The following is a 142,183-nucleotide window of genomic DNA, read 5'->3' as shown; positions in this document are numbered from 1 at the left end:
TTATTAAGCCAATAATATTCGTAAGTATTTCACAAATATACAGTATGTGGTATAAAGTATATACTGTGTGGTGTGCAATATGTAGTGAGATAGTAAGTGATTTTGAACAGTATGTGTCCTGTTTGCAGCCTCAATCTCTTTGTTATCAGTGTCGGTCAGTCTCTTGTGACCTGCTGTCTCATAGCGGCTGATCTCTGAAGCTGTTATTGATGTTTCAAATTTACTCTGAAATGATAAACTTTCTCCTGTGTAGGTTTGACTCTATGTCAGTGTGTGAGATGGTCTATTCAGAGTCTCAGGAGCTGTCCCCTCCTTTGCCTGCATTGAAAAAAGACATCTGTCCCATTTGCAACTGGTTTTTCAACTGATATGCAATTTCTCTCAATGAGACTTAAAGCTAATTACCTACGAGCTCTCTGATGGGGGAAAAGCAGTGAATGAAATTAATAACGATACGAGTGGCATCACCCATCTGTGGCAGCATCTCAGGGGAAGCAATTTAGACCTTTTTATACAAGCAACAAGTGTCAATTAAAATGAGTGACTGTGATGTCCGTAGCTACTGATGCTGAGAAAGAGGTGGAACATGGAGCGAATCCTTGAGCTCTGAGGTCTAAAGCAATGAATGTTGAGATTGTAGTTTGGAAACACCAATGCCCCAGTGGCTGTCTACTGCACAAATTTGTTTTGAGGCTAGTTGTTTCACAAATGTGGCAACTAACAAAACTTCTGAGAACACAACATTACAAATGTGAGTTGAATGTTTTACCATCAAACCAAGCTGTGTGCATAAATTGATCAAGAATTAAAGACAGTAAAAATGACTTTTGAATTTGGTTCATCCAAGAATCCTTCACTTGCAACAATGTCACCTTAGGCATTCTAACAGTCAGATTATTGATCTTTAGGTAAAGTTTCATCCCATGCTTTCTGCAGCACTTCCCAAAAATGTCATTGCTTGTAATGCACTTCTCACAGATTTCCCAACCAAGATTTTTTATCAACAGCTCAACAGCTCAACACCTCAGACTTTGATTCATCCATCCATAATACTCATTCTAATCATTTACAACTCAGTCTTTAAGTTATTTTATTATCCTCTTCTTATTATTTTCAAGTTTCAGATATGGCTTTTTCTTTTAAAGTCTGCCAAAATCCCAGAGTCGTCTCTTCACTGTTACAGATAAAACTGGTCTTTGGCTTGTACTGGTCAATAAAGCTGCCAGTTTAGGACCTGTAAAGGGTCTGTTTCTCTGATGTACTTGTCTTGATGGTCATCCACTTTTCTCTCTGTCCTGGTTAGATCTGGTTTATATCTTATTTTAAGACAGTAGTGCATGGAATAGTCCTCATCTCTCAAAAGAACAATAGAATGATGAATTTCTAGAGAGATTTATTTTTGGCCATTTTTGAAACCAAATTTTAAGATGACTTGAAAAGAAATGCAGTAACAGCAAAGGACCTTGTGAAGATGCTGGAGGAAACAGGTAGACAAGTAACTATATCCACAGTAATATGAATCCTATATCAATAAAACCTGAAAGGCTTCTCAGCAATGAAGAAGCCACTGCTCCAAAACCACCATAAAAAAGCCAGACTAGAGTTTGCAAGTGCACATGGAGACAAAGATCTTACTTTTTGGAGAAATGTCCTCTGGTCTGATGAAACAGAAATTGAACTGTTTGGCCATAATGACCATCGTTATGTTTGGAGGAAAAAGGGTGAAGCTTGCAAGCCAAAGAACACCATCCCAGCCGTGAAGCATGGGGGAGGCAGCATCATGTTGTGGGGGTGCTTTGCTGCAAGAGGGAAAGGTGCATTTCACAAAATAGATGGCATCATAAGGAAGGAAAATTGTGCGAATATATTGAAGCAACATCTCAAGACATCAGCCAGGAAGTTAAAGCTCGGTCGCAAATGGGTCTTCTAAATGGACAATGACCCCAAGCATTCCCCAAAAGTTGTGGCAAAATGGTTTAAGGACAACAAAGTCAAGGTATTGGAGTGGCCATCACAAAGCCCTGACGTCAATCCGATAGCAAATTTGTGGTCAGAACAGAAAAAGTGTGTGCGAGCAAGGAAGACTGCAAATCTGACTCAGTTACACCAGTTCTGTCTGGAGGAATGGGTCAAAATTCCAGCAACTTATTGTGAGAAGCTTGTGGAAGGCTACCCAAAATGTTTGACCCACGATAAACAATTTAAAGGCAATGATACCAAATACTAACAAAGTGTATGTAAACTTCTGACCCACTGGGAATGTGATAAAAGAAATAAAAGCTGAAATAAATCATTCTCTGTACTATTATTCTGACATTTCACATTCTTAAAATAAAGTAGTGATCCTAACTGACCTAAGACAGGAAATGCTTTCTAAGATTAAATGTCAGGAATTGTGAAAAACTGAGTTTAAATGTATTTGGCTAAGGTGTACGTAAACTTCTGACTTCAACTGTATATTACATCATATAAAAAGGGGCATAATTTGTCCCCTTTAATAAATTGAATCAATGACTAATGAGGTGATGAGTAAATTCTTATATATCAGACATGCTGCGTTCACACATAGTGACAAATATGTCCGGACACTCCCACACAATTTACAAATAGTTATCTGAACCGGTTGGAACCGTCAAGGACAATGTGCTGACATATTACATCTTTTGGGAAGTAAAAATGTTTTAATCAGTTGAAAAATGTAGCATTCATACTCATTCATTGTTGCATTTCTCACCCTGTCAGGTGGCTGATATTTGTGAAACACTTCTCTAATTTACCACCCCTCCATTTAGAACTTGTAATTAGTGTGTTTCCAATGTATAAGACAACTTGAAGTCATCTCAGCTGATGAAGAAGTCTATAGAGACTGCAGCCAGTGATGTAGTATTGCTATTACTATTGCTAGATTGTAATATATATATATATATATATATATATATATATATATATATATATATATATATATATATGGCATTGAACTGATCACAATGTATTGTCAGGACGTTAATAATGAAAAATTACTATTACAATTTGAAAAAAATGTTCAGAACTTAAACTACTTCAAAGAGTTCTCATCAAAACATCCTCCATGTGCAGCAATGAAAGCTTTGCAGATCCTTGGCATTCTAGCTGTCAGTTTGTCCAGATACTCAGGTGACATTTCACCCCACGCTTCCTGTAGCACTTGACATAGATGTGACTGTCTTGTCAGGCCACTTCTCACACACCTTACAGTCTAGCTGATCCCACTAAAGCACAATGAGGTTAAGATCCATAACACTCTTTTCCAATTATCTGTTGTCCAGTGTATGTGTTTCTTTGCCCACTCTAACATTTTCTTTTTTTTTTCTGTTTCAAAAGTGTCTTTTTCTTTGCAATTCTTCCCATAAGGCCTGCACCGCTGAGTCTTCTCTTTACTGTTGTACGTGGAACTGGTGTTGAGCGGGTAGAATTCAATGAAGCTGTCAGCTGAGGACATGTGAGGCATCTATTTCTCAAACTAGAGACTCTGATGTACTTATCCTCTTGTTTAGTTGTACATCTGGCCTTCCACATCTCTTTCTGTTCTTGTTAGAGCCAGCTGTCCTTTGTCTTTGAAGATTGTAGTGTACACCTTTGTATGAAATCTTCACTTTTTTGGCAATTTCAAGCATTGTATAGCCTTTATTCCTCAAAACAATGATTGGCTGATGAGTTTCTAGAGAAAGCTGTTTCTTTTTTTTTGTTGCCATTTTTGACCTAATATTGACCTTAAGACATGCCAGTTTATTGCATTCTGTGGCAACACAAAAACAAACACAAAGATAATGTTAAGGTTCATGTAACGAACCAAATAGCTTTCAGCAGTTTTTCATATAATGGCAAGTGATTTTTCTAGTACCAAATTAGCAATTTAGCATGATTACTCAAGGATAAGGTGTTGGAGTGATGGCTGCTGGAAATGGTCTAGATTTGATCATAAACGACTTTTTCAAATAGTTATGGTGCTGTTTTATTTACACCAGTAATGTCCTGACTATACTTTGTGATAAGTTGAATGCCACTTTGGTGAATTAAAGTACCAGTTTCCTTCCGAAACAGCTAAATCTGTACATTATTCCAAACTTTTGGCCGCCAGTGTATATAATTGTTGTAATTATAGTCCCACATGAACTTGTATATCAGGGTAAGTTTATTACTAGCATGGTGTACAGTACCCTACTAAGAACCATGGTATGGTAACTTGATGTTAAAAATGTAATTAAATAAATAGTTGTCATTAATGTTCCTTTCATTAGGCTACTATCAAAATTGTTAATACTTTATAATTACTCTAATTAATAAACTAATACATACATAATTCACAATAAACTGTTAAGCATTGTATAGCTCATATGAGTGTAGTAATGTTCACGTTAACATGTTATCTTGTATTGCCATATATAGTCTACATAAGAATTTATGGTTTTAACACAAAATTATTTACTGTCCTCAAGTTATGCCTTGTTGTTTTTTTTTTGTTTTTTTTATTTGCCCCCATAGAATCTTAAATCAGTCTTTTGTTCAAGAATCCAAACAATGCTCTTTTACATGCAAAAACACTTCATTTTGACCACTGCTCTCAAGGTCCAAAGATGAAAAAAAAAAATATAATTAAAGCATAATTAAAATACCTTAAAAGTAGTCCATACAACACTAAGCTTTTCTATGGTCCCAGAAAGCTTGGAATACAGTGTACAAGTAATTTGGACTACTGTTATGATGTCTTTATACTGAAGCTTTAATTACGCTTTATAGTATTTGTCATTTTTGAATCCTGAAAGCTCCTGCTCACTATAAACTGTTATTCTATGGAATGGAGCTGCTTAAAATATCTGTTTGTATGTTCCAAGAAAAAGTAGCAGCATATGGGTTTTGGACAACATAAGGGTGAGTAAATGAGTGAGTAAAAGTACATTTTCCATTTTTAGGTGAACTACTCCTTTAACTGGTGGCTCATTTTTTGAGCACAGACCTGATAAGACATCCTCAAAATAAAACAGTCTCTTATAAAAGTAGACTCTTAGGAGATGCTGTACAACATTCAGAATTAATTAAAGACATGAAATTATTTAGAAAATCTTAAATTGATTGTTAATGATTAGGCTACCTAATAATATTTGCACTAAAAATATATGACACTAGTCTGTCCTTGTCACAACCTAAAAACTCAACGGAAGCCTCAAATCACAGGTCTTACAATGTTCAAGTTCTGATATGGGTGAAAATGCTCTACTTTGTGTTTTATCGATCATTTTCTAAGACAATAACCTAGTTTTCTTCCACTTTTCGTGCTGTTTTGTTATTGACAAAGTGAAAATGCTTTAAAAAGAAAATTGCGAAATTTGCCATTTCCATTCAAATGGCCTTTTTTTGATAAAAATGGTGTGCGTGGTGACGTCATGCTTAAATAAACATTAAGTTTTGGTTTATCGCATAAGAAATTGGTCTTTAAGCCGTTTCCATGCAGAAATGTGTGTATATCGCTAATTGTGCACCTTTCGCCTCCCAGAAGTCCCTAATTCACAACTACATTATGTCCTGCATATTTTTCAGCAACTTTTAACGACCAACTGAACTTGATTTGTCATCTAAAATTTATTTTAGCGTCATAGTAATGCGATCTGAGGTAAAGAGGGTTAGATTTAAAATATTTAAAAGTTTTAAAATGTTCAAAAGCTAGTTTTATGAAAGTGAACGCAGCATTGGACAAATAGTTCTGATAGTTTATAGTCTTGAAAAAAGTGTAGAACATTCTGGGAATGTCATTCAGCTGACTTTTTTTCATCTACAGAACAGGGTAAGGATAATTTAAGTTTGTGTAAAGAAAAGGCAAGTATTTAAGCCTAACAATATTATTTTTTTGTTTGGTAATTATTTTTTTTAATTTAATGCTTTATTCATTTGGTAATTTATTTAATTTAATACAGGGAATTGTGCCGGCATTTTTTCAAAAGTAAGCTAAAAAATAATTTTATAGAATTGGGCTATATTTTAGTGTTCCAAAAAAGCACACTGATGCTTTTCTCCTAGTATTGTGTATTTATTTTGAATTTAAACATCTGCACAGAAATTATATGTTTTTTGTATTGTTTGCTAATTCCATGACTGCCGTCTATTATTTTGAATAGTGTGGAAAAGCAACTTTAATAAATGAACGGATGGCTACCGCAATTAAATTAATCACAAAGAGAGGCCATTCATTTGTTCTCTGTAAACTTGTCGATGACAGGTGCATGATACGAGATATTTGTGTTGGCACTCCTGGAAGTGTCAATACGCAGATGTGTTTACAGCATCAGATCTGTGCAGGTATGCTGTTAAGACCAATCCATAACAGTGTGAGTAATGCTTCATATACAATAAACTGGCTTTCAAGGATGTATAACTTGTGGTCATGATTAACACAGGCTAACGATTGGGGTAAATTCTGTAATGTGACACTATATTTTTGCGTTAATGCCTATTTTCTTGACAAAAAGTGTTTCCAAACCAGTTTTTCGTGACATTTGAAGTATGGAGTTTATGCACTAGAGTTAAATGGAAAAATATTATGTTGACACTTGTGAAATTTTAGCACTGATTTGAGTTTCCATCAGCTATATCGGTAAACTTTTTGATGCACTACACTTTTTGCCGCAAAGCTGGATCCCTGTACCCTCGAGGGCCGCACTCTTCATTTTCATGATTATATATATATATATATATATATATATATATATATATATATATATATATATATATATATTATTATTAATTATAGGTTAACATTTTTATAGGAAGAATGTTGGAATGTTAGTTAACAGGATAGTTCACCTAAAACATTTTATTCTCTCATCATTTACTCACCTTCATGCCATCCCAGATGTGTATGACTTTCTTTCTGCTGCTTAAGACAAATGAAGATTATTTAGAAAAAAAATATAAATATAAATATCTCAGCTCTGTGGATGAGGACAGATCAATATTTAAGTCCTTGGCTTTTTTATTATAAATCTCCACTTTCACTTTCAGATGTAAAAATTGAAACTAAACAGTCACCACATGTGGCTTACAGATGTAAAAGTGAAAGTGGACATTTATAGTAAAAAAAAAAAAAAAAAAAAAAAAAAAAGGGCTTAAATATTGATCTGTTTCTCACCCATAGCTATTATATAACTTCTGAAGACAGATTTAACCACATGAGTCTTATTGATTACTTTTCTGCTGCCTTTATGTGCTTTTTGGAGCTTCAAAGTTCTGGACATCATTCACGAGCATTGTATGGACCTACAGAGCTGAGATATTCTTAAAATCTTTATTTGTGTTCACCAGAAGTAAGAAAGTCATACACATCTGTGATGGCATGAGGGTGAGGAAATGATGAGAGAATTTTCATTTTTGGGTGAACTAGCCCTGTTAGTACTTATTTTAATCATAAGGGGTGTAACAGTTCGATTTTCAGATATAGATCAGTTCTGTTGTCACTGTGATTTTCAACTATCAAACACCATGAGTGTTCAACATCACATACACCAGAGATGTGATCAAAAACAAGAGCGATATATATATAGCATTTTGCACAAAAGTAGATCGCTAAAAAGCATTTGCGTGAAGGCGTCTCAATGCCGTCACTGCATGAAAAACTGTTATTTTTCCCCCCGTAAATACTGTTGTCATGACGAGTACATATCTCTGATGAGCTATTCAAGAGATTGGACAGAATTGTAAATTTTTTTTTTTTTTTTGATTTTTCACTTTTTTCTCCCAATTTGGAATGCCCAATTCCCAATGTGCTTTTAAGTCCTCGTGGTCGCATAGTGATGCGCCTCAGTCCAGCTGGCAGAGGACGAATCACAGTTGCCTCTGCATCTGAGACCGTCAACCAGCGCATCTTATCACATGGCTTGTTGAGCACGTTGCCACGGAGACATAGTGTGGAGGCTTCACACCATCCACTGTGGCAACCACGCTCAACTCACCACGCGCCCCACCGAGAACGAACCACATTATAGTGACCACAAGGAATTTACCCTATGTGACTGTACCCTCCATAGCAACTAGACCAATTTGGTTGCATAGGAGATCTGGCTGGAGTCACTCAGCATGCCCTGGGATTCGAACTAGCGAGCTAGCGAACTCCAGGGGTGATAGCCAGCGTATTTTACCACTGAGCTAGGTTTGCGCAGTGTTGAGTAACTCTCAAGTGAGATTGTGAGCGCACATGTTTGATTGACAGTCTGCGTGTGAGCGCACATGTACTGTGTTTGAATGCTTGCGCAGACCGACTGCCACTCTTATGACATCAGCAATGCTCAGATATTATTAGTTGTTTTTATTTATTTATTTATTTGTATAACATCCTCTTGCAGTTGAATTCCCTCTCTAACGTGATTCAGCAATGTAGAGAACTGCAGCCAATCAGAGCACAGCTCCTTAGCACCCCATAACCATTATCTAGTGTGGCTTCATTATTTTAGTCCTGATTTGCATGAGGAAACTGGCTGTGTCTGTAATGAAACATTACTAATGACTTATTGAGAGGAATTAAAGATCATCTAAAAAGCAATACAGGAAAAAAAAACTTTTAATGATGAGAGGGTAAGATTCTAAAAATAGCCACACTTGAATATATTGGCTATGAACTAACACATTTTTGTCTGTCCACACTGTATGCAAAAGTGCTGTGCAACATGATGCAATCAAAGCTAATCAGAAAATATTTTATGTTAAATGTACGGTTTAAAGGCATATTCCGAGTTCAATACAAGGGTTCGGTTTTCAGATCGTCAAGCACTTCCTTCAGGAATAAAACTTTGTGTCTCACAAGACACAGTCGGTGGCTGACAACATGTACAATTTCGGTCTGTATGTCTATTACCCAAAAGACCACGTGTGTGTGTGTGTGTGTGTGTGAGTCTGTTTATGTCTGTGTGCATGCTGAAATGTAAAATTATGCAATCTTAATTTTTTCCTCATTTTAGCCTCTGACCAGCTCTCATTTATTCCCCATCAACATCCTCAGTGCCCCAATCAAATAATACATTTTAGCTTCTTCAGCCAAAGAAAAACACTTAGACTAAGACTGAGGTGTTGTCTGTTTTTCTCCTGTTGTGAAATAAATTTGAAATAAATGAACCCGCTCATCTGAACGTCAGGCAGCCCGGGTAGACGTATTAAAATAATTTACATGAGCACCATAGGAGATTCCTGTCGACTACTGGCCAGGTTTCATTAAGTTAACGTGATAATGCCCCATTCTAATTTACAATTCCACCCTACCATTCAAATCAAGCCACTGAGCCCGAGCTCCACCCTGCTGTCACTGATAGAAAATGATGTAATGTTTGTTTGAACTCACAAGAGGTGCAATTAATTGATTATCCTAAAGAAAACTAATTTCAGCTATTACAGTATTATCTCAAGTTCTTTGAAAGATTCACATTGAACTCGAGGAATATATGGTACACAATCCTAACGAAATCTGGTTGTGACGCTCAAACAAAAAACAGCAATCTTATGATGGCGTCACAGAGCCACAGTGTTTACACTTTTCAGGGATATCAACCCACAAATTGCTTACTTATAGTCATCTGTGCTGCATATCAAGCTGGGATCGGAGAAAGTATTTTAACCTTGTGCAGCCCCATGTTGACAAAACAACATGGTGCTGACCACAGCGGAGTTTGCCTTTGGGAGAAACGCCAACAAAACTGCATCTGGTTAGAAACCTAATTGAGTTTTTACAGTGAAACCTGATTGAATCCAAAGATTAGAGTCTCTAGTTTCATCCGATATGCCATTTTTTAAATTGTAACTATTTATTGTGAAATGTCACGCTGCTAAACAAAATGTACACTAATGTGTACTTTAGCTTATTTTTCTTTAGAAATCCTATATTTACTGTGCATTATCACATTGAGAACCAATGGCTTCATCCAAAAGCTGAAAAATGTTGCTTTCAGAGGCTTTATATGGAGTTAGGATGAAAATAAGGTGCAGTTCAAACTGTTCTGAGACCAGTGCAGATAGACAGCAGACTAGAAGTTAAGTCATTCACTAAATAGGGAGCAAGGGAGCATCCTAAAGCTCATAAAATCTGACCAAAAGCTCAGTTTCAGGTTGCAGATGATGTTCGGACCACTCAACATGTTTGGCAGACATGGGACAATGATAATCAGTACCTAGATTCAGAATTTATAATGTATAATTTTATTTTAACATGGTTGAGAGTGACTGAGATGAATGCTGGCCATTACTTGTATCAGAATTAATTTAGCTAATTTCTTATTTAATGTCTGTAATGTCTCAAAAACATGAATAATAAAAAAAATCTGACTTTCTATAGCTTGATATTATTTAAAATTACACAACTTAGTCCCGCTGTCCACATAGGTTTCCATCCATTTTTAGGAAAACAATTTGCTCTTGTTAAAAAAAAAAAAAATAATAATAATAATAAAACAAAATGTTTATTAGGTGCTACTAGTTACAAATCAAAAAGGGAAATTGAAAATGTACACAACAGTTACGCTCGGGTCTCAGGAGGTTAACAGAAAATATCACACACTTCAGCTTTAAAATTAGATTTGCTCATTACATGTTACAGATGTCTAGTCTGCCCTACAGGTATAAAACTGCTCAGTTAGCTTCATCTTTATCATCTTTCCCTCTCTAACCTTTAATTGCTGTCTATTCCAAGGCCCTCTCTCTGTATCTGCTCCCCTGACTCTAACTGTTGGAATATTTGTGGCTACGGATTAGCACTGAGTCTATGTTAACCTCGACAGCTGGATTTCAGATGATTAAATAATTACCAGAATTGCACAAAACTATTTTTATTTTATCACCACTGTTAGAGCTTCACACAAGAAACAAAACACTGTCAGGATTTAGCCAGCATTTGCACTAGTCTCTGCGCATTTTAATTTGGTGTGAGATGATCGCTGAGTTGTGTGTCAGGCTTTCGATATGGAATCCAGCACTCAGAGCTGTTTTATCATAAAGACTTATTCTGTGGTTATTTGGACTTAAGTGTAACTAGGGACTATTTGCTGCACAAGTCAATGTCACTTCTCTATATTTATGTATTTTTAATTTATGCATTAATGTAATATGTATTCAGTTAATTGATGTAAACCTTCTATTTCTGCTAACTTTAAACCACTAACAAAACTCACAAATTGTTAGTTTCTGGGTCAATGGCATTACACTCATTTTATTTATTTATTTATTTATTTATTTATTTATTGTCCAGATCTATGAAATGTAAAAAAAAAAAAATAAATAAAAAACATAAAAAATGATAAAGAGATAGTTCACCCAAAAATGAAAATTCTCTCATCGCTTACTCTATCTCATGCCATCCCAGATGTGTGACAAATATTTTTTGAAGAATATCTCAGCTCTGTTGGTCCATTCAATGCAAATGAATGGTGGCCAGAACTTTGAAGATCTAAAAAGGAAACAAAGGTAGAATAAAAGTAATCCATTCAACTCTAGTGGTTTAATCCATGTCATCTGAAACAATATGACAGGTGTGGGTGAGAAGCAGATCAATATTTAAGTCCTTTATTACTATAAATTCTTCTCCCTTGCCTGTAGTTGGCGATATGCATGAAGAATGCGAATTGCCAAAAACAAAAGAAGAATGTAAAAGTGAAAGAAGAGCGTTATAGTAAAAAAGACTTAAATATTGATCTGTTTCTCACCCACACCTATCATATTGATTCAGAAGACATGGATTAAACCACGGGAGTCATCTGGATTACTTTTATGCTGCCTTATGTGCTTTTTGGACCTTCAAAATTCAGGGCACCATTCACTTTGAAATGAATGCACCTACAGAGCTGAAATATTGTTTTTCCAAACATCTTCGTGTTTTTCAGAAGAAATAAGTCATACACATCTGGGATGGCATGAGGGTGAGTAAATGATGAGAGAATTAAATTTTTTGGGTGAACTACCCCTTTAATACAAGAAAGTTTGCTGTTTCTGAGTTCAAAATAATTGTAAAAAAATGTCTGTGGCTTAAAGTAAAAAATGTCATGGTAAGCAGCTGTCCAGAGACAGTAAAAATAAAAAAGTCAAATCCTCATTAAAAGGTGAACTTTAAAAAAAACAAAACAAAAAACATGTTGGCATAAGTAGTGCAGAACAATATTTTATTAAAATTTTTAAAGAAAATAAGCAGTGAATTCATTGTGTTTAAAAACTGACAAAAATCATAAAACAAACCCTTTACACCTTTAAGGCTGAGTGTGAAGCTTAAATAACCGATATTATGAAATTTTTACGAAAAGGCACGTCATGTGGTGTAAATGTGAAAAAACGTCTTAATAGTCTTGACTAAAAAATCATGATATTTCTCATGTTCATTGTTCATTAAATTTATACAAATTCATGAAATTAATAATAAAGTTGTGCACACCCTCATGTATTCAAACTGCAAGGAAAGTACTTTAAATATTTTACTTAATGACACCACATTACATTTTTAAAGTAGATTATTATTATTATTTGTAGACAGACAACCAAATTGGACTTGACATGTATTTTTACAGTTTTTTTCAACTGTTTACACACAAAATCTTTACTTGTCACACAATTTCTGAAACCTGACACTCAAACACCAGAACCACACACCAAATCTGCAAAACCATACACTAATTCTCGGCCTTCGACTCAGTTTTCAATTTCATAAAACACTTTTTGCAAAACACAACACACAATTCTCTATGTAACACACAAAAATCTAACAGGAAGTATCTTGATTTCCTTTTTCAAACACAACCAATCAAAATGCCATACTAATTCATCAGTGCCACACACTAACTCCTCTCATGTGCAAACACTCATTGCTTTACTTAACACCAACCAATCATGGCTTTAGAATAGGCCTATAAAAAGGCCAAAGGTCAAGTTATAGGTTTTGAACAATGGATGCAAACAATGCAGACAGAGTAAGGGGAGTTGGAGGAAGAGCCAGAGGATGAGGCAGAGTTTGAATTAGAGGAGGAGGAGGAGGGAGGAGGAGGAGTTCAAAGAGGAGCAAGAGGAGGAGTTGGAAGGGGAGCAAGGGGAGGAAGAGGACAAAGACCAGATGTACAAAGACAATAATACATTGTGTCCTCCAGAAAAATCAACTGAGAATGAAAGGGCTGTACAGAGTCCCTTTTGAAAGGAACTGTGACAGAGTCAAGAACCTTCAACATGACTTTGTGGATGTATGCATACAACACTTTCTCCAATATATCAGACTTGCACCTACCAAGTCAGGCTATTGGGTTGTGCATATACTGATCTACATTCTTTTGTCTTTTACAGAGAATTTTGGAGATGGATGCCCATGCCATCGTCCATGAATACATTTATGTGGATGAGGTGGGCTTCAGTCTCAGCAAAACCAGAAGAAGGGGGAGAAGTGTCATTGGACAAAGGGCCATTGTCAATATCCCTGGACAACGTGGCGGAAACATTACAATGTGTGCTGCGATTACACAGAATGGTGTCCTGCACCATCATGCCACACTTGGCCCCTATAACACTGATCACATCATATGTTTTCTGGATGCTGTTCATGATATGCTTGTTCAAGGTCTGCAGAATGAAGACCAGGCAAGATTTGTCGTCATCATCTGGGATAATGTCAGGTTTCATCGCGCCCATCAGGTCCAAAACTGGTTTGTTACTCATCCCCGTTTTTCTGTTGTCTACCTGCCTCCATATTCACCATTTCTAAACCTTATTGAGGAATTTCTCTCCACATGGTGCTGGAAAGTGTATGATCGTCATCCTATGTCAACATGATACTTCTCCAGGCAATGGAGGAGGCATGTGGAGACATTGATGCTACCTCCATCCAAGGTTGGATATGCCATACAAGGAGGTTCTTTCCATGGTGTCTGGCAAGAGAGAACATAGCATGTGATGTGGATGAAGTATTGTGGCCGGACCCAGCCTGGAGGAGAGATGGAGCCTAGATACACCCAACCATCTCGCCCACCAACAAACACACACACCATTCCTTTGGAATGATCACCTTTTTCAAAATTATGTTTGGTTTCTGTCCAACTACACATGGTTGATGTATTTCTTTTCTTTCGTACTGCGTAATACTGTATTCACAACCACAAATGCTTACAGTAAAAAAAAAAATAGTTTGGTTTCAATCTTGCTTTCGTGTTTACCGTGAATTTTTCAACATCTCTCTGCCAATTACTTTCAATCTTGTACAGAAATGTACATAGGAGCTCATGAAAGAAGAGCTTTAGGTTTTGAATAACTGTGTGTATATGATATATCCAAAAATATAATATTATGGCAAAGGTGTTTGCAACGAAAGACAAATGTTTGCTTTTGAGATGTGCTTGTGATCTTTTGAATGCAGTGCTTCATTTTGCGAGAGATGTGAGGCATTTTTATGTGTGCAATTCTTGGATTTGTGTGTAAGGTTTTGAAAAAGAGGCAGTTGAAAAAAAAATGAATGGTATCACCACAGCTTCTTTTGAAGTGATCTTTACGGACCATTGGACTGCAAGAGTGCCAGGTCAACTTCAATAAATCCGAAAGAAAGACGCACTCTTTTCATCTGTCTTCTACCATCACACACACAAATAAATGTAATTGAAAAGAGAGGCAATATTCTGTGACTTCACTATTTCTTGTAAACTTTTGTTAACTGGTAATGTTTCTTTAGATATGTTGTTTGACATTGTTTTTCAGTTTACATTATCTCTAATGTTTTCAGACAATTATTTGCAAACTCTGTGCTCAATACAGAATTTATATTTTGGTTTTAAAGAAGTTATTTTGTTACAATAGCACTCTAAATTGCCTGTCTGCTCTAAAAGTGAAAATATTCAGTAGTTTTATTCTATCCCACCACAAACAAAGGGAAACGCTGACTCCACTGAGTACTATTAATTGCTGTGCGATTTGTTCTGCTGATTTACTGAAGATTAGATTGTAGTGCTTTGTCAGGCGGCCCGTTTAAAATTTGTGTTATTAATTATCATTCCACTGCAATTTTGGTGAAGGGAATTATATTTCTGAGAATAGTCTGTAGTACAATAATAGCTTCGGGCATATCCTGCATTAGAAATGAAGTATTAACCTGTTTGTTTCCTCTTCTAGATTCTATACAACAGTAGAGCTCTGTGAGAAACTCATAAAACTAATGCTGTTGGTTTTTAAAGGATTAGTTCACCCAAAAATTAAAATTCAATCATGATTTACTTCTTCAATGAAACACATGAGAAATTTTAAATAATGCTGATACTGCTTTTTCCCATACAATAAAAGTGGATGCAGGTTGTCAGTCAATAACATTCTGCCTAACATCATCTTTTGTGTTTCACAGAAGAAAGAAAGTCATATGGGTTTGGAGCGACAAGAGGTTGAGTAAATAATGGAAGAATTTTCATTTCTGGGTCATCTATCCAAATCTGAAATTTTCAGAATAATGTCTGATGGTAATCACAAAGATGAATGTGATGTCACTGTTTTGGCTTTTCGCAGTGCCTCAGAAACCAAACTGCAGTCTTCTTCAGGTTAAAGGTGACAGGAGATTAATCAGCCCATTATTTCCAAAACACCCATGACATAATTTGAAGATGTTTAGAGATCATGAACTCGTTATGTGTATTTTCCCCCAGTGTGCTGTGCACATCAGCCAAACAGGAAAACTGAATCAGATATTTAAGAGAATTCAAAAATACTAATTTGTCAAAATATCAAAAAGTCAAAAAGTTCCTCCTTGAAGCACAAAAAAACAAAAAAACAAAAACAGAACTATAACACTTTACAATAAGGTTGTATTTGTCAACATTAGTAAATGCATTAGGTATCATGAACTAACAGTGAATAATATATTTTACAGCATTTATTAATCACTGTAAATATTAATTTAAAAAAAAGATACAGTTGTTCATTGTTCATGTTAGTTCATATACAATAACTCATGGTAACATATACAATAGAGGTAGATTGATATATCGGTTTTACCGATTAATCGGTGCCGATAGTTGCTTTTTGGAACTATCGGTTATCTGCAACAATCTATGCAGATTTTTTTATTTTGTATTATTCCTCATCTATAAACCTCATCTGGTGAAATATGTAGGCTATAAAAAGCTTATTTTGTTAAATACTGTACTTACATATAGAGCACAGCAAAGAAGCCAAGTCTCTGTCATTTCAAAATAACAGTCCCCGGTGTATTTCAGGCTTGTTTAAAGTGAAAGTCCAGCATTATGCACTAAATCTTATTTTTTCTAGTTATTATTAGGATTTTGGTAGCACAATAAACTGCTTTTGGTAAGATATTCATTTTGGTCTCCTGTAACCTTAATGTCTTTGTCCATCATAGTAAGGAAAGACTAAGAAATTTTTAGAATTTCTATAAATCGATTTTTAAAAAAACATTGGCTGATTAATTGGCCTTTTCGACCACCTTAGTTTCATTTTCAAAAAAATCCACTATCGGCTGACCTCTAACATACAACTTTTATTTTTAAAAATGTATTAGTATATGTTTAAATTAACATTAAACAAGATTAATAAGAAATCAATAAAAACAATACAAATATTGTTCATTGTTAGTTCATGTCAACTAATATACTTAACTAATGATGTAACGAATACAACCTTATTGTAAAGCGTTACCAACAAGACAACATATAAAAGGAATTGTTCACCCCAAAATGAAAATTCTGTCCTTATTTACATGTTTAATTTGTCATTTTTTGTGACAAAATGTCTACCATACATCATGTCAAAAACAAATGAGGTTTGATAGTATTGATGTGACCTCTATATTTGATTTAAGTGCTTAACTTTAATAATATTATTTAATTTGAGTGTGAATAATGACAAATTTTGTTATGTTCATCGCACAAAGTTTTTGAATCGCTTTAGAAGTGCATGACTTGTATTGATTCGTTTTACTCTAGTTTTATAGAGTTTTCTTTTTGTCCTTTTTCAAGCTTGACAGACCAGAAACACTATTCACTTATAATATTTTATTTTTATTTTTTATTTGTGTGTGTGTGTGTGTGTGTAGACAGGATACTAAAGTATGCGTACAACAGAGGAAGAATTTAAGTAACTGGAAACACTAGCTCTGTTCTCCAGATATAATACAGCTGACCTCGCAGGTACTTAAGGCAGAATGAAAAGCTCCTCCATTATATTGTTTTCCTGATTGGATCTGTGCAGCTGATTAATATGTCACAGTCAAGTGAACCATGCCTTGTATTGATTAGTTCCCATATAACATGTTTCCAGCCTGTAGGCCTCCAGTTAAATGCTGGTCATTAAAGCAAAAACAAAGGTTATAACCATTAGCAGAGCCACATGCAATATTGCACAAGTCTCTAAGTGGACTAATCAGTTACGGGTTTAAATAGGTTTTCTTTTCTAATGCATTAGATAAATCTCTAGATTTAAAGAAATCTTTAAATTGTAATTAGGTGGTGTCAGTGAGTGCAGTTTGTAAGTGGAGCCAGTGTCAGAGGGTGGAGTCTGTAGGTTATGCTTGTAAGTATTGTCTGTTGACAGTGTCTATAGGCGATTTCTGTTTATGTCTTAGCAACTCTGGTCATGGAGGAGAGAGAAGAGAATGAACCCCACTTGCAAGTCAATATTCTGAGAATAAAGCTAATTTCTTCCTGCAGCTCGAATCACTTCAGCACAGTCCTCCTAATGAGGATAATAAGCTCTCACTATAGCTGAGGCTCCAAGCTGGGCTGCATCGATGCATATCTGGACATAAAGACATTATATTATTTATTTTTTTTCAAATTATTGTATATTAGTGTTTAAAAGTATTTAAAAGAACACTAAGCGCTCTCAAGGTCATAGCAGCCGTGGGGGACATGGGTGACACGTCCCCTGCACTCTTTAAAAAGGTGATTTTTGTCCCCTGCACTTTTCCAAGCTAAACCCATACCAAGTCCAAATGGTGGATTTGTATACAGTGTTCTTTGCATTTTGTTACTTTGGGCTGATTGAGCGACCATCCTGCCAATCACAGGTGAGCGTCATGAGCCGAAACAATCTTTACATAATAGGCTGTCAGTCAGACAGTCTAATCAATGCGGCTCCGTTAATTTCTACAAAGTTGCTTTCAACAATGCTCATTTATCCATGTTTTGTATCAGCATTGATGTTGATCTAAATGAATAATCTAGAGATGAGGAACACACAAACTTAGTTATTTTTATCGGCATATCATTCTTGAATGGCAGCATTACGGGAAATGCACTGCAGAAAAAAAACAAAGGACAATCCTTCTTTTAAGCACACATTGAAAGTGGAGTTTATATCAGCACGTTAGTCTTCATTAAGTTATGCTTTTTACATTATGCTTGTAAGGTAATAGTTTGGTCAACTGTTTTTGCCAATTTAAGAAGATTACTAGATCTGTGTTAAATATGTAAAGCTATTTTTAATATCAGCTCCTGTTTTTTACCTTTATGTTGGTGTGCAGTCGAAAAACTGTAGGAAAAAAGATAGATCTGTGTTCTTTGAGGCATTTTACTGAAATGAATAGATATGTAGACATGCTTTTTTATACATGAAAACATACAGACAATATTGAAACTCATTATAATTATTATAAGACTATTATTGTTTTCTTTTGATAAAAGTCATGCTCAGCAGCTCACAAACTGTAGGGAAATGATAGATTTGCTTTGTTCTTGTAATGCTTAAAACCTCTACTAAAATCTCTTTGTAGGTCTGTAGACATACACATTTTAAAGTGCATGCTGAATGACTCCAGTCAGGCTTCCTAAGCAACCAATTGGCCCGGTTGCTAGGGTGGGTAGAGTCACGCTGAATTAACCTCCTCGTCGTCGCTATAATGTGGTTCTTGCTCTCGGTGGGGCGCGTGGTGAGTTGTGCATGGATGCCGCGGAGAATAACATGGGCCTCCACACGCGCTAGGTCTCTGCGGTAATGCGCTCAACAAGCCACGTGATAAGATGCGCGGATTGACTGTCTCAGACGTGGATTGAGGTGAGCCACTATGCCACCACGAGGACTTAGAGCACATTGGGAATTGGGCATATCAAATTGGGAAAAAAATTAATTTAAAACAAATACTACAAATATTAAAAGAAAATAATACTTATATATTAATATAATACTTATATCATACTTCTATATTAATATACAGTATACTGTAATATATTAATACTGCACTGTAAGTGTTGGGTCTGTGCGAGCCACCTGCTGACAGCCAGGGTTGGGAGTGTTACTTTTGAAATGTATTCCACTACAGATTACAGAATACATGCTGTAAAATGTAATTTGTAACGTATTCCGTTAGATTACTCAAGGTCAGTAACGTATTCTAAATAATTTGGATTACTTTTTCAGCACTGGTAGATTTTTTCACTTGTTTTGACTATAAAAACTCTGCCAGTACAGTAAGACAAAATACACATGTTCAAAATACATTCTCTGAAAAACCTAAATATCTTATGCAGTGTTGTTTCTAAAACAAGATAAATCAAACTGATCTTGTTTTAAGGATTTTTTGATATTTTTACAGTAAAACAATACAAAAAGTGCCCTAATATCAAAGGTATTACTAGAAAAAAAGAAATTATGATCCAACGTGAATTTTCTTGATAAAAAAATATGATCGTGCCTGGTAACGTGCATGTAAAATGGCTAGAAATAGCATTTTAGCTTAGCGTAAAGCCGACAATTTACACAAGGTTTATTTCTATTTCTTCTGCTCCAAACTTACTTCAAACTTACTTCAAACTTACTTCTCTGTCTGCTCGAATGAATGTAACACATCGTAAGAAAGTATTTACCGCTGTTCAAAACGCTGTATAAATGTTTTCCATCTGAAAGGACTAAATATTAAATGAAACAAATGACAATAAAATGCAAAGTAATCTCTTCAGTAATCAAAATACTTTTATGTAACTGTATTCTAATTACCAATGATTTAAATTGTAACTGTAGTGGAATACAGTTACTTATATTTTGTATTTTAAATACGTAATCCCGTTACATGTATTCCGTTACTCCCCAACCCTGCTGACAGCTGTGTCCCCCCACTTTTAAAATGACTGCTATGCCCCTGAGTGCTTTAATATGTATTTACCACAACATATTTACAACTTAAGTCCATAACTACTTAGATTATGAAACAGAACTTGTTTTCATAAAAATACCTCGGAAATAGTGAGAGATAAGGTAGAAATGATTGAGGTAATTTAATTCTGTATCAATTATTAAAGGCTTACTCACACAAAGTCTAGATTTTTGGCACAAAAACATGCCCAAAATTAAACATATTGGCTGTGTCTCGTTTGGAAGGCTGTGTTTTACGGAGGTCGCATTTGTCGGCCGCATACGTCATCGAGGCTGTATCGTTTCAGAAAAGCGAGTAGGACACTTCGAATGCAGCCTTTGAATGCGACCGTCTTTCATGCGAATTTGGAGGATGCATGAGGTGTATCCTTCGTGGGCACTCACAACCCACAGTTCTTTGCTTCAATGGAAACGTCTAACAAAATAATGCCAATTTGCCCGTAAAAATGATGTTCAAGCACAAGTAATGTTAATTCCCAAGTTGAAGTACCTTAGATGGGTGTAGAGTATATAATATGTATAATTATAATAATATATAATTAAAATAAAGTATTAGACTAAAAGTACACCTGTAAAATCTATTTATTTTCTCTTTACATCATTATAACTCTCCTAAAATGTACCTCATACATTCCCTTCCAAAGGGAAATTGTTTCCTTCTCACTCAAAGCACTCACGAATGTTAAAGAGTGGTGTGCTGTCATAGCAACCATGTTACGTTCCGTTTCCATTTGTCCTAAGAAAGGCCATCTCGTTTAAACGAGGCTTGTTTAAAGGAGGATGCTCGGTATACTGCAGCCTTCAAAGGACGCGTCCTACCTAGCATGCAGCCTTCCAAACGAGACACAGCCATTGTTTATACCAAGTGCGAAATATTGCACTGTGACAACCTGTATTTTTTCATCTTTTTCTCAGGTGTTAGGTCAACTTCTTAATTGTTTGGATGCTGAACAATTAATTCAGGTATCCAAACGTTTTCTAAAGTGTGGCAGATATTTTTGCATCACATTTTGAACAAGTACAATCTTCCTAAACACTTGCCATGTGCTTTAGGCTACAGCTGAGTATTGTACAATGATGCATCAGTGAACGAAAAAAAAAAAAAAAGATTGAGGCAATCAGTTGCATACATTTTTTTAAGTTAATAACTCCCAAGTTTAAGTTAATAGAACTTTCATATTTTGATTTTGTACTACACATGCAGGTTAATTGCTCTTAACTCGAAATATTGATAACGCTAACTCATACATTTTAATGGAACTTTAAATTTAACTCTTTAGCAGAACATAAAATTATCATGTAAGCTCAACTTAAATACTTAAAGTAGAGGGAAGCTCACTAGTACAGTGAATGCTAACATGCTGAATGCATGCTAATTGGAAACACTGTGCTTTTAATAGCATAGCAATTGCTCCATGAGTAAAGCAACATTCTATAGAACAGTCTTGAATAATACCTGTCTTCAACCTAAGCTCATGCTCCATTATTCGCCATAATGGTAACCCCCAAAAACTATAACATAATAGAAACTCTTCTAAATAGCACAACAAAACATTAAACACTAACAAGTATCCCTTTACATTCATCTAGCACAAAGACACATTATAAAAGTTCCTGTAAATTTAGAGACATTTCCATTTATTTCAAAACAATAAAACAATTTAGGTTACTTAAGAGGTGTCAGTTTTGTGAACTCAAAAGAAAAAGGAATTTCTAAATACTCACCAAGGTTAATTTATTTGAACTAATGTGTATTACTTAATTCAATTAATTATTTTGAGCATAAGGATTTACAGTGAGCGAGTGAGTGATGTTTGGTTGAAGGAGTGATCCAAAAGGAAAAAATGAAGATGACACAGGTAAATGAATGCAAAAATGCTCAGGGGAAATATGTTCAAACATGTTTATTTATCAATGAAATGGATCGTCAACAGATACATCACAAATGCAGGAATACAGACAGAATGAAAAAGACTATAAAAATGTTCTTCAGACTTTCCATTCATTTTCTTTTTTGGAGGGTAAAACATTGCGTCTAATGTAATCAGGATGGCAAGATGATGAACAGGAAAAGGAAAGAGTATAAGTGAAAATGAGGGTGAATCAAATTAGCACAGATGCTAAGGCTATGAGTTTGTGGAATTCAGACGATTAGTTTGGAAAATTATATGTTGTAAAGCAAACAGACAAAACAAAAGCCATAGAGCGTGACATCATATCCTTCGCTGCAAGGTCCGAAGTAATTTTGTGTGCACAAATCCTAGTGTGTCTGCATCTTTAGGCCTTCGCCGAACATACAAGAAATATACGTGAGCTACTAAACCATGCACCTTGACGACTAATGCTACATGAATGCAAATACATTGTTCCTGTATGGACCTTCATTGTAAGTTTAAATCCATGTCTAAAATAATACAGCACCAAATGAAAAAAGGATGACACTAGTGTAGGTCCAGTTAGTTCTGTCAGCTAGACAGAAAACTCTCACAACAAGAGACCAGACTCACTTTTATCTACTGAGCAAACACATACACAGGTTTTATTCATTCCTACTTTTTCAAATTTTTCTCCCTTATTCACGCAATTAAGACTTTTTAAATGCTTATCAACAATGCTGGTCGGTTAAGATTCAGAGACATTTGAAAAACACAGAAATTCCTGCATTTCAGACATCATGCTTGCAGTAATCGTGGCCGCAGTGAATCTTCTGAGCTAGATTTGAATTGGAACGTAGATAGCAGTTGGACGCCCGAGCTGAGCTCATTCGCCATGCCAGCATTTCGAGAGCAAATCAGAATCCACACGTGTCTCTGATTACTATTTTAAACTTGGCATGTTCTAAATGCCTCTGCCCACCGCCATCTCATATATTATGCTCTGATTCTTATTATAGGTAAATTTAACCACAGGATACATACCACCTTTAAGATATTCAGCTCTATCCAGGTTTGGTCCTACTCTGTTTTATATAATGTGATTGCAGTTTCCTTTCAATTATTCAAATTGAAAGTTGACTTGTCTGATGGGCTGATATTCTCGGAAATATTTAGCACCACAAATGCATACAGTACATGCATACTCACTGACACACACACACACAAATACAAATATTAGAAGTGTGATAGAAAATAAAAAGGACACTGAAGCCTAAAGACCCTAACAAAAAAGTACTGTGGTGGTACCATGATACAGTGAGTGTGTCAGGTGGTAATACCATAGTACTTTGATATGTACCATGGTATTAAAATGATTACCAAATACCAAGGTATTTACATGGTACTCCAAGGTACTTAAAAGAATACCATGATATTACCATAGTACATGTCCTAAAAACAGATTTATAAAGCATGGCATTACCATGGTACAGGTCCACAAAGCCATGCTATTACCATAGTAAATGTTAAAAAAAAACATGGTAATATAATGATACTTTTTGTAAGTGGAGAGAGGCTTACATTGATCTTTTATGTAAATGTAAACAAAGAAGTAATAGGCATTTTAATCATATACTGATTAATTTATTAAGCCTGTCAGAACAATTTGTCCCAAACCAAGTCATGAAGCACATGAATTTGAAGTCCCGTTTTTTTTTCTTTCTTTTTTTCAATAACAAAAAATCTAGCATCAATACAGACACACATTAAAACACAGCTTGCCAGAAACACATTGTTTCCTTTAGACTGGAGTGTATCAGCATACGTTTTCTATTCTATCTGCTTTTGTCAGGTATAAAGGAAACTTGCTGGATGACAGCTCAGCGCTTTTAAGTACCACTTTAACCTTGAGGTTGAGACAATTCAATTTGTTCAATTGTGTTGTACCAAATAAAGAGAAAACAAAAAAAAAATAATGTTAATGCAAGCAAATAACTGTATGTTCAAAGGTCCTTCCGATGCAAAGGAGTCAGAGTCTAGAGTCGGACTGCAAGGCATGAACCAAACTGAGATTTCTGACTCTGTTTACAAATAAAAAAATTAAAAAAATACAGTCCAATCCTATTGCAGAAACTTCCAATAGCAAGCAATGGCGAGATATTATACTGATAATAAAGACACAGGACTGGATGAGGAAGGCTTGCATACACTTTAAAATCAAGCACTGTCCTGAGTTGCTCTTGTGGTTCTGGGTTCTGGTTCCTGTAGAGCATATGTCAAGGTTCAAGGATCCAGACCGATAAACAAGGCAGTCCGAAGGAGATGACATGCTCTGACTTGAACAGCAACCTTTCGGAAAGGGAAGATACGTACTTTCAAATCTCTGTCCGTGTAAACACGATCAAATGAGTGAGCGTTCAGCATGATAATGATTCAAGCATTTCCGTTGCAGTTGCAGTACTACTCGCAGAATGAAATAACACGTCAGACTATTGCAATAAAATATTTGTCATTGTCTTCCAATTTGTCTTTCAATTTGTCTTCCCTCTGTTTTGATTGATATGCTTCATGTTAGGCCAAGGCGAAGGAATCCTGCCCTTTCTCCAGTAGTTGGGCGGCCCCTGGCAAAATGAGGTTAACCACGGTCTCTGATCTCAAAACAAAGGGAGCAAAGCAATATTGCACTGCTTTTCAGACAGACAAAACAAAGCAGTACTCAAAAATTAAAATAGAATAAAACAAGAACAAAAACAAACAAAAGCAAAAGCAAACAACACAATCCATAATTAAGGCTGTTAAAATATTGCAGAATATTTTGGCCCCTGTTTTTGAGACAGACTGCCACAACAGTCAAGACTTCCCCAATACATATCACTGCAAAATATTTTGAGCAAAAATATTTATAGAAAAGAAATAGATTTGAAAAATTATGACTGTAAAAAGAAAAAAAGATCCTCTTTGGAGTCTTTTATTTGGTTTGGGAGTGCTTTAAAGGGAATTGTAAATTTTCAGTTTAAAATAAATTATAGAAGCGAAAATACTAAAAGGTGGTAAACCTTGAACTGGGCTCCTGCGACAATTTGATTTTTTTTTTTCGTTTTGAGCGTGCAGTCGTAAAACCTATAGGTATAGCAATCAGCAATTTCCACATAGAACAGTGAAGACCTGAAGTGGCTGTCACAATGCACAAAGAACTATCTGCAAGACTCCCGCAAGTCCTACAACAGGTGCAACCGGGCCAATGGGCGAAGAGTGGGAAGTTTTGTGGGAATGAACCCATAACCTCCTGGAAGGGGGAATCAAAGCAAAGACCCTCGCTGTCCTCTTTGAACGAGACGCAGGTCAAGAACCAAAGTCCGCAAGTTTAGGGTGGTTACACCACCATGTCTTGTGGCTATGGAGGGGGATGCAGACCTGGGTGGCTCTGGCTCACACCCATTCCTGCATGGAGCGTTTGCAGTACAGTATGTGTCGAGGTGTACCCTTCCTCTTGAACTGAAAGACGGTGTAGATCAATACCAGCAAGCAGAGCGCCAAGATGCAGGGAATGACGATTGCTATAGCTTTGACCGTACTGGCTTCATTGTCAAGTTTGATCACAATATCCACGTCTTCCGTTGGTTGCCGATCGGGATCGGTGGGCATGAGGTCGCATCCCATGAAGTCTTTCAGGATGGACCGAGGATAGCCTGGTTCGACCCGTAGCCTGTGGTTGTTGAATTTCCAGTACTCTTTACCCTTGTAGAAGTATGTAAAACCTGCAAAGCATCCAAACACATAGGAGACATTTGTAAGATGAGGAGTGGTTCTCAATGGGTTTTTCTTTAAGACCTGGATTTTACATTAGACATCATGTGGTGAACCAATGCAGCATTGAGCAGAACTAATTTTTGTGTAAATTATTCATAATTCCATTTTTACGTAAATCGCCCCATTCAATTAAATGGGACACAAATGGTTTTATGCATGATTTACACAGAAATTTGTTCTGGTTGTGTTTCAATAAGACCCACTGAGATCTGTTTACATTACCATTGGGATGGTTTCAAGGGCATTGCTATGAATTTGCTAATGTGGTTTTAGCTGTGTTTGGTGTTCTTGGTGGTTGCTAAAGAGCCCACCCAAATTCTCAGAGAGAGATGTAAAGCCTTGTGTGTTTGTTTACATTTAACTTTGTTTTTAAAGAGTCTTGACATGTGCGAACATTCCACCAATGTAAATCAATGAGATATTTGATTGTCCGCTGTGCAAAAACCGTAATTCTGAAAAGTCATAGCACATTAAGTGTGAACAGTCTAAAGGTCTATGCCAATATTGGTGGATGTAGCTTGAAAGCTCTGTGAGTAGTTGATCATTTTGATCTTGGTTTAGGGATTTCAGAAAAACCCTGAAAAAATGTCTGTTGAATAACTGTATAATTAGAGCAGTACAGCAGTTTACTATGATTGAGCAGACACCCGAGAGATGCATTCTGAGAGAAGAATCTTGGTTGTGATTTATAAAGACACTATGACAAGTTGTTTTAGAGTTTGATTGTGTTTGCGCAACTTAGCATAATAAAATATTCTGTATTTTCGAAGCCATGCCATGGAGGTTAATGCATGTACTCTAGACATTGATCTGTGGTGCTCATGCAGGTGACGCAGGTTCGGATTCTGGCCTGCAAGTCCCAATCCAATTTCCCCTCTAGATTCCCAATCATTTCCGAATAGAGGCAAACGCTCCCTAAAATGTTCTGTATTAGGACAAAGGACTTTGCAGGGATTTTATCTGCAAAGACAATTGGACACTAAACCAGAGAGGAAAGCTTGACAACAGACCACCATGTTATCGTAACACTGACACTTGCATTAAGGCAGGAACAGAGTTGAGAAAAAAGCTATCCTTTCTCATTTCCCCATGACTGGCTGGCCATGATGACACATAATAAGGGTAAATTTTCAGTGCTACATCTTGCCCACAGAGGTCTTCCATGTAATGTGCTGAGACGGGGCTGAAAGAAAGCCCACAATCACTTTTAAAGTGTGGTTAGCCAAACAATTTCCCTGTAGTATTAATCTACCTTTCACGCTCAGATAAACGCCTGCGTCCATGGGCAAACCTGGCACCGGGACTGGGTACAGATGGCATATATGTGGCTGTCTACCTGCAAGCCTGCAGCTATGGACTGAACTCATGCAAGACGTACCCACCCCAAGAACCCCTGGCAATGAGATTTAAGCCTAGCGCACACTACACGACACAACCTTGTCTCTTTTGATGTTTCTTGGCGGCGACTGGTCTGCGACAAGAAGTCTCTGATCGCACAACCTATGGTCATGTAGTGTGCGCATTTCTGCAACTACCCCAGTCTAGTTGCAAACGCTATGATGGATTTTAAACTTGTTTGAAATCTGGATGACGTGTCGTCAGGTGTGCGCACTGAGCAAAAGCCAATAAAATACAGAGAGAGCAAGAGGAGAGCAACGCACTGAGTAGCTGGAGACCAAAAATAATAACAAAATAAATATATCCTCCACATCTCCCTACCCTCTGCCTTATAATTATTTTCAGCTGTTTTTTCCCTGTTCTGTTCAAATAATTGCAATAAACTGGCACAATCCCTTCGTTCATGTTGTTTGGTAAGGTGATTTCACGAATAAACTCGAATAAAAAAGTTGCTATGCATGTGAGTTTGTAATTTAATTTAGGAATCGTATCTTCAAGATGCGTTTTGGGTGATCCACTGCCGGTCTGTTAAAAAAAAAAAAAAAAAAAAAAAAAACGAATACATATACATGTACAAGAACTTCACGGATCTTCTTCAGTATGCCTGATATCAACATGCAGTGACACAGATGAGAACACACACATCTGACAGTTACGGCAGGTTTTCCTCTAAAATAATGCAGAATTCTCCTCTAAATGTCAGGTGTGTGCTTGGATTAAATGTTAAGTAAGAGAAACTGTGTGCCGGTTTATAGTGCTTTTTTTTTTCTTCTTTTACTTTTTGCGCTTTATTATCATGCAGTTGACTCTCCACTTGAAATCCGAACACAAGTGGTCAAAAGAGATGACCAGGTCTACCTGTGATCGGACCACCCAAAATGTATCTTAATACCCAGTGTAAACAGGGCTCCAGTCGGGGACGAAAGGTAGTGTAGTTGATACACCCAGTCTTGTTGTGTGTGCACCACAACGGCCGAGAACAAAAGACTGTGGGCATGAATAATTGGGAGAATATCGGGTCACAAGACTGGGAAAGATTACAAACTAGATTCAAACTCATGTCATCTACATGAGCACTATATGGCAGATCGTGCTGGAACATGCATGTTAACGGCGGCCACAGCTCAGACACGATGGCTAATTTTACTTACCAAATCAAGTTATGGTCCTATTAAAGAGTTAGTATACCCAAAAATTACAATTATGTCACTATAAGAATAGTCCATATGATTTACGTGCTATAATCCAAGTCTATGATGATAGCTTTGTGTGAGTCCAAAATTCAAGTAGATGTTCACATTTGCTCATATTCAAATTTGGCAGGTCATAATTAGTTACAAGAGATGTGAAAACCAATGCCGTTTGGCATTATTGACCTCAAACCAAGTGTGATGCATCTTCACATGGCATACATGAATATACAAAAATTCACATGAGATTTTTTTTTTCTGTGCAGAGCCCTTTGTAAAGAATTGTGGGACAATACCCTTTTTTAAAGGACTAAACAAAATTAGACTGAACTGCACTGAAGATTAAATTTGACAGAGAAAACATACCATTGGCTTTATCCACGAACGCTCCCTGCGGAGAATCTGGAACTCCCTTCCACACTGTGATGGACTTGGGATAGCCAGGATCCATCGTTCTCATGTCTTCATTATATCTCCAATACCTACACATGTTAAACAGAGAAACTTAAAGCTGAAGTTTGTCATTTCTGCACCACTAGCATCACCAAACAAAATCACGAACTCATGCCATTTGGTTGAGCCAATGTTGCTGTATCGAGCTGGTCGGGATGCTCAAACAAACAGAGCAAAGTTCTGAAAGCACCACAGAGCAATAGTGTTTACACTTTTCAGGGGAATCAATCTAAGAATGGTTTACTTATAACTGTCTCTCCTTTTTAACCTTTAACAACAGATTAATTACACACACATGCACAAATGCACGTAGGAAAACACACATATACAAGCATGAATGCATAGACTAACAGTCACATGCTGTGCATATACCTATCTCCTTTGAAGAAGTAGGTCTTGGCCACGTCCTCCCACCAGACGGCCGTCTCTATGCTCTGTGCTGGCATGCCGTTTCCAAACATTGAAATGTCCTGGGGGTAGCCAGGCTGTACCATTGTGTCCTTGAATACCCAGAACTGCTTCCCTAGAAAAAGAACAAGAACAAAAGAGGATATCAGAAGATTACAGTATTCAAACCAGGGTACATTTTCAATCAGCTGAATGATACTCATGTTCCGATTTAGCTTGGTGAAAGGAAGATAATGTAAATTAGGATTTCTCAAAGTCTCTTTGATTTGCTGATTTGTTCATTGTTGTTCCACTTATGGCTGGGTGATATATTAAATATTCACAATATATTCGCAATGATTTCGCAGGTGATATATAATTAAGAAAAATTGTGAATAGGTCAGTGATGTTAATGCGCATTTAATTTGGCCAATGGTGGTCACAGCATGCATTTGTATTATAATTTTTTTTCCCCTGAGGTCCAAATAAAATTAATATCATCTGTGACCTCACCATGTTGCGGAAGTGCACAACAAGTTGGTTTTGCAGCTTGGTTTTAGTAAATGCTCTTTTTGGACTGTAAAGTCTTTAAGGTTTCAAAATTAAACTCCAGATTTAAACTTTCTGATTTAAACTTCAGTAGTATGGACATCATTAGTCCAGTTCAGTTCTGTGAATCAGTTCAAACTGTCCATTTAAGTGAATTAGTCCAAAAAACTATTCATTTGCACTAAAAAAAAAATAAATAAAAAAAAAATCATGTAAGTCCCCAAATTATATTCATGACATGTATTAAAATATTTTTGTATTTTTTTTAAATAAATCTATAAATGTAAATATATAAATATTGCTATTTATTAATATTAATATTGCTATACTATTACTAATTTTTACTTGTGTACATTTAATGAAAGTGTGGAAAATATTACTATTTTTAACTTCTTTTTACTGTATTTTGTACTGTATTTTTACTTAGTGTATTTACTATAGTGGTTGTTTGGTTGAAATGTTGGTTCCTCATTTTACAGCAAATACCTCTCATCAAAAGAAAAACATAAAAATAGAATATAAATTATTTTTAGCTATATTGCACAGGCCTAGTTTCCACCCGTATGCACATTTATTCAATTTATCTTTTTATTCCATAGCGTTAATAGAAAAAAAAACATCACACTAAGAAAATTCCTGATCAAGCTTCCTATTTGTACCGACCAGTAAAACATGTCTTCCACCGAATCAAGATAATCTGACACTCAAGTTACTGATACAGAATCCTCAATATTTACATAATTTCTAAATAAAAGTCTGTTTCAGTCAAAACAAATATTCAGTTTCACACCTCGGGCACTTTCCCGTTTGCTTTTAATTACCGTGACTAGTCTTTTGGCTGTGCATCTGCCACAGTTACTCAGAAATGACATGTTAATATGTCACTTTAAATTGTCAGTATGTTTTAGTGTCTGTTCTGTGGGAGTGTTAAGAAGGGGAGTGTAGTGGTGACCCTATGCGCTCAGGAAACTGATCTATGATATATGTCGACAGTGGACAGGCTTAAAGGAGTGTTGTGGTTTGTTTAGAATCGGAGGGGTCAGAGGAGGACAGGTCCTTTTTTTTCATCTGGAAGAGGAAATTCCTGTCACATCACCTGGGTTTTTCTCATGCCCCTCTGAGCGGGGTCAGTCTCTCTCTGTGCCAAGCATCCCTGGCCAACAGGGTCGAGAGTGCAATAGGGGGCTAGTTGAAGGCCCCGGAGCTACATATGTGTGTTTGTTCATTTGTGTCTGTGTTTTGTCAGTAAATGTGCATTTTTACTGGAAATTAGAGGATGATTGTATTGCAAATGTTGGCTGGAGGTCAAAATTATCCAGAGCTACACATTTAAATGTCCAGATTTGGCCATGTTTTCTGTCATACTTAAATTGATGTTAGTGTAACATACTCTCATTGCTTTCTACCAATGAATGTAAAAAAAAATATATATATATATATATATATATGTTTCTGCACTTGTAAATGTTTAATTCCTTTTTTACTATAAATTATCCTCCCTGCTAAGTATGTGGCGATATGCACAAACAATGCAAGTCGCCAAAACAAAAGAAAAATGTGAAAGTGAAAGTGGAGATTTATAGTAAAAAAGGACTTAAATATTGATCTGCACACACACTGCATACTACCACACAGGTAGTGTTGGGTAAGTTACTCAAGATAAGTAATCCATTACAAATTACCAATTACTTCTCTAAAATTTAATCTGATTACTTCACTTACTACATCTAAAAATGAATCACATTACTAATTATGTTTCTTTTAAGCTATTTTCTAAATCACTTTTCCTAGAAAAGTTTTTGGTTTTCTGCTCAAATTCAAAATGTCTATATTATCGCTCCATTCATTGTCGCACACCCTTCAGCCATAACAGACGTACAAAAGAATTTATATTTGTTACAATTTTATAATGTATTATACATATTACTTTAGCGCAATCTAAAAAAAGCTGAAAGTCAGTAACTATAATCTGATTGCAATAATTTAAAATGGAATGTATTACATTACTTTTTTGACTCAAAATTAATTAGAGTATAGTAAATAATTACTTTGTAATCGGATACACCCAACACTGCACACAGGAAATAAACATCACAAATGAGATCTTTAATATCTCAATTCTTTCACCTACTACACCACATTGTGAAGAAAATTTGTAAAACCATGTTTGGGTGTTTCTTCAACTTTGGGCATATTTTGCACTGTGAACTTCTTGAAAGTAATTCATACCCTGACTAGTTTATTTAATTTTTCTATTAATGTCCAACAGTATGAGTACATGCATCACAAGAATTTTATTTAATTATTTATTTTCTAAAAGTGACCAAAATTCCCGCAAAAGTATAATTTCCATTAAAGCTTAAATTATGCATTGCATTTAATAGAATTCCGTGGTGGAAATGATGGTGATGAAAACGACATTTTTAATGTTTTTAAAATATAACGGCCGACTCCTTTTTCTTGCTGAGGCTAATTTCATAGCTAACATTTTATGTATTCTATAAATACAATTAGATAATATTTTCAAACTTTTTGCGTACTTTAGTAAAATTACAGCTTGATTTGAAATGGCACCCAATAAAATTACTCTGCTCACAAGTGATATTTACCTTGATTTTTCTTTGTTTTCTTCAAGGATAATTCCTAATCAAATACTTTTGTTGAACTGGTTAACAAGTACCAGTACATTAACTTTTGAAAAAACTTTATTTGGGGCAAAATTGTTTGGTTGGATAGAAATAAAGCTATTGTGGGAAAGTCGTCATTTTTAAAATATTCATAAAAATTTATTTCACACAATTAATATTAAAATGTTTTTGTTTTTTTTTGCTTTTCACTCTTTGTTTAGATTATAGCATGTAATAATTTGCATTTTAATAATGGATTTTCATAGTTTATACTGAAAGTCTGGTTCTGGGACAAAGACAAAACAATACAATTTATACATAAAAGGCATACGCAAAGTGCCAAAAATAAATGATGAAGGCGTGGTAAAATGTTGATCTTCATATAACAAAAAGAAAAAAGTTGAAATCTGTTAGTTTAAAAAAGAAGGACATGAAAGTGCCCAAAGTTGAAGAAGCACTTGCTTCTAAAATATTGACATAAATTGTCACATTTAATACAATGTTACAATTTACTCATGAATGGTTTTACAAAAAAATTACATAGCAATCCATTCTGCTCATGTTTCATGAATGAGGCCCATGAATGTGGTTCCTAGTATAGATCATAGTAATCTCACATGTCTCCTCTAGAGTTTCAGAAGAGATCTAAAACATTTCATGAACTATGCTCAGATCTGCCAGGATACCAAAGTTTGCAATAAAACGTCAGAGATTTCAATACTCATGAAAATTCATGCTGGTCTAAGATAATTATTTTCAGCACAGTTACAGAATGCATGATCACATACAACTATATGGAAAGGAAAAACTGGTAAAGATTCCATGTTAAATCCATACATAATTTAATACATCCCCTCTCATTTCCACTTCAGTCCCTGCTCTCTGATCTCATACTGGAGTTGTGAGGTGTGCAGGCAAATAAATGATTAAAATGACAGGCATGGTGAACTAAAAAGATTCATTAAGCTCTCTGAACACAGGAGAACATTTGTCTAGTTGTTGAGGAACAAAAGCGTGTGGAAAAAAACGCTGTGTGTGTGAGATGGTGTGTGTGTGTTTATCATCATTATCTCAATTGGCCCTGCCCCTTCTATCGCTCTTTTAGCCATCTCTCTCCCTGAGAATACTGAAAATAAAAGAAAAGCTATATATTTTCAGACCGATATTCTCTACATTAATATATTGTGTTCACTTGTTTTTTTCACTGACTTTCTATTAAAAAAGATGCAATGAAAATGGAAGGTGACAGACACTAACATACCGCCTACCATCTCCTTGTGTTCTGCAGAAGAAAGAAAGTCAGACAGGTTTGGAACAAAACAAGGGTGAGTAAATGACGACAGAATTTTCATTCATGTTTGGGATTCTTACCTTTGAAGAAAACAAATTTGCCCTCGCTATTCTCATAGACTGCATCAATCTTGGGTGGTAAACCCCTCCAGAAGACATTGATGAGCATGGGGTAACCCGGCATCACAGCGTTATCTCTGACCCTCCAAAACCAATGGTCCTTCACAAAGAGAGAGGAAGAAAGTATTCATTTAAAAAATATATTATTAGAATGTAAAATGCAATACAATTTTGTAAAGCAACTCAAGCAAACAGTAGAAAAACAGATCCATGGCAAATTTCAGTGTTTATGAAGTGTGTGTGCTGGAGCCATACTTGAAGTAATTAACTTTTAGGGAAAAAATAAAAGCATGCAAATGTCAGCATTTACAACTCTAAACCTATCCCACGATGCTTGTATCTCTTTATTTTTTGGATGTGTCAACACAGAGTGGTCAATACAAGACTTTAGAGGGTTTCTAAACAGCTTTATCTTGTAAACACAGAAACAAGTGGATCCAAATGTTTGAGACTACAAGAGAAAATGCTTATATTTAGCATTTTTCTTATCCACTACACTAGTTTTCATTCCAAATGATATCATCAGCATAACAATTTGAAAATGTTACATTAATTTCAGATTTTTTAGTACAGTTGTGCTCAAAAGTTTGCATACACTTGGAGAACTGGTAATATATGTACCATTTTTAAAGAAAACATGAGTGAGCTGGCAAAACACATTTCTTTTATTTCTTATGGGATTCATATTCAACTGTAGGTTATAACAGAATGGCACAATCATAAAACAAAACATGGCAAAAAAAAAAAATAATAATAATAATAATAAAAAAAGATGAAATTACCCCTTTTCAAAAGTCTGCATACCCTTAGTTCTTAATACTGTGAATTGCCCCCTTTAGCATCAATGACAGCATGCAGTCATTTGTAGTAGTTGTCTATAAGGCCCCAAATTCTTGCAGGTGGCATAGCTGCCCATTTGTCTTGGCAAAATGCCTCCAGGTCATGCAAAGTCTTTGGTCGTCTTGCATGAACCGCACGTTTGAGATCTCCCCAAAGTGGCTCGATGATATTAAGGTCAGGAGACTGTGATGGCCACTCCAGAACCTTCACCTTTTTCCGCTGTAACCACTGGAGGGTCAACTTGGCCTTGTGCTTAGGGTCATTGTCATGCTGGAAAGTCCAAGAGCGTCCCATGCGCAGCTTTAGTGCAGAAGAAAGCAAATTGTCTGCCAGTATTTTCTGATAACATGCTGCATTCATCTTGCCATCAATTTTCACAAGATTCCCCATGCCTTTAGAGCTCACACACCCCCAAAACATCAGTGAGCCACCACCATGCTTCACAGTAGGGATGGTATTCTTTTCACTATAGGCCTTGCTGACCCCTCTCCAAACATAGCGCTTATGGTTGTGACTATTTTGGTCTCGTCACTCCAAATTACAGTGTGCCAGATGCTGTGAGGCGTGTCAAGGTGTTTTCGGGCATATTGTAACCGGGCTTTTTTGTGGCATTGGCGCAGTAAAGGCTTCTTTCTGGCAACTCGACCAAGCAGCTCATTTTTGTTCAAGTATCATCATATTGTGCTCCTTGAAACAACCACACCGTCTTTTTCCAGAGCAGCCTGTATTTCTCCTGAGGTTACCTGTGGGTTTTTCTTTGTATCCCGAACAATTCTTCTGGCAGTTGTGGCTGAAATATTTCTTGGTCTACCTGACCTTGGCTTGGTATCAAGAGATCCTCAAATTTTCTACTTCTTAATAAGTGATTTAACAGTACTGACTGGCATTTTCAAGGCTTTGGATATCTTTTTATATCCTTTTCCATCTTTATAAAGTTCCATTACCTTGTTACGCAGGTCTTTTGACAGTTCTTTTCTGCTCCCCATGGCTCAGTATCTAGCCTGCTAAGTGTATCCACGTGAGAGCTAACAAACTCATTGACTATTTATACACATACACTAATTGCAATTTAAAAAGCCACAGGTGTGGGAAATTAACCTTTAATTGCCATTTAAACCTGTGTGTGTCACCGTGTGTGTCTGTAACAAGGCAAAACATTCAAGGGTATGTAAAGTTTTGATCAGGGCCATTTGGGTGATTTCTGTTATCATTATGATTTAAAAAGGAGCCAAACAACTATGTGATTATAAATGGCTTCATATGATCACTATCCTTAAATAAAAGACCATTTTTTTGCATGATCAGTCATATGCCAAAATGTCACAATTTCTGCCAGGGCATGCAAACTTTTGAGCATAACTGTATTTGCTTTATGTCTCCCTTTTGCTCTAATATTCAAGCTGCATGCATTCAAGCTGACATGGACTCCACAATTTGGTGTAAAAGCTGATGATTCATCTTATCCAGCATGATTTGAAAAGCATCTTGAGTGGAAATCTGACCTTTTGTACAAAGGAGTTAACATGGTCAATGTCACAAATTTGCCTATTTTATAAGTGACCTTTAAAGATGCACTCAGCAATTATTTCCTCATTAAAGAAGTTTAACTCCTAAAGACATGAAGTGTAATTTTGCAATATCTGTAGGAAATCATGACCACTCACACTAAAATGAAGACTCCAGTCATATCAGTAACCTTATAAAAGCTGCTTTATTCTACATGGAAATGGTCCGCACATGGAGGCTGCCTTGTTAGAATGACATGACCAGCCGAATACTACTCGCTTAATCTCAGTAACCGTCCTGTTATTTGACATTTTCACTCATTGATTAAAGTAACCATGGCTGACTGCTACATTTCTACAATGATATCTGAAATGGAAAACTATTGATTTTAAATGATGCTGCATCCAAGCCACTAGGTGTCAGTGTAAGTCCAAGATGACACAAAGGCAAAAGTTACTGAGTGCACCTTTGCAAGGAATAGTTCACCCAAAAATTAAAATTCTCTCATTATTTACTCACCCTCATGCCATCCCAGATGTGTATGACTTCTGATGAACACAAACTAAGATTTTTAGAAGAATATATCAGTTCTGTAGGTCCATACAATGAAAGTGAATGGTGGCCAGACCTTTGAAGGTCCAAAAAGCACATACAAGCAGCATAAAAGTAATCCAGTGGTTAAATCCATATCTTCAGAAGCGATATGATAGGTGTGGGTAAACAACAGATCAATATTTAAGTCCTTTTTTTTTACTGTAAATCTCCACTTTCACTTTCACATTTTTCTTTTGTTTTGGTGATTTGCATTGTTTGTGCATATCGCCACATACTTAGCAGGGAGGAGAATTGATAGTAAAAAAAGGAATTAAATATTTACCTGTTTCTCATATCATATCGCTACCGAAGATATAAATTTTATACTCTTTATATGCTTTATGGACCTTCAAAGTTATGGCCACCATTAGCTTTTATTTTATGGACATACAGAGCTGAGATATTCTTCTAAAAATCTTTGTGTTCTGCAAAAGAAAGAAAGTCATACATATCTGTGATGCATGAGGGTGAGTAAATGATAAGAGAATTTTCATTTTTGGGAGAACTATACCTTTAAATATTTCTTATTCATCTTACATAATAATGTCTCTTTATTGTAACTTTTTTCAGAATCTTAAAACTGTTTATTTCCAGGTTTAAATTAGATTTTGAATCCCGGATTTTAAATGTGGATTTTTGGACCCCACTGTATGCTGGAGACTAAACTTGAAGATGTCAAATAATATAATCATGCTTAGTTAAGAACATTGTAAAAAATAAATGATTCTCATTCTGTATAGAATGGGCATCTTCCTAGACTAAACTGTTTTAGTTGTGGCATTCTGGAGCTAAACACCCTGCCCTTCACCTACTTCCATGTGGCCACAGCTGCTCTCACTTCCAGCTTTGGAAAATCCCCCATCACACGTCTACAGCTTTGATGTCACCACTTTGATGTTTCCAAAGCTTGTTTAAACATTGGTGGTAAAACGGACAATATCTCCATCATCAGTCTCTGTGATACCCATAACAATCATTGCCATCATGTCCACCTGGGAAGATCCAACTTACGAGTTCAGAAATCAAAATTACGACTTTAGTGATTTGTAAAAGAGACACATTGTACAATTTAATTCTGTCTAGTGCTAGTGCATTAAAATGAAGTGCACAGAATGTACAGTACATTATGTGTGTAACTGATACTTGTCTTTATCTGTGTAATTTTATCATTCTCATCCTGCCAAGAGAAAGTATATTCTGGCATGCTTTATCACTGTTCTTCATCAACAGTACACAAAATTCGTACATACTTAATTGTTCGGTCAACATTCATTTTCAACTTACTATTATCAATACCAATTAGTTTCTGCCATGATTCTTTCACAACTTTCTGGAACAAAAGTTAAGTATCTATCTAAATTCAAAATTGCATACTACCGTACTACTTTTCCTTTTCCTGTCATATAAAGTTACGTCAGAAATGGTTAGAATAATATGGTACTATACGATTCTGAATTTAGCCTATATCTTCCTTTTGCCCAGGCAAGAGTTTTGGGAAGTTCTGAATCATTTACCTCCACACCGTGAGTCTGTTTCATCAGCAGCATTTAGTTCGGAATACAATTTAACAGCTGACATGAGAATAGCATATTTTTTGGAGATGACAACAGTGTCATTATTCATCTGCCATGGAACTGCTTCTCCAGACTAATCTTTTGCAGCAAATTGAAGAAAAATGTAATTTGACCATCAATATCTCTAAAACTGAGGGCCTTTTCATTTTATCTTACAATAAAGAAACTCAGCAAAAGCAATGTGTAAATCTTCACTGTCTCTCCTTGACAGCATTTTGCATTCGATTACAGAAACTTAATTTTTAATATTTTACACCACCACTTTGATCCATCTTGCTGAATAACATAAATCTACATAAACAAAAATCTTCACTGAACTGTAATCAACCTCCAATAATACAAAAAATTGTTTACAGGATTTAGTTATTTATTTATTTATTTTGTTCTCCAGGAAAATATCCACACACCCTTAAAACAAGCTACTAAGTATAAAGTAAACTTGTGTAAATAATAAGACTTGTTTTTAGAGAACATACCTTGAAGTTCATTTTTCATATCCAACTGAAAAAAGTTTTTTTTTTTTTTACTGGTGGTTGTTGTTTTCATTCTATTGTAAAGCGACCTTGAGCTGTGGGAAAGGCGCTTAATAAATAAAACGTATTATTTTTATTTTGTTGTTTTAGGATGTTTTATTTTATTTTTTATTTTATTTTTAGATTTATTAAAGTTTAAAACAAGAAAAAAAAAAAAAAATGTGAATGCCAAAAACAATATGCCAGTGGTTAAAGGAAAATAAACTTAGTTTATTAACTTAATCTTATTTTACACACTGTTGTTTCTGAAATGTATCTTGTTTAAGAATATTTAGATATTTTAACTGAAATACAAGAAAAACTAAATTTGATTAATAAGGTTGAATTTGTTATCATTAACTACATTAGTTAACATAAACTAACAATGAACAACACTTTTACAGCACTTAAAGGTTAATTCCAATACATTTTTAATATTAAAATTTGTATATGTTAAAATTGGTTATTCGTTATGAACTAATGTGATCTAACAATGAACAATTGTATTTTTATCAACTAACATTAACATTAACCAAGATTAATAAATGCTGTAAAAATATATACTGTGCTTTGTTTGTTTACAATACCTAATACATTTACTGATGTTAACAAATAGAACCTTATTGTAGTGTTACCATTACTTTTTTATTTTGTATGCAGTTTCATTAACATGGCCTACCTGGAAACTGACAAAACTTTGAAATCAAAGTCATTTTGTTTATTAGTGCTACTTGCACTATTACAATTGCTCATACTTAAGGTTAGGCATTTTTCAGAACCTCTATTCCTAAGTATTACATTTAAATGAGTACCTTGTCCTTCACTGTTTGCCCTATATGGACATGAATGATACTTTAAATTGTGCAGCATGTGAAGGTGTACACTTATTTTTCAAAGCAATCAGACCTACAATTTTCGCCTGGTAGATGAAGAAACTGGCAAAACAAATCCCTGACACTGAAAAAGAGACTTAAGCCATATAAAGGGACCAGAATATCATTTAGGGTGGTCTTTTTTGCCTTAGGCCATTAAGCAACCACCAGAACACCCCAGCAACCACCTAGCAATGCCTTAGCATTGAACACCAGAACACCTAAGCAACAGCATAGCAACACAATGGCAACCACCCATCACATACACTAGCATCATGGTGCCGAGTTTTGTGTGGGTAAGCACCACTCACATTTTCTTCAGAGAATGTAAACATCACTGGCCTCTCTTTTTTCAAACTGAAGAGAAAGCCAAACAAATTCGACTGACACTGTGTAATCACAGGGAAGCCCACACAGACAACAGTGACCTTTTCACAAACACTAAAGCGTCTGTTCCCTAGACGAAGTACACTCATCTGCATTTCATTATCATTTGGTTCTGAGAGAAGACACACTGTTGTCTGCGTTTTGCCCTATACTGCCTGAGTGAGAAACTACAGAGACGGAACGTGTCACTTTTCAGTGCTGCATCATATAGACTCTGTCACACCAAATACTTGAGTTATACTTTATTCTGAAAGAAAAAGCGACTTTTACGACCCACTGTGACACACAGCTCTCACTTCACTCGTAGACAGACAGAGACAGAATTATAGAGAGACTGTTATCTTGTACAAGTCAGACTGTCTTGAATTTTAAAAATTCTTTCATTAAGTTAAGCAACATGGGGGAGCGAAATATTAAATATAATGTTATAATACAGGGAGCATTAATGTCTAAATTGTCTTATTGGTTTAACCATCGGGAGACAGTACGAAAATAAAGTCTCCATAAAAGCTAAAATTTTTGAAAAAAAAAATAATGTTTGCATAAGTCGTTTGGTATAATCTTTTATTTTTTATTTCTTTAAAAAAGGAATAAACTTTGTTTTAAAATATTGAAAAATCAAAGTCATGTGGTGTAACCAACATGTAGGTAGCTAATCTGTTGTCATGTCATGTGACAAAAAAAAAAAAAAAAAAAAAAAAAAAAGAGAGAGGACCCCTTTAAACCCTACGACTGTATGTAAAGTTTTGAAAAAATATACGATTTTTTGACTTTTTAAATGAAAAGGCACATTTTGTGCAGGTCAAACTGAATAACCCTAACACCCTGTCTACATCGGACGTGAGCGATGTCGTGTCGCGTTGCAGCGGCTTGAGGCTGTCTACACTTGACGCATCAAATATTCGGGACTCAAAAAGAAATTATATTTGTAAAAATAAAAAAAAATTAACTTTAAAAATTTGTGATTTTTAAAAGATTTCTCATTTTTATTATCTCAGACAACCTTATTTGTCAGTGATCCTACTTATATCTTCCTGTGACAGCAACGATCATGGAAATGGCGCAACTTGAATTTTTTCTGAAAGTTTCACATCGACCAAAGTCCACTAATAGTTACTTTTCCTATGAGTGCAAATACAGTACGTTGGTGACGGTGTGAGAGGTAAAGCATATTCTGTTTTTTAGGATTGCATTCCCCCCCCCCGGTTTTTACTTTGCTAAAGCACAGGAAAGACATGTCCCATTTCGCAAAATGGGAATCAAAGAGATCCTAGAGAGAAATCTGATACTTTTAAGATGATAAGAAGATGTTAATTAGATTGTGATGCTTTCCAGATGAAAAGATCTAAAACATCTCGGAGATGTACGTGTGCTATCTGGGATGTTGAGGGGTTGTGCATGCCTCCGGACATGAACACACAGAAAGCTAAAAGTTCCCTGACCAGCTTAATATTTACAAAATATTAAATGAGTAATATAATAAAATATTATATGAGTTTTAATAAGCTAGCTCATGTAATCTACCTCCTTGATGAAAAAGGCATGTAGAAAAATAATGTAAGATACACCAAACATACACACTTTTCTTAATTAATTTTATTAACCTCACAATAGCAAACTTTGCTAGCTATCTAGAAAAAAACGAGTTACCTTGGCGTTGTCAAATTTACAATTGTGAGTTGCCACATACTAAAGCCATTTGACCAGCACGGTTTAATCCGGTGACAAATCCGGGCCGGGAACGGTTTATAATTGTACCGTACCAAACCATGTTCAAGTGGAAATGCTACTGAAACTGTTACTCATCACACTCAGAACGTGGAGGAAAAGTGACTTATGTGATTTTTTTTACAGTGACATTTTGGGTGGTACCTTGAGGTCTGATTGGTTAAACCTATGGCAATTTGTGTCAGCGCTGTACACAGAGATTTTTAATCTGGGTTAGTAAAGTTTTTACATAAAAAAGAGGTTGACAGTACAACTTAATGCAACAGAAGGCAGGGTCATACACTATTTTTAATTTGGGACCCTGTTTTAAGAAAGCAATGCTTACACCAAAAACAGCAAGACATGAAACAAAGACATCCATCTGATGCATACCTGATGTAGCTTGACTATAACTGCTCATGTAAAGGTACTGACTGTAACAATCAGCCGAGACTGAAAAGAGGGATTTGTGCAGGGAGATAGAGGGATGGAGAAATGCAGAGGAGAGATGAAAGAACTATGAGCTGTGTGATTCTGGGCAGGTTGAGAGCGTACTGCTGGGAGATTGGCCACTCTCTCTCTCTCTCCTCTCTGTTTTACAGTCTACAGATCAGTCGCTGGGCTGTGAATCTCTTCTCACAGGATGGAAGTAACAGATCTGTCACTGCGCACAGAAGTGAACCGCATCAAACACCGCATCAGGAGACTTGTAGTCAAGTGAGTGAGAAACACTCTCTACTGCACTTTAAACACACACTCTCAGAGAAATTAGAGAACTGAGTATTTATATTACTGGAGAAATAATCAAGAACAAAGTGTGCTCCTGTTAAGCTTTGCAGAAAGGGTTTATAAACTTTGATTTTGGCTACAGAAAGACATTATTGTCTAAGAAGTAAATGCTGGTCCTATCTATGGCCACACACAGCAGCTAAATTCAAAGCTTAAAGGGATATTTCATAGAAAAATGAAAATTTGTAATGATTTACTTACTCTCAGGTTGTTCCAAACCCATATGACTTACTTTCTTCTGTAAAACACAAAAGTTTCCATAAAAACATGAATGGTGACTGAGACTAACACACTACCTAACATCTCTTTTTGTGTTCCATGGAAGAGAGAAAGTCATACGGGTTTGGAATGACATGATGATAAGTAAATTATGACAGAATTGACATTTTTAGGTGAACTATCCCTTTCAAGAGGCCTTTCTTGCTGTAGGGCTTCCTTTAAGCCCAGGCTTAGATGAACATTCAGAGCACAGCATGCTTCTCTGTTCACCGACGGCTCCACAGAAGAACCACTCAAAGCCTGACACTCACAGAACGCTGCTACTTCAGCTGTGTAATAATAAAGACACCCACTGAAGATTCACCAGAGCAGTCAAGGAACAACAGAAAGAAGAAATGTGAAACAATAACAGTAGAGAAGTGTTCTTTAGTACATTATTTTAAATTAAAACTGAAAACATTTCTTTTGACAGAAAGTTGGACCACTAATTGACTGGCAGCGAAAATGTCTAAATGTTTAATAAAACAGGAACTTCATAATGCTCGAATATGAGGTCTACAGAGAGGTCCCGTCAACCTCAGAGTATAAAAGAATATATTAAAATTAAATTAACATTAATATATGAGTTCTTACAGCAAGACTTGAGATTCACAAAAACATTAATGCTCTGACTTATTAGTCTGTGGATAAGAGGAAGAGGAAGATGAGGAGGAACAGGAAAAGAAGCAAAAGATGGAAACAGTGAGGCAGATGAGATGAAAATGAAACTAAATGAAGATATTTTCTATGCGATAGATGGACGTCTTTGACCGTTGCTCTGAATCTCGCAGTTTTTTTGAGCATATCAAATTTTTAGACGCTGTGTTAAGTAAAAAAAAATAAAAAAATAAAAAAAACATCAACTCGAGAAATTAATCTTGAAACATCTGGGTTCTGTTCTATTTGTGGTGCTGCATCTAGCTTTTTTAGCACAAGGACACGTTTGGTGTGGATGGACCCTAAGTTGTGTATTGGACCGGTTCATTGAATAAACTTTCCGAACCAACTGAACCAACTGAAATGAATCAAACTTCCAAACTTCCCTACTTGAGAGATAACAGCCTTATGATGCTATATCAGAAATTAGTTTAGAATGGAAATGTGTCTAGAATCTAGACTCCACATTCAATAGTTCCGAGGCCCTTTTTAGTCTAACTCGAATCAGTTAGTTCAATCAATTACCTTCACACTAAACATCCCTGAGCTGAAACACACTATATTAGGAGACAGATTAAACAGTACCCACGTAATCACCTGTAAAGTCAAAAACTCTATAATTTTTTCTCAGCTCTACTGAGTTTGATTCAGCTGTAGACTCAGGTATAGTGTGCAATAACATTTGCCCATCGGTTGTGGTACTTGGCATCAACCCACATGAAGCAGCTGACTAAACAAAGACTAAAACTGCAAAAATACAAATCAATACCTATTATACCACTATAGTGGTTTGAAGAAATGATCTCCTATTCTAACTTGGCCTTTAGATAATGATTCAATCTCTGTTGTTACTCTGCTGTCAACAGATCTCACCCATCATCTCCCAGCCAATCATGTCTTCCATCTGCAGCACTAAGCCGCCAACATGAGGGAGCTGACACAGGCATTACCATGGATACACTTTTGAGCTCAGCTATCAGACTTTGAGAGTTTTACAGCACAGAAATATGTTTGTGTTATTGTCTAACTGTGGTGATAGACTACTCCGTTTTAGAGCGAGAAAGAGAGAGGAACATGTAACAGCGTTCATGATAGATTTTGTTTTCCCAGAGGCATCTGCTGAGAAACTGCGACTTTAGACCAAGTAATAAGATTAGAGCCCAACAAAAACCCTCTTCAACTGGAATAAATCTACATGTCAGCATGAGTTTAGCTACTCCAGAAAAAAAGATACTTTCTTTCCTTCAAATGCTTGATAAATGAATCCCATCTATTTTTAAACACAGAAAAATATACACAAAAACACTGGCTGTCTGTTTAGCGAGAGCACAGTAAATCTTTTTTTGTAGCCTTAAGGGATGTGAGTTATGGAGATGTTGTGCTCTGATTCACAAATGCACACCTATTGTAGAGCTACAACACAGCAACTGGACCTAATCTTTATCCACATATATCTCTTGAAAATGTCTGCCATCTACTATACTTTTATACTATACTATCCTTTTATAGTTCTATACTAGAACTACACTTTTAGTCTGTGCGAGACAGACTTTTGGAGTGGGCGAAGGTCAACTTTTTCATAGGAATTTTTATTGTTAATGTAGCGAAATCCGTGGAGATTTTTCTCAGACAGCCTTATTGTCTTTTGGCTCCCTTAGTGAAGTTAGTTAACACCAATTCATAAAAATATATTTTTTTTAAATATTATACACCTTGTGACCTAAATCTATAAAAATGTATAAATAATGGCAATACCAATGTTTTATTGATGTACAGTTCAATAATTCTTGCAATAGTTACCTACCCAGAATAATGTGACTTTTGTTTACGAGAGTCTATTTGGTGGTGAGTAAAAATAAATGCTAACTTGTAATCAAACTTTTGTGTTTATTGAAATGTTCTTCGGCCCATGCGAATGAGACTTTTGTTGGCGAGCATCTATTTGCTGGCAGGTAAAAATGCACACTAACTTGTAATCAAACTTTTGTGGTTATTGAAATGTTGTTCGACCCAGGCAAATACGACTTCCGTTTACGGCCATCAGTTTGGAGGCGGGTAAAAATATGCACTAACTTGTAATCAAACTTTTGTTTTTATTGAAATGTTGGTCGGCCCAGGCGAATGCAACTTTTGTTTGCGAGCTTCTATTTGGTGCCCGGTGAAAATATGCACTAACTTGTAATTTAACTTTTTTGGTTATTGAAAAGTTGTTCAGCCCAAGTGAAAGCAACTTTTGTGTGAGAGCATCTGCTTGGTGGCGGGTAAAAATATGCACTAACTTTTAATCAAACTTTTGTGTTTATTGAAACATTATTCTGCCAAGGCAAATGTGGCTTTTGTTTGCGAGAGTCTATTTGGTGGCAGGTAAAAATATGCACTAACTTGATATTAAACTTTTGTGTTTATTGAAACGTTGTTCGGCCCAGGCGAATACAACTTTAGTTTGCAAGCTTCTATTTGGTGGCAGGTAAAATACACACTAACTTGTAATCAAACTTTTGTGTTTATTGAAACGTTGTTCGGCCCAGGCGAATGCAACGTTTGTTTGCAAGCTTCTATTTGGTGGTGGGTAAAAATACACACTAACTTGTAATTGAACTTTTGTGGTTATTGAAACATTGTTCAGCCCAGGCAAATGCGGTTTTGTTTGCACAGTTCTATTTGGTGGCGGGTAAAAATATGCACTAACTTGTAATGAAACTTTTGTGTTTATTGAAATGTTGTTTGGCCCAGGCAATTGCAACTTTTTTTTGCGAGCGTCTATTTGGTGGCTGGTAAAAATATTCACTAACTTGTAAATGAACTTGTGTAGTTATTGAAATGTTGTTCAACCCAGGCAAATGCTACTTTTGTTTGCATACTTTTTTTTGCAAACTTTTGTTTGCAAGCATCTATTTGGTGGTGGGTAAAAATATGCACTAACTTGTAACTCTAACTTTCGTGGTTATTGAAATGTTGTTCGAAAATGTTGTTAATATGTGGAAATAAACTGTTTATCCTATACATTTCTTAAAACCACATTGCAATTCATCCACGGACTGCTAATACTCGGTTCTAATGCACAGTTGGACCAAACATCACGCTACAGACTTAAGCACTCATTGATGGCAGCTATCGAGTTCACCTAGCAAAGAAAAGCTCATTGGTTCTGACTTACAGGTGCATCTCAATAAATTAGAATGTCATGGAAAAGTTCATTTATTTCAATAATTCAACTCAAATTGTGAAACTCGTGTATTAAATAAATTCAGTGCACACAGACTGAAGTAGTTTAAGTCTTTGGTTCTTTTAATTTGATGATTTTGGCTCACATTTAACAAAAACCCACCAATTCACTATCTCAAAAAATTAGAATACATCATAAGACCAATAAAAAAAAAACATTTTTAGTGAATTGTTGGCCTTCAGGAAAGTATGTTCATTTACTGTATATGTACTCAATACTTGGTAGGGGCTCCTGTTGCTTTAATTACTGCCTCAATTCGGCGTGGCATGGAGGTGATCAGTTAGTGGCAGTGATGAGGTGGTATGGAAGCCCAGGTTTCTTTGACAGTGGCCTTCAGCTCATCTGCATTTTTTGGTCTCTTGTTTCTCATTTTCCTCTTGACAATACCCCATAGATTCTCTATGGGGTTCAGGTCTGGTGAGTTTGCTGGCCAGTCAAGCACACCAACACCATGGTCATTTAACCAACTTTTGGTGCTTTTGGCAGTGTGGGCAGGTGCCAAATCCTGCTGGAAAATGAAATCAGCATCTTTAAAAAGCTGGTCAGCAGAAGGAAGCATGAAGTGCTCCAAAATTTCTTGGTAAACGGGTGCAGTGACTTTGGTTTTCAAAAAACACAATGGACCAACACCAGCAGATGACATTGCACCCCAAATCATCACATGCTGTGGAAACTTAACACTAGACTTCAAGCAACTTGGGCTATGAGCTTCTCCACCCTTCCTCCAGACTCTAGGACCTTGGTTTCCAAATGAAATACAAAACTTGCTCTCATCTGAAAAGAGGACTTTGGAACACTGGGCAACAGTCCAGTTCTTCTTCTCCTTAGCCCAGGTAAGACGCCTCTGACGTTGTCTATGGTTCAGGAGTGGCTTAACAAGAGGAATACGACAACTGTAGCCAAATTCCTTGACATGTCTGTGTGTGGTGGCTCTTGATGCCTTGACCCCAGCCTCAGTCCATTCCTTGTGAAGTTCACCCAAATTCTTGAATCGATTTTGCTTGACAATCATAAGGCTGCGGTTCTCTCGGTTGGTTGTGCATCTTTTTCTTCCACACTTTTCCTTCCACTCAACTTTCTGTTAACATGCTTGGATACAGCACTCTGTGAACAGCCAGCTTCTTTGGCAATGAATGTTTGTGGCTTACCCTCCTTGTGAAGGGTGTCAATGATTGTCTTCTGGACAACCTTCAGAGCAGCAGTCTTCCCCATGATTGTGTAGCCTAGTGAACCAAACTGAGAGACCATTTTGAAGGCTCAGGAAACATTTGCAGGTGTTTTGAGCTGATTAGCTGATTGGCATGTCACCATATTCAAATTTTTTGAGATAGTGAATTGGTGGGTTTTTGTTAAATGTGAGCCAAAATCATCACAATTAAAAGAACCAAAGACTTAAACTACTTCAGTCTGTGTGCACTGAATTTATTTAATACACGAGTTTCACAATTTGAGTTGAATTACTGAAATAAATGAACTTTTCCACGACATTCTAATTTATTGAGATGCACCTGTATAGGTAATTTTCTTTCAGCACAACCACTTAGAACAGTGGTTCTCAACCAGGGGGCCGGGACCCACTAGGGGGCCTCAGCACACTTCCAAGGGGGCCTCAAGAGGACTTAAAATGAATTAAAAATAAGAAATATTAAAATAATCCTACTTAATTAAAATGCTAAAGAATACTTTAAGATGTATGCCTATGAATTATAAACAGACTCTTTCTGAAACTTCTAGAGTAAAAAAGTATCCATGATTAATTATTTTAATCAGACACATCTAGTTTCGGGTGAGGGGGACTTCAAATATTGTCTTGGACAGTGGGGGGCCTTGGAGTCTAAAAGGTTGAGAACCACTGACTTAGAGAACACAGAGAAAACACCCACACAGAGGGGGGTGGAACACTGGCTGAAATACGCTGTTTCCTGTGGCCGCCACGTGTGTGTTTTTGTCAGCTAAGGCTGCCAACGCTCTAAACACTGTGTTGAAGCAGCATTTATGAGACCAAAAGCTGTATATGAGCTCATTTCATACACAGTAATTAAGAAACCAAGTGATCAGAGAGTTGTTGTTGGTCTATACCGTCTTTAACTTTCATTGTTTCAGATATATACACAATCGCTCTTGTTTCAAATCCTATTGTGCTGCCTATTTTAAGGCATCATAGGAATGCTCCTTTATTTACCAATTGATAATGAAGTATTAATTGTCTTACCTTAAACACAAACATCTCCCTTCTGAGGATGGCTAGAGTATTAAAGCCACCGTCACAGATGTCTGGCTTAGCGTTCGGGTGCATTGGTTTGTCGCCAGTTGGTATTCGTGGGGGCCGCGTCTGCCTGTCGTTTTTGCGTGGATCTACGGGTGGGTGTGAGCGGGCGGGTGGGACTGTCGGTAGAGGTCTTGTAGGCTGAGAAAGTTTATCTGGAGGTCCTGGAATGAAAGAAATAAAGAGAAAGAGACATTTACTATCAAATGGTTGAAATTGTTTAATTGCTTAAAAAAGTAACAGAAAAGCTCTTCTCAACAAGCCTCATGATTAAATACATACGGTTAGGGTTTAACTGAAGTATTATCCTTATGCTTAGGGGTTTTGCATTAGCCAGCATCACTAATAAAGCAATAAGCCACTCAAGATTACCAGGGTAAAATGGCTGGATAAAAATATATAATACAACAGATGTGCAGTCATGTGCAGGTGTGCATTTATCTGCTATTTTGCAGCGGCTTCCATTTAATTTTTTTTAAATATATATATATATTTTTTTTTCAGTTTTCTAAATGTTAGTAGAATAATATTTAAAGGTTAGCAAAACATTCCTGAAAACTTCCTAAAAACTTATTACAGCAACTTCTTTAAAAGTCTCATGCTCAGAAAAAAGGGGGGAAAATTTTGTTTAAAGGATGTAAATACAATTTTGCATTAAAAATGTTTTTATAACATTGTAAGGAATTTTATTGAATACTTAAAACATCATAAGAAAGTTTCATTTATGCTATTTTTTTAACAATGTCTGTTCCTAACCTTACATAACATTAGCCAAAGTTGTTGCAACATTCTCTTTTAGATAAGGTAGTTATCCAATCAGATTTCAGAATCAAAACTATTCTTTTAATAATATTTGTTTGAGCTTTTAGTCAAGCGTCCTTACAAGATGTCAATTACAGTACATTGTAAACCTCTATTATCTTTGGACTCATTATCATTGTACAAAAAGAGGCTGACCTTCACTGAAGACTTCAGGCTGTTAGCACAGACAGATTTTTGTTTGCGTAACATGCTATAATCTGACTGATTAGAAGTCAGCCTCTGTGAAAATCAGCAATGTGCATGAGTAATCGACTAATCGAGTACTCGCTCTGCACCAGCTATTTGAAAATTAATAATACTACTCAAATATCAAATTGATTTTTCTTTGTGCATTTGCGCTGAATATTGTACTTTCTCTCTAAATCACTCACCAGATCTCACAGTTACAATGCTGTGGATGTGTATCGTCGAGGTGTTGGATGAGAGAAGTTATGATGGCATCTCTGCTTTTGAAAGCAAAGCCTAGTGTAGCAATAGCAATACATGTAATTAGGGTTGCTCCGATACCTAAATTTTGGCTTTGGTACGATACCAGCCCTGGTACCTCGGTATCGATACTAACTCGATACTTAGGCAACAAATAAAAAAAAAAAGACATATTTTTTATGAAATTACACAGAAAATTACTTGTCTAAAAGAGCTGCATAAAGTCTTATAGTTACAAATGATGCCTTTTCTGTTTTAATTTTTCTGGATTCCATGTTAAATGTTTTAATTAAATGTTATGATCCAATTGTGTTTAATCAAATACATACTGTACAGTTTTATTCAAATGAAAATATAATATTTTTCAATAACATATTGTATTAACCTTCCGGGGTCGACGGACGCGCCGGCACGTCCTGCTGGATTTTTTCCTCATAACAGCGGAAACAACTTAAATACTCTGTCATTTTTGGGCATACAGATAAGTGTAAGACATCATTAGAGACTATAAAGGGTCTACTTTTATTTGTGTACACACAATATCAACAAAACCTTGTGATTTTATAAAATAAAGAAAATAAACAGGGTGCGCTTTCAGCCGTCTCTGTCTCCACGAGCATCTTTCTGAAACACGTCACAAAAATGAACTGAAACTCTGCGAACACTTATCACACAAACATGAAACATATGTCTAAAGAAAGCTTTAAAATGTCTACTTTTAAATAAAACAATTCAAATTTAAAACAAATATTCTCCTGCAATGTAATCTGTATGAAACAAAGTGATGTACAGTTTCTCCTGGCTCAGCTAATTATCCCTAATGTGATCCCACCCACCAGCAGAGCGCACTATTCATACGGTAATATGCTGAGGCGATCAATGCAAATGGTAAACGCCCCCAACAATGCCTTAAAAAGCATCAAGTTCATTCACTTTTCTGCACGTTTGGAAGATGGCATGCTACACAGGTGAGGAAGCTCCTGGATAGTGATGAAGAGTTCACATTTTCTTCAGAAGAAGAGTGGGAATCCGACGAGGAACGTTTGCATTTTGAAAGCGACTTGATCAAGCCGAGGAGACAATTTCGGATGAGTAAGTCTTTACTTACATTAGCTGACATGCTATTTTATATAAACATGAACATATTTTACTAGTTGGACTATTTCCAGACTTGCCAGCCAGGATTCAGCGTATTGAAATTTGAAATATGTCATAATAGGCAAGTTTTAGTTACATATAAATGTTGTTTTAGCTAAAGCAGGTTTTTAAATTGTATGCTGTATGATATCAATATGATATGTAATATGATATAAAAACAATATGAATGTTTAGATTATATTTTAACTAGTGTTTATGCTGCCTCATTATCATCAACGAAGCTTGTGCTTGCAAATATCTGTTTGGGTGTAAATATGTAAAATGTGCTGTAAATATGCCCATATTAGAAAATCAGCATATTAGAATGATTTCTGAAGGATCATGTGACACTGAAGACTGCAGTAATGATGCTGAAAATTCAGCTTTGATCACAGGAATAAATTTCATTTTACAATATATTCAAATAGAAAACAGTTATTTTAAAATGTAGAAGTATTTCACAATATCACTGTTTTTGCTGTATTTTGGATCAAATAAATGCAGCCTTGGTGAGCAGAAGAGACTTATTTTAAAAACATTTAAAAACTCTTACAGATCTAAAACTTTTAAACGGTAGTGTAGGTCGAAAGTTTTTAAGTAAAGTCTTTATGTAAAGAAAATGTATAGTCAGATTACTTCTTTTAACTTAAACTTGATTTTGTGAATAAGCTACAAACAGTACATTCAATCATTAAGTCTCCTCACATACATTCTCTCTCAGGGGAGGGGTCTTTGTCTCCTCAGGTGTGAATCACATCAATATTCATGATCATCCACGCCTCCTCGCATATGACCTTTCTAACACTAAAAGTGTCTTACAAAAGTTAAATGACTATATTGTTTTGTACGAATGAGTGATCAGGATGGTTTTCACATCATTTTTGTAGCAAAAACTCTAGGTTACAAGATCCAGTTCTCAAAAGTCTTGTGAACCAATGTTTAGTGTGTTATATGGCCTTATTTCAGTGACTTAAATTTTTTATTTTTATTTTCAAAAACCATGCATAAACATTATTTTCTAAAAAATACAAACATGTACATACATGTTGTTCACATATTATTGTAGCCCAGTTTGTGCTGAATACAGTGTTATCAGACTTTTGCCATTAATATGTTTTTAAGCAACTGAAAAAAGCACAAATGTCAAGGCATGTCAAAACATCTCCAGGGTCCAAAACACCCTCAGACCCGAGAGGATTAATGAAAACATTAAATGAAAACAATCTGATTACCTGAGGCAAAAGGCTGTCATGGCTAATACTAATAATATAACCATTTAATATTATATTATTGTTACTATGAGTATTATTGAGACTGCTTTGAATATTACACTTTTATGCAGTAGTAATACTTTTCTGTCGAAATGTCTTCAATTTCACGCAACCAATTGAACAGAGCTCTCATTTCAGCTGGACTTTTATTTTGAAAAATATTTGAAGTTCTTCCTGTGTGTGAAGAGTTTGTTATATCAAGCTTCCCGCGACTCACAAGCTGAAATCTCGACCTGCAATGGAGAAAGAGTTTGTGTGTGTTCGTGTGCGTGCCTGTGTGTGTGTGAAGGAGATGACAGGGCAGAGAGGCACCTCTTATTCATACTGTGACACACAGTGCATGTGACTGTATATTATTTCATTAAATGAAATCCTTCTGCTGTTTAATGATCACACTTGGCCATATAGATGCTTTTTTATTATTATTTTCAAATGGTCTTTGATTTCATCTCAAAACTCTCACATTACATTAAATTTTGCTAATGGCAGCATACTTTAATATGGTACCAAAATTAACAACAAGATGATTGTACTGTTTAAAAATGTTTGGTATCGCGATACGTCATTTGTTTATTCATTAGTATTCGGTTCTTGTTCATTCGAAGAAATTGGGAAGTGGTATGAGAAACTCGGAAGCTTATCAGACCAGTATATGTGTATGTGCATGAAATATCTAAACACAGACAGAGTGCATTTTATAAAAAGTCAACATTTTAACCACTTTTTTTTTCTGAAAAATAACATGTGAAATTATAAAAATATGGTGGCATTTATGTAGACTCATAGTGTATGTATGTGTATTACCCTAATGCCGTCAGCATTGGTTTCTATGTTTCTAAGCTCTGGGTGAGTGCAAATGTTTTTTACTTTTACATTTTTATTTTTAGTAAAGCATATTGTGCATGTAATTTTTTTTCCCAAAATAAAAGCATAGTTTTTTAAAAGTTACGTTAGTTTGAAACCATTCTTGGTAACGTTTGTGAAAAAAACTAAATATACACTGATCAGCCACAACATTAAAACCACTGACAAGTGTAGTGAATAACATTTATTATATCGTTACAATAGCACCTGTCAACAGGAGGGATATATTAGGCAGCAAGTGAACAGTGAGTTCTTGAATTTCATGTGTTGGAAGCAGGAAAAATGGGCAAGTGTAAGGATCTGAGCGACTCTGACAAGGGTCAAATTGTGATGGCTAGACGACTGGGTCAGAGCATCTCCAAAATGGCAGGTCTTGTGGGGTGTTCCCAGTATGCAGTGCTTAGTACCTACCAAAAGTGGTCCAAGGAAGGACAACCGGCGTATGGGGCTGCATAGCTGCAGACCGGTCAGAGTGCCCATGTTGACCCTTGTCCTCCACCGAAAGCACCTAACATGGGCATGTGAGCATCAGAACTGGACCATGGAGCAATGGAAGAAGGTGGCCTGGTCTGATGAATCACGTTTTCTTTTAGATCATGTGGATGGCCGGGTGCATGTGTGTTGGAAGAGATGGCAGCAGGGATGCATTATGGGAAGAAAGCAGGCAGGCGGAGGCAGTGTGATGCTTTGGGCAATGTTCTGCTGGGAAACCTTGGGTCCTGGTATTCATGTGGATGTTACTTTGACACGTACCACCTACCTAAAGATTTTTGCAGACCACGTACACCCCTTCATGGCAGTGGTATTCCCTGATGGCAGTGGCCTCTTCCAGCAGGATAATGCGCCCTGCCACACTGCAAAAATTGTTCAGGAATGGTTTGAGGAACAAAGACAAAGGACAAAGAGTTCAAGGTGTTGACTTGGCCTCCAAATTCCCCAGATCTCAATCCGACTGAGCATCTATGGGATGTGCTGGAACAACAAGTCCGATCCATGGAGACCCCACCTCGCAACTTACAGGACTTAAAGGATCTGCTGCTAACATCTTGGTGCCAGATACCACAGGACACTTTCAGAGGTCTTGTGGAGTCCATACCTCGACGGGTCAGAGTTGTTTTGGTGGGACGAGGGGGTCCTACATGATATTAGGCAGGTGATTTTAATGTTGTGGCTGATTGGTGTAAATGTCACGTGTGTCGTACTTGTTATTTTTAACTTTGTTTTAATTTACGAGTAATTGATTACTCATTTATTGTGGTTTAAAGTCCTTGACTAAAAAATTACTCGAAAATGCCCATCCCTAGTGAAAATGAATAAATCATTTTAAGAATGAATCAGCCAAGATGATCACATGACAGGATTAGCAGGAGAGTTACTCCTCCAGTGATGTGTGCTGCCCACGAGACCACAGTGAGGAGCCACTGTCACTAATAAAATCTTCAGAAATAGCGCAAGTATTACAGCCCTACACATTACATAACACAGGGTGAACAAGAGAGAGGGCTAGATTCAGACAGGCAGACAAATAGATAAATACCATAGAGAGATTAATTTCAAAGCTGATTTATGCTGGTTAGATATAGCCATGCTGTTAACCATCAAAACTGATGGTTAATGATTATGAAGCTGGTGAAGTTGATGAACCAACATGGTCTTCCTTGGTCAACCAAGGAAGTCTTGCTGGTTAGGCTAGTTCAGAGGGCTGCTGGTATTTTCAATGTCTCATGAAAGCAGAAGAGAGCCTGCAGGCCTGAGACACAAGGAAGATCTTACCGTAAATTTTCTGGATGCCCTGCAAGTCGTCTTGTGGCAGTCTGAAGTTCTCTGTGTCCATGTACTGGTAGAAAGGTGCCATGATGGCAGTGGGGTCATTGGAGTGCTCCAGGCCTAACGCATGACCCAGCTCGTGTACCGCAACCAGGAAGAGGTCGTTCCCTACAGACACAAAAACACCAACAAATCTATAAAACTTAGACACTTTCAAACTTTCAAACCCATTAAATTACTATAAAATTGACTGAATTATTGGGGTAAATGTATAATATTTGCATATTTGCAAGGCTTTTTGTGTTTAAATTACACTACTTAAAAAGGTATTGCAATTAATCATATCCCCGGACACTAATATAGAAGAATTTTCCTTCCATCGGAGCAATTCAAGCTTGAAGTACCACCTGTTCCCTATCTGTCACTTACTCAATGTTGTGTCGATGTAGTGACACTAGGGGTCACTCTTGGTAGCCCCAAACACCTCTGCTTTTTGAAAAAAGGCCAATGGGAATTGGCGAGTGGAATTTGCATGCCACTTCCCCGGACATACAGGTATAAAAGGAGCTGGTATGCAACCACTCATTCACATTTTCTCTTCAGAGCTGAGCGGTTGCATTCAGTGCACTGAATTCAATTTCTCCCTACCATTCACCTCAAACTGCTGGATTTAAGGCGCATTTCAGCGGCTTCTCCCCCTCTGCACATGGAGTGCAGAGAACGCCCCTGGGTGCTTCGGCAGAACAAAACAAAAGAGTATATTCTAAAAGAATTCTAAATGAATGGTACAAACGGAACGTCTTTTTAAAGATGCCTTTCCGTTTGTGTGTTATTCCTGGTTGCGGTCGTTATCTCTCCGCTTCTGACGCTGCCCACGCAGAGACATCGTTCATGGATGGGTCTTGTCCTCATTGCGAGAACATGACCATGGCAACGTTGCGGTTGCGGCTTGCCTTCATAAGAGAGCAAGCCACCCCAGCGGCTCCCCGCATCGGTCCTTCTACCTACAGGTATGAGGCCACATCAGTTAGCACTGGGGGCGATTTGGGGACTTGAATGGGAGCACCTCCACTGGGTAACCCCCCACAGACCTCCCATTCCTCAGCATGCTCACAGGGCTCTCGGATGAGACCGCCGGCTCATCTCAGGGTGAGTTCGACCTCTTATTCAGAGCCCAGGAAGACGATGAGCTATCGAGCGCAGCATCGGAGAGCGGGCTCGTCCAGTCTGACGTGGAGGCTTCGGCTGGGTTTCCTCCTTCGGGTATGGTCGCCCAGTCTCAGGCCTATGCGGAGATGACGGACATGCTTTCACGGGCAGCCACGAGCATCGGGCTAGAGTGGAACCTTCCACTCTCCCCTGAACCCTCGCTGCTCGATGATTGGTTCCTGGGCCCAGAGCGCCTCTCACGGCCATGCCCCACCCCGGTCCCTTTCTTACCAGAAGTGCATGAGGAGCTGACAAGATTGTGGGGGGCACCTTTTACTACCTGATCCCGATCTTTCAGCTCCCCCGCTCTCACTACCCTCAATGGTGGGGCGGCCAAGGGATATTCGGTGATCCCCCAGGTGGATAAGTTGCTCGCGGTGCTCTTTCCCCCGCAGAGCGCCACCACCTGGTGCAGGCACCCGAAGCTCCCATCCAGGGCCTGTAGGTTTACGTCATCCCTGGCGACTAAGGCCTACAGTGCCGCTGGACAAGCCGCCTCCGCCCTGCACATCATGGCTCTCCTGCAGGTACACCAAGCCAAGGTGCTAAAAGAGCTGCACGAGGGTAGTTCTGACCCGGGATTGATGCAGGAACTGCGCTCGGCAACCGACCTCGCTCTCCAGGCGATGAAGGTCATGGCGCGGTCTCTCGGGCAGGCGATGTCCACCCTGGTGGTCCAGGAGCGCCATCGTTGGCTTGACCTTGTCGAGATGAGAGAGGCTGACAAGGCACGGTTCCTTGACGCCCCCATTTCCCAGGTTGGCCTGGTCGGCGACACCGTCGAGGACTTTTCCCAGCAGTTCTCAGTGGTGAAGAAGCAGACGGAGGCTATACAGCACATCCTGCCCTGGCGCGGCTCAAGACCCCACACCCCGTCTGCTCGTCGCCAAGGGTGTCCTCCTGCAGCAACAGCACCGGCTCCGCCGCAGCCCGCCCCCCACAGCCCGACCCCACCGTGGAGCCCACTGCAGGAAACAGATGCCACCCGTCTCACGGCCGGCCGCCAAGAACCCTAGGAAGGCTTCGAAGCGCCCCTGAGATGGGCGACCCAGGGACGAGGAGACCCGCTTCTATGGAGCTGGTGGACAGACCACTCCATCCCCCGGTGGAGGGCCGGGAGAGGAATCTTTTGTTTCATTTTTCGCCGCATGCCCAAGAAGCTGCGGTACCCAAAACTTCAACAAAAGAGTGGTTTTCTTGTTCCTTGGGTCACATGTCAGGTGCGTACGGCCATTGTCACGACTGCTGTCCACCGTCCCATTTTGGCAGGTTTGGCGCTCCAGCGGTGGACCCCCTGCCCCTGTGTGCCCAGCTGTGGCACAAACATGCCCACACTGGGTTGGTTCCAACGGACTGCGGGTACGATATTCCTCCTCCCCCCTCCTCAACCAATCTTATGGTGGGCGTCAGGAGCCAGGTAAGTACTTCAATGTCTCTGGACTCAGCACGGCCATGGGGTTCAAGCCCCCTTGACGTGGTGCCTCAGGCTCTGCCCTGACGTGAGGCCCCACCCACCAGTACGTACGACATGATTGTCCCCTTGGTCCCCCTCACCTGGAGTTTGGATACGTGGCTCACGCTTTCCAACCCGTCATGATGGCTGACCCAGACCGTCCGACTTGGCTACACGATTCAGTTTACCAGGCGCCTGCCCAGGTTCAGTGGCGTCTGCTTCACCTCGGTGAAGGGCGAGAATGCCGCTACCTTGCGTGCAGAGATCGCTATTCTTCTACGGAAGGGTGCGATAGAGCCTGTCCCTCTGGCCGAGATGAAGAAGGGGTTTTACAGCCCCTACTTCATCGTACCGAAGAAAGGTGGTGGGTTGTGGCCAATCTTGGAACTGCGAGTACTGAACCAGGCCTTGCACAGACTCCCGTTCAAGATGCTGATGCAAAAACATATTTTAACGAGCGTCCGGCATCAAGATTGGTTTGCGGGCCGGGCGTACCAGTACAAGGTCCTCCCCTTCGGCCTGTCCTTGTCCCGTCGCATCTTCACAAAGGTTGAAGAGGCAGCCCTTGCTCAGCTAAGGGAAGTGGGCGTCTGCATCCTCAATTATCTCGATGACTGGCTAATCCTAGCTCACTCTCGGGATGTGTTGTGTGCTCACAGGGACCTGGTGCTCACGCACCTCAGCCGACTGGGGCTTCGGGTCAACTGGGAAAAGAGCAAGCTCTCCCCGGTTCAGAGCATCTCTTTTCTCGGATTGGAGTTGGACTCAGTCTCGATGACGGCATGCCACATGAATGAGCGTGCACAGTCGGTGCTGGACTGTCTGAAGACATTCAGACAGAAGACAGTGGTTCCACTGAAACTTTTTCAGAGGCTCCTGGGGCATATGGCATCCTCAGCGGTGGCCACACTGCTCGGGTTGATGCATATGCGACCGCTTCAGCACTGGCTTCAGACTCGAGTCCCGAGATGGGCATGGCGCCGCGGGACACATTGCGTGGTCATCACGCTGATCTGTCACCACCCCTTAAGCCCTTGGACCGACCTTGCATTTCTACGGGCAGGGGTTCCCCTAGAGCAGGTCTCCAGGCACGTCGTGGTTATGACGGATGCCTCCAAGATGGGCTGGGGTGCCGTATGCAATGGGCACACAGCTGCCAGCTCCTGGACTGGCCCGCGGCTGCGTTAGAACATCAACTGCCTCGAGTTGTTGGCAGTACTGCTCGCCCTGCGGAGGTTCCAGTCGTTGATCCAGGGCAAGCACTTGTTGTTCTGGACGGACAACATGGTGACGGTAGCGTACATCAACTGTCAAGGCGGTCTATACTCCCGTTGCATGTCACAACTCACCCGCCGTCTCCTCCTCTGGAGTCAGCAGTGCCTCAAGTCGCTGCGAGCCACTCACATCACGGGCGACCTCAACACCGCGGCGGACACGCTGTCACGACAGGATACACTCAGGGGAGAGTGGGGACTCCACCCTCAGGTGGTCCAGCTGATTTGGAGTCGATTCAGTCAAGCACAGGTAGACCTGTTTGCTTCCTGGGGATCCTCCCACTGCCCACTTTGGTACGCCCTGACCGAGGCACCTCTCGGTATAGATGCGTTGGCACACAGCTGGCCCCCTGGACTACGCAAGTATGCGTTTCCCCCAGTGAGCCTACTTGCACAGACCCTGTGCAAGGTCAGGGAGGACGGGGAGTAAGTCATCCTAGTAGCACCCTACTGGCCCACCCAGACATGGTTCTCGGATCTCACACTCCTCGTGACAGCCCCCCCCCCCCCCCCCCCGGTGATTTCCCTTGAGGAAGGACCTTCTTTCTCAGGGACGGGGCGCCATCTGGCACCTGTGACCAGACCTCTGGAATCTCCACGTCTGGCCCTTGGATGGGACATGGAGGACTTAAGTGGCCTACCGCCCGCGGTGGTAGACACAATCACTCAGGCTAGGGCTCCCTCTACATGCCGCCTGTATGCCTTGAAGTGGTGTCTGTTCGCTAAGTGGTGTTCTTCCTGACGCAAAGACCCCCAGAGATGCGCAGTCGCATCGGTGCTTTCCTTCCTGCAGGAGAGGCTGGAGGGGCGGCTGTCCCCCTCCACCTTGAAGGTGTATGTTGCTGCCATTTTGGCACATCAGGATGCAGTGGATGGTAAGTATTTGGGGAAGCACGACTTGATCATCAGGTTCCTGAGAGGCGCTAGGAGGTTGAATCCCTCCAGACCGCGCCTCATCCCTTTGTGGGACCTCTCTGTAGTCCTTCGGGGTCTACAGGGAGCTCCCTTTGAGCCCCTGGAGTCAGTTGAGGTTAAGGCACTCTCTTTGAAGACTGCCCTCCTGACTGCGCTCACTTCCATCAAGAGCGTAGGGGAACTGCAGGCGTTCTCTGTCAGCGAATCGTGCCTGGAGTTTGGTCCGGGTTACTCTCATATGATCCTGAGACCCCGACCGGGCTATGTGCCCAAGGTTCCCACGACCCCTTTTAGGGACCAGGTGGTGAACCTGCAAGCACTGCCCCATGAGGAGGCAGACCCAGCCTTGGCATTGCTGTGTCCGGTGCGTGCTTTACGCATCTATTTGGATCACACGCAGAGCTTTAGAAGCTCCGAGCAGCTCTTTGTCTGCTTTGGTGGACAGCGGACAATCTCCGGGATGAGCCGGTTTTGTCCCGTGTATTGTCTGGTATGATCAGGTAAGTTCCGGGACAGCTGGCCGGGTGTACTGCTTGCGCATAGCGCCTTTCCCTCCCTTGAGGTGAAGACGTGCGCTTTTGACTCCCAGTCGTGTTCACAAGCTGTGATCCCTGGATGACTTTCCTCCTTAGCCCTGTGGCAGACGAGTTTGTGGAGAAACTCGTAGGTGACCCCACGTGATATCTTTCGCTAAATCGTTTCCCTGTCAGTAAACTGAATCTTCCTTTGGCAGTTCCTTTTGTCAAAATGTTTGTAGAAACTCCTCCCCCCTCGGGTAGGACCTACTATGCAACTTCTCCACATGTGACGTATTTCCACTCAAAATACCCCCCCCCCCCCCCCCCCGGGTGGGGTATGGTCTCTGTGGTGTCTTCCCCTTGGGAGTGACGCCCCCCCCCCCCCCGTAGACATTTATGGCCCCCAGTCGGTTAACAAATTCCACTCTTTTTGGGGAGAAAAAAGAGGAAAAGAGGACACGGCTGGGCTAGCCTGTCCCTATTTATTGGGCAATCAACTTGTTCCCGAAGGACCGTTCGACGCTCATAATAGTGTTGGGGGAGGTTACGTGACGGCCTGGTGCGCTGGCTACGAGGCACACAGCAGTCTGCCCGTCTCGCACCGCCAGTCCACGTAACACAGTTCAGCAAGTTGTGGCGTTTTGTATAGGGACCCCTAGTGTCACTTACTTTCGTAACCTCCGTTCCCTGATGGAGGGAATGAGACATTGTGTCCCTCTTGCCACAACACTGAACTACCCGCTGAAATGGCCGGGACCTTGTCTCGGCTCCTCAGCACAAAACCTGAATGAGTGGTTGCATACCAGCTCCTTCTATACCCGTATGTCCGGGGGAGTGGCATGCAAATTCCACTCGCCAATTCCCATTGGCCTTTTTTCAAAAAGCAGAGGTGTTTGGGACTCCCAAGAGTGACCCCTAGTGTCACTACATCGACACAACATCTCGTTCCCTCCATCAGGGAATGGAGGTTACGAAAGTAACCAGGACGTTTTCTGCAGGGTGCAGTAAGCGAAACTTCAGCTGTATAGGTAATGCGAAACTGTAAAACCTTGCTAGAATTTTTTAATGTTACAGCTTTATTCACACATACTTTAGCATCGATACAAAACTTTTCTGGCATTCTAACAACTCCAGTAAAGTCAACAAAACATTAATGGGATTTGTAACTCATTGTTTTTCCGTAATAGGATGTATTTTCTAGTGAAACAGTATATTCAAGAAGAAAAAAGTATTTGGAATTTGATTTGATTGTGAAAAATGGGTGTTTCATTCCAGAAATAAGCCAAATCTGAGAGTGAATTTGAAGTTGATTTTGGAGGACTGTCCCTCTCCAAAAATATTTGGCTCTTGGTTAATATTATAGTCCACAGAGCCTAGATGACATCGGTCAAAAAGAAAGTAATTTCAGAGGCGGAGCAAGTTATTACATTTGATGAAATATGATTAAATATATTTATTCTTCTTTGGAATAACATGCATGAAGAAGACCAAGAACCTGTATGATGAGAGTAAATGACTTCAGCCTGATTTGGCTGCATTTCTACTACTCCTGTTCACACTTGACCTCCAAATGGAAAAAAAAAAATACTGCTACATTTACAGCAAAGGCTGCATGTGTCAAAGCACCACATGATATGTGCACAAGAATGTCAAATCAAATCAAGACATGTGTGTGTGTTTCTGTGGTTGTTTGTGTACATAATTGTTATCCATCTCTGTTTCCACTCCAGAATAACTCATCCAGAGCAACCACGGCTACTGCTGGGAATCATTACTGTATGAATCCTGTCACTACACACCCTCACATCAAACATCCATGCCTAGCATCTTCCCTCTGTGCTTAAATGGAAAACCCCACCCTGCTCGCTCTGTGATGTTTCTGAAATGAGACTTTACGCCACAGGCCAAAAAACGGCGCCACATGGCGGCAGCCCAGTTACCAAAGCAGATGCAATGTGACGGTTACCAAGGACCACAGAGGATAGCACACCCATGAGGGCCACGTAAGCAGCTTAAAAAAAAAAAAAAAAAAAAAAGTTGGGAAACAAGAACAGTACTTATTCAGAACTGGTTCCATTGAATGAGCTGAATGATTTTAATGACACACTATTTCGTAAACAGTTCTCGAATATGTAATCTTAAATCAAAACGGTCGTAAAACCATACATAAAATACTCAAAAAAAAAAATGTTTAATTAACTACTTTTTAGCAACAGTGCTGTGCTGTGACAGAATCTACAGCGTGAAACATTTAGTGCGAGCAGTGTAGTACACTTCCCGAACTTCTGAGGGCAGTAGATTAAATGCAAATTGCATTCCTTACTTCTTATTTATGCTTCAAAAGTTCAAAAAAATTGTTAATTAAATTATAAATGAAATATTCTGGGTTCATAACAATTTAAGCTCAGTTAACAGCATTTGTGCCATAATGTTGGTTAGTAAACAATTTTATTACACTAAAATAATGTTAGCACGTATGTTTTCGTCTTGTGGCTTTTAAAGTTTATGGACTGGCCCCATTCACTTCCATTGTGAATGTCTTACTATAACTGTTAAATAAACATGGGACAAGTCAAAAAGATTTTTTGTGGTAGTTAACATTATTCCACAAATACTGTTCATTGAGCAAAGCTTGTATTGAAACTGGAACATTCCTTTTAATGAAATTGTTAATTGAAACATTAGAGGAATAGCTTGCATCGGTTAACAGCTCACTGGAGGGGACGATTATCAGTAAAAAGTATTTAAATTTGGGTTGGTTCCTTCCACAAAGTTAGCATATGACTTTAAAAGAATTGGAATATAGTGCAGGGTCATATGGACCATTTTTATGAAACTTTCATGGTTATAATATGGAAAAGAGTGTGCAGGATATTCATTCAAAATTCACCTTTTGTTTTCCACCAATAAAAGAAAGTCAGATGGGTTTAGAACGATATAGAGGTGAACCTTGTCTTCTCTCTTCTCTCTCCTTAAGTTGTTTTCTCTAACTGTGACTCTCCTGTATCTCTCTTGCTATCTCTCTCTCCCTCTCTTGGAATCTTTTATCCTCTGGCAGCATGCAAAAGACAAGGATAAAGATGACACATTTTTATTCATTCAAGCTCAGATGAAGTGTTCTGCATTCCTGGATATTTCAGTCTATTCTAGCACAAGGAACATCACTCCAGAGAATTCGACCATCTACGGCTGCAACAAAGCCAACGACTGCAACAAAGTACATATTTGACCAAATGTGTGCAAAACACACGGGACCAGCTATAACAGTTCTGTTATCAGAGGAAAATATTAGTTTGGTACAACAACATTAGATGGAAACACAGAAGCAATATTAAGAATTTACGAGTAAGGGGCGGGTGGGAGTGAGAGAGCGAGAGAGAGAGACTGCAACGACTACACTTTGTAGTATGATGGAAAGTAGGCCACATTTTTAAAAATACATAACCTTCAGTATTAAACTTCACTGTGTAACTCGTAATGCTCAAATTGTGCTACTGGCATGAATGATACCTCAAATAAAGTCCCTTTAAGGCAAGTCAGGTCACTTAGCAGCCATATTTGTAAAGCCTCCAGGCAGTTATTTCCAGTTATACAAGTACAGCTCCAATCTACTGTAATGGGGAAAGAACAAAATCTTCAAAACTGTTGGTCAAGATCCAAATTTCCAATCAGCAATCAAATCTGTCACAACTGTATTATAAATGTTGTTGTTTTTTCTTTTCTTTAGCTCAAATGACCAAAAATGTAAATGTTCAGGCTGGTCAGGCTAATGTGCATAAACATTCTCGAGTGAACAGACAGGAAATTGATTCTTTTAACTTTAAGACAGGACATCTACCTGTTGCTGCCACATTGAGCATTGCAATGGCTTCATCAAAAAGGTGACTGTCTTTATCAACTGCAAGATGAAACTATAGCCAAATCGTTTTGTGATTTCTCCCATTTACTGTATATGTATACAAGTGAGCAATCTCATTACCTTATAATGTCTCTACCTTAAATCATGCTGCTTTTACAGTTGTTTTTTCTAAGCAATCAGACTTACAAATTGTGTCTGGTGGACAAATAAAATGGGTTATAAAAATCCCATAGACTTGCATTGAAGAAGGAACCTAAGCCATATCTAGGGACAATTCCATAATATAAAGACTTTGGGCAGTAGGACCCTAGTATCCACCAAAAATACCCTAACAACTGCACTGCAACACTCCACACAGAACACCCTTGCAACCGCACAACACCCTAGCATCATGTCCACGAGTTTTAGATGGGCAGGCGCCAAAAAGTTAGGCTAGTTAAGATGTACTCTTTCCACAGAAAATCAATAAAAACCTTTTCCTCTGGTGATGTTTGGAGTAAAGTATATACCATCATATTAGCTGACCTGAGCTGAGGTTCTCCCATGATGCTCTTGCAGAAGTTCATTCAAACAGCTATGTTTGAAGCAATCGGGGTCTTATATAAGACCGAAGACCCTTATTAATTAGCAAGCAGCATAGAGGCAAGTTCTCACATCAAACACAAGAGAAAAAAGCAAAGTGATGGGAAACAAAGAGGGAAAACGGACATGAAACGAATCTGCTCAATTGGAGTTACCTTACCTTCACCAATACTAAAAAATTAGACTACCTAACAAAAAACAACTGTGGCAGTACCATGGTATAGTGATGGCATCAAATGGTAATACCGTGGTACTGTGATAATGCTATACCATAGTACTACTAACACGGTATTACCATGGTACATGTCTGAAAAAACAACAATAACAACAACAAAAAACATGGTAATACCATGAAACTTTGATATACACCATAGTACTGATTGATTACCATATTCATATACTATGGCATTTAAATGTTACTCCAATGTACTTCAAAGAATATCATGTACTTACCATGTCAAAAAAAGACAGTTATGTCATGACACTTTAATATAATATGGTACTGAACGATTACCATATACATATACCATGGCATTTACATGGTACTTCAAATAATACCATGGTACATTTCCAAAAACATGGCATTACCATGGTAACATGTTCAAAATAACAGTAATACCATGACACTTCGATAGACTATGGTACTTACTGATTACCATATTCATATACCATGGTATTTAAATGGTACTCCAATATAATAAAAACAACAAATCATTATATTACCAAAGTATATTTTCAAAATACCATGGCACTTTTGATATATACCATGGTGCTAAATGATTGCCATATTTACTTGATACTCTGAGGTACTTCAAAGAATACCATGTTTTCACAATGGCACATGTCCAAAAACATGGTAATACCATTGTATGTTTTTGTGGAATAGACAAACAACTTTTATGATCTATAATCTAGCATGCCAAATATGCACTAACTTGCTCTAAAACAAACAGGCACTAATTACAAACAATGTCTGCTGAAAAATCATATTTCTCAATGCGAGAACTATGCAGCAAAACAATGGGACCATATGTCACCCTATCATGCAAAAAGCCAGCTAGCTAGAAAACTGTTACCATATTTTATTATCCCTCTTTCTAATATCACTGTCACTTGTGGAGAAATGCGTGGCTCCTTTCAAAGCCACTTGATCAACTTCCTACTCTGCTTGACATACATACACATTGGGCTCCAGAGACCTGACCTCTGATTACATACGATGGAGCTGATGGAGTATCAGCTTAATTCCAAACAGGAGATGGGAGATGTCTAGGTGGATAAACCCACACCACTGTCAATGATTGACAAGTGTTTCTGCTCTGAATGCAGTGGGCAATTATTTTCATAACAGAGAACAGCCTGATGAACTTTCAAAGATTCATTAGCCTTTAAAGGATATGACATCATATTCTGTTTCCCAAGGGAAAGACGTAAGGACAGAGGGAATTCAGTAAGGCAAGCTCTGTGTGTGAGTGTGTGCCAGACACACTTTCACACACAAAGGCATACTCAGTCATGATACCCCTGGGGCAAGTTACACCCATTTTATATCCCATACACATTTCCTCTTTGCAGGGGACAAATGCCCTGTTGAACTCAAGACAGGAAAGCCCAGGTATTAGAGAGCAATTCATTAATTTAACCTTCGTTATTTTGACTTCCTCCTTATTATCTAACCAGCAGAACACAGAGTTTATTTCAACCATAGAGAGAAGATCCCCAACAGGAACTGTCCTTTGCTGTGAGCTTTTGGTGACCAACAATTCCACACTTACAATGCATTCAGCAAATTATTACCAGCACTTTCAACAGGATTTCACACAAAACACTAAATGCCTGTGGCTTAACTAAGCCCCTTCTTTCTCTTTTCTCTGTCTTTTTTCTGCTTGAGGCAAATGCACAGATGCACAGACATCTTCTGTAGTGAACAGTGTTTAATTTGATCCCCTCTATTTCTTCTGCATGTGCAACAAGCTTAGGAGGTAAAACCAGAGAGCTGTATCTAACATTATAAAAGACTCAAGAGTTCATGCACATAATTGAAACATCCTTTGCAATACATTACCAAAACACCCTGCTGTGGATGTAAGAATGGCATTCAGATGTTTGCAAACAAATAAGATGCTGAAAATGCAATTCAGTGTTTAGTGTTCAATCCATGCACAGGCCCTGTTAACTCTACAACATTGGGAAATTCTGAAATCATATTCACGAGAAAGTGCTGTATAATCTTTTTGTTTTAGTTAACCTGACATACAAAAGGAAATCCACCTCAGCAATCTCTATAAAATGATTTAATCTGGTGTTCTTTTCCAAATTTGTATTTACTGATCACAAATGACTGTAATTTGTCCCTCCTTACCAGCGGTGAGAAAAGTAACAAGAACATTGTGACTGGTACAGCCTATTTGCTGCTCAAGCAGCAGCTGTTTTTATGCTAACTGCCATTTTCTTCTCCCTGTTAACACAAGTCATTACACTCTGCTAACATACTCTTCAAACAGACCAGCCTAATGCTACAATGTGCTAACACAACCCATGAACAGGTCCTGCTATCTTTACACCCTGCTAATACAACCCCTTAAACCCTGCTAGCATACCCTATAAACAGACACCCTGCTAACAGATGCTACTGAGAACATAGTGCTAGCAGCATGCTAAATCCTTACAGTAGACCATAAAAACGGTAGGACTAGCAGCTAACAACATCATCACAGATTATAAACCACATAGGGACTAATTCACGAAACAGTTATGCAACTTTAGCATGTGGTAGGCCCTGGTAACTCTACAGTACATCCTGCTAGCACAACCCATAATACCCCATGAGCAAACCCTAAAAACTAATGCTGTGCTAACACATCACATGAACAGACCTTCACTTACTTTTCAGCTAACACAATGTAAACAGACCACACTGACAGATGCTATGGAGAACATTATGCTAGCGGCATGCTAAATCCTTACCATAAAAACAGTAGGACTAGCGGCTAACATCATAAACACAGTTTAGAAAAAAAGAAAGGGCAAAGTCACGAAACAGTTGCACAACTTAAGCATATGGTTGGCCCTGGTAAATCTACATCCTGCTAACTCAACACAATTACACCCTGCTAGCAAACCCTATAAACTGACTCATGCTCATTTCATGCTCAATGCAATGCTAAACACATGAACAGACCATCACTTAAGCCCAAAGTATACAGTACTTTGATTTTGACGTGAACACTCAGCATCTGCGTACAGTCGAACATGAGCCTGTCAAAGTATACTTCCATTTGATGGTGCATGCATATACAGGAGTTTGGCACATGCGCGACTGCTATGAGATGCCGGACAATTTCTCTTCAGGAGACCCATAAAGATGTCATTATATTCCTTCAGACTCGAGTTATACAAATGTAGGTATCTCCTGACCTCCTCACACACACACTCTTGACGTGCATATCTACTGTTGTTTTTTTGTTTTTTTTCCTTCATCTCCTGTTATTTACCGGTGATTATGTCTTCTTCTAATGTTTCTTTATGACAGCAATGGCTCAGATGTGAATATTGCCACCTTGTAGATCCAATAATTCACGCAAATAATTCCAGTCTGTGCGTTCAAAGACGTGCGGTTCGAAAAATTGGGCTGCACGTGTTCAGTGCTCAAGCACTCTGCTGATGACGAGATTTGCATCACACGTCCTCTACAGAAGTGTTCTTTGGGCTTTACTCTTCAGTTAACACACTGCAAATAGACCCTACTGATAGATGCTACTGAGAACATCATGCTAACAGTGGAAAATGTGTTACAGTAGATGATAAAAACAGTAGAACTAGCAGTGAACATTAACGCAGCCTATAAAACAGTTAGGGGCAAATTCACAAAATTTGGCACTTTAGTATGTGGTATGTCACTGCAAACCCTACAGTTTCGCAAAGCAACTATGCGCTGAAATAGTGCTACCCCTAGAGTATTTAAATTAAGTCACTCTCATTCTTGATGGCACAAACATGCCTCCTTTCTATGTAAATTAGAATATTAATAGATTACACTTTATTCACAAAACTCGGTGCTATTTGTCAGGCACAATTAACGTATCACAATTACTGTTGGCGAAAAGCAAGTGGTAAACAGAATTTTACTTAAGAGATGTGTGCATTTTCTACTGATCATGGCAGCAGTTAATTCATCAAATGATGGTCAAATGATGGAGAAACATATCCAAACAGGTGGTCTACCCGTATTTTCAGCATTTTAAAGAGCTGACTGTGGTGGCCGGATCGCAGTGGTGCTGCACAGTCCCAGTAAAGATTGTGGAAGTCTACTGCATTGTTCACAACCCAGCACTGACAACTGACCCTCTAGATTGGGAATTATGCTGTGCAAATTGCATTCAGTGCTAAATTTTCATATGTGTTTGCACCATTATCTGATTTGCAAAATTACAGAATTAGGTTCTTAAACAACACAGAAAGCACATGCAAATAAACAACGCTATCAATGGGAGCAGTTCTTACTTAGCAAATTCCCCCGACACTGAACAATCTGAAATTCTAATTATGGATGAGAAACATTAGTCTTCATTTCAGTATAAATGGTGATTAAAAACATTAACACCGGGAAAGACGAGAACAAGAGGGCTTCTGTAAGCCCACCGAGAAGGCCATCTCTGAGTAATTGGATCAGGATGGAGAAAGAGGGAGAGACAGAGAGAGAGCGAGCTGAGTACTCGGATTCCTGGCGTTCTTGTGTTACCCGTGGCTGATTCCAGGAGAGATCGGATTCAGGTTCATTCTTGGGTGCGAAAAAATTAGCCAATGCCCGTACAGATGAGGCATTGTGAAGAGACCAGCTGCTCTGCCATCTCCCTCTCTAGCTCACTTTTCACTTTATCTGTCCCAAACCTCCTTTCTTCTCTTGTTCAGCTCTAACATCTAGACTTACACCATTTACTTTGGCTCTAGTCTTGGCTTTCTGATTTCAAATTCAGATCTCCAGCTTGACAAAATACAATGTCCCCACAAAATGTATTTGAAAATTTAAGCCACACTTTAAAATGTATGAATATCTTAGCATTATTTACAAAATATCAAACCATGTGGCATTTTACATAAAGAAAGATAGCACAAGCTCACTTTTTCAAGCAAAATAAATAAATAACTAAATAAAATAAAAAATAGTTTTTTAGGTTTCAAAATTTTAAACGATTGACATGTTCAAAATTAAGTATTTGGAAACTTTTTGGTAATCAAATTTTGTGGAACATGTCCAGTTAATGTAATGAACCTCACCTTCATACATCCACTAAAAATCATCTTGAGAGACCTGTTAGTTAAAATGGGTAAGAAAAATTAAGTTTGTTTTAAGAAAACGCCTAGCATCGTTTGGCTATGAGAGAATTACAGTAAGTACAGCCTCTTCAATATGTGGTGTTTAAAATAAAATTATTTTGTACAAATTTCCAGTGGAGTTGAAACTCAATGTTATGTCAACCCAATGGTCAACACAATTATGACACATTAATCGAACTGTACTGCATCCAATAAAAGTAAATATGCCATCTACTCTGACTAAATTCTGTTGACCAGTAGAGGTGTCGTCAGCTTAATGATAATTCACATTTATGAGCTAGTTTGTACACTAAATTCTCATAAATACCTGCAGCATTTAAGGCAGCATTTGACTCCTTTTATGAGAATTCACATTAACAAGCCAATTTTAGGAACAAATTCTGCTCCTAAGATTAGCGAAACCGATCCTGTGAACAAATATAGGCTGGGACAGACCCTTAGCCAGGTGGAAGTGACCGTGAGAGAAACACAAGAGAGAGAAGAGATTAAGGGCAGTATTTAAACACACATACAGGTCAACCTATCCGAGCCTTACTCGCAGTGCTTTGTGTAGCAAATTTTGAATGGAAAAAGAGGTACATGAGAGAGAGAGAGGCAGGCTGTGCAGGCGGAAGAGGCTGTTGCTCTTTGCATGGAATGGTAATGCTCCAGTCGGTGGGAGAGCACCTATTTTGAGAGAAGACCTTGTGTGTAACAGCGTGAGTCACTCTCCTTACACGTACAGGATATGGATCACATACAGTACAGTACATAACACAAGGTCTGCAAACCACTTCAAACCACATTGCATTTACTGTATATATTATTGCTAATTCTGCCTTGTACTATATGGTAATGAGTGTATGCAGAGAATAAAGTATTTTCAGCTTTCATTTATGATTGTTGGAGAATTTGTGATCGGTATAATAATGTCACAGTCTTGTCACATGACACAGTGGAAATCAAGACAACATGAAACAGCATCCGCAACTCATTTTACTTCCATAATGTGACTTTTCAGAGAGAAACTGAATATTTAGTGGTAAATAGGGTGGGACTTGACTTTATCTATCAAGATTTGATTGGACTGTAGATGTTAGCCTATGATATTATTGGTTAAAATAAATTTTTCCCAAATGCACGGCCTTGGTAACATTAGCAGAAAAAAGTTGTAAGATTATGAAAACTTATTTATAATAATAATATATAGCAACAAATAAATCATGCACAAACCAGACCAGTGACATTTCTTAAAGGTATAGTGTGTAATTTCTGTGCAAATAGTGGTACTAAATAGAATTGCAAAGGTAAACAATGCATTAATTTTTCTTAATCGTGATTAATGCATTTACCATTTATAAAATATAAACTAGCATAAACACTGGTCGGAACTTTACACTGACGCACACACCACAAACACGCACAACAGCCGTGTCAGTGATCAAATGATGGGGAAAGGACAAGTAAAGGAATTCAGAACAAGTAATTGTTTACAAGCGCTTTTCATGTGGAGTTCAAAATGGTGCTTGATGCTGGCGTTGACGCTCTGACACGAATCCTGAATGCAGACTGCACGATTGTTTCAGCAATTAATCATGATTAACTATGAAAATTATGTGATTAATCGTGATTAATAACTGACAGCACTAATTATATTATATACAGTGTATATATACACTACCGGTCAAAAGTTTTGAAACACTTGACTGAAATGTTTCTCATGATCTTAAAAATCTTTTGATCTGAAGGCTTATGCTTAAATGTTTGAAATTAGTTTTGTAGACAAAATTATATTTGTGCCAACATATTAATTTATTTCATTACAAAACTAAAATTTTATTTAAAAAAAAAATAGTTTTTGAAATTGATGACTTGGACCAAATAATAAAGAAAAGCAGCCAATAAGTGCCCAACATAGATGGGAACTCCTTCAATACTGTTTAAAAAACAGGGTGATAATCCCAGGGTGATACCTCAAGAAGTTGGTTGAGAAAATGTCAAGAGTACATGTCTGCAAATTCTAGGCACAGGGTGACTACTTTGAAGATGCTAAAATATAACACAGTTTTGATTTATTTTGGATTTTTATAGTCATAACATAATTCCCATAGTTCCATTTATGTTATTCCATAGTTTTGATGACTTTACTATTATTCAAAAATGTGAAAAAAATAAAAATAAAATTATAATAAAGAATGAGTAAGTGTTTCAAAACTTTTGACCAGTATTGTATATATTTGTGGTGTTTTGAGAGGGTCTTCTACCTGTTTGCTTGTACCATGGTGGTGTATATATATATATGTATATATATATATATATATATATATATATATATATATATATATATATATATATATATATATATATATATATACATATATATATATATATATACACCACCATGGTACAAGCAAACAGGTAGAAGACCCTCTCAAAACACCACAAATTCATACTCCAAACACACCATTGGTTAAGCTAATATTACGCCCAGTCAAGCCACTCTTAAAAAACTTTAGAAAAATGTTTGTTCACCAATTCCGGTTGGTGCCGGAAGTGTAGCAAAAGTTAATAAGATCAGTTTTAATTTCATGTTGTATTGGTCCAATCACCTCAAAGCTTTATTGTACATTTTCAAATAACAAATGTTGTGTATTATTAGAACAAAGCCACCTGCCATCAATATATACACACTTATACAAACCTCTCTCTATGTTGAAAGCCACCTGGCCCATGTAGACATGCAATAAAAACAGTTCCTCTTCTTGAATTCAAGAAACATTTATTTTAAAAGATACACTCATCCCACCAGTTATCGTCTTCCAAGAGAAGTTGTACTCATATTACAATATTATAACAAGTTGTACTCGCTTTTATACTCAAATGCCCATCAGACTAATTTAACATAAATTACAATTAGCTCTTGTGGGCAACTCTACATGTGTAACTAAGCATGCTCATCAGATTTTAAATTGTTAAATTATTTAAGTCCTTCTCCTGATTCATGAAACATTATAGGCATTCCACTCCTCTCCTCTTCGATTGTTTTTCTAACCCCACAAACCCCTGTCTCATCCTGATTTGAGAAAATATTACTCTGGAATTTTAATTTCTATCATGAGTGCAGCCACATGAACGTTCCATATTTTCCACTGCAGCTAATGTTATTGCATCAACTTTAAGAGTGTGAAAAACATGACAAATCTGTCAGAATCCATGTTACTATGTGTTTCCCTGGGGATATTTGGTGACAACAAAACAATTGCTGATCTTTTGTTAGGAGTGTTATCTGTAGGTGTGCTACCTGGCTGATCCAGTTCTATGAGCAGCTGAAAATATTAGTTTTGTGTGTGTGTGTGTGTGTGTGTGCATACAGGTGTAATCTTGTTTGAAACAGGCAGTCATGAATTGGATGAGGAATGTTGTAGATATAAAACTACTTCTACAGTAGATGGAGTGGAGCTTGCCCTTGCAAAATGGTGGCCACAATGGAACTTGTACAGTAGGTGGTTGCCAGCATGGTGCTATGTGATTCCGAAGATGCGATTGCTAAGTTGTTCTGAGTGGTTTTAGGGTGTTGATATGCGATTGCAAGGCATTCTTAGTGGTTTTGCAAGTTTCTATGCAGTGGCTAAGGTGTTGTAAATGGTTCAAGCATGTTGCTATGCGACTGCAGAGTGGGGTTCTGAATGGTTTTAGGGTGTTGCTATGCAATTGCTATGTTCTGAGTGGTTTTAGCATGTTGCTATGCGATTGCTTAGGTGTTCTGAGTGGTTTTAGCTTGTTAGTTGCTAAGATGTTGTGAGAGGTTTAAGCGTGTTGCTAAGTGATTGCCAAGGCATTTTGAGTGGTATGGTGTTGTTATACGATTGCTAATGCATTTTGAGTGGTTTTAGCGTGTTACTATGCAAATGCTAAATTCTGAGTGGTTTTAGCGTGTTGCTATGCGAATGCTTAGGCGTTTTTGAGTGGATTTAGCTTGTTAGTTGCTAAGATGTTGTAAGAGGTTTAAGCATGTTGCTAAGTGATTGCTAAGGTGTTTTGAGTGGTTTTATGGTGTTATATGATTGCTAATGCATTTTGAGTGGTTTTAGCATGTTGCTATGCAAATGCTAAATTCTGAGTGGTTTTAGCGTGTTGCTTATGCGAATGCTTAGGCGTTTTTGAGTGGTTTTAACATGACGCTATGCAGTTGCCAGGGTGTTCTGGGTGTTTGATATTGGCCCAAATCCCACCCACCTGAAAGTCTCCAAAAAGTATCTGAAGGCTAAAACTATTGTAAAAGTATTTGCCAATTAAGTAAGAAAACTAAACTAGCTTTCCCTTTGAATTACATTTATATATTTTACTTACCCCATTGGTACATTTCTTTTTTTTTTTTTTTTTTGTTTTAAGCATAAACCTCACGCAATTTTTTTTACAAACTTTAAATCAAGACCTAATAACTTATGCCATTTTGCTTCTTAAGTAAAAGTATCTTGTTTTAAGGATGTTTAGATGGAAACAAGAGAAAAATACTGAGTAAGAAAATAATTATCTGCTGTGTGGAGTAACCTGAGGTTTGGTGCCTTGATCTAGTGCCAGGGTTTGACCCTAAAACCTTTTGGTTACCAAAACAGGTCTTTCATCAAAGCACACCACCACTAACAGAAAGAAAGACGCCACACAACTTCATTTGGTCACAGTTTTGGTGCTAAAAACAAAGCTGCTGTTGTAAACCAATCGTTTTTATCATTCAGTCCTTTGTATTTTACCTTTATCATCCCAGACAATCTCTCTCTCTCTCTCTCTCTCTCTCTCTCTCTCTCTCTCTGCCTAGAATAAGAACAGGAGAATTTTCCTGCTGTGAGGCCTAACTACTCTTCTTCACACACACACACACACACACACACACACACACACACACACACACACACACACTCCAACATGCCACAGCCCAGCAATGTTCTCTGTTGGACTCTGAATCTCTCTTTGTGGGGACTTTCCATTGACTTCTATTGTTTTTATACAGAGCTAATTATATTTTCCTATTCTCTTACCCCACCCCTATCCCTAAACCTGACCCTCACACAAACCTTCATGCATTTTTTATATTCTTATTAACACATTATTTAGTATGTTTATTAAGCTCTTTTCCTTGTGGGGACCATTGGCTGCTCCCTATGAGGTTAGAGATTTTTTACATTTGGTAAAATAGAATTAAAAAAAATAAATAAAAAAAAGACAGATCAAGAGGGAGAAATGTATTTGTCCCCCTAACCCAGACTAAACATCTTGTGAGCTGTGTCCCCCTTTTTATGCTCCCACAATCCCTGTCACTTACTGTTGTACGCACAACGCTTCTGACCTACTTAGAGCCAAACTCTCTTAAAACTCAGGCAGACAGGAAAAGAGGTAGAGACAATTGCGAGTGGAAGTATTGGCCCACGTGAAAGAGGATGCAGTGGCTTCTGAGAGCCGTAATATCTTGCTGCATGTCAACAAAACAACTGTGCCCGGCAACAGACCACCACCTCCCCAACAACAGGCTGGTGATTGATTTGACAGATCAGCACAAGGGTTGTTTCCTCTAGACTACAGGCGTTGTGCATGTTTGAGTGTGTGTGTGTGTGTGTGTGTGTGTGTTAGGTCTGGGTGATATAGCTAAACATAAAATCTTGATATTTTCAACCTTTTGACGATCCTTAGTATATATACAGTATATATCTCAATATTTAATATGTAATTGCACTGAAATGGCCTAAAAGAGTGATTTTTTTATTTTTTATTTATTTATTTATTTTTATCAATCCATCAAACATCATTTCAACCAAACAGTCACTGTAGTCAATTAGACTCAAAATGCTTAATGAAGTAAAACACAGTACAAATCTAGTTAACATCGTGCGACTCCGCGTACATATGCGTGGACATTGTATTTTGGCCTCACTATCTCTAGCACATAATGTAAATTCATTTAAACTGACTAATCTCAGTTCAGGAGACTCTGTGTTGTCAGTAAAGGTTTAAAATTTCGACACACATAGTCATGCTACAAAACAACATGGCGCCAACCACATCAGAGTTTGTCTTTGGGAGAAACCCAAAAAACTGCATCTGGTAAGAAACCAGATACGTTTTTACATTGAAAAATGTTTAAGTTAAAAGATTAGAGTCTCTAGTTTCATCCGATATGACAGTTTTAAAGTTTTTGTGATTTATCGCGAAGCGGCACACTGCTAAACACAATGTACACTAATGTGTACTTTAGTAAATTTTTTCCTTATAAATCCTATATTTAAGGTGCATTATCACATTGAGCTCATCCAAAAGCTGAAAATGTTGCTTTCAGAGGCTTTATATGGAGTTAGGATGAAAATAAGTTAACTGTTCTGAGACCAGTGCAGTCAGACAGCACACTTGAGGTGCATTCAATCCAAATGTCCTATCCAAAGTTCAGTTTCATGCTGCAGATGATGTTTGAACCAATCAACATGTTTGGCAGACATGGGACAATGGTAATCAGTAGATAGAGTCAGAATTTATAATGTACCATTTTAATTTAACATTGTTGGCAGTGACTGGATGATGCTGGCCATTACTTTATATCAGAATTAATTATGCTAATTTCTGACGTAATGTCTGTAACATTTGTAACGAAAACTATCTGCTCTAGATTTTTTTCCCCCACATGATTATTAGGCACTACAAGTTACAAATCAAAAAGGGAAATGGAAAATGCACACAAGAGTCATGCTTGGGTCTCAGGAAGTTAAAAATAATTAGACAATGGCATTTACATTTAAAGTAATCTCAATTAAAAGTGGTTGGAAAAACGTGAAGAGATGTATTGTACGTAATTCCATCAGTTGTAGAGCAGTCTAGAAAACCAGGGCCGAGACAATAAGTTAATCACTCTAATGGAGCGAGAGACAGAGCTGAGATCTATTCTCCTATAAAGCAGGGTTTATATGTGACCGATAAAACCAGGTTTACGTACCGTCATGATTCGGGTTCCCTAGAGTCCAGGGCTCATCCGAATCAAAGTGTGTGTCTCCTCCGATTCCCGGACCTGGAAAGTAGGCATGTGCAAGGAAACCCCCTTCTCCATCGAAGGGAGAGCTGTCGCCATGGAAACCAGAGGCGAAAATGATAGTAATGTCCACGTCTTTCTTGTTGCGCTCCAGGTCGCTATAGGGCACTGCCTCGAACCGCAGCGGCGTGACGTTCTGCCACACATCGAACGCCCGGCGAATGGCGTTGTGCGTCTCCTCCGCGCCCACCTTAGGTGTGACGTTTTTTATGCTAGAAAGAGTGGATGACAGCTATTAGAATGTGGCATTAATTCATATCATGATCACATTATATTCAGTCTGAAATATTTAGTGAAAGTGTTGCCTGTTGCATTATTTGAAACATTGTGAGCTGCCTTGCTGTATACTACCTACATAGGCAGTTACCTTCCAAGAAAACATCCAAAACGGACTCTGTCCCAAATGGCACACTTTGACGTGGACTTGTGGTCTCGTGGCCTTTATTCACGCATTCCAGCAAAGTCCACGAGACAGTAAGGTGTCCTATTTGACATTTTAGCTCTCAGAAGTGTACTCATGAGCACCTCATTTGCACTTTGGCTGAGCCTGCATTGGTGCGAGCTCCACATTGGTCTACTACCCTATAGTCTCTGCTGCTTATCCTCCATGACCAAACAAAGCGGACTGGAGTTTCATGCTGGAGGAAAAATCATGGCAGATGAGGCGATGTTAACTGAAGATTTACTATTCATTTCAATAATGTTTTCTTTTTCTGATTGTCAATGACTGATATCTTGCTGTTCTTGTTATATTGTATCACTTTTTAATGTGATGTGTATAACTGGTTTAAAAAGCGTTGTTTTATAAACTTCACCAGAGATGGAATCACTCATATTCAGTTTCTATTGAAAAGTTTTTCTTGGGGGAGTTTTGCGTTCATAAAAGTAAGTAACTTAAAACTAAACCTTTGCTATCGTTGTTTGAAAGAGGATTTTGGCAGTATTGTGAGTCTCTAAAATATTATCATGGACTTGCTGACTAGCGCCCCATCGATCTGAACTCACTTACCGTCACCAAAGTCTGGACTTGGAGGAAGGCCGCAAGGCCGCAGGGTGCCATTTGGGACAGGGCCATGAAACCTTATAAAGGGCCATTCACACCGAACAAGTTTTTGTGCCCGTCTACACTCTTTCCATAATTTTTCTATGTAAACACGCGCTAGATGAACATCTTTGACTGTTGTGCCATATTCAGCTGTTTTTTCAGTGTCTCACACAGGAGCGCTGCGTAAAAAAAAAAAGAAAAAAAGAATGTAAACTTTTTAAAGCGCGTCTCACAACATCTATGCTCACGCAAGTTTTTTGTTTTTTGCAGAAGATTGGTCCGAACAGACCCTAAGTAACTGATTTGGAATGCTCTATATTGGCAGAAAGAAATAGCACACTTCACTATTCCAATAGAAATTCAATAGATTTTGGCATTAGCATGTTGCTAAGCTACCAACATGATAGGTACTCTAATAAGATTATGGCATTAGCATGTTGCTACGCTAGCAACATGATAGGTACTCTAATAAGTATTTTGGCATTAGCATGTTGCTAAGCTAGCAACATGATAGGAACTCTAATAAGATTTTGGCATTAGCATGTTGCTAAGCTAGCAACATGATAGGTACTCTAATAAGATTTTGGCATTAGCATGTTGCTAAGCTACCAACATGATAGGTACTCTAATAAGTATTTTGGCATTAGCATGTTGCTAAGCTAGCAACATGATACTCTAATAAGTATAAAAATACATAGATATTGGCAATTTTCCATTAGATTTGACTATTTTATCAATATTCAGTATTGAATACAGTCTAAGTATGCTGACTTGCGATTTGGACAAAATGAGACATCTTAAAGGCAGCATAACAATGCTGCCTACCTTTAGGAACCACTTTCATGATGGGCGCACACATCCCGGCTGAAAAAACAAAAACAAAACACAGATTAAACCAGCCTAAACTGGTTTGCTGGTCTAAGCTCTGCTAGCCTGTGTTGGCTGAGCTGTTTTTGTGGGTTTAGAGGGGTTTGGGGCATGACAGCTGGTCTGGCTAGGAGACCAGCTGGACACCAGCATAGCTTGGAGATCAGCAAGTCTAGACCATTTTAAACCAGCTAAAATCAGCAAACCATCTTTGGCTGGTTTAATAGTTTTTTTCAGCATGGATTTGATACCTACAAATTTTGTCTAGGTAGGTCGCTCACTAGGTTTTGGAACAGAGCTAATGGAACTTACTGAAAGACAAACAAAGTGAAAGAAAAAGACAAATTAGGGAAAATTTTCTGTTTCTCCTCTTCCTGTGCTGGAGGTGCTACAGGTGTTGAAACAGTATTTCCTGTGGACAGGATTTATTTCCTTACTGAGGATTATTAACAGTTCACTGCTCTGCAGGAGCTGCCTGATGTGGGTAATTTTCAAACCTCATAACTTTTTATAAATGTGTAAGACACATTTTAAATTAGATTTTTGTAAGCACTCATCTTTTAGCAAACTGGCTTTTTCTTTTGCCTCTGGTGTCTTTTGGAGTGAATTTGTCAAATTAAAGGGATAGTTCATCCACAAATATAAGAAGAAAGAAAGACATATTTTGAACTGACTCCCATTGGTCAAATTAACCGTTAATCTCGCCCCAAACTCACACTATTGGTTGAGCCAATGTTGCTGTGTTGGACTATTTCAGTTGCTCTAACAAAAATAACAAGGTTTTGATAGCGCCACAGAGCCACAGTGATTACACAGAATCACCCTATGAATGGCTTATTTATAGTTGTCCTGGAATATTAAGCTGGGATAGGAGAAAGTATTTTAACATTGAAAAAAATTACACACATCACCTATTGGATGGAACTTTTACTTGAGTCAGTTTCCATAAAGATACCATTGCTTATACTTTAGCAGTACCATGGGTACTTTATACAATATTGTTCTAGTGTGTAATGTGGCCAAGACTCTCCATCAACTAAGTAGCAGTAGTTTTCTCAAATGTGTGAGGAGGAATTTTAACTGTATTAAAGCTGTGCCTCTAAAAATATTTACAAGACATAATATCTCATTGAAACCTAAGCTCTCCATCGCTCTCTCCCTCCAGGTGGTGTAGGATGAGGTTTGGATATCATACGCAGACAGTTGTTCCGTCTATGAGCGCAAACTATTAGATCAACATCTGGCTTGCAATCTTCATGTGTTTTTCCTATCGTTCTCAACTGCAGTTTCCAGAAATCATAATCCTGTCTGAACTTCACGACCCCTCAGATCTTTCTTTTCCTCTCAGGCTTTAGTTTTTCAGCTCAGCTGGCATGAAGGCTGCTTGTTAGTGCAGTATGGAGTGTGAGGTGCCTTACAAGCTTTCCCAAACCTTCCTACGGTGCTTCTCATCTGTAAGATACCGACTGATTCTGTAGATGTTAAAAAATCACAGAGAAAATTATGTATAAATTTGTATCAAGTCTGGATGCCATCAAGCTCTTGGTTGGCAGGGTAAGATTTTCAATGCCTGAATATACTATAAGTAGCATGACTAGGCTTATGCTGTTATAGAATATAATCTTTATTTTTTGCCACATGACCAGAGGCAGTGGAAAGTGAAATATTTTGCTCAAGGGCACAATAGTTACAATTCATGGATCACCCCTTGTGGGGTTTGAAACTGCAACCTATGCGATAAAGTCAAAATAGTATCATGGTAACTCAAAAAACATAGCCTATACGTGATGGAGAAATTGTAAGATATCGTATGACTTGGCTTGTACAAAAAGGTATGACCTTTATTCTCACAGAGACCATCCAATCAACAAACATAATTTCAAATCGATGCAATATAGGCATCAAAGTTTAGCTAGCTTTGGTTACTTATGCAATACAAATGACTGATGCATATCAATAACCTTTAATACGCTTCCTTTGTCTCGTTCCAAACCACCATGATTTCTTTCTTCCATGGTACACAAAAGTTAATTTCCTATTTCAATGATGTAAGGTTTATGGTTTGGGTAAGTGTTTCAAATTTATGGTTAGGTTTAGGTTTGGGTTAGGGGTTAAACTTAGGAAAAATTGTAATAACAGGGTGGCTATTTGCACTCCAGTCTGGTGGAACAAAGAAATTTTGTTGCTGTAATGGCATAGTGTGTTAAGATGTTGTGGAAGTGCTTTATCTATGTGGACGACCCAGGTTCGATTCCCACTTTTCTCCATCCTGTTTCCTGTTTCTACTCTTAATATTTCCATTAATACTACTTACAATAATAAATAAAGATTAATATATAAAGGTTGATTTCCTCAAAGTGATTTAGTCACGGTTAAGGTCGGGGAGTTGAGAGAAAGGTTTGATCTGGGTACAATTAACCAAGGTTTTACTATAGTAATATTGTAGTAACCATGTTTTTGGCGAAAGCCATAGTTTTAATGCAATTAACCATAGTGTTATTACAGTAATATGGTGTTAATATAGTAACCACGTTTAATTTCATGTTTAATACCATGGTGATACTTTGGTTACTGTAGTAAAACCATGGTTAATTTTTGTGAGGAAAGGTTAGGGTAGGGTTTAGGGGTAAGGGTTGGTATTGGTGTAGAGTGTCTGTGGGACTTTAAATAAACACAATAATCATGCTGCAGTGATGCCACTATACAGTATGTAGGTATTTAATTAGGGGTGCAAATAGTATCTGTCACTATTTGTACTGGGGTGAAAATAGCATGTAACACTATTTGCACTTAGTGCAAAGAAGATGCTTTTTGTTGCTATTTACACTTAGCATAAATAGTCTCTGCATTATTTTTCTCTATGGGGGTTAAACGTTTTTGTATGTGCCAGCTCATCTTATTTCAATTTCGCCATCTCATATTATTATTATTATTATGACTTTTCATTAAACTGGGTTGGATAAAGCGACAAGCTCTAAAAGTTGTAAAATCATAGGTTCACAGGACCTTTTGTTGATAGCTTGGTTTCTGTTTCTACTGGGCTGTGCTGGGTAGCATTGCCCACAGTGGAATCTCATTGGTCCAATATCCCACTCCTCATAACTGTAAATTAAACACCAAATATCTTCTAATTGGCTGTGATTTTGTCATGTTGCACATCAGTTTCATGTTTATTGTGAACAGATAAATTGCTGAAATCACTGGAAAGATGATAACATTGGGAAACGTAGAAACATTTCTTCTGGCACAGGGAAGCCCAGACTATTTTGGCCTCCAAAAACAAGAGGCCAAAATAATGTCCATTAAAATGACCATTCAAAAATCATGTCATTATCTCTAGCTTCTAAACACAAGAGCTCATAGGATAGAGTCTAGGCTCTGCCCTCTAGACTTTGAATACACAACACATCGCTTTGTTCTTTCATGTCCTTTACTGGCGTTGTTGAAACCATGTCAGTTATGTGAATGAATGTGAGAGTGTTTCAATGGTTATGAGAACACAGACTGCTTTGAGACCTGGTTAATTAGCAGCACTCAACAGTCCAGACTAACAAACATATACACACACACACACACACACAAACATACACTGCCTGGCCAAAAAAAAAGTCACCGTTTGTATTTAAATAAGCAGATCCTTAAGAGCCTATGATTGGACCATTATTGCAGTGATTAATATGTTTCAGCTAGCAACAATTATTTTAACCCTAACTGATGCAGTGTGTAGCTTCTCATTTCTTAAACAACCATGTCGGAAGACGTTTTCCGTGGTTGTGTAAAAGATGTTACTCTATTTAAGAAGGGGCAAATTATTGGCCTGCATCAAGCAAAGGAAACAACTAAGGAGATTGCTGAAATCACTGGAAATGGGTCAAGAAATGTCCAACGCATTAACAAAACCTGGAAGGATAGTGGTGAACCGTCAGCTTTGCGGAAGAAATGTGGCCGGAAAAAATCTTGAATGATCATGATCGAAGATCACTTAAAGAAGTCACATCGTAAAAAATCGATAGAACTCACAGCTATGATTAATAGTGAAAGTAAGAGCATTTCCACACACGCAAAGCAATGAGAACTTACAGGATTGGGTCTAAACAGCAGTGTGGCCACAAGAAAGCCACTTGTTAGTGAGGCTAATCGGAAAAAAAAACTACTTCAGTTTGCTAGGAAGCATAAAGATTGGACTGTGGAGCAATGGAAAAAGGTCATGTGGTCTGATGAGTCCAGAATTACCTTATTCTAAAGCGAAGGGCACGTCGGGGTAAGAAGGGATAGTGTCATGCATAGTGCCCACTGTACAAGTCTCTGGAGGCAGTGTTACGATCTGGGGTTGCAATGTTATGTGGCAAAAATATGAAGTCAGCTGACTACCTGAATGTACTAAATGACCAGGTTATCCAATCAATGGATCTCGGCCAAAAATGTATGCAACTCTGAACGGAAATAAATGTTGTGACGTTGCATAAGGTTGTCGAAACAATGCCACAAAGAATGTGCGCCGTAATCAAAGCTAAAGGCGGTCCAACAATTAGAGTATGTAACTTTTTTTTTTGGTCAGGCAGTGTACATACAGCGATGCTATTTGTGGTTGTTATAGTATGAGAAGAGCTTTGATATGGTATGATCCAGGGTTGGTGGAAAATGAAGGGTTGTACAGTCTGGATTAAGAGAGCAGGCAGCGCTGGGGTGAACATCTGCCTACCCATCTGCTCTGCCTGACTACACACACACACACACACACACACGTACACACACACGTACACACATAGGAACTCCTGCCTAAAGCCATCAAGCTACATTCCATTACATAATCATAATCTCTCTCTTTCTCTCTTGGTTTTTCTGTCTCATATTTCTCAGTAGGCCAAAATGTTTAACTTACTGTATATCAAAGGATGCTGGTATGCTTGCATGGTCTTTTGTGGATGGGCTCTGGATCCTTAAAGGCAAAGTGTGTAATTTTTTTGATGTTAAAAAAAGATTCATTTGCAGAGCTATAAGTGAGTCATTCATAATTTCTTAGAAAAGTGTAACACTAACTACGTTTCCATCCAAGGATTTTTTGCGAAAAAAGTTTTAGCGTATCAAAATTAAGCTGATGGAAACGCAAATTATCGCTAAAATTTCACAAGTGTCGACATAATATTTTTCAGTTTGACTCTAGCGCATAAACTCTATGTCGATACATGAAATGTCACGAAAAACTGGTTTGGAAACACTTTTTGTCGATAAAATTGGCATTAACGCTAAAATGTAGTGTCACATGACAGAATTTACCCCAGTCGTTAGCATGTGTTAATCATGACAACAAGATATAGGATACTTGAAAGCCAATTTATTGTACGTGATTATGGATTGATCTTAACGGCATAAAGATCCGATTACTGCAAGCATGACACTTCCAGGTGTACCAACACAAATATCTCGTATCACGCACATGGACAAGTGCACGAACAAATTAATGGCCACTGTTTGTGATTAATGTAATCGCGGTAGCCATTCGTTTATTTATTAAAGTTGCTTTTTCACACCATTCAAAATAATAGACAGCAGTCATGGAATTAGCCCACAATACAAAAAAAAAAAAAAAAAAAGAAAACATAACACATAAAGATGTTTTAAATGAAAAATAAATACACAATACTAGGAGAAAATCTTCAGTGTGCTTTTTTGGAACACATTTGAAACATATAGCACAATTCTATAAAATTATTGTTTAGCTTTTGAAAAAATGCTGGCAAAATTCCATATATTAAATTAAATAAATTACCAAATGAAAGATGCATTAAATTAAAAAATAAATTACCAAACAAAAAAAAAAAAAAAATATATATATATATATATATATATATATATATATATATATATATATATATATATATATATATATATATATTTAGACCTATATATTCCTTTCTTTACACAAACTTAAATTAGCCGTACCCTGTTCTGTAGATGAATAAAGTCGGCTGAATGACATTTTCTACACTTCAAGACTATAAACTATCAGAACTATTTGTCCAATGTGGAGTTCACTTTCAGAAAACTTTTGAACCTTTTAAAACTTTTACATTTTTTTAAATCTAACCCTCTTTACCTCGGATCGCATTTACTGAGCTTCTTCAGAAAATGTAAATTGCATTATGATGCTAAAATTAATTTTAGATGATAATCAAGTTCAGTTGGTCATTAAAAGTTGCTGGACAAATATGCGGGACATAATTCAGTTGTGATGGTGATGCTTTAGATTAGATAATTGTTCAAAATAGCCTATTGAATATCAGGAATGTATCATATGTAAACCCTGATATTACACCGCATCAGTGTTTCTTTACTAGCTGTGCACACAGTACATACATATGGATGGATGGTCCTTATACTAAGACTGAAAGTTCCCCCACTACTTGGTGCAGGTTTCTAGCTTGAACAGGGCCGTGACGATTCGTTTTCGGGTCGGAACAGATAGCAACTTGCAATAGGCGCAACATTAGGACCAATATTACAGTCCTATCAGAAGGGCAACTGCTCCCTTTTGACTGCAATTCCTCCTCTTCTGATTGCATTTATTTCTGAATTAAAATGACAGTAAGCTGGTTAATTTCAATGAATTGTCTCAATACTCTCCCCATTTTACCAAAACTTAGGAGGAAAAAAATTAGGGACATCTGGCAGGTGAATTAGCGATAAACACACATTTCTAAATGGAAACGGCTACAGGGCAGATTTCTTTTGCGCTAAACCAAAACGTATGCTACAAAGTGTTTTTTTAGGCATGACGTCATCATGCACACCATTTTTATCGATAAAAGGCCATTTGAATGGAAACAGGCAGAAGATGGCAAATTTCGCAAAATTATCAAATTATCACTTTGTGGATAACAAAATAGCGTGAAAAGTGGATGGAAGCTAGGCTACTGTGGCTCTGTGGTGCTATCAAATATTGCTTTGTTTGAGCATCCTGACCAGGCTGACACAGCAACACTGGTTAAACCAATGGCTTGAGTTTGGGGGCGGAGCTATTTGTTTGCTGACCAATGGAAAACGGGGAGTGTTCAGGAAAACTGTTTGAAAACAAAGAACACCAGTGGCTCAGAAATGACACTATTCACTTTTAAAAGAATATTCCATACATTCCACAATTGTTCAATACAAAATTAAAGCTCTATCGACTAGAAAAATCACTTGCAAATCAAACACAGTTGAAAGTTATTTGGTTCATTAAATGAAGCTTAACATTATCTTTGTGTTTGTTTTTGAGTTGCCACAGTATGCAATAGACTGGCATGTCTTAAGGTCAATATTAGGTCAAAAATGGCAAAAAAGAAATAGCTTTCTCTAGAAACTCATCAGTCAATCATTGGTTTGAGGAATGAAGGCTATACAATGCTTGAAATTGCCAAAAAACTGAAAATTTCATAAAAAAGGTGTACACTACAGTCTTCAAAGACAAAGGACAACTGGCTCTAACAAGGACAGAAAGAGATGTGGAAGGCCAGATGTACAACTAAACAAGAGAATAAGTACATCAGAGTCTCTAGTTTGAGAAATAGACACCTCATATATCCTCAGCTGACAGCTTCATTGAATTCTACCCGCTCAACACCAGTTTCATGTACAACAGTAAAGAGAAGACTCAGGGGTGCAGGCCTTATGGGAAGAATTGCAAAGAAAAAGCCACTTTTGAAACAGAAAATCAAAAAGAAAAGGTTAGTCTCTCTCAGTGATAATGTCACCAAAGCTTTATTCGTATGAATGTACTTTACAGTCATACGAATAAAGCTTTGGTGACATTATCACTGAGAGAGAGGGAGAGAGAGAGAGAAAGAGAGAGGTCAGCTGGGAATGGACATAAATATATAATAATAGTAATAATAAATAAAATATGTATATTTATTTTATTAATGTATTATTACATTTATATATATATATATATATATATATATATATATATATATATATATATATATATGTATATATATATATATACTGTGTGTGTATGTATATATATATATATATATATATATATATATATATATATATATATATATATATATATATATATACCTTTAGAGATCCTTTGCTCATTCACGAAAAACATGATCATGAACATCGCACAGACTGTTTTTAGCAGATGACAGCAGGCAGAGCACTAATTCACTTTTTAGCGTGAGCCATATAAAGACTACATGTTTATTTAATTAAATTGCATTCTTTTGCAGTTTAATAATCATTTTGAGTCACATAGTGACTAGGGTTGTAACGATTCATCGATCTGGATCGATGCATTGATCCAATAACCAATGATCCAATGTTATCGATACAACATGTAAATATCGATATAGAATTTTTTTTAAGATGTACCTTTATTTTAAATTCTCTCATGTCAGCCACGTCCGTACGCATTTCCATCAGGCAATGAAGCAACCTTATTACATTCATTTCACTTTATGAACACTAAATATGCTTTTATTCTAGACACGGATGTGCGCGGGGTCTTTGAAGCCAAATTGTGCTCTGCTATCCGTGTGGCGTGCGCGCGCTTCAACCAGGCTTCCTGTGAAACGCGAGCTCCAGTGACAGGATCAGTGCGAGCACGTCAAGCACATGACAAATGCAGAGTGGCTCACATGCTCTATTAATTCCATCGATATTGTTGCGCATGCGACCCATTTGAAATGTATATGAGAATTTGCTATTTTACAGTAACATGGAGCAGTTCAACCATAATGTGAAACGTCTTGACAACGCCGACATTCTGAACAGCACTAATGAGGGAAAGAGAAAAATCACCTGCTGCCCAGCACTAGCATCAGTTATAAGACTTTACACATCTACACATCAACACCCTTACTAACATTTATCCCAGTTAACTGTAACAGAATTTTTCATTACAACTGTGGAAGTTGTAGCCAAGATATAATCGCGGATAGCACGGACATTTGGAAACAAGTCATGGGTATGTAAGTACTTTGAATTGAATTAAACTGAAAAATAAGCTGTAATCAAATGACTGATGATCACTTGTGTGTGACGTAATTTTTTATATTATTATCTGTATAGTTTTTTTCAACATCTGAAATACCTTATTTTGATGTGGATGTCCCAATGTGGATACTAAATTTGTACTTTTCAGAGAGCTCAATAAAATATTCAGATTATATTTTGGTTGCATTTGAGGGCAAACAATTTTTAATTGATTGTGTAAAATAGGCACATAATATCGGAATATCGATCGTAGGGCACTGAATCAAATAAAATCGAAATCGTATCGTGGCAGACTTTGAAGTATCTGCAAATATCGGATCGCAGGCCAAGAGAATCGATATAAGATCGTATCTTGATGAAACATCTGATTTACACCTGTAGTAGTGACTGGCTTTTCCAGAATGGGAAGGTCATTATGTCAGAGCACCTTGGTCAAAACAACACAGAAACACTTTAAAATAAAAGGTCGAGCAAAATAAAAGCTCAATTTAAAGTAAAAAAAAGAATTATGGAACTAGATCATTATAGTATAGTTATGCAATATTCACTGTAATACTACTACTACTACTAATAATAATAAATCAATAGCAATTATATTATATTCAAGCAATATCTCACATCTGTGCTGTTATGCAGCACTTTATTTGACAAAAATAACTCCAGTGTTGTATTAATGATTGTGCTGTGAGATTTTGTATAAAAGCACTTCATTTGATAAAAAGAATACAATATCATGTTGAAAATGAAATGTTATACTTTCATTTGATTAAAGTTTTAATGAATTTATTTATGGTATCGGCGAGTACCAAAAATAAAAAATAACAAAATAAACAGCATCGGTACTTGTACTCATTACAAAAAAAATAAAAAAAATAAAATGGTATTGGGATATCCCTAGCACTGTATATACAATAAACAGTATATATATATATATAATATATTTGATTAATACATTTATTATTATATTTATATATTCTGTGCATACTGTATACTATATATATATATATATATATATATATACAGTATACAGTATGCACAGTATATATGAATATAATAATACATTTATTAATCAAATAAATTTAAACTGTTATTATATATATATATATATATATATATATATATATATATATATATATATATATATATATATATATTAAAATAGACATAGAGGCCAGCTGGGAGAGAGAGAGATTAGATAGAAATGAGTGATTTAGGAAGAATGAAGGGAGTTGGCAGGCGGACAGTGAGGTGAGATAGAGGACTTTGACAACCTGATTATCTAAGCACTGCTGCTGGTTAAATACATCTGCTGTCTGGATACGTACACCAACTCTGAATAACAAAGGCAGTTACCCTCAGACACATACTTGGATATGTTTCATAACACATTCAGGTTGTCAAAATTCCAAATTTTCAGTAGTCGATAACAGTGAATTTGAATATGCTAATGAACATAGATATGCCGAGTATGCTATTTAAAAAATACATATTATTAAACACAAAAGAAGTGTAATGTTTTTATGACCTACCTGTATGTGATATGTTTATGTTGCCATTTCTGCCCCGTGAGGGCGTAACGTCTTTTTCGTACGCTAAGTTTTGAGGCACCTCCGAACTGGTCTGGCACCCCACAACGTGGCTTTTTCATCCAGCTGGCAGAGAGAAAGAAGTAGATTAATTAATATTGCACGGTACCACATTCATGACATTCAGCACATCCTGTCTGGGCTTCTACACAACACTAAAATGCTCCTAGATCTGGAATAACATTTCAAATTCCATGAGGTTTCCAAAATGTAACGTTAAATAACATTATGTCAACCTCAGGAAATATTTATTCTTGTGGTATAATAAACTATACTTAATTCATATTTACCTTTTCAAGTAACAAATTATGAATCTCCATTCATTTAATGAAGAATATTTACAAGCTGCAGCTAAAGTAACATTTCTGATACACTAATGCGTCTCAGACTGTCATTCGGATGTGAGATCTAATTTCAACAGCAAATGAGGGTAAGTTTTTTTTTTGTTTTTTTTTGTGCGTGTGGAGTGTGTCTGTGTGCCTATGTGTACTGTACATCTAATTTTGTGAACATCTAAGCTTTATTTACCAAAAAAAACAAAAAAACAATTGTACTGTGGTGGTACCGCGTGGTGCATATTCACCATGGTACTGTGTGATTACCATATTTAAATACCATGGTATTACCATGGTACATTTTTTGTAAGGGTAATATCAGTCTCACTCTGACCTGATTTCTTGCTGAGAGCATCTTCAACTATAGTTTACACAGAGAAAGAGAAAGAGAGAGATAAAGAGAGAGAGGGGCAGAAAGCAAAGAGTAAATCACAAGAGAAGAATCAGCCTCACCTTAAGGTGTTATCACTATGAAGAAGCAAAAAGGAAACAAAAGAGCAAATACGAGTCATGATGCCACAATTATTTTAGTGTCCAAACATGCTGATGTGCTGTACATAATACATAATATTCAATATACAGGAGATTCAACAGTTTTTTCTTGCATGTAACATTTTGTTTGTGTCTGTTGAAAAAAATTAACAGAACTAGTTTCAAAACTAGTTGAAAAAATAAAAAACCTGAATCTGGAACTAGACAATGATACAATCCGTTTTTTACTCACCCTCATGCCATCCCAGATATGTATGATGTTCTTTCTTCTGCTGAACACAAACTAAGATTTAAAGAAGAATATCTCAGCTCTGTAGGTCCATACAATGCAAATCAACAAAGTCCAAAACTTTTATGCTGCCTTTATGTGATTTTTTGAGCTTCAAAGTAATCCATACAAATCCAGTGGTTAAATCCATGTCTTTAGAAGCGATATGATAGGTGTGGGTGAGAAAAAGATACATTTTTAAGTGCGTATTTTCTATAAATTCCCCTCCCTGCCCAGTAGATGGCGATATGCATGAAGAATGCGAATCATCAAAACCAAAAGAAGAAGAACACTTAGGAGAGAAGAGTGCATAGGAGGGCTGTTTGAAAGTGGAGATTTGTAGACCTAAATATTGATCTGTTTCTCACCCACACCTACCATATCGCTTCTGAAGACATATATTTAACCACTGGAATTGTATGGATTACTTTTATACAGCCTTTACATGTTTTTTGAGCTTCAAAGTTTTGGACTCTGTTGATTTGCATTGTACAGACCAACAGAGTTGAGATATTCTTCTAAAAATCTTTGTTTGTGTTAAGTATACGAAAGAAAATACACATCTGGGATGGCGATAGGGTGAGTAAATAAGATCTATCCCTTTAAATACCACTGTCTCAACCTTCTGGCCCAGACCCTGTGAATATATGAGCGAGTGTTTATGTTTTTTCTTATGTGAGAGTGTAAGAGTGTAAGAGCTACTTACTCAATGGTGTTTTTATCCAGTGCGCCGGTGATGTTAAGGCCGTAGAGACGCTGCATGGCAGCGATAGCAGACTGCATGGTCTGAGTGGACCTCAGGACGGACATTCTGGGGTCTGTGGGAGGGAGGTAGCCATACCTCTGCAACCAAGCCTGAGAAAGAGACAAAGAGAGAGACTTTTGTTTATAATGCTACTTCCTTCATTTATGCTTTTCTTTTTTTTTTTTTACTTAGGTTTCTCTACACTTGTTTTATACTCTATAAAATACTTATTTTAAGGGCTGATGATTTAACACGTTAATTTAGTGTGAATAATTATATGAAAAATAGCGAGTAAAAAAACAAAACAAAAATGATCCAATGAATCATGCCCCCGATCTGCATTTACATTCCAAAATACGGAAATGGAACAATTAACCTTGATGTACCACTTTGATGCAGTGGGGGGCATTCGACACTCCAGTTGTACAGGCAACAAGCTACGTCAAACCAATGAACAGGCAGCTCAGCCTTTCACAGACATGCTTTGGCATTTAAAGACAGCTGGACCGAGCTAGGGTCATGAAACACATTTTTTAAAGTTTCAAACTACATTTGACTTGGCACACCAGAACGCTTAGAACTAGAGGCTCTTAATACTAGTGAGACGCTTCAAATTCATCTGTCTAAAAATTATATTACAAAAATAAAAAATAGAGCAGAGGGAGCAATAATAGATTTATATTTAATGATATGGAAATAAAACAAATGTAACAAATATTAATTTGTGATTTAACCGGAACAGAAGCCTGCTGCGGATTGAGGCAGAGCGAGTGTGCGATGCACCCCCTTAAAGGAGTGCCGCTCTAGGCGAATGTAGCGGATCAGGTTCCGACACAGACTAGACAGAAGCATAATGCTTATGTTATTAACTTTAAAGAACTTAAAAGGAGTTTTCGAGCGAGCACACTTGCTAGCTGGAGAAGGAATACATCAAAGAAACTGAACTGGAGCCTGACGGCAGGAAACAGAATGAAGTGACGAACAAACTGCTAATATATATATATATATTTTATTTTTGAATCAGAGTTGCCGGAACACCGTTCCAGACTGTTCCACCCCAATTTAACCCCTGGATGTTATGTATTTGAATTGTCTGAATTATATTATTTATTATATATTTATAAATACTGGTAAATATTGACGTGATTAATTGCAATTGATTTGATTAATGAATCGGCAAATCATGTAATGACAGCCCTATTTATTTTATATCTCAAATCGTGCGGCTAGTTGAGGAAAGTTGTGCTGTGAAGTTTCAAAGTGATCAGACTTACAATTTGTGACTGCAAACAATAACACGAGTGAATATATCCCATAGACTTAAAATGAAGGAGGGGTCCAAGCCATAGGTAGTGATAAGAATAATTTTACTCATAAAGACTTGGGCTTGGGCTCTTTTGACTGACAAAGCAACCACCCAGAACACCCTAGCTCTAGCATTGTTGCGCTGATTCTGCATGGGAAAGCACAAAGGTCTACTTTGTTATTATTATTTATTTCTATTATATGTTTACTCTATTTGCACTATTGTTTTTTTTATTTTATTTTTTTTACTTTATATTACTTGTTTTCCTGTATATTATATATATGTATTACTGTTTTCACTGCACGCAACTAAGCTGCAAATGCAGGTAAATGAAAATGCAACTGATCATGGCAATAATGAAACACAAAAATTGCAATTGAAACAAAAACAATGAAGGTCTACACATAATGCAGATAGACACATTTTCACTTAGCAAAGGTAAAATAACTCATACTGACAGAGTTTCTTATTGAAGCAATACTGCTGCTGTTACTCCCATTAGTAGATATAAAAAAACCCACAGAGTTTGTTTTGAAGTGGTTTTCTCATTAATGTCAGAGAGAAGCAGCAGGGAACTGCTTACACGCATCCTTTCCTGACCCATCTGCTGCCTTCAGCCAACAGCCAAATGCATCACAACTCTACAACACATGAGACTGTGTGTGTGTATGTGGGAGTGTGAATCATCACTCCTCTGGTTCTGTTGGAGCTCAGATCTGTCCTCTAGCTATAAGAACTGCTCTGTCCTGATGAGGCCTTTTCTGAAGTCAGTGGGTGTGCAAAAGTGTGGCTCACTATATAACTGCCCTTTGATACTAACAGCACAAGATATGCAAAGAACAATTTTTTATGCAAAATATAATTGATTTATTTTTTCTTTTGATTTTGGGGTGAAATACAACCTAGACCCTTTCACCCTTGTATTTGTGTTTTGTAAAAGTCCTGTCACCTCTATATGAGCACATACAAGCGATATTTTTCAAAGCAAACCTAATTTGATGACATACTAAAAACCAGTAAAATGCATATAAAAGACAAGACATGATTTAGCCAGGTCCGACATGTTCTTGGATCAAAATTCTTTATTTGTGCTGGAAAAACATTCCTATAAAACAAATACATTCAGAACCCAATCTATAACCATTAACTGTCACTAAAATCAGGGGGAAATGATTGGTTGATAAAAATGTTGCTCAAGCTCTTTACATAACCCTATCTCTGATTTATCCACATATAAAATGTTTCTGTTCTAACCCTAATCCTAACCTACCACCAAAATCAATGGGAAATGATAGCTTGATATAAGAATGTTGTTGTAGCTGCTAACCCCAGGCCAAACAGAACCCTAAACCTAGGCCTAAAATTTGATTGGTTAATAGAAATGGTGTCCAACAAAGATATTGATCCATAACCATGTCCTACTTGGGGAAATCATGTTAAATAATGTAAAAGATATATTTGTGCTTATATCAGAGAGTGCTGGATCTGGCTTAAGGCATCAAGGCCCTTCAACACATCTGCACTGACACACACAAACAGCTGTTTTGTGTTATTTACAAGAAATACAGAGTATTTATCAAGCCCAAGCAAGAATAGGGAATATATTCAGGTTGATGTGTAAAAAAGATGACAGAGAGCCTTAAATATAACATGAAGATACTGTATCAACACTACACACACACACACACACACACACACACCACTCAATACACATCCTCTTTACACCCTCGTCAGAGGACTTACAGCATGTTGTTTTATGCTTTATGTGTCACGAGAACAATTATCAGATGTGTGCTGTTATGGTGTTTGTGTGTGCTAGAATGAAGAATGTGTTCTCATTCTAGCACATATAACTCGGATGACTGTAGCTCAAGATCAGTCAAGCATGCAAGATGACACGTGAGATGAAAGTGTCATAGAAGCGACATGAGATGACGTGGTTGCTTCAAAAAATTTGCTTTTCATGTCGTATTTCATTTTATAACACTATCGGTTATGTTTAGGTATTGGTTAAGGAAGGATGTCTGTTTTGTTCACCTCTCATTTGCTTTTTTAAAACACTATTGGTTAGGTTTAGGTTATAGTTTTAGGTTAGGGTGGTGCGTTTTACTCATTAAATCCCCCGACTGATATTCACCTGAAAAACCTCGTCTGATTACGACACCATTTCACTCACTTTTAGCGCCCCCCGCTGGACATTTCACTAGGAAATAGCAGCTAAACGTTTAATGAAGCATGTAATTTTGTTTTGCTAAAATATTGCCACAGTCACGCATGTTCATGAGACCAGGCTGCAACCAGAACAGGTTGCATGACATGCCAGCATCCTTAAAAAAACAATGACCAAAACTACACAAGATTAAAGAAAATACGACAGACACTGCATTAAATGCAGGTTCACTTGCATATTGTTGGGCCTATGCAATAATAAATTTCAGTGTTTATTTTAAGGAACTTTACTTTTATACAATACAGTTTTGGCTCTGTGTTGGGGTACCACTTGATGTTTAATGTAAAATCTGGGTCTTGAAGCACTGTCCTAAAGCCATACCACTGCACATATACAAATAAACTGATTTCAAATAAGGGATTTAATTAAGAATTTATTCAGGATTCTCCCATGACTACTGTTTGACCTTCACCCCTGGCTGACAGCATGTCTGGCCAGGGAAGTGTAACAGTACACTTGCGTATCATGAATTTCCATTCACTCACAGCATGCTGTTAGCTAAAAAAACAATCTGTTATCATCTTCAACTGTTTTACATGCGCAGGAAGCATGCTTTAAACTAGCCCAGGCATTTGACACTGAATGTCCTACTTCATGAATAAATATCATAACCTAATCTGATGTTGGAACAGGATCCAAGGGAATCTATGGAGGTTCAGGTTTACACACAGTTATTTTATGAGCCATTGCATAATGTACAGACCTGATGAGGGAGAGGAAACAAAACCAGGACAACAGTGTGTCACATTATTGCGGGTGACATTGTGCAGAGGTACCATTATTTCATTGCGCAATTCAACACAGTTATTGCTGCCCAGTGTCTACGCCCAAGGCTTTACATTTCTCTGTTAGGTAAGGGTGCTCAGGGACACTTTTTTCGGAAAAGAAATATGACAAACCATTTCAAAGCTTTGTTTGAAAACCTCAACCAAAACCCCAAAGGTAGAGAAAGACCTCAAATCTTGGTAAAACCTGTCAGCAAAAATAAACATGGTCAGCCGCAGCTTAAAATGTTGGCATTATGGCGTAGTGGCTAAAGTTCAAGGCTTGTGATCAGAAGGTTTTTGGTTCAAGTCCCACATTGAGCAAGTACTGAGGTACTGTCTCACTACTTTGCCCTTGAGCAAGACAAGGGGATCATCAGAGTAATAAGTGTACTCTTCACTTTTGATAAACACATCTGCTAAATGACTGCTTTCATATACTGATGGTTTACAAGTTGCCAGATATCATCTTACACTCTGCAGTTATGTTTAAAGTCAACATGAAACAGCATTCACAACCTATTTTACATTTGTAATGTGCAATATTTGGACTGAAACGAAATATTCAACAAAGAAAAAAGAGGGCCTTAAGGAACAAAATATAGTCTGAATGTGAGTTTGTCTACCTGGTCTCACAGCCAAACATTATACCTACATTTTTGCAAATGGTTTTTACGTGACTTGTTGTACGTATTGCGAAAATTTCCTGGTGAAATGAACACTAGGGGTGCTACAACAACAATGACTTTTATTTACTTTCACAAAATCCTGAGTAAAACTGCAGATTATCAGTTCATAAACACTACATTTTCGCCCTGTTCCTCACACAGTGCTATCTAATGACATCTAAACACTTTAACTATAGCGCATGACTTGTAAAGCGATACATTTTAAAGTTTGCATTACATAACCAACTACATTTACAAACTAGTTCAAGTGTGATTAAATTGCACAGTAGCTCAACTGATAGAGCATTGCACTTGCAATGTAAAGTATGGGGGTGCAAGTCCTGAAGAGTACACAAGTCAATAAATGTCATAGAAGGACCACAAAATGTCATTGTTTTAGAAATCGCATTTTTCATGTCAAATTTACTTTTTATTACACTATGGGTTAGGTTTAAGTTTAAGGTTTAGGGTAGGCAGGTCAGATTTGTCGATTTAAGATTGTGGCTTTTAGTGCCACGCAGTGGAAATTTCACCTCGGAACTGTTGCGATATGTGTAAGGACCCACATAATCTCAATTCATAAAAATGTTGCCACAGTCACTTAATTTTTATGAGATCAGGCTAAAGTTTGCAGTAAATTGTGGAGTTCTTCTCCCCTCCTGAAACACCCACTTTTGAGAAAGTTTTTTGAGGCTGAAGGTCAATTTCATCCTTGAAAGCATATCAAGACATCCCAATGGAAATGTTTTAATTGCTATTTTACCAGCATTAAACTATCCCATTAACTATTGTCAAGATTTCAGAAAGGCTGTGTTACCTACAACAGTAGCCTAAAACAATACCAAAATAGCTATGTGGCTGTTGGTTAACATTATTTTCCCTGCACATATGGCCTAAGTGACACCAGCTAATTGGAAATCCTTTCAGAACAAATACATTACATTTGGATGAAAGATAACAAACATGTTTATTCTTTGGAATATAATGCACTGATGAACTGTGCACAATAAAACCATGTATTACGAAAGGAAATAGGGAAAACTGTAAAAAAATATCCGTAATTTTAACTATAAAAGACTGTAAAAATGCTACAGTAAAAAAAAAACATAAATTGATCAGCGAGTAATTACTGTAAAATATACATACATTTTTTATATATATATTTAAAAAGACAATACATGTAGTTTTACGGTAAAATGATGTAAAAATAAAAACATTTATATGTAAAAACTATGATTTTCCCATATAATTAACGGTTAAAATGTATATTATGTTTAACAAGAGAGTACATGTACTTTTTACAGTACATTATTGTTAAAATTAAGGTTCCCTGCATGACCCATTACATTTCATTATATTTTATGGGAATAGTTATGTGTCTTCTTATTTTTAATATCAGTTATGTACTTTGGGGTGTTCTGTTTTATGTATGATGCAGTTTAGTTAATGTTTATTGTGTAATTTTAATTTCACGTGTGTTACCCTGATGGTGTTGTCTTTGTGTGAGTGACACTGATCACTGTCTCTACATGTTTATTGGTCATTACTCCTGGAAGGGCCACTGTAGATGAACTTCTTGTGTCATGTGCCTTTCTGTAATTACTATGGTGATTAACAATACATTATAAAGTGAAAAGCAGATTTTTACAGTTTCAGAAGGTTCAGAATATATTACGTTTGTCATTTAATAATATAAACAATGGTATTGCACTGTAAAATATACTGTAAAAACAACCGCTTTAAACTGTAAAATGTACAGGTTGTTCTGTAAAGTTGTTTACATTTTTACTGTATTTATACATAATTATTCTGGCAACCACAGCTGCCAATTTTTTATTTTATTTATTTTTTTATAAAAGCAACGGGATTTTTTTTTTACTGTGTAAATATTGATTTCATGTTGACTTTAAATATCAGGCTTATATCAGGAGCTGATGTATGGAGCGAGAGGGTTTAAAAAATGTGATCCCCGGAGGACAGTCAGGTTGACAGTGGGGATTCGGCTTTGTTTGAGTCGTCCTGAGATGCACTGCATGGCTCTCCTCCCTGAATCTGAGGTTTACTGCACGCTAACTACCATTTAAACTCCCTCCACATACATTCTCTCTCTTTTTGTTTTTCACACCACATATAATTAGCCAGAGAATAGAAACGAAAGAAGAAAAAAGATAAAGAGAGGGATAAACATCTGTGTCTGGCTCTATGACATGTTTTACATTCAGCTCCATGATTAATGGAGCTTTAAAGGCATAGTTCACCCAAAAATGAAAATTCTGTCATAATTTACTCACCCTCATGTTGTTCCAAACCACAGAGGACTCTCTTTCTTTTAAGGAACACAAAACCCTAACATTCTAACATCATCCTTTGTATTCCATGGAAGAAAGAATCTCATGTTTGGAACAACACGCAGTTGTTAAAGTGAGTAAATGATGACAGAATTTTACATTTTGGATGTACTATCCCTTTAACTGATTAATGAATTCAGTTTTCCTGCCATACCTTATATGCCCTATTATATTGGCTCATGTTAGACAGCTGATGTACATACAGTACTGTAGGTCAGTGTTTCCTTATACCCATATCAATCACTTAATTTCAGAACAGTGCCACCACATTAAATGCAGTAAAGACAGATAGAATCATGTAATTTTAAGAGGATTCTTTTCAGCTATGGATTATTTGTTGAAGCATGAAAGTGTAGAATTTAGATATTTGCTTTTATCTTTTCTGTTCTATTTTGTTTCGAGATTACTGTGCCTTTAAGGCAGAGAAGAGGGAAAGGTTTTCTGAGGACTTATGTTAGTTACCCCAGGGGACCTCTAGAGGGAGAGAGTGTGTTCTGTGGTAGATTTGGATTTGGGAGCATTTGTTTCAGCCTCAAGAAGAATGAAGCCATTAAAAACCACAACAAGGATGTAGAATGCTGCCTCTGTGCTTTGACTGTGTGCCAAAAGAAAAATTACTTTTGGGACTACAGGTGTATTTTAGGCAGATGTATGTTTATTCATTTAGCAGATGCTTCTATCTAAATAAACTTACATTATGTTTTTACTACAGAAACCTTTGGTTGTGTCTTGGTTAAAGGAATAGTTGACCCAAAATAAAAATTTCGTCATCATTTACACATCCTTATATTAGCCCCATTTAATTTTTTTTTATTATGAAACATAAAAGAAGACGTTATGCAGAATGTCTGAGCTGCACTTTTACAGTGAAAGTGAATGGTGATTCATGTCATTTTCTTTCTTTCTTTCTTAAGAAGATGTTAAGCAGAATGTTAGCCTCAGTCACCATTCATCTTCATTGGATGGAAAAAAAGATGGAATGAAAGTGAATATTCTGCCTAAAATTTCTATGCTCCATTGAAGAGAGAAACTCACTGTAACAACATGAGGGTGAGTAAATGATGACAGAATTTAATTTTTGTTTTGGTAAACTATCCCTTTAATGTGTAATTTAACTTTGGTAGAGGAAAAGTGCTGCCTCTATACAATTAGTGTTATGATGTGTGTGTGTGTGTCTATACTAAAAACAGACTCTTTCACACAGTGGCACTTAACTGCTGTCTCTTTCAGCTGTGACACCAGACATGGATCTCTTGCGTCACTTGAGCTCAAGTAAGTGTAAGTGTGTGGGTAAGGGCTATCTCTGCCTGCTATCTGCTCTCACACATACTAAATTATTCATCGGGACACATACCAAACTGTCATATCACACATGGGATCTCCATGGTGACCCCGTCCGTCTCATGCCCTCTTTCAACGGCTGCCGACTGTTTTGGCCAAATTTCAGAGAATATCACAGTTCTGTAACTGATCTGGCACGCTTTTAACCTCTCATCCCACGTCCAAACAAAACATTTTTTATTCATTTGCACTTTGTTCCCTTGAATCCCCCCAGAGAGAGGTTTGTGCCTATTTCTACAAGTTCATAGTGGAATCCTAGCATACTGCATACTGCTCAGTATGTACTGCATACTAGTGGAAGATCGCTAAAAGGATAGTTCACCCAAAAATGAAAATTCTCTCATCATTACTTACTTTTATGCCATCCCAGGTGTGTATGACTTTCTTTTTTCTGCTGAACACAAACTAAGATCCATATGACTGCATGGTTTTCTGAAGTGATGCAATCACCATGGGTGAGAAACAGATCAATATTTCAATCCTTTTTTTTTTTTTACTATAAATCTCACATTGTGAAAGTGAAAGAGAAGATTTATAGTACAAAAGGACTTAAATGTTGATCTTTTTCTCACCCATAACTATTATATCGCTTCTGAACACATAGATTGAACCACTGGAGTTGTATGGATTACTTTTATTGTGCCTTTATGTGATTTTTGGACCTTGAAAGGTCTGGTCACCATTCACTTGCATTGTATGGACCTACAAAGCTGAAATATTATTCTAAAAATCTTCATTTGTGTTCATACACATCTTGGATGGCATGAGAGTGAGTAAATGATGAGAGAATAAAAAAATGTGGGTGAACTATCCCTTTAAATCAGGCTTATTAAGCAGTTGAAATTTGGCCATTTTGAGAATATCAACACCAGATAATAACCATGTGCTTGGTTGATTACTGACAGCCTTGTCAATTGAAAATAAATAATTTCTTCTTCTTTTTTTTTTTTTTCTTTTTTTTTTAAGATAATTTTCTTTATTTATTAAAAAAAATGTTTTGGTAAAATTAAATCTTTAACAAATAATTTATATTTTTTGGAACTTAAATATTGTGTAAAATAAGTATCCATTTTATTCCAGTAAAACTGTGTACATCTCATGTGCTGTCATTATACTGTATTATAAATATTGGTATTATAATGACCTATATTGGTCGATCACCATCATCAATAGCATACTGCCTACTATTTTTTTTAATTGTATTGGAAGCAGTATGCAACAATAAATATACAGTAGTTTGCTACATTGATATCATGACAGTGTTGCATACTGGAAATAAATGATAAAATTATCAATAAGAAATTATAAATTCAATCAGTTTATGTGTCCTAACTTTAGGCAGATAAATCGAATAGTAAGTCATGCTAAAAATTTCAGCCTGATCTCATGAAACTTATGTGACTGTGATAACATTTTAGCAAAATAATACTGCGCAGTTCATTCTAAGTATTGTAGCAGTACTGAGGTGAAATGTCCATTGTTTGGTACTAAAAGCAAGCTAAATTTTCAGCCAAAACAAATGAGATTTTTAAGGTTAATGCTCTATCGAGTTTTAAATGAACAAAACCTACCTCCTTACCCTAAACCTTAAAACTAAACCTAACTGATAGTGTCATAAAAAGCAAATGTGAGATAAAAAAAACACAATTGATAAGGCAACCACATAATTTTTTGGTGCTTCTATGACACTTTCAGTTCACTTGTTGACTTAATGTGCTCTTCATGACTCGTACCCAGTTCCTTTGTATCACAAGTGCAACGCTCAGTTGAGCTACCGTGCAATTTGATTGTACTCAAACAAGCTTCTAAATGTAGTTGGTTATGTAATGTAAATGTTAAAATGTATTGCCACGTAATGCATTATAGAAAAAGTGTTTTGATGTCATAAGACATCATTGTGTGAGAAACAGGACGAACAGACAATCTGCCATTTTACTCATGATTTTTGTGAAAGTGAATAAAATTCATTGTTGTAGTGCCTGAAGTGTTTATATCACCAGGACACTGCTGCTCTACATACAACAAGCCACATAAAAATCATTTGGCAAAATATAGGTATAGTAATGTGACAAACTGAAAAAAGTATGCATAGTATAGCAGTATGCCATTCCGAACATCCACCCGAGTCTGTCAAGTCACTGAGCTGTAGGGATATTTTTTCCAGGTCCCCACAGTAACAGAAGAAAAGCCCCAAACATCTCAAGAGAGCTGCTAGCCCAAAGTGCATCTATTCAGCACCAACAATCACCTGTGCCATAAAAGATTGAAGAGTAACAGTCTCTCTCAACACACTAACATTAGGCCAAGGAAAACAGTGAGAGAAGGCGTGAGGGAGACAGAAAGAGAGACAGAAGGAAATCCAGAGAAAGTAAGAAAGAAAATGTCCAGGGAGTAAGAAATCTAGAAATTGACATTGCATAAAGGCAGCGCCACACGTTACGTTGCAACTGTGTTTGGGTAGCACTGGTGTGCTCTGTTCTTCAGCAGGATTCTGACAGATAAACAGACGGATGTGTCCTCCCCTCCCCAGCAGAAATCTGCTCTACGCATAGAGCCAAACTGACATCAGAGAGACCATGTGTGAACGCAACATGCCACATCAAGCACAGAGCACTTCGATCTCTCCTGGAAATGCACACAGCACACAATGACACAATGTCGGAACAGAATGCATACATGCAAACACATTGGGGAGCAATGTAAAGTAGTGCGTAAAGGTGTAACCAGTCCTGCGTGACCTGCTCCAAGCGGGATTTGAACCAGGGTCTCCAGCATGGGAGGCAGGCGCGCTAACGAGGAGGCTAAAGGCTACAGCCCCTAGTGTCAGTATTGAGATTTACACACTGCACAGCAACCTTACCAGCTGGCTACTGTTACACTCACCCCCCTAAACCTCACTCCCATCCAGGTCACAGCACCACTGTAACCAGTCCTGCTCAACCTGCTCCAAATGGGATTCAAACCAGCTTTTCCGGCATGGGTGGCAGGCGCGCTAACGAGGAGGCTAGAGCCCCTAGTGTCAGTCGTCTTGAAGTGTGCCTCTTGAAGCCAGGGGAGTGAGATTTACACACTGCACAGCTACCTTACCAGCTGGCTACTGTTACAAAGGCAACAACTGTAATCACATTACAGTTAAAAGGGATAGTTCACCTAAACATGAACACCCTCTTCTGTGGAAAACACAAAAGAAGGTATTTTGAAGAATGTTCACACTGCTCTGTTTCATTCAATGAAAACATACAGGACTGTCAAGCTCCAAAAAGAACAAAAACGTCACCATATCATATGTACCATATGACTCATACACAGTATTTCAAGTCTTCTGAAGTCAATAGCTTTGTGTGAGGAACAGACTATAATTTAAGTCAATGTTAACTGAAGACCCTTCAACGTTCGTTTACAAGACATAGGAGAACCAATGATGCTTGGCATTGCTGACATCCAACCTGATGCATTTTAATGCACCTAGTTTGAATATAAATATGCACGAAAAGATTTGAGAGCTGTGGAAGTGAATAAAGCTATCGTATGGCTTCAGAAGACATGAAATATAGCCGTAAAAGCTTCACACAGAAATGTCTCCATTATTCAATGGGTTCTCCTGCGATCAGATCAGCTGAACAGTAAGAAATACAGGACTGAACCTGTACAGTTGGGCCGCTATGGACACGATACTTAGCATTACACACAACCTCACAGCTGCTTGTAAAAATAAACATTTGAAGAGAAGGGCTTATGGGATGGGACTCGCATTGTGTCCTCTTTTGAAGCTGTGTGCTGCTCTGACAGATAAGTGTGCATGAAAAAATTGTGTTGCTAGTAGCTTGTAAAAAAAAAAAAAAAAAAAAAAAAAAGAAGAAGAATAAATAAATAAAATCCAAAGGAAAGCAAGGCTATACAGTATATATGTAATATGCTTTTTTACCCAATACTCAGCACAGATCTAGTCTGACCTATTAAACCCCAAAACACTGCCATATAGTTAAGGCTGGGTGATGGATAGATACTCAAGATATATTCATGATGATTTTGATGACAATATGAAATTAAGCAACATTGAAGATATTGTGATGATTTTAATATATTTTTATATGCCCATTACATTTCCTAAAGTGTGTGTCATAACACTAAAGTCGCAGTCCTGCCTTGGAAGGACTGTCCATTTCAATTAATCGATTCAAAACTCTAATTCAACGATTCATTTTAGTCATCTCTATGTTTATGGAAGTCTCCAAATGGCATTTCTCATTTACTGAAATGTGTTAGTAAAAATGCATGCAGGTTTATACTGCTGTTTATTACCATGTATTGCTGTTTATTACGGAAGTGTATTTCCCGGTCATTTTCATAGGGATTTCATCAAATTCTTCTTTTTAAGTCATGAACCAAACCAACTAGCTCTGAGGTAAATCAAAATTTTTGAAAATCAGACAAAAAGGCTGTGCACTTAAAGGAATATTCCGGGTTCAATACAAGTTAAACTCAGTCGACAACATTTGTGGCATAATGTTAATTATCACAACAAATTATTTCTACTTGTCCGTCCTTTTCTTTTAAAAAAGCAAAAAACTGAGTTACAGTGAGACACTTACAATGGAAGTGAATGGGGCCAAATTTTGGAGCATTTAAAGGCAGAAATGTGAAGCTTATAATTTTATAAAAGCACTTACATTAATTATTCTGTTAAAGCTCATGCATTATTTGAGCTGTAAAATTGTTCAAATTGTCATTTTTACAGTCACTTTAGAATTTTAGGATTTGTTGGAATTACATCGTCATGGCAACATGTCATGGCAAGGAAGTTGTAAAATTGGCTATAACTTTAAACAGAAAATGTTAGTATGTGATTTTATAACACTAAAATCATGTTAACATGCATATTGTTTATGTCTTGTGGCTGTACTTTTGAAACAGTGAGTATTTTAACGTTCAAAAATTGGCTTCCATTGACTTCCATTGTAAGTGCCTCACTGTAACCCAGACTTTTGCTTTTTTAAAAGAAAAGGAGGGGCAAGTCAATATAAATGTTTGTGGTAATCAATATAATGCCACAAATTCTGTCGATTGAGCTTAATTAGTAATGGACCTGGAATATTCCTTTAACGTCTTCAATGAGGGAATGAACAACAATCCAATTTAGCACTGCAAAAAATAAAACTATTGCTTTAAAGTTGTTGATTATAAGTGTAAAATAAAAAAATAAAAAAATAAATAAATTACATTGCAATATATATATATATATATATACAGTACTAATATATAAGTAGTTTGAGCATGACTTGAGCATGGGAGCCAGACTTCTTCACAAGAAATTCTAATATTAAACATGACTTAAAAATGAAGATGAAATAAAGTGGACTGATGGCTTGAGCAGAAGGATATACCATCACTTAACAACCTCGGAGCTTATGGTAGATCTGTATTTAAAGTTGTATTAGTTATCATTAGTAATCAATTCCCCAATGGAAAAAAAATGAATTGGATTTTAATTACAGGAACCAGACTGTGCGCTCCATAGCCTATTGATGCCCATCTAAATGAAATGTGATCTTTCTTGTGTTCATTTAGTGGAAAACGGTGCAGCATGCCTTGATAATTTTAACGACATTTTGAATCTATTTGGCAACAATGGCAGTTTGGATGAAATGACGGTTCTTCCAATCACTCTTTTTAAGCCTTTACAGAGTAAATACATAAATATCAAGATATAGATTTCATTTCACCAAAAGGCTGAAAAATATTAAGGTTTTCTTTAGCTTTATCGCCAAGGTCTACAGTACATACACTATGTACTTGTGTGTTGGAGGCGACACACTTTGTCCATCACAACAGATAAAACTATTTATGTCTTTTCATACAAGTTTTAATGTGACATTAACAAGATTAAAGACTTAATTGAAATAGAAAGACAGCAACTGAACTATCACTGACACCTGTTCATTCACACACACATACACATCATGTTATATGAAGTGACAAAACACCATCTAAACATGTCATTCTTGAGAGAACATGCCTTTGTCTGAGAGGTGTGACAGAGCTTTATCTGTTCACAATAACGTTTTTCGGAGACTGACATCTCTGACGCAAGAATGTTATTTTGTAGCTTTTGCGTGCATTTTACACAATACATAATAGCTTAAATCTATACAATGAATGAAATAACGCTCCTATAATTTGAACGATTTATATTAATACTTTTTTTTTTTTCATTTAATAAATCTTACTTATTAATTAAAAAATAAATCAGTAGTGTCCTCAAGAGAAAACTCTTCCGCTCATTCTGGAAGACCATTCTTCAACTGAAAAGCTCATAAAGACCTCCAGAGAGTAATACATACAGAGAAAGAGCTGAACCGCCAAGAAAAGATTACATGTCCATTGTCAGTTCTTAATAATTTGGCTCTCTCAAAGACCAAATAGTTTGTCAATGGCTTCTTTCATAGCACACCTCACTGCCTTCACTGCACACTAGTTAAATCCTTCTTTTGTCTGTCTGTCACACACTATAAATAATGTCTCTCTCCACACAGAGAGAAACAGACACACACACAGAGAGAGAGAGAGAGAGAGAGAGAGAGAGAGAGAGAGAGAGAGAGAGACATTGTCTACTGTAATGGGAATGTGTATATTGAACATTTAAAGTAATAAAAAAGAATTACTCATGCTTATCTCATACACTGTAAAAAATGTCCTCTTTCCTCTTAGATTTACAGAAAAATACTGGCAGCAATTTCACCAGCAATTTACTGCAAATATACAGCACACTTAATGTAAAGCTCAAATGCAGCTTTTTACTGTATTCATCAAATACTGACATTCACAATGAGCCTGCTCTTTATCTCCCAGAATGCAATTTTTTTTTTTTTTTTTTTTTACAGCAAACTGTTGTATTTAAGAATTACAGTAGACTGCTGTTAGAATTCGTCTGTAAATTTACAGAAATTTTTAACAGTGTACCGTTTTACTATGAAGGCATATTTAAAGGGATTCACCCATGTTCCACAGAAGTAAGTCATACAGGGTGAGTCACTTATTTTTGGGTGAACTATCCCTTTAAATATGTCTATTTCACTGTGGCAAAACAGTACTAACAGGGCACAGGAAGTAAGTGGTGATGCTGTGGCCCAGTGACCAATTGTCTCTTGACCTCAGTCTCTCTAAGAGGTCAAAATGTCAGCGGACAGCTGCTCCGCAAACAAAAACCATACAGATTTAGGTTAAACACTCACTTATGCCCAGATCTGTCATATAAAAACACAGAGGCTCATCCTATCCTTCTACAACCCTACTGTATGCGTGTGAGTGCAGGAAGTTACCAATATAAACCTGTGCCTCTACTGCACCAACAGAGCATATGAGCCAAGCCACACCAATAAACATTTGTTTTTACATCACTGTCCATTTACAACATCAGAGAAGTGGAAAAAGCATTCTGTCTCTCTACTGTATACTCTTTTGCCCTGGCAGATTGAACGTTGATTCATTCAAGGGTTCGCTAAACTCAGAAAATATCTGTATTCATCAAAATGCTTGGACTGAATTAAAGAAAATGTGTGAATGTACCAAAGGTGCTGAAATCCTTTCTGGACTATAGTTTGTCTTTGTGTCTATCCAGCGAAAAAGTTTTGATTTATTTAATCCGTTTTAACAGAAGAATTTAAAAAAGTGCTTTTATAAAATGATTCGCTTCACATTTCTGCCTTTAAACCCTCCAAAAATCGTCCCCATTCACTTCCATTGTAAGTGCCTCACTGTAACCTCCACTTTTGCTTTTTTTTTTTTTTTTTTTAAAGGAGGTATGAGTTGAAATTGTTTTTTGCAGTAATCAAGGTAATGCCACAAATGCTGTCAATTGAGCTTAACTTGCATTGAACCCAGAATATACCTTTAAATACATGGTGAATTGGGGACTTTAAAGTACATATAAAATGTTCAAGGATTGCTGCTAAAACCTCTAATCTTCAACTGTCTAAAATAGCAATCTTCAGAGAGATGAAAATAATGATGTTGTCAAAATGAAAATTCAAGGCGGTTTTGACCTATTGTTTTCCTTACCACAGATTTTAGACTCATTGCAGACATAAAGAGCATCTGACACAGCTGTCAAACTCATAAACAGGCGGTTTGCCTCTGCAATACAATTTAGCGCTTGTGTCATTGTAAGCCAAGAAGCAAACTACCCTGAACACACTTCAGTATTCCAAATAACACAAACAGCTGTCTCGCTTGAGCATAACTTTTGACCAACTGTAAATTCACAGCAGGCTTTTATAATATTGGCACATTTCAAAGACAGAGTTGCTTTGAAAAGCTTTCTTCAAACTGTTGCAAAGTTTATTTGTAACAGTATGTTTACCGTTACAATAGTTAGGCTGTAATGACAGGTTGACTCCTTCAGTTTCTGGCCGGATATCAAGTCATGTCGAGCTGATTTATTCTGCCCTCTCGTGAGTTAGATGGTGCCAATATAACAAACCCAAGATCAACTCTACATATCTAACTCAGTGTCTGTGTGTGTGCGTGTGTGAGTGTGTGTGTGTGTGTGTGTGTGTGTGTGAGAGAGAGAGAGAGCAGCACGAAAACAAAGCATGCAAGCTCTTGGACTGGAATTATGGAAGTGTATGGGACTCTTTAGCCGGGAAATCTAAAACCCCTCTTTCCTGCCGAGGAAGAAAATAAGTAACGGCACTGACACAGTTATTGTGCAGCACAATAAGTCAGTGGTACAACTAAACAAGCAGTTCAATATGTTTTTAAATAAATTTGCTCAGGATTTTAGTGGTCATTGATGCTAAATCATAATTGGCAACACTTTACATTACAGAGTGTATTTATGCATATTACATGCAAATGTAATTCATTTAATAATAATAGTACTGAGCATATTAACAAGCTGCTTTTCTAAAAAAATATATATTAAGACCATGCTGTTCATTTGTAGGCTATTACTTAGTAATTACATAATAATTACACTGTAACATTAACACTAATGTAAAGTGTGACCCCATTGAGTGGACATAGATTCCGTGTGATACATTAAATCATGAAATTAAACTTCGTGACATGTTTTGACACAAGAATACAGACCCTTTTAAATCAAACAACACAATGATTTCATTAGAATGTTTGAACTGAGTTGTCATAAAAACCAAATGGTACAACATCCACCAAAAAGTCTTCAGACAAAATGTCATTTAAGGAATTCCTTCTGCATACTCTTTTGTTGTGCATTTTGTAAACTTTAATTTGATTTGTTGTAAGGGGTTTATATTATTAGATGTGCAAATGCTAACTTAATTAAATTGCATTAGTAGTTTTCATGCAAGCTGTCTCAATCCAGCGGAGGGTTTATATATAGAGATGTGAAGGACATCAGCATCATCTCCTCTCTGTTTCTCTTACCTCCACACTGAATTGCTGTTCCTCTCCGTCCACCGCACATAAAATCCACAGCAAGAACTGCACGCACAAGCAATTCAACCCTCTTCTATTATGCAATGTTAACAAAACCATAATGACCCGTATTTATTCGTTTTTGGCTGCTTTTATTAAGAGTCAATGAAAAGCAAAGAACAATAGAAGGAATAAATCCCCCTCGTCTCAGATGGTTGGAAACATTAGAGAGAAACAAACAGTCGACACGTCGCGAGAGATGTTGTAGACATATATAATGATATCATGTAACTCCGGGAGGCTCTGATCGCGTTGTGTTCTCCTTCAGAGTGCGTCTCGTCTTCGTCTCCCGGAGGCGCAGATGTAATGATGCTCAGATAAGTCACATTTAGTTGTGCTGCTCCTCTTCTGCTCAGTGCGATGGACTGCGAGTTTTCAACCATACCTCTCCCGTCTAGGCATGCGCGCTGCGCTCCTCAGCGGAGAATACAGAGAGAACAACGTCACGGAATCCTGAATCAGAAACCCAACACCACACTGTACACTGCTGTACAACAAAGACAACAACAATTACAACAATAACAATAATAATCTATCTATCTATCTATCTATCTATCTATCTATCTATCTATCTATCTATCTCCTTCTGTTTTTATATCAGAAAATTATGTCAATAATTGTAAACAAATGATTGATACAATTTAATAATAATAATAATAATAATACAAATTATTATTATTATTATTCATACTACTTATAGCTATGTTTATTTTTATTCTTTATTTGCCTATTTGCTGCATTTACATCTTGGTTGAATCATCCATTACTTTTGCAGTTTTTCTCAATCACTTTGGATCATTTTTTTGAAACAGTCTTAACATTCTCTAAACTGTAAGTGCAATTGTCACAACTGTTTTATGGGACATCACAACTCTATTGCATGTCTGCAAAATGTAGTAACTCACCCAAAACATTGTGCACAGTAGTTATTGTGTCAGTAAAATGGCCAATGTAACCAAAATGAAAAGTTTCTTTTTTTTTTTTTTTTTTTTGTCATCATGTGAGTCATACTGGTCAAAATGTTTAGATGTTTTTTTCACCATGGCTGTCAAACCATACCTGGAAATGTTTGTAATATACAAATTTCATTTTTGTTCCACTTTTTTGTTGACACTGACTGCTTACTGTACTATACAAGAATGTCAGTTTTGTCTAGCTGAATGCTATTGTGTATCACACTGAGCTTTTTAGATACCGATTTCAACAGTAGGTAAAAGTTTACTGGGGAAAGTCAGTACTGTACAATACTGTAGTACACAGAAAAAGGATATGCACATTTGTATGTATACAGTAAATGTATTTTTGGAGCAACGTGTTACATGTTAACAGAAAATTCATATTTGCATGTCAATTTTTACACATTTCTTACATGTAAATTCATATATAGTGAACAGAAAATTGCCACAAAATGACATCCATGCCAAAAAAAAACAAAAAACATCCATGCCAAAAAAAAAAAAAAAAAAAAAAAAAAACGCAACAATGAAAAAACCTGCAGTAGTTCTGCAAAAAAATAAATAAATAAATAAATTGTACCTCCTCACAGTATGTAACACTACAAGTTCCCATCTTCTTGGTCCCATCTTGTCGCTCTTGTTGGTCTGGCCAGAGATTTAGCAGACATCACAAACATTCCATGTTATAGATATTTATGGAATATACATGTATGTCTGACAGATTTTGATAATTGAATGGATCATTTTGCATGTGATGGCTCACACGATGAAAGAATGTTTAGAAGTTATGAAGAGTATGACAGTTTCACTGAGAATTAACTGTAACATGTAGTGGAACACTCATGTCCACTGGAGGGCAGTAATATTAACCATTCTTTCATGGGTTCATCAAGCAAAGCATAGGAAATCACAACTAGGCAAGAAAAAACACAAAATCCCCACTTTTCAAGTACAGCAAAGGCTTGTCAGTGACTGATATTGTATTTGTTTGTGGTTAACAATAAGTAGTCTTTTTTTTATTATTCAGCTCCAATAGTAAGCCTTACAATATATAACCCTTAAAAATGAACAGTACAAACTTCTGTTTGTATGCTAAATTCATCCTCAAATTTGCTTAAATTTAACTTAACACAATTTATTTAAATACACTAATAAAGGTGCAATGTGTCAGGGGTGTATTCCACTTTTACATGGATGGTGGATCATTCCAAAATCATTGTCACCAAATAAACTCAATGGAAAAACACACACATCAAGGCCAAAAAGTAGGTGAAAATCAGATTTAATGTCACAGATCAATGATTTTCTATTTAGAGGCAAATGCGATGGGAACAAAAGCAGAGCAGCAGGGTACAGCCATCTGATGAGGTTTCAATTTGCTTGGGGCCGCAGGGAATCACCTATGCACTCTAAACCCACACACAAGATGGGAATACACCACTAACATCTGTAAAACTCCAACCACACATCATAAACGGCACTGACCGCATGAGAGATGTGCACTTTCAGAATGTGAAAGTAGAGATTTATAGTTAAAAAAACAGGTCTTAAATATTGATCTGTTCCTCACCCACACTTAACATATCGCTTCTGAAGACATAGATTTAACCACCTGGAGTCATATGGCTTATTTTTATGTGATTTTTAGAGCTTGAAAGTTTTGGTCACTATTCACTTGCATTGTATGGACCTTCAGAGCTGAGATATTCTTCTAAAAATCTTCGTTTGTGTTCTGCAGAAAAAATAAAGTCATACACATATGAGATGGCATGAGGGTGAGTAAATGATGAGAGAATTTTCATTTTAAAATAGTGCTGCATGATGGGTCGCACAAATGTGACGCCTGTTCATAAAATTTTTTGGCCGATCTGTGAAGGAAGCAGAAGGAGTGTTCTGAATCGGAAGCAGATGCAGTTATAACATTAGAAGTGATGTTCACAGAGAAGGTTACATGGTGACTAACCAGTCATGGAAACCATTAAGTCTTCCATCTTTCTCCAAGGATTACAGCACAAAAGAGTGAGAGGAATTTGAGACAGAACAAGCACAAAGAGAATTAGAAATGGTCAGAGAGTGAAAAAGAGAGAAAGAGGCACAGATGGTTGCTGAAATGAGTTCTCCAGTTTAGGATGTCATCATTATTGCGTGTCAACGGTAAATGCCAGGATTGAAATCATGGCACCTGCTCTGTTCTTCCTCTCCTACACAATGTAACAACTGTGTCTTGGTTTACCTCTAAAGACCTGTTGAGTGGGGCAACTGTGATGGGCACCTGTCGTGTGTATTTATTGGCCAATATCATTCTTGTGACTAAAATATGACGTGAAAGAGATTCAAACAATGAGAGTCACTAGCAGAGTTTGTGGATTTGCTTGAAAAACTAAATAAACAGAGGATTATCAAACTGTATATTAGCAGCAAATATTTCAGTGAATAATTACAGCTTTGTTTGTCGTCACTTTTGCATCTGATTTCACTTATCTTTCTTAAGTTTTCTACAGTAGATTCACCCTGTGATGCTAAGCTGTTGCAGGCAGTTGCTAGGGTGTTCTGGGTGGTTTCCAGGGCATTGCTTGGTGGTTTCTAGATGGTTACTTGCTGACCCAAGTCAAAAGAGCCCACCCCTAAGTCTCTATGATCTTCTGGTCTGTAGATAGGGGTCAAGTCCCTCCTTCAATGTAAGTCTATGGAATTATTTTAATCTATTTTATCTTCCAACATGTGCAAAATTGTAAGTTTGATCAGAAAAGTAAAAGAACACACACCCCTCTCTTCAACAAGCCACATGATAAGGTATCATTCATGTCTGACCAAAGTTTATTGAGAGTTCATTCAGATCCATATCCCTTTGTATGAGCAATCATAATTCTTGCCTTAACAAGCACCACTTTGTTTTTCAAAATGAAGACAGACAGACACAGGTTGAGAAGCATGTCATTTCGATTAAGCCTTATAGATCCAGCAAAAGCAAACAGACTTGCTGACAGTTACAAACTGCAGTCTGACCAAATGGTCGAACAGAGGTCACACCCTACAGATGTTTAAAAAAGCCAGAAGTCGCTCATGGCTCCAGTGAAGGTACCCTAAACATCAGCATACCAATAATGTCCAAGTCTCGCTTTAAACACAATGCAACCTCTGGTTTAAATTGTCTGGTTTTATGAAAGTCTGGTTTAATGTCCAGCTGTGACAAAAGAAAGGCTCCAGAGGACAGATGTGGTTTTAAAATAACCCAATACCAGCTAATATGCACAATAGCACAGCAAACACGATATTTACATAATGTGATTAAACATTCAAGCACAGTCGAGTCACGTATGACATTCTTCCAAGAAGTCAGCCACAATTTATGGAATGTCTGTCATCCATGGAGGAAAAACGGGCTTGTGTATTATGTCGTGTTAGACTAAGGCCTGTTTCACACTGCACATACATAAATATACGATTTTCATGTTGATTTTTTTATTTTTTTAAAAAAATTGGGGAAACATGCTTTTTGGCACCATATGGTGGAGTTCCAGATCCAACCAGTAGGGGCTAACAGGACAATGCCAACAAGCTAAATTTTGACCCTTGGATACTATATTGAATATTACTTTCAATAAAAAACAGGAGTTAGCCATTTAGAATTATTACACACTTGATCGTTGTGAAATATAATTTACAGGAGGAGGTCCACATTTACTTCTGAATCACTTAAAATAATGTTCTGTATTCAGTACAAGTAAAGCCCAATCAACAGAATTTGTAGTATAATAAGATTACCACAGAAAATAATTTAAACTCCTCCACCATTTATTTGTATTTTCAGTTACATGTCTTTTTGTGGTTTGACAGTTTGATTGAAATCCTATTTAAGGCTACATACAGAGAAATTGCATAATAAACATCAGAATTTCTAATCGTTCAATTTGCGCAGTCACACCAGTTTCATACACTAACCTGCAAAAACTTCACTTTGTTTATTCTTGAAGAAGTACAAAAACATTTGTAACTTTTGTGTGCATGGTGACTCACAACTTTGGACTGCCACCTGTCCTGCACCACATCCATGTGTCCTTCAGTATTACGTGCAGTAAATGCTATATTAACCTCTTCTGGTCTCCAAACGATATTACGCTAGACTATATTAAACGAAAGGCAAACATTCGAAAGGCAATCGAACATTGAATCGAAAAGCACACAAATTAGGCTTCTAATTTAAATATCGGCTTATGTTAATATATCAATGCTTCAAAAACTTAATGACAAAATAACGTGCTGATCAGTAATCAATATATAGATATTTTATGACATGCCTATAATCAACATTATGCCACAAATGCTGTCGATTAATTTTAATTTATATTGAACCTGGAACATTCCTTTAATCTACACTGTAAAAAAAATCCAACTTCCATTTTGACAGGCAAACTCTATTTTAAAAGTTGATTGGACTATCAAATGTAGAAAAAGGTGAGATTACTTAAAAACAAATCAACAAGTTCAACTTTTATGCCTTTCAGTGTGATCAACTTACAATTTTAAACAGCAAGAACATACAATGTCAAGTTTTGTCTTGAAGGTAGAACTTGCAGTCTTTTGAGCATGCTCAGTCTGATCACTGAGGAATTGTGGCAGAATAATTCAATCTGCTTATCACTGCTACTAGAGTGCAATTACTGCTAGATTGGCTTGATACTTTGACAAGGAATATTTTCTTATTTAATGTAATTTATTTATGTTATGTAAATATTGATTAGTGACATTTTGGTCAGAATGTTGGATTGCTGTATTTACCTTAACAGTTGACAACAATGCACTATTGTGCACTAAATATACTGCATAGGATTGTCTATTTAGAGGATTTTCTGTAGAAACTTTGAGTCTGTGCAGTGAAAACTTCATGTTTACTGTAGTAAGTCAGTTAAGGCCAGGGCTCCCACAGACATGGAAAATCAGGAATTATTAGGCAATTTAAAATGTGTGATTTTGATTCTTAAGAATATTCTCCAGTAGTCATGGAAAAGTCCTGAAAATTAATGGGTCAAAAAGATTTGTCAACTTTATATTTATGGATCTGCCACTGAGCATGCCAATTGGAGAAGCAATTTGTGTGGAGGCAATACCCATAATCCCTTGCGCTTAAATTTATTTATGTGTCTTTGGTCAAAGCATGGTGACATATGAGTACATGTAACTTATTATTATTTATAATTAATACAGTAGATGCTTCTTGTTTTTGGTTTTTAGTGCTTTAATGATGTCTTGCTGTAAAAAGTGCTCGCTTTAGTGAAGTTTCTTCAGTTTTCAAATTGATTTAACTGTTATGAAAGGTTTAGTGATGTCTATTGCTATTTAAGTTAGCCAAACTAAACAGTATTTTGAAGGGGTTGACACATGAAATTTAATGGAAATGAGAAGCTGCTTAACAAAGAATTTCAAAGCTTAAAAAATTAAGCTTATTGAACTTGGGTGAACATGTAGAAATCACTGATATTTCTGAGTGTGTTGGACTTAATTTATTTAGTTAACTAAAAGCATAGACAAACATAAATTAAGTTGATACAACTAATTTGCCCTTGAGTTGAAAAAACCTAAAAAATGTTTTCTCAACTTATTATTTTTTTTATAGTGTACATAGAACGGAACCCAATCCCTAAAAGTACAGAATCTAGACTGCTTAAATCATCTGGATACAGACAGCTTTACAGAATAGAAAGTGTCTGTGTGCAGGTGAAAAAATGTGTTACTTTTTTTGTACAGTGTGAAACAGGCCTAAGGGGGCATGCATGAGTGAGTGTGTTTGGTGAGCTTTTATCCGTGTGTATGTCTTTGACCATGTCACTATGCATATGTCAGTGGGTGAACGAGGTTTGTTGTCATGACCGCAGATGTCAAAAGACGGATGGTCAGAGTTCTGGAAACCAAAACTGCTTCAGTAAGTCTGGTGTCTCCCAGGTTCTGTTTCCACCATCTGTGAGGGGGAATGAACTCAGAGAGATGGCCAGGGTAAATGAGGGCGGTGAGACTTATTGTCCCTGCTGCAAGTGCCAGGGTGTGTTTGGCCGAAATATAAAGTCCTCTTGTGCCATGCCATTATTCTAAAGATTTAATGCGTATCAATCAACCTACAAATGCCTTACTGTCTCTGCATATAAAGCTGGGATAGGAGAGTATTTTAACAAATGCAAAATTATATACAGTACATCACCTGTATATGTTTGGATTTGAAAATACAGCAGTTTTCAACTAAACTCAGACTCAGCAGGAGTTTACAAGAGCTATTACAAGAACTCTGTTAACAGTGCTTAAGAAAATGAACAGCTCTCAGAAGTCAAAATACACAAAATGCAAAGTGAAAGTGTGACAGGCTGACCCAGTTTGTCAGCTTGACCAATCACATCCAGCACAGAATGGTACTGAGATCTAAAATTTAAATTGAAGCCAATTACACTCACACTTTTGCTGTTGCAGTTTAAGAGAGTGTAGATTGATGCATTGTCTTGCTCGATGGTGAAATTAAAGGGATAGTTCACCCCAAAATCCTACCACTTAATCACCCTCTAAACCCGTATGACTTTTGTTTTTCTTCTGTGGAACACAAAACGAGATGTGAGGCAGAATGTTAGTCTCAGTCACCATTCACTTTCACTTTTTTTTTCTCCATACAATGAAAGTGAATGGTGACTGAGACTAATATTCTGCCTAATGTATTTCTCTGTGTTTCACAGATGAAAGAAAGTCATACAGGTTTGGAATAACATAAGGGTGACTAAATTATGAAAGAATTTAATTTTTGGATAACAATCCTTTTAGTTAAGTTAGTAGCGTCGCGACTTTTAGTTAACAACTCCCCAACACTAAATGTTACCATCTCATTCATTAGGTTTTTAGAAGTTACAATATGCATTTATTTGCCTTGATCAGACCAGCACTCCAGGCAATAGCTTAAGATTCTTTGTATTACAAATTGAGTTAGCATCCATAAAATCTTCACATCCTTCCAGAGAAAAACATCAGCAGGATGGTCTGTGTTTTTTATTAATAATGAAAGATTGTATAGTGCTTCCTACATTCTCATGGGTGTGGGATATTAACTGCTCGATTAAATGGTTGTATTTCCATGGACACAACTTTACAATCACCAGATGTCTTGAGTCCTTAATGGATATAAGGAGAGCTTTCAATTTTGTGATGCACATCTAAAAGCCCTGATAAATTAAATGCTTGACAAAACATTTTTAAAAAGAGACAACAAGAAAGAAAACTTTTTGACGCCCTGCTTTTATATTGCAAAACACCTTCAGAAAAACTCTCTCTGGCCATGTATACTCTGTTTTTGAAAAGTTTTTGAAATGACAACCACATTTAAAAATGATAGAAAATCCCCTAAAGTCTTCAAAAAGGGGTCCAATGCATGGACTTTGTGCAACATGCAAAGTGTGAAACAAGATGTTGGAAAGATTCCTTTGAGATTCTAATCCATTTTGACATGATTGCATCACGCAATTTCTGCAGATTTGTTAGCTGCACATTCAGGCTGCAAATATCCCGTTGTACAACATCCCAAAGGTGTTCTATTGGATTCAGATCTTGTGACTGGGAAGGACACTGAAGAAGTGAACTCATTGTCATGTTCATAAAACCAGTTTGAGATAACTTTTGCTTTGTGACATAATGTATTATCATGCTGGAAGCAGCCATTAGAAGATGGATAAACTGTGGCCATGAAGGGATGCACATGGTCAGCAACAATACTCAAATAGGCTGTGGCATTCAAGCGGTGATTGATTGGCATTAACAAGCCCTAAGTGTGTTAAGAAAACATTCCCCACAGCACAGCCACCAGTCTGGACTGTTGACACAAGGCAGGTTGGGTCCATAGATTCATGCTGTTTGTGCCAAATTCAGACCCTAAAATCTGTTTGCCTCAGCAAAAATCGAGATTCATCAGACCAGGCTATATTTTTCCAGTCTTCAACTGTCCAGTTTTGGTGAGCCTGTACCCACTGCAGCCTCAGCTTTCTGTTATTGGTTGACAGAAGTGGAATAAGACGTGGACTTCTGCTGTTGTAGCCCATCCACCTCAAGGTTTGATATGTTGTGCATTCTGAAATGCTATTCCGCTCACTACAATTGTACAGAACAATTATCTGAGTTACCGTAGCCTTTCTGTCAGCTCGAACCAGTCTCGCCATTCTTCGTTGACCTCTCTCATCAACAAGGCATTTCCATCCACAGAACTGCCGCTCACTGGATGTTTTTTGTTTCGTGAATGCAGAGAACAAGCGTACAGCAAGCTGGAAGTGAACCACACTCCCGACTCACCGGCAGAGATGGGCAACCAAACAGATACACGAGACAGGACCAACTAGGCAGAGAGAGTGAGGTAAGTTACTTCACATCAAACAATAATCTAGCAAAGCTACTGAGTACACAAAGGATTTAAGTAGGGAGGGAATTAGAGGAGAACCAGGTGTTGCTAGCATGCTAATTGAAACACTGGAAACACTGATTATGCATGGTGGCTTCGCCTCCGAAACATGAGGGAGAGAAAATAACAAAACACAGAATTAACCGACAGACTCACCGGAGCCGTGACAGTATTGGGACCCAGCTTACGTGAGGGGAGTCTGAGCGGAATGTCCTTGGAGGGCAACCAAACCTTTTGCTTGCACACATAAGCTGGGGGCTTAGCCTACCTTAGCCGATGGCCAGTCCGTATGAGGGCTTCCAGGTGAGTCGGCACCACTGTAAAAAGGCGTGTACGGACTTGACCTGAACGTTGGACTCTTGAGCGGGGAACAGAGGGGGTTGGTAACCGAGGCTACACTGGAAGGGTGATTACCCTTAGACGATGACTGCAAGGAGTTTTGGGCATACTCGACCCAGACTAAATAATTGCTCCAAGAAGATGGGTTACGTGAGGCCATACAGCACAGGGTCTTTTCCAGTTCCTTATTTGACTGCTCCACTTGCCCATTTGTCTTGGGGTGGAACTCAGAGGACAAACTCACAGTAGCCCCCAGCTTTCGACAGAATTCTGCCCAAAAACATGACACAAATTGGGGGCATCTGTCAGAAACCACATCGGCCAGAAGGCCATGAATGCAGAAGACGTGGTTAATGACTGCTACCACTGTCTCCCTCGCTGTGGGTAATTTGGGGAGGGGAATGAAATGAGCCGCCTTCGAGAACTGGTCCACTACAGTCAAAATGACTGTATTGCCATGGGTGGGGGGAGACCAGTTACAAAATCCATGGCTATGTTTGACCAGGGTCTCGAAGGGACCGACAGCGGCAAGAGGAGCCCAGCCGGGAGATTACAGGAGGTCTTATTAGTCGCGCAGATGGGGCAAGCAGCAATTAACCAGCATACGACCTGCGCAAGTGATGGCCACCAGAAATGCTGTCTAATAAGCATCTGGGTGTGAGTTGTCCCTGGATGACAAGCAACGTTGGATGTGCATCCGAACTGATCGCAGAACAAATAACCGACCCGCTGGGCACGTGGCGGGGGTGCGGTGTTTCGTAGCGCAGCACTGACTTTAGCCTCCAACTCCCAGGATACCATGCCCACCACTCGAGTGGCAGGTAGGATGGTATCCCGTGGAACAGTGGAGGTCTCGATTTCGAAACATCGAGACGATGAGCGGGGCTTGACGTTTTTAGAGCCCCAGCGATACGAAAGGGTAAAATTAAAATGAGTGAAAAATAATGCCCAGCGAGCCTGTCTAGAGTTGAGGCGTTTTGCGCTACGGATGTACTCTAGGTTCTTATGATCAGTCCAGACCACGAAAGGTACCCCTCTAACCAATGATGCCACTCGCCCAAGGCCAACCGGACAGCCAGCAATTCTCGATAACCGACATCATAATTCTGTTTTGCTGGTGTTAAACGTTGTCAAAAAAAACAAAAACACAGATGCATCTTTCCATCCGAGGAAGAGCGCTGCGACAGGACCGCTCCAACACCAACCTCGAACGCATCCACCTCCATCACAAACTGACTTACAGGGTCAGAAGTTACCAGAATGGGTGCGGTAGAAAATCACTCCTTTAATTTAGAAAATGCGGCCTCAGCCCGCGGGGACCAACAAAAGTCATTTTGGGTGGAGGTGAGATCCGTCAGAGGTGTGGCGAGTTGGCTGTAATTTCTAATAAACCTCCGATAAAAGTTAGTGAACCCCAGAAAACTCTGCATTGCCTTGCGAGAATCTGGGGTTGGCCAATCTGAGACGGCTCTGACCTTAGCAGGGTCCATGCGCACTCCCTCGGACAAAATGATGAACCCCAGGAACGGAACCGACTGTGCATGAAAAGTGCACTTCTCTGCCTTGACGAATAGCTGATTCTCTAGTAGTCGCTGAAGCACCTGCCTGACATGCTGAACGTGGTCCTGGATATCCTGGGAGAAGATCAGAATATCATTAAGATAAACAAACACAAAACGATCTACCATGTCTCTAATCACATCATTTACAAGCCCCTGGAAGACGGTGGGGGTGTTGACCAATCTGAAAGGCATAACTGAATATTCAAAGTGTCCCCTGTGGGTGTTAAAAGCCGTCTTCCACTCAACCCCCTTCCTAATTCAGACAAGGTGATAAGCATTGTGTAGGCCCAACTTCGTAAAGATGGATGCTCCCTGCAAGAGTTCGAAAGCTGAGGACATCAACGGCAAAGGATAGCAATTCTTCACCATGCTGTCATTCAGCCCTGATAATCTATACAGGGTCTAAGGGAGCCATCCTTCTTCTCCATGAAGAAAAACCCCACCCCTGCTGGCGACGAGGAAGGGCGGATGGGACCGGCTGCCAGAGAATCATTGATATACCTGTTCATGACCTCCCTCTCGGGAGCCGAGAGTGAATACAGCCATCCCTGAGGAGGCGAGGTGCCAGGAAGCAATTCAATCGCACATTTGTATGGGTGATGAGGAGGAAGGGTCGCGGAGCGGGACTGGCTGAACACCACTCTCAAGTCATGGTATGTCAACGGTACTCTGGATAAATCTGCTCCAAACAAGAACAGTGTTGGTTGACCAGTCGATGTGTGGGTTGTGCGTTACCAAACAAGGATGCCCCAACACTACCGGTCCCGATGGAGATTGGATCAGGAAAAAGGACAGCTGCTCCGAATGATTACCGGAGACGAAGGTGACTGGCTTGGTGGACTGGGAGATGATGGACAGGGGCGTGCCACTGAGGGTGTGGGCGGTGATAAGTTCATTCATAACGCCCAGCAGATTTGAAAGTAATCACATTCCTGACACGCGGGCAGAGACGAGGAATCCTCCGTTGAAGATTCATGAGCGCAGAGAACAAGCGTACAGCCAGCTTGAAGGTAACCACACTCCTGACACGTGGGCAGAGATGAATAACCAGGACCAGCTAGGCAGAGAGAGTGAGGTAAGTTACATCACATCAAACAATAATCTAGCAAAGATACTGAGAACACAATGGGTTAAAGTAGGGAGTGAATTAGAGGAGAACCAGGTGTTGCTAGCACACTAATTAGTAGCATGATCTGTGTTCCTCTGGGAACAATCAATTTTCCCATGGAAACACTGATCATGCATGCCAGCTTTGCCAGCGAAACATGAGAGAGAAAATAACAAAACACACAGAACAAACTGACAAACTCACCGGAACCGTGACAGCCCGTCTGTCACCAAAAATCATGCCACGATCAAAATAACTGAGATCACATTTTTCTCCATTCTGATGGTTGATGTGAACATTAACTGAAGCTTCTTACCCATATCTGCATGATTTTATGCACTGCACAGCTGCCACACGATTGGCTGATTAGATAATCGCATGAATAAGTGGGTGTACAGGTGTTCCTAATAAAGTGCTCAGTAAATGTTATATGTAAATGGGGGTCCTTGGTCTGCCTCTCTTTCCACCAAGGGGTCCTTGGTCTGATTAAAAGGTTGATTTTGGGCAAATTTTAGCCTTTCACTCTGTGCTTTATATAATTAAGAACATTAAACCTTAAGCTTATTGAAAAACGTAAACATAAAAATTAAGCATTTGCCTTTGTGAAAACCTTGGTTTGGATTTGTTGGAAATAATTTACACTGAGGTGTCTTTTACAGCCATGGTAATAGTACTCTAGGGCATCTGACTCATAAGCCATTTTATCTAAACTCATATAGCAAGAGAGTTTTTATTGTGTGTTTATTACTTTCATGACACATTTATTGTTTTCTTTTGCAGAGAGAAAAGGAGACCTTCAAATAATACATTTGACTCAGATAAAAGAATCCTTTATAAATTATATATATATATATATATATATATATATATATATATATATATATATATATATATATATATATATATATATAAATCAACATTCCTTTGAAAAAGTGATCGTACAGTACATGATCATTTTTCATTTACACCTTTTTGTCATCTGTTTTGAGACAGATAGTATTTGTAATCCATTGTAACAAACACAGGCAGCAGTGGTCCATCAGGTTCTGATTATGTTCTGATTTTGGACCATTTTTAGTTTTGTTAAGATTTAGCAAAATCACCTTTTTTCTCTATTCTTCATTGCTTCTAAGATTTTGATCCTCCAACAATTATATTTCTCGGAGTGACAAGGCAGAACTTTGAGCTAAAGGTGCCCAGATGTATTTATCCAAATATCAGTTTTCTCAGTCTTTTTGGGCTCAGCCACGCTCTCCCTGAGTCTCTTCTAATATCTGGGCCATGTGTGTTTAGGTTTATCCGAGGTTTGTATTTATGTGTGTGTGTGTGTGTGTGTGTGTGTGTGTGTGAGAAAGACAGAGTACTGGTATATCTCAGGTGTGTATGTGGGTTGTTTGCTAGCTGAACCCCTCTGTTGGTGTGTCTATGTTGTTTAGAAAGCTGGCCTGCTCTGAAACATTCTGGCATTGGTGCTCCCAAATCCTGCCAGTTCCACCAGAGCCCATTACATATGCTGCAAAGTCAACCCACCAAGTGCCTGATTTATCCCCCTGTCCCCAATGTTGCCTGGCCTTCCCGCCCTATTTTACCTCGACCACACTACCACAGAAGATAGAGCTCAGTATACATAGCATTTCCTCAATATGTGTCTGTCACTCTTGTAACCTGGAAGTAATTTGATCTAACATTTAATATTTTTATTGGTAACGCTTTAGATTACAGCCTGCAGTTTACAGCGTAAGTACACCGAATTTACAGCATACATTTTTGTAATAATAGTGTACCTATAAATTACTTACGTGTAGGTATAAGGGAACAATATGCAAAGTTTGGGGAATAAAAGGTAACAAGTACCACTTTAAATTACAGCCCGCAGATGTTGTACTTACTCTGTAACTATGTGAAGCAAGGGGGTAACAAGCACCACTTTAAATTACAGCCCGCAGATGTTGTACTTACTGTGTAACTATGTGAAACAAGGGGGTATATTTGCCAGTAATTAAATTAATTAATTAATTTAGTTTTACTTGCCTTGAAACATGGAAGACCAAACTAAGTCAGATGCACTTTGCTATTAAAACAACATATCAATTATAGGCTACTGTATATATGCAGTAAGATGCAAGTGTTGTGTTTTATCATGTTATATTTGTATTTTATTTCCTGGGAATAGCTGGAAAGATGTAAGCTTGTTTTCCACTGCATTGCACCTTGATGGACTGCAGTGCCATTCAAACAGAATAGCAGAACAAGTTATTTGGTTTATGTAACATACTTTCATCAGGTAAGTAGCCTTGATTTAAATTTCTAAATAAAATCATTTAGCAAAAACCTCCATCATGTATCCTGTAATAATAGAATATGTTCCCCGTAGTAAAAAACAAAAGGTATGCAGTGTATGTTCTTTCTAAATTGCTCCCAAACGATTGTTGTTTAGCATAGTAGGTCATATACCAAGTAATGTCTCCATCATGTCAAGTTAAGTCAAGTCACATCACATTTATTTATATAGAGCTTTATACTATAGGCTACAGATTGTTTCAAAGCAGCTTCACAGTATTAAACAGAAAAATAACAGTAATGTTTCAAAATGCATCAGTTATGAAAAATACTTCAATTTCAGCTAAAAAGCAGTTCAAGATGGTAATGTAATTATTCAGCTCAATTCAGTTCAAGTTTTGTGTTCTCATCCAATAGTGTCAATACAGTTAGTTCAATAATATATTCTGAATATTAATAGTCATTTAAGCCCCCAATGAGCAAGCTAAAGGCGACAATGGCAAGGAACCAAAGCTACATCAGATGACAGTATTGAAGAAAAAATTAAATAACTCATGTATCCTGTAATAATAGAGTATGTACCCCATAGTTAAAAAATACCTACAGTAGCCTATATGTGTAGGTACACTATTATTACAAAAAGGTACGCTGTGTATGTTCTTGCTTAATTGCTCTCAAAGTAAGATTGTTGTTTATCATAGTATAAGGTCATATACCACGTAATATTAGAATAGTTACCACTTAGTTATAAAATACTTACAGAATAAATTATTTGTAATATTCCGGGTTGTTACCCCTTTATTCCCCAAACATTGCATATTGTTCCCTTATACCTAGAAGTACATACTGTGTAGTTAAACTATTAATACAAAAAAGATGTAGATTCGGTGTACTTACACTGTAAATTGTGGGCTGTAATCTAAAGCGTTGCCTTTTTATTTTATTTTGCAAATTTAAGTAGCTAATGGAAATCCCTAAAATTATCATATTTATTTTGAGACAGAATACTTTTATTTTTCATTTTTTTCAAGGTAATTCAAAAGTTTTCAATAACTGTTCAATAACTGAAAGTATAGTATATGTAGTAAAAGCCCCCTTGTTGAAGGGGGTAAGGCAAAAATCTGAATTTAGTAATGCACTTACACTGGAAGTAAATGGGGCCAATCTGTAAACATTAAAATATTCACTGTTTAAAAGTATAGCTGCAAGATGTAAACAATATGCATGTTAACATGATTTTGTTAACACAGAGTGTGATTTCTATGTAAAGTTATATCCAATTGTACATGCCATAAACACTGTAATCCCGATAAGCTACAATTTAAACAGCTCTTTAAATCCTCCAAAATTGGCCCTATGCACTTCCATTGTAAATGCCTCATGGTAACCTCGATTTTCGCCTTTTTTAAAGGAACGCAGGAACAAGTCAAAATATTTTTTGCGGTAATCAGCAATATGCCAAAAACGCTGTCAGTTGAGCTTCACATACAGTTGAAGTCAGAAGTTTACATACACTTAGGTTGAAGTCATTAAAACTAATTTTTTAACCACTCCACAGATTTAATATTAGCAAACTATAGTTTTGGCAAGTCGTTTAGGACATCTACTTTGTGCATAGCACGAGTAATTTTTTCAACAATTGTTTATAGAAAGATTGTTTCACTTTTAATTAACTATATCACAATTCCAGTGGGTCAGAAGTTTACATACACTAAGTTAACTGTGCCTTTAAGCAGCTTGGAAAATTCCAGAAAATGATGTCAAGCCTTTAGACAACTAGCCAATTAGCAACCGTGAAGCATGGGGGTGGCAGCATCATGTTGTGGGGTTGCTTTGCTGCAGGAGGGACTGGTGCACTTCACAATATAGATGGCATCATGAGGAAGGAAAATTATGTGGATATATTGAAGCAAAATCTCAAGACATCAGCCAGGAAGTTAAAGCTCGGTCACAAATGGGTCTTCCAAATGGACAATGACCCCAAGCATACCTCCAAAGTTGTGGCAAAATGGCTTAAGGACAACAAAGTCAAGGTATTGGAGTGGCCATCACAAAGCCCTGACCTCAATCCAATAGAAAATGTGTGGGCAGAACTGAAAAAGTGTGTGCAAGCAAGGAGGCCTAGAAACTTGACTCAGTTACACCAGTTCTGTCTGGAGGAATGGGCCAAAATTCCAGCAACTTATTGTGAGAAGCTTGTGGAAGGCTACCCAAAATGTTTGACCTAAGATAAACAATTTAAAGGCAATGCTACCAAATACTATCAAAGTGTATGTAAACTTCTGACCCACTGGGAATGTGATGAAAGAAATAAAAGCTGAAATCCCAGAATATTCCTTTAAGCCTTTACTTGCTTGTGATGCACCATCCTCATTTAAATCAGCTGATTCGCAGTGATCTCTGGCACAGCGTAAACTCTAGTGTGTAGGTGCCCTTATAAATTCATGCACTCCTACACATTCACAAAATTTGCCTAGATCGCTGAAGTCAGGTTGACCTCTAACCCTGCAAGTGCTGTTTAAAATGTATGTGTGATTTAATGAAAAAAATTTCCATCAAAAATGCTACTCTTCTACAATGTACAGAAGCCGCGAGTTTTCCCTGTGCAGTTTGTATGTGGTTTGTGCTGAAATAAAACTTCATCTGGATGGCAAAGTCTCAGTGTGGGCGGAGCATTCAGTGTGAGATGGGTTATGAGAGCAACAGTGAACTCTGAGTTCAGACTGAAGTGGGAGTGAATGTGTGCCATTTCTGATTAATTTCTGAGTAATACATTGACATCTGACAACACACACACATACATTCACAACAATAACAACAACAAAAAGAGGTGGCATAAGCTTAGGTCTAACGTCAGCATCATGCCATGAGAAAACCTTAAATACTGTACTTTTAAAACTTGGGCAAAGCAAGTATCAGTGGCTTAAACATGCTTGAACAGAAATTAAAAAGCATTATTTCCTTGACAAGACTAAACACAATAAGGTGGGTTGAACTTGCCCATGCAAAACCACGATGATAGGGTGTTGTGGGTGGTTGCCTCCACCCCCCGAAATATCACTCATGTTCATACCCAAATGTACAAGATACGGGTCAGAGGTTTGTTTAGATCACTGTCCCTGTATGAGCAATAGTAATAGTGATGCTTGCCTCAAAAGGCACCACTAACAAAACTCTTATTCAGTTCAGCAGGAAATTCTCATTGTGCGTTTATCACTGCTCCTGGAACGGCAATAGAAAATCGATACATTAAACTTCACATGGCTCAATATGTGGATCTGTGACTCATGACGGTAATTCTGTGGGGAACACACAGAAGATAGATGTGTTTCGCAGATCAGTGCTATCAGTGAAATCTGTGCTTTTATCATATTTACCCCTTACTCCGAACAATACAATTATAACATCTTGCTCACCACTCGTAACCAGATCACACAGTAGATGACGATATTAAAGGGCAGAATTTATCAGCAGGGGTTCTCCAAATCTAATTTTGTATTCAGTCATGGGAGTGACAATACCTTAATATTCAGTTTCATCCTGTTATGTCCTTGACTTCTCCAGGTCACCACTATTAGGTAATCTGTGCATGGACCACTGCCATTCTCAGTATATAGTATGCATCTATTACATCAAATACTCAGGAAGTCTGTCATCCTGGAACTGGATGCCATAATTGTTCCTGGCATGAGATAATTAAAGGAATAGTATGGCCAATGTCATTATTTACTCACTCTCATGTCATTTTAAAACCTGTTTGCTGCTATTTGTGATGAGGAGGAGGGCGGTGCCGGGCCGTGACTACGCACGCCCGGCCCCCAGTCGGGCTAATCAGCCGAGGAGAGGGATAAGTGCAGTGGAATGCAGCAGTTCTGGAGAGAGAAAGCCACATGCAGCTATGGTGTGTGCATTTATGTTTTTGTGTCTTTTTGTTTAAGTTCCTATTAAAATATTACTTTGATTGTTCAGCCGGTTCCTGCCTCCTCGTTTCCCATTTTAACCCTGTTACATTGGTGCTGAAACCCGGGAAGGAGGAGGGATGCGCTGTCGTGGAGTCCTCGCCACTGCCATCCACCCAAAGGAGCAGCCGCGACCATCCGCCAGGGGGTCGGTGGAGTTGCTGCCGGCCGCCTGGACGCGGCGGTGTGGCCGCCGTCCGCGAGGGGAGGAGAGGCTCGCTGCCAGCCGCCTGGAGCGGTGGAGCCGCTGCCAGGGGTGGAGTTCCCTACCGGCCGCCAAAACGCGGAGGGGCGTTCCATCGGCCAGGGGTCAGAGGACTTGCTCCAGTCTGCCTGGGGAGGAGCGGCTGTCATCTGCCAGAGGGTGAAGGAGTGATCGAGGACCGGGCGATGGCATGTCTGGGAACCGGTGAGCAAGTTTTTTTTCTCTCTCTCCTCTCTCTCTCTCTCACTGTCGCACCGCCTTGCCCTTTCCCTCTCCTCTTTTTTGTTTGTTTTGTATTTCCCTCCCCTCATCCCCCTCCCCAGCCCTAGAGAGGCGGGGAAAAGCCTGCCGGCAGGCGGGGCCAGAAGGACTCTCATACAGCAGCAGTTCATACACTCTAAAAAATGCTGGGTTATTTGTTCCACCCAAACGCTGGGTTAAGCATGTTGGGTCATTTTCTCAGTGTTCCATAGGTTTTTTTGTTACCTAGCTGCTGGGTAAGTGGCTGGGTCATTCTCACTGACAGTTTAAACAATGCACCCCTCCCCCTCATCTAAAGTCTCTCCGATGCAACAACCTAGCTGCTGAGTCTCGGGCTGTTTGGATCGTCTTTAGTAATGAGCTTTTAAGTGTGGACAAATTGATGGATTTATTGGGTGAAATAAAAGTTTGTATCAGTGTTTTTATTTATCTCTAAAGTCATTGCTGTACTCTAGATAATGCAAAGTTATTGTTCCTTAATCATAATAGGACAGCTTATATAACATTAACTGCTATTAGACGTCAAGCTCACTTAATGAGTTTTTGCATTGCTAGCTTGAGCCCACTAGGTCATTAGCAAGTTTGTTATTCACTTTCTCTGTTTTTTAAGTAATGCAAACATAATTATTCAGCAAAGTTCACTCTTCTGAATCCAAAATGTCACTTACGTGTTCATTTAGTTCATATAACACTTTGTTAACTTCTGAGCGACACATCGTCAGAAGCTTCCAGTATAGACAAGGTGTAAAATGGCTCTTTCCACAACTCACTTTGGACTTCAGCAAAAGCGCCATGTGGAGCTTTAAACTCTACATGAAAAGTGTTGATGTGCACTCTGGTAAACACTGAAAACATGTATTTGAGTTTAGAGCAGAAATAACTCTTGGGAATTGCTTTGATACATTTGTTGCAGAAAGTAATAGAGATGACCCATTGAACGTCTCGGGATACTCGTGGCAAGTTTCAATTAGTAACATTAATAATACAATGGATGATTAATGTTTTGAATACCTAATTTAATAAGCATTAATAATAAATGCTACTACATTATTCTATAAGCTCTTCATTAGAGCTGTTTTAAAATGAGTTTAAATGTACTTATTGCCAGGGTTGGGAGGGTTAATTTTGAAATGTATTCCACTACAGATTACAGAATACATGCTGTAAAATGTCATTTGTAACGTATTTCGTTAGATTACTCAAGGTCAGTAATGTATTCTAAATACTTTGGATTACTTCTTCAGCACTGGCAGATTTTTTCACTTGTTTTGACTATAAAAACTCTGCCAGTACAGTAAGACAAAATACACATGTTAAAAATACATTCTCCGAAAAACCTAAACATCTTATGCAGTGTTGTTTCTAAAACAAGATAAATCAAACTGATCTTGTTTTAAGGATTTTTAGATATGTTTACAGGATAACAATACAAAAATTATTATTTAAAATACAACTTTTGCCCTAATATCAAAGATCTTACTAGAAAAAAGAAATTATGATCCAATGTGAATTTTCTTGATAAAAAAAATATGATCATGTCTGGTAACATGTGCATGTAAAATGGCTAGAAATAGCATTTTAGCTTAGCATAAAGCTGACAATTTACACAAGGTTTATTTCTATTTCTTCTTCTCCAAACTTACTTCAAACTTACTTCTCTGTCTGCTCGTATGAATGTAACACATCATAAGAAAGTGTTTCACCGCTGTTCAAATGCACTTTGGATCGCATCATTGATATGTATAAATGTTTTCCATCTGAAAGGACTAATTATTAAATGAAACAAATGACAATAAAATGCAAAGTAATCTCTTCAGTAATCAAAATACATTTTGAATGTGACTGTATTCTAATTACCAATGATTTAAATTGTAACTGTAGTGGAATACAGTTACTTATATTTTGTATTTTAAATACGTAATCCCGTTACATGTATTCCATTACTCCCCAACCCTGCTTATTGCATGTATAAATATTAATCCAAAATAAAGGCGGTACCATGTTAACACATTTGTTTATGGTGTAGTTTATTTTACAATATTTTAAAGGATAAAGCAACCTGAAAATATTAACCCACTTATGAGATACAATTAAGCCAGCATTCCTGTAAAAATTAACCAGCATTTGGGTTGAATAAACAACCCATTTTGCTAAGTTAAAATGAACAACCAAACTTGCTGGGTTAGATTAGCCCAATTTGTGTTCTGTCCCATATTTAAACAGCGGGTGGGTTAAAAACATCCCACCATTAGTGACCACGTCTGTCAAGCTCCAAAAAGGCTCCATAAAATTATTATAAAAGTAGTCATATGACTCACTGACATCATTGACGGCATAACACACTCGTGTTTGAACTGAATGCAATTCACAGGCTAGATGCGAGATTTGCTCGTGATTAATGAAAGTGATTAATGACTTTCAGTCTGTTCCTCACACAAAGCTATCTAATGTCTTCAGAAGACTTAGTATATAGTGCACAAGTCGTATAGTTGTATTTTTTATTTTATTTTATTTTTTTGCCGTTTGCTTGACAGACTTCAGCACTAGAAACTGCCATTGTATGGAAAGAGCTGCGTAGAGGTTCTTCAAAAATGTATACTTTTGTGTTCCACAGAAGGAAAGTCATATGGGTGTGGAACAACATGAGGGTAAATAAATTATGACAGAATTTTAATTTTTGGGTGAACTATCCCTTTAAGCCCATACACATGAGAGATTTACCAGATTTACTTGAAATTGTGTTGAATCTCTTTATCAAAAATCTTGTGACATTGTGTGCCAGGATTTGTAGTTATATCACTGATGCTGTAATCATCACAACACAGATATGGCATTAAACAATTCTGCAACCTGTGCTGCTGAAATCTCCACCAGAGACAGGTTTGCCTCTTGAATCCTGTATAATCCTGCAACCTGTCTGTGTTTATGTAAGAGAGCTGAAAAACCTCCCCAAACATCCTCCTCGTGTGCACACATGGGAACTGGCATCTCTCAGGTCCCACAGATCAGTCATGCTGGTTCCAAAGTATGGTATAATCTCTTTTGCTGAGATTTGAAATGTGACAATGACCCGGTCTATTCCATTTCTGATTGTGGAAGGACAGCTTTGATGTAACTTTGGTACCATAAAGATCTTCCTCAATAAACTACCAGCGAAATGACAATGCGTCCCCAGATCATATGACCTCCGATTAAGACAAGCTCTTAGATTATAAATTAGACAGACCTATCAATATGACATTATCCTGCTCATGAAATCATGCACATCTCCTTAATTCTTTAAATTGAATTATACATTGAAACCAAGACTCTTGTCTTGATGCTGTATATCTGTTAAAGATAGCAAGCCACTTAGCTAGTGCTTGCTAGAATAGTTGTGGGAATCGTGTTCGCCACTCAACATGGCCACTTCAGGGACAGGTTGTACCAAAAACGAGATTTTGATGCACCTATGCAAAATGTGTGCAAAAAAACAAAACCATAAATCTTCATGTTTTAAGTATGGACACAAAACAATACAGAGCTAAAAATGAACAAAAACCAAAAATCGTCAATAGCACAGGTTATTCGAAAAGAATATCTGAATCTTGTCTAATTTAATTTATGGGTCAATGACTTGATGCTAATTTTTTTGTTATTCTATTTAGTTATTTTCAGAAAAAATAAATGCAGTTTACACAAAACTTACTTGAATACACCTCTGCTTTGATAAACATGTTTTCAATTTCTAAGTACAAAGTCATTTTGATATTTTTTCTGGAGCTTAAAATAAAAAATGTCATGTGGTTTAACCATCCGGAGACAGTAAAAAAATAAAAATAAAAAAAATCAATGTCTCATTAGCTAAAAAAAATAAATAAAAAAAATAAAAATGTAAAAAATAAATGTTGGCATGAGGACTACAGAATAATCTTTTATTATTTATAAAAATAACATTTTTAAAAAAAAAATTAAATCGGAATTTATTATAAATATTTGAAAAATTAGAAAATTAAAGTCATTTGGTAAAACCAACATGTAGGTTGTCATTTTGTTGTCATGTGACAAAAAAAAAAAAAAAAAAAAAGAGGACCCATTTAGACCCTCAAGACCGTGTGTGAAGTTTTAATAAAATATCAGATCAGTTTTATTACATATTTATGATAAGACACATTTTGTTCAAGTCTTATGGAGTAACCCAAGACAAATTATTGATATTCTTGACTCACAAATTCATGATATATTTTAACAATATTTTTTACCTTGAAAAACATGCCATGACATTGACATTTTTAAAGTCATTTAATATATATATATATATATATATATATATATGCTATAAATGTTTAAAAAAAAATTATGAATCCAAATTGGACACAAAAATGAAATTTCTAAAAAAATAAATTAAAAAAAATCTCTGAGTGCAACCTCAGGTTTAAGCCCATGGTCTTCTCCAGCTAAGTCTTGGTTTCTTATCTTTACATCTTGTTGCAATTTTGTAATTAATTAATTGTATTTATTTATCACACACTTGCACATATACAGTGAAATTCTTTTTTTCACATATCCCAGCTAAGCTAGGGTCAGAGTGCAGGGTCAGCCATGATGCAGCACCCCTGGAGCAGATAGGGTCAAGGGCCTTGCTCAAGGGCCCAACAGTGGCATCTTGGCAGTACTGGGGCTTGAACCCCTGATCTTCTGAGCAGTAACCCAGAGCCTTAACTGCTGAGCCACCACTGCCCCCACAGGCTCTATTTTTATATATTCTTTAAAGCTGCTTTGGAATATTATGTTTTCGCTATACAAATAAATCATTTAATCATTTGCTCCATGTAGCAGGGCAGCAGTTTATCTGTTTGAATCAAAGTTCGGTCTGTGATTTATGAAATGAGGATGTTCCAGATGACCTACATATGCTGTTCTCCCATTAGCACATATTCCATCTGCTAATGGAGCAAGTCCTTGCAAGATGTTTCAGAGGCCCTTCTTGTCTAAACTCCACCCATACATGCTTGAAAACATTTACGGTCAATAGCTGGATAATTAGTGCTTTATATGCTGACTTAGCAAATATGGTGAAGTTTACACAACTGCATACTCAGGTGTTTCCATAGGCGCTAATTTGCTTATTTGTCATTTAGTTAGTTAATGCTGTACTCCAAAGTGACTTATAATGGTATAACGTATAACAGGGAGTCTCCCTGTAGCGACCTTTTTTTTTTTTTTTTTTTTTTTTTTTTTTTTGTTGGCTACCAGCCTACCCTGCTAAAAAAGACCATCTTAAACCAGCCAGGCAGCTGATTTAGCTGCCCAAAACCATCAAATCAGAGCAGCCTGACCCGTGAAAACCAGCCAGGGGGTTATCTAAGACCGGCCAACCACCTTAGGCTAGTATAAGCTTGGGTAGAGAACCACCCCACAGAAGATCTTTTGCATGCTCTAATGGTGATGTTTTAATAAGGCCCAGGAGCATTAGCCTCATGCTTCAACAAAGGTCAATAGTGGGATGCTTGTGGACTGTGGATGCTTAAAAGGGAGTTTTGGCTGCTTCCCAAGAGATGAATCTATCAATATGACCAACAGAGCCGCAATAAAGTCTTCCAGAAAAGAGCAGACACAGGGTTAGCATTTTCGTGCAATGCTGAGCGAAGGCAGAAGCCTCTCATGCTGCATTTTTGGATACGTTTACAGCAGATTAAAAGAGCACATTCAGTCACATCCACACAAGATTATTGACTGCTAGTGAACAGTCATCAGCTTTCAATGAAGCCCCGCAGGGTCTGTGCTGCTACACAGCTGGGCCCAGAATCAAAGGCAGTTTGGATAGTGTCCAACAGGAGTGCTGAACATAGAATATCCATTTCTAAACACAGCATTCCTGGAATGGAACAGATTATCCTTGTTCTTTCCTTGTTCTTCCTTACGAAGCAGCAGGGAAGTCTGTGTTCGCAAGACTTCGGGAAGCCTTCTATAAAAGTTGCACACTTTGAAAATGTACACTCCTTGCTGAATTAAAACAACATAGCTAGTCACCAGTGTATGTTCTGTTTTGGTTGCTGGTGTGCTGGACATCCCTCACGATTTCTTCTTTTTGCATGTCTTTTTTTTTTTTTTTCTGCTGACGAATCACTCACCTTTGTTTATGTGAATGCGATTACTCCCTGGTTTCCATTGGACCAGAAAACATGTCTCCGAGGTTGCTCACTGGAAAAGATGATCACATTTGAATTGATGCAAAAATGTCTGATCGGGGGATGCTACTTGTTCGTAATTCAGCAAATTGGCGTTGATTTCAGGTTACATGAACATTCAGAAACATGTCGATTTTCTGTGTTATCATGTTGTTGACAAAAAGCTTCTTTCTTGTTTTAAGCAGCAACCTCACTAAATTTTGTTGCAGTTATCCACAAATGAGACTTATATATGCTATATATGTTATTTTGCTTCTCAATAATTTTATCTTTACTGGAAAAAACAACAAAAATACTGAGTAAGAAAATGTTTCTGTGCAGTGTAAAGCCTAATTTATACAATCAAATAAGCCATTTTTTTTTTATTTTTTTTTTATCCTGAATGAAACTACAGCACCCTAGCTGAAGGAAGCCTGTGTTTATACTATGCACAGTGTTGCTTTAAAATTAGTTTGTAATAAATAAATAAATAATGTCACGTCCAAACCACCAATCATTCTTCAACTAGCTGAGTTCTTCTAGGTCAATCATTTCATGTATGTGTGTGAACAGGAGAAATATCACCAGACAAACATCTAAGCAGAACAAAGACATCAGTGAATTTCTCTAATTTTAGGCAAACTAAAAGAAGCCTGTTCACCCATCTCCTGAGACCCGAGCTTGAGTGCTGTGTGCATTTCCATTTCCCTTTTTGATTTGGAACTAGTAGCCCCTAAGAAACATGCAAAAAAAAAAAAAAAATTTAGACCAAATAATTTACCTAAAAATTGATGTCCACATATGTGGACAGTGGAACTAAGTAGTGAAATTCTAAAGCTATAGAAAGTTGGTGGTCTGGGTAGCTCAGTGAGTAAAGACACTAACTACCACCCCTGGAGTCGCAAGTTCGAATCCAGGGTGTGCTGAATGACTCCAGTCAGGCTTCCTAAGCACGGTTGCTAGGGTGGGTAGAGTCACATTGGGTTAACCTCCATGTGGTCGCTATAATGTAGTTCTCACTCTCGGTGGGGTGCGTGGTGAGTCGTGCGTGGATGCCACAGAGAATAGCGTGAAGCCTCCACACACGCTGGGTCTCCGTGGTAATGTGCTTAACAAGCCACGTGATAAGATGCGTGGATTGACGTTCTCAGACGTGGAGGCAACTGAGAGTCACTACGCCACCACAAAGACTAAGAGTGCATTGGGAATTGGGAATGCCAAATTGGGGAGAAAAGGGGAGAAAAAAAAAAGGTATAGAAAGTTAGATTTTATTATTATGTTTCAAGGAGTGTTGGTCATTCATGTTTTTTTAGATGTTACATCAGAAATATGCATAAATAATTCTGATTTTGCATTAAAAATTCTGAATCTATGTAATGATTACCATTATTCCATGTCTGCCAAATATGTTGAATGGTCCAAACATCATCTGCAGCCTGAAACTGAACATTTAACTGATGTTAGGAGTGAATGCACTTGGCTGCATAGAAAAGTTATAGGATGCTCCCTTGCATCCTAATTGGGAATGACTTAACCTCCAGTGTGGGGGCCTAGGTAGCTCAGTGGTAAAAGATGCTGGCTACCACCCCTGGAGTTCACTAGTTCGCTAGTTTGAATCCCTGGGTGTGCTGTGTGACTCCAGTCCGGTCTCCTAAGCAACCAAATTGACCCTGTTGCTAGGGAGGTTAGAGTCACATGGGGTAACCTCCTCATGGTTACTATAATGTGGGCCGTTCTCGGTGGGGCGCGTGGTGAGTTGAGCGTGGTTGCTGTGGTGGATGGCGTGAAGCCTCCACACGCGCTATGTCTCCGTGGCAATGCGCTCAACAAGCCACGTGATAAGATGCGCGGGTTGACGGTCTCAGACACGGAGGCAACTGGGATTCGTTCTCCGCCACCCAGACTGAGGCAAATCACTACACGACCACAAGGACTTAAAAAGCACATTAGGAATTGGGCATTCCAAATTAAAAAAAAAAAAACTCAGTGTGCTGTCTGTCTGCACAGGTCTTAGAAAAGTTTGAAATGCACCTTATTTTCATCCTAACTCCACCACGTGACTCAGTGTGTCGAAAATGTAACCCTTTAATGACAGCCTAGAGTCTCCTGAACTGAGATCAGTCGGTTTAAATTAAATTAAATTATGCATAGTCTAATAGCAAAGCCAAAACATAATGTCCACGCATGTGGACTCAGGGTCTTCTTAGGATAAATTAGCCTTAAGGCTGTTTGTTGTGGTGGCCTGCAAATTCTGCAAATAATACATTCATTCTTAACAGTAAACAAGGGTCATTATACCAGATTATTAAATCTGGTTTAACCAAAAGCCACATTCACTCACAAGCACAGCACTGCAGGTTGTCGACCTGTGGGACTGAAATGGAAAGTGAAGTCCATCAGGAATAATTCTTTATTATGGTCTTTCATGGTACACATTTTCTGAGTGTTGGCATCTGCCCAATCCCGGGACTTTAGTCCGGATTGATCCATCACGTTCTGCTGATCTTTTATCTATGGCTGAGTTCTGTATCTTTTCTGCCAACATCTCGCCTCCTACTCTCTGATCTTCTCCACCTCTTTCTATCATTCTACAACCATCTGCAGCTGCTGGCACGCCTCAGCATGATAATAAATAGAATTAAGACCACTTCAACATTACAGAGACTTAAATTGTACATATAGTTTCACTTCAGAAGAAAAGATGTCTGCCTATGGAGAGGATTGTTGACTTTAAGATGTGCTTTTAAGGCTAGAAATTTTCATTTGAGAAAGCGCAGAGTGCATGTTGATTTTCTTTTGAATATTTTGTCAAATGTGTTTTATTATAGTCTCAACTAAGAGTCCCAAAAGACAACTAAGCACCATAAAAGTAGTCCATATGATTGTGCACTATGTTCAAAGTCTTTGGAAGCCCTAAAATACCTTAGTGTGAGAAAAAGACACACCAGCAAAGCTCTTAAATCTGATTGAGTTTGCGTACATTCAAAAATGGTGTGTGAAGACACAATGCACCAGGTTTAATGTCAATAAGTGTGTTTACATGCACAATAATACACTGATAACTACCATAAATCCTCTTATTCAGAAAATCCAACAATGCAAGAAAATTACATTTTTGTACCTGTGACAACCGTTTTTACTATTATATTACTATTACTATTGACAAACATTACAGATCATTGTGTTACTCACAGTATGATATATGAGAATCGACAGTTTTCTTCTCTGGGAAATTGTGCCTGTCACAAAAGCGTCAAGACACATCATGACTTTGTTACTAATATTTCTCACATTTTGGTGGCTTAATGCGGGGGAAATATATACCATATATTACACATATTGTCACATTAAGTTCTTTTAAAAAAAAAAGGAAAACTTTAGATGTCCTAGATGCATTTCTGATGGTACATCAGGACACACCACTCAGCGGAGTGAAATATATTCTGGCTTCCTTCCGATATAGCTATTATTCTCTATTAGGCAAACTAGACCAAATTTTTAAAAGACGTGCAGATTGTGGCAGAAGTTTTCTGTAGTGGATGTCATTTGAAACACTTGAAACATCAGCGAGGGTCAGATAATAATTCTTACAATTTCATTGAAACCATGTAATGCAGTTCGTAGATAATCCTGGCCAAGTGGTTAGTAATTAAATTGTATTTACTTACCAAAGCCAATTTGACATGCACAGACAAAAGGTGGTGAGTTATAAACTCCTGGGCATCTGACAGTGATATGAATAGAGAAACTTTTCAGTGGTGAAGGACTCTGTGTGAACACTTTTTCGATTTCCACTGGCATGTAACACTAAGCACGAACAGGATGAAAATTTACCCCCACCAGCCTCGGTTCACATGAAAACTAATGAAAGGTTATGAAGGATTTGATCAGGGTTGTTAAAGAAGTGGCTTAAAAGCAAAGTTCTTCCAAGGGGAACCAGGTTGTATCATCTGGAATCTTATTTCCCTTCAGACCAAGGCCAGGACACACCACTCAGCAGAGCGAATTATATTCTGGCTTCCTTCCAACATAGCTATTATACTCTATTAGGCAAACAAAATGATTTCTGCTGAACAATACTCCCAAGTTCTGGAACGAGTAATTTTTCAAACTTATTTTGCATTGCAGGCCAACATGCATTCTCTAATTACTTAGGAGGAAAAACTTCCACTGAAAACAGATACTCTAAACGAGTCTGGAGGGCCTTCTAGCAGGTGTTTTAGTTTAAAACTTCAGACGGAACAATAGTATAGGATGTTTTACCCAGACAAAAGAATCTAGCATGAGGAATGGCATTTCCTTTACTTTTCAAAGCTGGAATCAATTGAACTTCTAACATATGCAAGATCCCCCCGGCACAGCTCCCCCTATTGGCTTTGAGGAAATCCCATTCCACATGTTTCCTCCACCTTTGCCCTTTATTCTAGGAATTCCCCAAAACTCCAACTCCAGCTGGTGTCTCTCTTGGGAACAGGCTCTAATTTCCTTCTGAAGGCAGATATTTGCTGTCATAGAAAATCAGAAAGGATGGGGGAGCATTCGGTCAGAGCTGTAGGGTTCACAAGGTCAGCTGTCTTTGGACAAACACAGTTTAATATGCAGTAGTGTTCCAATGAGACACTGCATCTTCCTGATTAAAGGAACATTTAGCATTGTTGTACCAAACCATATGTCTTCTTGGCCCATTTGATTTCTTCCCTGACTTTGTTTGTTTTGGGGAACACAAGCAAAGTTATTTTACAGAATGTCCAGGTTGCTGTTAAGCTCCAAAAATTACAACTAAGCACCATAAAAGTAATCCATAAGATTTGATTTCACAGTGAAATCGGAAACAGTAGGCTGACTTTTCTTTAGCTAAAACAGGTGTGTGCTTATCGAATTTCGGAACACTGCCCCCAGCGGCCAAAGCATTAAGTGTTGTTTGGTGTATGGGCATGTATGAGCTCCATTTTTGAGGTGTTATGTCCATGGAGAGGTGTCGAAAGCAATTTGAGAAGCCAGTTGTTTTCAGCTGAACAGGATAATACAGGGAAGAGGAATGCATATTTTATAAACTGAACCCCCCAATCCAAACTCTAACCTAAACCTAATCATCAGTGGAGTAAAAATGTAATGTTAGAGGGGAAAAAAGCAACCTCTAATCTCAGTTGTCATGGTTTATGCAAACACAGTTACTTCCTGGTTTCAACACAGGATCTGAACCCTGGTCTCCTACACTGCTGAAGCAACATGCTTCCAGTCGCGCTACAGGGGAAGGTAAACAAACACACTGTAACCAGTGCAAAAATGTCTGATAAGAGAAGAGAGTTGACATAATGTGGCCGATCCTATGATACCAGAACTTTCAGAAACAACATGCCGACTTCCCGTGTGATCATGTTGCTATATGCAAGGTCTTCAGAAGCATTAAAATAGCTTTGTGTTAGGACATTGTTATTCACTGAAAATGCTCTTCTCTGCCAAAGTTCTCAAATCTTGTTTGAGTTTGCGTACATTCAAAAATGGCATGTGAAGAAGCATTGCACCAGGTTTGATGTCAAATACACATCATACACACCAATACGCAAATAACTTCCCATAATTAGCATGTTCAAAAATTCCGACAATGCAAGAAAACAGTGTTTACATGAGATTTGAAATCATCGGGTTATTCTCTGCTTTCGATGCAAAAACTTGAACAGGCATGCACACAACATTTGCACACACTGAATAAGCTGCTAAGAATGGCAGTAAAGGTGTTTACAGTACATGCAATGCATAATCGGATGGACAGAAATCTACGTGTGCCGAATGGTTTTAGCCTAAACCGTTTAAGATGTTTACATAACGACACACATTGCTAGCTTATTCAGTATAATCGATGTAAGATTGTGCATGTAATTTTGGGATTTCAAAATTGCCTCTAAATGTCCGAGATTTGGCTTTGTCTTCATAATGATGAAAACCTCTACAGTTAGCACTTTAATACATTCTGTGTTTTTGATACTGCACATCAGTTTTCACGTGTATATGTCCTTACGTGTGATTATTCTGTATGAGAGCAACAGCGCGCACTCTTTCAAAGCACTTGAAATTCATCCGCGAGCGTGCTGTATGTCCAGAAACATCTATAACGTAAGTACACTTTTAAAAGTACGTTCCCCAACTCTTCAAATTATTAAATAGAACAAATGTTTTATCAGACTCACGTTATTATGCAAAGCCATTTCTAACTGAAAATGTTGACTATATCGAGACAAAATCAAATATGCTAGTGTGATGAGGAGGAGGGCGTGGCCGGGCCGTGAAGGAGCATGTCTGGCGCTGAATCAGCTGATCAGTGGAAGAGTGAGATAAGGGGCAGTCGGAGACGGCGCTTCGAGACAAAGAGACACACGCGGCCGCGTTGCATATATGTCTGTTTGTCTTATGTTTTATGTTGTTTTAAGTTGAGTTTTACATTAAACCTTACATTTACTGTTCAGCCGGTTCCTGCTTCCTCCTTGCCCATCCTTTACCTGTTACAGTGGTGCCGAAACCGGGGAAGGAGGAGGGATGCGCTGTTGCTGAGTCCTCGCCGCTGCCATCTGCCAGGGGAGCAGCCGTCTGCCTGGGGACGGAGGGGTTGCTGCCGTCTGCCGAGAATGGAAGGAGTGGTTCCGTCTGCCAGGGGCCGGAGGACTTGCTGCAGTCTGCCGGGGGAGGCGCGAGCTGGCGTCCGCCAGAGGGCGGAGGAGAGGTTGAGGACCGGGTGACAGCGTGTCTGGGAGCTGGCGAGCAAGTTCTTCTCTCTCTCCTCTCTCTCTCTCTGTGTCTCCGCACGCCATTTCCCTCTCCCCACGCCTCTCCTTCCCTCTCCCCCCAGGTTCATAGGAGGCGGGGTGGGCCACTGGCTGACAGAATGGCTGGAAGGGCAGCATCTCCCCCCCAGAGATGGTGGGGGGGAGTTAGTCAGACCGGTAGCGCCCCGGCCTGAATCGGGCGGGGAAGGAGCTGATTCAGCACCGGCCGTGCTCCATCACGGCCCGGTCACGCCCTACTCCTTGTCACAGC

At 37.8% G+C, this 142,183-nt stretch overlaps 1 protein-coding gene across 3 annotated transcripts; it reads right to left on the bottom strand.

The window, feature by feature from the left end:
* Positions 1 to 22,001: 22,001 nt before the first annotated feature.
* Positions 22,002 to 110,295, bottom strand: LOC127431808 (matrix metalloproteinase-16-like). Of its 3 annotated transcripts, XM_051682377.1 has the most exons (11): positions 109,866 to 110,295; positions 91,765 to 91,913; positions 90,752 to 90,766; positions 89,907 to 90,029; positions 77,388 to 77,692; positions 55,292 to 55,453; positions 48,945 to 49,162; positions 33,772 to 33,910; positions 29,210 to 29,360; positions 28,751 to 28,866; positions 22,002 to 25,744 (listed from the first exon to the last, which is right to left on the bottom strand). In XM_051682377.1, the coding sequence occupies exons 1-11, from the start codon at positions 109,974 to 109,976 to the stop codon at positions 25,416 to 25,418; spliced, it is 1,818 nt and encodes a 605-aa protein (XP_051538337.1). In that variant the 5' UTR covers positions 109,977 to 110,295; the 3' UTR covers positions 22,002 to 25,415. The 3 variants fall into 3 exon arrangements, with proteins under 3 accessions (XP_051538337.1, XP_051538338.1, XP_051538339.1); XM_051682378.1 differs by lacking the exon at positions 90,752 to 90,766; XM_051682379.1 differs by lacking the exons at positions 90,752 to 90,766; positions 109,866 to 110,295 and adding an exon at positions 90,633 to 90,659 and having other exon boundaries at positions 91,765 to 91,872.
* Positions 110,296 to 142,183: the final 31,888 nt, after the last annotated feature.

Source organism: Myxocyprinus asiaticus, chromosome 41, assembly GCF_019703515.2.
Source record: "Myxocyprinus asiaticus isolate MX2 ecotype Aquarium Trade chromosome 41, UBuf_Myxa_2, whole genome shotgun sequence".
Lineage (NCBI taxonomy): Eukaryota > Metazoa > Chordata > Actinopteri > Cypriniformes > Catostomidae > Myxocyprinus > Myxocyprinus asiaticus.
Note: the sequence above shows the minus strand (reverse complement) of the source record. Positions and strands in the feature narration are given on the sequence as shown.

Excerpts from the sequence above, each read along its gene's own strand:
- LOC127431808 (XM_051682377.1), bottom strand. The coding sequence starts at position 109,976 with ATGGTTTTGTTAACATTGCATAATAGAAGAGGGTTGAATTGCTTGTGC. Across the intron at positions 77,693-89,906 it reads CATAAACATATCACATACAG|CATAAAAAACGTCACACCTA; the intron begins GTAGGTCATAAA and ends CACTCTTTCTAG. Across the intron at positions 29,361-33,771 it reads CAAATTTGTTTTCTTCAAAG|GGAAGCAGTTCTGGGTATTC; the intron begins GTAAGAATCCCA and ends TTCTTTTTCTAG.